General features: G+C 39.1%; 1 pseudogene; it reads right to left on the bottom strand.

Moving 5' to 3' along the window:
* Nucleotides 1–41,507: 41,507 nt before the first annotated feature.
* LOC149160479 (protein RRC1 pseudogene) lies at nt 41,508–122,671 on the bottom strand (annotated as a pseudogene).
* Nucleotides 122,672–144,179: the final 21,508 nt, after the last annotated feature.

Genomic DNA, 144,179 nt, shown 5'->3' with positions numbered 1-144,179 from the left:
GTCAAATATTTCAGACCCTTCTTGCTAAAGGCCCATACCAAGGTCATAGTACCATTCCCGGCGGTAAGAAACCTCCTGATTTAGAAAGACGTGGGCGAAAAGAGAGCGAATTGGATCACCGCCTTGCAAGAATACGACCTGGAAATCAAGCCGGCACACATCGTAAGAGGCCAAGGCTTCTGCAAGATGTTAGCTGGAGCATCGCAAATCCCCGAAGAGTCACCTGAAGAGGTACACGCGTATGAGGTAAGCCTAAATGACGCAGAATCATTTTATGCCGACATCATTTATTTCCTAAAGAGCGGATATGCTCCATTTCACCTGGATCACATAAAAAAGAGAGCCCTGAGGTTGAAAGCTAAACAATACCAGCTCGTAAATGACGTCTTATTTAAAAGAAACTATGATTCTGTGCTTCTTAGATGTCTTGAGAAAACTGAAGCCGAAAAGGTTTTGCAGGAACTCCACGATGGACCAGCAGGTGGACACTATGCTGGAGAAGCCACTGCACACAAGATCTTACGTGCAGGATACTACTGGCCCACGCTGTTCAAAGACTCGTACAATCACGTGAGAAAATGCCAAGTCTGCCAAACTGCTGCAGGAAGACAAAAGAAGTCATCCATGCCACTGCAGCCAGTTAACATCGAACAGCCATTCAGCCAATGGGGCCTGGACATAATAGGTGAGATCGTTCCTCACTCCTCTAAACAGCATAGGTATATCCTCACTGCAACCGACTATTTTACTAAATGGGTAGAGGCAGTTCCTCTCAAGACAGCTAATTCTGAAAACATTGTTGAATTCATAGATCAGTGTATCATTACTAGGTTTGGATTGCCAATGGCCTTAATATTTGATAACGCCTCATATTTTTCTGGAAATACCATGACTGAGTTCGCACTCAAAAGAGGGTTCAAACTGAAGTATTCTGCCAACTACTATCCGCAAGGTAATGGGTTGGCTGAATCAACGAACAAGAACCTAATCAGGATTATCAAAAAGACAGTTGACCAAAACCAAAAGAATTGGCACAAAGCGCTGGTAAACGCCTTATGGACAGACAGAATTACCAAGAAAGCCTCTATCGGGACTTCTCCCTTTAATTTGGTTTACGGGAGAGAAGCTGTTCTTCCTACTCACTTACTCATTCCCTCTTTGTCCTTAGTACAACACATTGATGAAGTACCTACTTCTCCCTTACAACTAAGGCAAATGGAGGTAATCAAGTTAGAAGAACGACAAGAACAGGCCAAGAAAACCCATGCTCACCACCAAGCGCTGATAAAATCCTCTTTTGATTCGAACATAAAAACCAGAAAAAACTTCCAGATGGGTGATCTAGTTTTGAAGTGGGATAAGGCTCATGAAGAAAAGGGCAAACACACGAAATTCCAGAAGCTATGGCTTGTTCCTTTTCAAATCGTAGAAGTCATAGGCCCGTCGACTTTTGTGTTGCAGGACTTGACAGGCAGAAGAGATTCTCTGCCCGTAAACGGACAAATCCTCAAAATGTATTTCCCATAGAAGGTCATCCTTCTGTTTTTGTAGGATAGTTTTAAATTTTCATGTTAGTTTTCATTTTTTTTTCATAAATAGGGCGGGTTGTGAATGATCATAAATAGTATTCATGAAGAAACATACCATTTCTGTATCAGATTTTGATTTCACTTGTATAAATAGCAAAACTTTTCGAAAAATCTGACTTTTATTATTGACAAATAGAGTTAACTTTAACCTAATTATGATGTTAGTTTCAAACTTCACAAAGAAACCTGGGATGAGAGTAACTTTTGGCAAAAATTGTTTTATGCCAATGCTATGAAAAGTATCATCGATAGCAAAATAGCTATTCTCTGTAAAACTGTTGTTCTTAAAACTCTATTATTGTCGTCCAAAGCTTTCTTAAGGAAAAACAATGACTTCCTCCCTGCTAAGGAAAATCGCAGTATCCAGAGAGACAATCCAAGAAAACACTATATCTCAAAGAATAAGAGGTCTCATCACGAGCCGGCTTATCATGATCACAGATATTATACCTTGCTGACTTTGCCACTACTGTCTACCAAAACAGGGCAACGACTCAAGATTGTGCAATCGAAAGACAAGGGGTCTCATCACGAGCCAGCTTGTTCAGCAAAAGTGTAAATCAAGTGAATGACTGTGTCATAATTTGGCCACCAAACCAAGACATTGTTCTTTAGAGAATAAAAAAAAAAAAAAAAAAATCAAAAAAAGAAAGAAAAAGTGTCAAAAGGATTTTTCTCTGGAATGTTGTAAATAACCTCAAGCAGGAAAAAGGATCATTGCTGGATAACATGGTAACCCTGTCGAGGCTATGGACGCTTGCGGGCAGCAGAGGCTCTACCTGTGACAAATGAGCATAATTTACAAAGCCAGTACGTAGAGAAGACCTTATTTTGTCTTTGAGGAGACTAAGTAATGACTAGGTATGAATACAAAAAATAACCCAGGGGAAACAAACAATCAGAATGAAATAAGAAGTTGTGACGAAACATCATTGACAGGATAAAAGGTAATACTCTATCTGTCCATAACAAAATTTAGGCATAAGAAAACTTTTCTGTTTTGGAAGTGAAAATGCAATAGAACAAGCAGAGATAACTGGTTCTTCACAGTGAATCGCCATTGTTGTGGTCACCAACAACCCCCCTTCTTCACTTGACATTAGCAATAACATCAAGCAAAGAGGGGACCCTGAACGAAAATCCCAAAAAAATACTTTTTCTAAAGTTTTTGTATTTCTCTCCCTAAGGCTCAAATCGCATCGCATGCCTCACACGCGCCCCTTAAAAGAAAAGCCTCCGAGCAATGCGATCGCCGATATGCGATATCGCAAATCGCAAGTATCACGCTATACGTCGTAACCATTAAACGAGAACTAGCGATTTGCAATCTGCGATGGCAGTGATTTGCGATCCGCGATGGCAGCGATCTGCGATCTGCGACCTGCGACCTAAAAAGACTTATCACACGATAGACCCATGCATTAAGCACGCGCCTTGAAAGAATTTAATAACCGCATGCTTAAGTATCTAGGAATGATTGCGTTACATTTATCGAAGAGTCAAGTTATGATGAATGTTAGAATTATGCATTCATTAGAGATTAATGCTTTCACGTCAAGTCTTTTCATTTCACTTCCCCTTTGCGTAAACTGCAAGACACGCAACTGATATAAGTTTATATGCAGGAAACATCTGAGGGAAAGAGGAAAGCACCAATCAGATAGCAGAGAGAGAATGCCTCCGCAAACGGATGCCGCATGCAGCAGAACCGCGGATTCCAGGCTATCAGCCAACCGGCACTGATGAAATTAGACTATCCAGGACTCAAAGTCAAAGGCGCACAAAAGCAGCATGTTCAGAAAAGATCCTAAAGCTCAGACCGGGTAAAGCAAAAAGAGAAACGCAAGTGAAGAAGGACGCTTCAGGAAAACCTGGAACAAAGAACGAAAGAAATTCTCGACACAGGGACTTGCCCATACAGCACGACTCCTAACCCACTCAGTCATTCGCACGACCGGAAACCGAAAACGGCAACAGCAAAATCAGTTCGAGAAGAAACTGGGACACGCTAAGTATACACGTGGCGAATACACCTAGCTAGAGAAAAGTTTTCGAAAATATCTTCTGGTCTGCCGGAAGGAAGTGCCAGCTCCTGCTATTTCCACCTTTATCTCTCGAGCGAAACAAGAAGGCGGCTAGCCGACTCTTCCCAGGAAAGCATTACACTATTGACAGCACTAAAGAGAATATACAAAAATGGTCAGAAATTAGATTTTAAGTTTAGAAATTAAGTTGCTTTTAGTAAAAGGGCGGTCATTTGAGGCCGATTCCCTAATTTCATGTAATTAAGATTGATTAGTTAGTAGTATTTAACCCTTCTCATGGTTTTTGGAGAAGGGTCCGGAAATCTGTCAAAAAACTTATCCTCAGAACATGCACTTCTGCACCCTCAGAGGAGGTTTTTTAATGAATGGATGGATCGAGATTTATTTATGTTTGCATTTTAATATCTGTTACTGATGTTGCACTTCTGTACTCTTAGCAGATGTTAGAACAAGTAGAAATAAATCATTGTTACTTGAAGTTTATTAGTGAAGTTAGTCATAAATGGTACTTTTATCTCTTGGCTAGATTCTGCTAGTATTCCTAAAGTGATATGTGGCTGAGTTCTTTGTATGTTATTGCATGAATGTCTGCATTACCATTTGGCACTTCTGTACGGTGGGGTCATTTATTTATGTTTAACATATAGAAAACTGATTATGCGATATGCTGTTCACAACTACTCTGCCTAACTTCTTATGCAGAATGGTTTATCTTTATCGATTTATATTCTGATATCAGTTGAATGATCTTTATTACCAGCTGCTGTTAGAAATCTTTCTAGATCGCATAACAAAAGAAAACACCCCGGGTTAGCGTAGATTAGATGTATTTTTCTTCATTAGATTACATTAGCATAGAGTTAATTTAGCAGTGAGAATTAAGACTAGATTAGAAGAATTCCCCTCCCCCCTTTCCTTAGATTAATACCATCAGACTCTACGCACACACACACACACCCATCACATTGGGAAACTGGTCCCATTACCCCCAGTCGGGCCCGCTACTCCAAACGGGCAAGGAGCCGCCAACCAGGTTCCGGACCGGGTGGGTATCCCCCTTGTTGTTGACCCGACCTCGGGGCCCTCAACATTTTTGGCGCTAGAAGGAGGGCCACAGCTATGAATGGCACATAATTAAAAACCCAAATACCATTCTAAGAGCAAATCACCCTCACCAACTTCCCCGACTTCCCCAATACGACTAAACTCGGAACTGGAAGTTGCTCGGACATCCACTGCTGCTATACATCCATATACATCAGAACAACTTATTGTCGATCCCCCTGAAGTTCAAACCTTGATCCGTAAACTCCAGGGATTCTCTATTTTTAACCAGAAATCTGATAAATCTAAAGGCAGCTTGACTTCGCAATACAACCCTGCTCATCCCCTGACCCGATTGAAGAGTGAATAGTTTGGCATTCAGCCAACCGAAATCCCTCTCCCCACTAGAAAAAGAGCAAGGAAAGCATTTCAAGAGTCTGACAGAGAGACTCTTTCATCCACCTCATCCATTTCAACTCCCTCCCCGCGAAGTCGACCACCCACATCTCCACCTCAAATCACTCATCCATCTTCCGCAACTCTTCCTCCACAATCATCAAAGATCATAACTTCTCTATCTTCTCAACCTCAAAGATCATCTTCTACACTTTTACTAACCAGCAACCCAGTGATGGCACAATCTCCATGGAACAACCCTGGGGCGGTTTTAATGCCTCCACCCCTGAGTCCAATACCTGCCCATCCCGAGAAGTGGTTACCAAAGTTCAATCCAGAAACTGGAATGCTAGCTGAAGAACATATCAATAATTTCATGCTTTCTGTTAATCTCAACGGAGTTACCAACGAAGACGCCATGGTCCGACTCTTCCCCTATACGATGCAAGGGACGGCCGGGTCATGGTACTTTTCGCTACCCTCCGGATCTATCACCAGCTGGGACATTTTTCAAAATCAATTTCTCACCAAATTCGGCGATGATAGATCGACAGCGACACTGATCAACGATCTGTCCAATCTTAAAGCTGAGGCTCGGGAACCCATTAAAGATTTTAACTTACGGTTCAACAAGATCCTCAATAAAATCCCCGCTGCTTCTCAACCCAGCGAGGAAGTAAGATGCGAATGGTACATCACCGCCTTACCTTCAAACTTGGCCATCTTCGTAGATAGGGCAAGCAAGACAACCTTAGTCGAAAACTTGGCTGAGGCATTGGCAGTCGAAAGACGCGTAGTAGCCCTAGAAAAGAGATCTACAATCGAAGAGCGTAAATCTAAGAAAATCTCTTTCAAAGAAGAAACCAAGAAGAAGCAAACGAAGGATCCTTTCGACATGGAAGGATTACAAAAGGTATTAAAGGCCATGTCAAATGAGATGATTGATATCAGGAAACAAGTAGCAGAATCGTCCCCAAGAAAGCCTTTTAGGAGTTTTAAGAGGAATCCTCCTATGGAGACGAAGCCACCCAGCGTGGTCTCTAACGTGGAATCTGAAGAAGAAGAAGAAGAGAACACCATTGAAACGCATACCGACGATGAAGAAGTGGTGGAACTGCAAGGGATGTGGGATTTCATCCTCCCACAAGAGGAAGATCAAGAAGCACTTCCGGTTAGTACAAGAAGCAGAAATCAACTTGATCCTCCCCAGACTACCCCAAAACAGAAGGGCGCAAGCCCTCCAGCAAAAGAAAAGGTCGCAACAAAGAAGACAACCCCTAAAGCGACCTCATTTAGCCCAGTCCAATCAGAACAACCGCCTCCATCAAAGACACCAATAGTGTCGGATGAAATGGAGTATAACATCATCGACGACATGAAGAAAACTAGGGCTAATATCACCCTGTACGAGCTGAGCAAATTGAAACACCAACAGAAGATCATGATGAAAGAGTTACACGCTGTACCTACTGCGCCTCTACCTACAGCTATAGCTTCCCATAATATAGGAAGACCCCCAATCAACGGGATCAATAAAATCGATCCAAATGACATCGCTTTGATTGGAGGGAGGTCTAGATCTCACACTCCCCCTTTCCTCCTCACTTACGAGATCTTTAACAGAAACGTGCATAACTGCTTGGTTGATTCTGGCACTTCAACCAATATTCTACCCAAGTCAATATGTGCCAGACTTAATGTTCAACCGCAAAAATCCGCAGTACGCATAGTTCAACTTGATCGATCACAAGTCGAAGTGATAGGCGATCTAAATCAAGTGAACATAAGACTATCGTCCAACCCCAAGGTATGCCAGGTCATCGATATTCTAGTTGCTGACATCCCTGAATTTTATGGTCTAATTCTTAGCAGGGATTGGTCCGAGAAGCTCCACGGATATTTTTCGACTGACTGGTCGCACATGTGGTTACCCTTCAACGGGAAGCCAAATCAAATAAAGGTTGAACGAGAACTGCACCAAAAGTACATAGTGACGGACCTGGAGGGAGAGAACGAAGCCATAACATACAACAGCAGCATCATAGGCAACTATTCGGTAGACTCTTTCCTTGGAAATTTCAATGCTCACATATCACCATATTTAGAAAATTCAGTCGTGTCCCAAGTAGAAAACTTTTACCAGACTGATGATTCAAAATGTGTTAGTTTCTTAGATAACCCTGTAAATACTTCTTTATTTTGGAAATTATATTTTGATGGCTCTAAGTCCAACGAGGGAGCGGGAGCAGGATGTGTCTTGATTAGCCCAGACGGAAATAAGACCATGCTCACATGCAAACTAGAGTTCGATTGCACGAACAACACAGCGGAATAGGAAGCCTTGGTGCAAGGCCTATACAAAGCAATCGGCTCCAACGTCAAATATCTTCAAGTCTTTGGAGATTCCGAGATCGTCGTCAAACAGGTACGTAACACCATACACTGCCTGTCTAGTCATTTAAAGCACTACCAATCTTTAGTGCAAGATCTCACTGCGCATTTTACAGCATTTAATATTTCATCAATCCCAAGACTTCACAATGCAAGCGCAGACCTGCTAGCAAACGTAGCCTCCAGACTCATTCCCTCCGAAGACTTTAGTCCAGATAGGTTTTCGATAGAATTAATTTTTAAACCGTCTATCCCTAACAACATCACCAACTGGAGAGTATTCAACGACGACCCAGACATCGTAAGTTTCCTTACCTCTGAAGGATCCTACTCAAACCAGATAATCGACGAGGACTGTCATGACCACCAAATACAACAAAGTGGCACTGATAACGCTATACCCAAATCAGTGGTCAAATTAGAAGATTTGTACGACTTAAAAAGCCGGTTCAAAAGGTCAGCTAACGCCAAAATTTACAGTTCAACTCTGAACTACGAATCAGTGAACTTAGGAACCGATGAGAAACCCCAAAACGTCAATCTAGGCCAAGGCCTAGCTCCTGAAGAAAAATTAGCATACATCCGTCTTCTACGATAGTACAAGAACGTCTTTGCCTGGAACTACGATGAGCTGAAAACTTATAACCCTTCTATCATTCAGCACACTATCCCTATGATCGACAACGAGAAACCCGTCCAACAGAAGCTCAGAAAAATTCACCCCAACCTGGAAAATCAGATAAAAACTGAGCTGAATAAGTTGTTGAGAGCCAGAATAATTTTTCCGGTCAGACATTCCAAATGGGTATCCAATATGGTACCTGTTAGGAAGAAAAACGGAGATATTAGAATCTGCATCGACTTCCGGAATCTCAACAAAGCCTGTCAGAAGGACAATTTTCCCCTCCCACCTATGGAGCAAATATTACAGGCTGTAGCAGGCTCAGAATTGATGTCTTTCCTGGATGGATTTTCAGGATATAATCAAGTACTGGTACACCCAGACGATCAGCTAAAAACCACCTTCCGAACTAAATGGGGTACCTACGCGTATCGAAAGATGCCGTTCGGTCTGATCAACGCCGGCGCTACTTTTCAAAGAGCTATGGATATTGCGTTCAAAGGGTTAATCAATAAATCAGTAGTGATTTACCTGGATGATATAACTGTGTACTCCAAAAAATGAAGCGACCATCTCAGAGATTTGAAGCAAATCTTTCAAAGATGTTTAAGGTATGGAATCTCACTTAACCCGAAGAAATCTTTTTTCGCGTTGAGTGAAGGAAAATTGCTAGGATTCATAGTGTCCAAATCGGGCATTCACATCGAATCTGCCAGAATCAAAGAAATTTCCGAGATATCCATGCCCCATAACAAAAAGACCATGCAATCTTTCCTAGGACAGATCAATTTTGTGAAAAGATTTGTCCCAGATTTTTCACGTATTATTTCTCCTTTACAAAAAATGATAAAAAAGAATTCAAACTTTAAATGGGGTCTAGACGAGCACGAAGCATTTAACTTAATCAAGCAAGCCATCATCGACGCTCCATCCCTAGCAACCCCAAATTTTTCAGAACCATTTGTCTTATACACGTTTGCCTCAGAGCATTCTTATGCTGCGATCTTGACCCAGGCAAACAAAGAAAAGGCAGAAGCCCTAATCGCATTCTTTAGCTCAAACTTACAAGGTGCTGAGCTGAAATATTCGGACGTAGAAAAACAGGCATATGCCGTCTTTAAAGCAGTCAAATATTTCAGACCCTTCTTGCTAAAGGCCCATACCAAGGTCATAGTACCATTCCCGGCGGTAAGAAACCTCCTGATTCAGAAAGACGTGGGCGAAAAGAGAGCGAATTGGATCACCGCCTTGCAAGAATACGACCTGGAAATCAAGCCGGCACACATCGTAAGAGGCCAAGGCTTCTGCAAGATGTTAGCTGGAGCATCGCAAATCCCCGAAGAGTCACCTGAAGAGGTACACGCGTATGAGGTAAGCCTAAACGACGCAGAATCATTTTATGCCGACATCATTTATTTCCTAAAGAGCGGATATGCTCCATTTCACCTGGATCACATAAAAAAGAGAGCCCTGAGGTTAAAAGCTAAACAATACCAGCTCGTAAATGACGTCTTATTTAAAAGAAACTATGATTCTGTGTTTCTTAGATGTCTTGAGAAAACTGAAGCCGAAAAGGTTTTGCAGGAACTCCATGATGGACCAGCAGGTGGACACTATGCTGGAGAAGCCACCGCACACAAGATCTTACGTGCAGGATACTACTGGCCCACGCTGTTCAAAGACTCGTACAATCACGTGAGAAAATGCCAAGTCTGCCAAACTGCTGCAGGAAGACAAAAGAAGTCATCCATGCCACTGCAGCCGGTTAACATCGAACAGCCATTCAGCCAATGGGGCCTGGACATAATAGGTGAGATCGTTCCTCACTCCTCTAAACAGCATAGGTATATCCTCACTGCAACCGACTATTTTACTAAATGGGTAGAGGCAGTTCCTCTCAAGACAGCTAATTCTGAAAACATTGTTGAATTCATAGATCAGTGTATCATTACTAGGTTTGGATTGCCAATGGCCTTAATATTTGATAACGCCTCATATTTTTCTGGAAATACCATGACTGAGTTTGCACTCAAAAGAGGGTTCAAACTGAAGTATTCTGCCAACTACTATCCGCAAGGTAATGGGTTGGCTGAATCAACGAACAAGAACCTAATCAGGATTATCAAAAAGACAGTTGACCAAAACCAAAAGAATTGGCACAAAGTGCTGGTAAACGCCTTATGGACAGACAGAATTACCAAGAAAGCCTCTATCGGGACTTCTCCCTTTAATTTGGTTTACGGGAGAGAAGCAGTTCTTCCTACTCACTTACTCATTCCCTCTTTGTCCTTAGTACAACACATTGATGAAGTACCTAATTCTCCCTTACAACTAAGGCAAATGGAGGTAATCAAGTTAGAAGAATGACGAGAACAGGCCAAGAAAACCCATGCTCACCACCAAGCGCTGATAAAATCCTCTTTTGATTCGAACATAAAAACCAGAAAAAACTTCCAGATGGGTGATCTAGTTTTGAAGTGGGATAAGGCTCACGAAGAAAAGGGCAAACACACGAAATTCCAGAAGCTATGGCTTGGTCCTTTTCAAATCGTAGAAGTCATAGGCCCGTCGACTTTTGTGTTGCAGGACTTGACAGGCAGAAGAGATTCTCTGCCCGTAAACGGACAAATCCTCAAAATGTATTTCCCATAGAAGGTCATCCTTCTGTTTTTGTAGGATAGTTTTAAATTTTCATGTTAGTTTTCATTTTTTTTTCATAAATAGGGCTGGTTGTGAATGATCATAAATAGTATTAAGGAAGAAACATACCATTTCTGTATCAGATTTTGATTTCACTTGTATAAATAGCAAAACTTTTCGAAAAATCTGACTTTTATTATTGACAAATAGAGTTAACTTTAACCTGAATATGATGTTAGTTTCAAACTTCACAAAGAAACCTGGGATGAGAGTAACTTTTGGCAAAAATTGTTTTATGCCAATGCTATGAAAAGTATCATCGATAGCAAAATAGCTATTCTCTGCAAAACTGTTGTTCTTAAAACTCTATTATTGTCGTCCAGAGCTTTCTTAAGGAAAAACAATGACTTCCTCCCTGCTAAGGAAAATCACAGCATCCAGAGAGACAATCCAAGAAAACACTATATCTCAAAGAATAAGAGGTCTCATCACGAGCTGGCTTATCATGATCACAGATATTATAACTTGCTGACTTTGCCACTACTATCTACCAAAACAGGGCAACGACTCAAGATTGTGCAATCGAAAGACAAGGGGTCTCATCACGAGCCAGCTTGTTCAGCAAAAGTGTAAATCAAGTGAATGACTGTGTCATAATTTGGCCACCAAACCAAGACATTGTTCTTTAGAGAAAAAAAAAAAAAAAAAAAATTCAAAAAAAGAAAGAAAAAGTGTCAAAAGGATTTTTCTCTGGAATGTTGTAAATAACCTCAAGCAGGAAAAAGGATCATTGCTAGATAACATGGTAACCCTGTCGAGGCTATGGACGCTTGCGGACAGCAGAGGCTCTACCTCCGACAAATGAGCATACTTTACAAAGCCAGTACGCAGAGAAGACCTTATTTTGTCTTTGAGGAGACTAAGTAATGACTAGGTATGAATACAAAAAATAACCCAGGGGAAACAAACAATCAGAATGAAATAAGAAGTTGTGACAAAACATCATTGACAGGATAAAAGGTAATACTCTATCTGTCCATAACAAAATTTAGGCATAAGAAAACTTTTCTGTTTTGGAAGTGAAAATGCAATAGAACAAGCAGAGATAACTGGTTCTTCACAGTGAATCGCCATTGTTGTGGTCACCAACAACCCCCCTTCTTCACTTGACATTAGCAATAACATCAAGCAAAGAGGGGACCCTGAACGAAAATCCCAAAAAAATACTTTTTCTAAAGTTTTTGTATTTCTCTCCCTAAGGCTCAAATCGCATCCCATGCCTCACACTCGCCCCTTAAAAGAAAAGCCTCCGAGCAATGCGATCGCCGATATGCGATATCGCAAATCGCAAGCATCACGCTATACAGCGTAACCATTAAACGAGAACTAGCGATTTGCGATCTACGATGGAAGCGATTTGCGATCTGCGATGGCAGCGATTTGCGGTCCGCGATGGCAGCGATCTGCGATCTGCGACCTGCGACCTGAAAAGACTTATCACATGATAGACCCATGCATTAAGCACGCGCCTTGAAAGAATTTAATAACCGCATGCTTAAGTATCTAGGAATGATTGCGTTACATTTATCGAAGAGTCAAGTTATGATGAATGTCAGAATTATGCATTCATTAGAGATTAATGCTTTCACGTCAAGTCTTTTCATTTCACTTCCCCTTTGCGTAAACTGCAAGACACACAACTGATATAAGTTTATATGTAGGAAACATCTGAGGGAAAGAGGAAAGCACCAATCAGATAGCAGAGAGAGAATGCCTCCGCAAACGGATGCCGCATGTAGCAGAACCATGGATTCCAGGCTATCAGCCAACCGGCACTGATGAAATTAGACTATCCAGGACTCAGAGTCAAAGGCGCACAAAAGCAGCATGTTCAGAAAAGATCCTAAAGCTCAGACCGGGTAAAGCAAAAAGAGAAACGCAAGTGAAGAAGGACGCTTCAGGAAAACCTGGAACAAAGAACGGAAGAAATTCTCAACACAGGGACTTGCCCATACAGCACGACTCCTAACCCACTCAGTCATTCGCACGACCGGAAACCGAAAATGGCAACAGCAAAATCAGTTCGAGAAGAAACTGGGACACGCTAAGTATACACGCGGCGAATACACCCAGCTAGAGAAAAGTTTTCAAAAATATCTTCTGGTCTACCGGAAGGAAGTGCCAGCTCCTGCTATTTCCACCTTTATCTCCCGAGCGAAACAAGAAGGCGGCTAGCTGACTCTTCCCAGGAAAGCATTACACTGTTGACAACACTAAAGAGAATATACAGAAATGGTCAGAAATTAGATTTTAAGTTTAGAAATAAAGTTGCTTTTAGTAAAAGGGCGGTCATTTGAGGCCGATTCCCTAATTTCATGTAATTAAGATTGATTAGTTAGTAGTATTTAACCCTTCTCATGGTTTTTGGAGAAGGGTCCGGAAATCTGTCAAAAAACTTATCCTCAGAACATGCACTTCTGCACCCTCAGAGGAGGTTTTTGATGAATGGATGGATCGAGATTTATTTATGTTTGCATTTTAATATCTGTTACTGATGTTGCACTTCTGTACTCTTAGCAGATGTTAGAACAAGTAGAAATAAATCATTGTTACTTGAAGTTTATTAGTGAAGTTAGTCATAAATGGTACTTTTATCTCTTGGCTAGATTCTGCTAGTATTCCTAAAGTGATATGTGGCTGAGTTCTTTGTATGTTATTGCATGAATGTCTGCATTACCATTTGGCACTTCTGTACGGTGGGGTCATTTATTTATGTTTAACATATAGAAAACTGATTATGCGATATGATGTTCACAACTACTCTGCCTAACTTCTTATGCAGAATGGTTTATCTTTATCGATTTATATTCTGATATCAGTTGAATGATCTTTATTACCGGCTGCTGTTAGAAATCTTTCTAGATCGCATAACAAAAGAAAACACCCCGGGTTAGCATAGATTAGATGTATTTTTCTTCATTAGATTACATTAGCATAGAGTTAATTTAGCAGTTAGAATTAAGACTAGATTAGAAGAATTCCCCTCCCCCCTTTCCTTATATTAATACCATCAGACTCTACGCACACACACACACCCATCACATTGGGAAACTGGTCCCATTACCCCCAGTCGGACCCGCTACTCCAAATGGGCAAGGAGCCGCCAACCAGGTTCCAGACCGGGTGGGTATCCCCCTTGTTGTTGACCCGACCTCGGGGCCCTCAACATGCTGTTGATAATGAAATAGAATGTTCTATTTGTAACAATTTCAGTCATGAAGACTCTGAATGCAGGAGCAGGTTTCGGTAGACAACTCAGAAGGAGCAAGCCTCAAGTGCTAAAACATGGATAATGAAGGAACCACAACCAGAGAGATGTGGTATAGCTTTATATGCGGAAGGGCAAGAAAATCAATGGCACATCGATAGTGGATGTTCGAAACATATGATGGGTGATAAAGAAAAACTTCAGTCATATAGTGCCTTAGAGAAGGAGAAGAAGGTCTCTTTTGGAAATGACACCCCTTCTCTCATAAAAGGTAAAGGTTCTGTTCAATTAAAGGAAAAGGTCAAAGCTGGAAATGTCATGTATGTTGATGGCATAAAGCATAATCTATTGAGTGTCAGTTAGATGTGCGATCAAGGAACTAAGGTAATATTTCGATCAAATGGATGTAGTGTTCGTGATCTTGATACAGGAAAAACAGTAATCAAAGGCATAAGAACTCCAAATAATTTATACATATTCAAAGAAGGAAAACATCAATGCAATCTAAGCAAGAATGATGAACACTGGCTATGGCACAGAATATTGGGGCATCTAAGCTTCTCACAGATAAGGAAAGCATGCAAATACCAGGCAGTTCGTGGTCTTCCAGACATCAAAATTCCAGACAATACAATATGCAAATCATGTCAGTTTGGTAAGAAAACTAGAACCAACTTCCCTGAGAAGGAAGGATCAGCTAGCAGGCCGCTTGAACTAGTCCATACTGATGTATGTGGTCCATCCAGGAAAAGGTCACCTCGAGGAGAAGAATACTTTATATTATTCATCGATGACTTTTCCAGGATGTGTTGGATAGGACTTATGAAGCACAAAGACAAAGCCTTTGAAAAGTTCAAGTCTTTTAAAGCCTTGGTTGAAAACGAATCAGATCACAAAATTAAATACCTGAGGTCTGATAGAGGTGGGGAGTTTACCTCAAATGAATTTTTTGATTTTTGTGAAGAAGATGGAATAAGAAGAGAATTCTCTACTGCAAGGACTCCTTAGCAAAATGGAGTAGTGGAAAGGATGAACAGAATAGTTCAACAAATGGCTCGTGCTATGATGGATGAGTCTGGAACTCCTGCAACTTTCTGGGGAAAAGATGCATTTGTTGCAGTTGTTATTCTGAACAAGACAAATGTCTGGGTGAACAACACTCAGACTCCTCACGAACTATGGTATGGTAAGACTCCTTCGGTAAAATACTTCAAAATTTTTGGACGTAAATGCTACATCAAAAATACTGATGAAAATCTTGGCAAGTTTGAACCTAGAGCAGATGAAGGCGTTCTCCTTGGTTACTTTCCCCACAGAAAAGCATACAAGTGTTACAATAAAAGGCTTGGAGGAATTGTTGACAGCATTGATGTAGTAGTTGATGAAGAAGGAAACATTCATAGGCAAGTAAATTCCGAAAATTTCGAAGATGATGAGGACTATCCTTCAACATCAAATTAGACTTATAATGAAGAAGAAGCTCAAGAGGCACCAAAGGAACAGATAAGGATGGAAGAGAAGACTCCATCCAGATACGTTCAAAAGAATCATCCATAAACTCAAATTCTGGGGCAGAAAGAGGCAGGTATACAAACAAGAAGAAAAATTGCAGAAGCCTCAAGCTATTTGGCATTGCTCTCCTCCACTGAACCACAAACTGTAAAAGAGGCATGCAAAGATGAATGCTAGGTCAAGGCAATGGATGAAGAACTTGAGCAGATCGAAAAGAATAACACTTGGGAGTTAGTTCCTAGACCAAAAGATAAGAATGTCATAGGGACAAAATGGATCTTCAAAAACAAGTTGAATGAAAATGGGGAAGTGATTAGGAACAAGGCCAGGCTTGTTTGTAAGGGGTATGCTCAACAAGAAGGAATAGACTTTGAAGAAACTTTTGATCCCGTTGCTAGACTTGAGGCCATCAGAATGTTCCTTGCTCTCTCTAGCTTTTAGAAGTTCAAAGTATTTCAAATGGATGTGAAATCATCCTTTCTGAATGGAGACTTAGAAGAAGAAGTGTACATTGAGCAACCAGATGGTTTCATCCTTGGGAATGATCCAAATCTTGTATGCAGACTAAAAAAGGCTCTCTATGGTCTTAAATAGGCTCCAAGGGCTTGGTACTATTGTTTGGACAAATACCTTCATCAACAAGGTTTTTCAAAAGGATCACCAAATATAAATCTTTATACAAAAATAGAAAATGACAAATCGCTAATACTTGTTGTGTATGTAGATGATATTATCTTTGGCAGCAATGAAGAAGCTATGAGTCAAAACTTTGCCTTGGTAATGCAGAAAGAATTCGAAATGTCATTGCTTGGAGAACTAACATATTTTCTTGGTCTACAAATCCAACAAAATGAAGGCTGTATCTTTTTATCTCAAACCAAGTACCTCAAGCAGATCTTGAAGAAATATGGCATGGAAGATTTGAAACCAGTATGTACCCCTATGGTTATAGGATGCAGCCTCAGTGCAAATGATGAATCAGCAGCAGTGCATCAACCAACTTATAGATCCATGATTGGAAGTCTGCTTTATTTGACAGGTACCCGACCAGACATCATGCATGCAGTGGGAATAGTTGGAAGATTTCAGGCAAATCCAAAGGAAACTCATCTTCAGGCAGCTAAGAGAATCTTCAAGTATCTTCAAGGAACTCAAAACTATGGCTTATGGTATCCTAGAGATACAGATCTCACACTTCATTCTTATACAGATGCAGATTGGGCGGGAAGCGTGGATGACAGAAAAAGCACTAGTGGTGGTGCATTCTTTATGGGTTCCAGATTAGTATCTTGGTTCAGCAAGAAACAGAGTTCAATAGCATTATCTACAGCTAAAGCAGAGTATGTGGCTGCTGCATCTTGTTGCACACAACTTCTTTGGATGATGCAAACTTTGCAGGATTTTCAAATCACTTGTACTCCACCTATCTCCATCCTATGTGATAATACAAGTGCAATCAACATTTCAAAGAACGCAGTCATGCATTCAAAGACCAAGCATATACCTATCAAATATCATTTTCTTCGGAAAAAAGTGCTTGAACAAAAGGTCAAGTTGGAGTATGTTCCCTCTAAGGAACAAGCTGTTGATATACTCACCAAACCTTTGCCCAGGGAAACATTTGAATACCTCAGACAAAAGCTGGGAGTAGTTGATGCATCATCTTGCTGTTGAATCTTGTCTGTTGTACGCAAATTTCTTATGGGGTATATGCGTACATGGATTGGTCATAGACCAGTTGGCACAGGTTCAGGGGGAGCATATATTCTTCTGAATTTGCATTATTGGCATTATGGTAGAAGATCTTGGAGGAGCAAGTACAAAAGAAGAACATGGATGCTGATCTGAATAATGTTGCTAATGTTTTGTCTCTATGTCTTATATTTCTTTTGTCAAGGTCATGTAATGGCCTATTTTGGTTCCCCCACTATGCCTGGGATGAATGATATAATGTTCTTGGTTGTTTCTGGATGATCCTCACTTGGTTGGGTGATGAATGTATGTATAGAGTCTCTTGGTGATAGGAAGGTCATTTATGATGTATGGTGGATTATGGTTCTTCTTGAAGATCATTTTTTTTACAGATCTGGCCTACAGTCAGGGGGATCATGACCAGCACAACAAAACAAAGTTTTCAGCATGTTCTCAGGGGGAGCATAACCCTTTTCCCTTGATGACAAAGGGGGAGAATGACTTTGAGGATCTTGGGGTTGCCATCAAGTCCAAAGGGGGAGATTATTGGCATTATGACATAGGTGTGGCGCTATGGCATAAGTGTTTTCCTTGATGGCAACTCACTCAAGTGGAAAATCATAGTTTAGGCTCTCAAAATGATAAGAAATGAGATACCCGCAGGTGCACCGAACAAAAGCCGCGGGTCCGCAGGTGCTCCGAAAAATAGGTGCGGACATACTCGCAAGTTCTCTGAACAAAAGGTGTGGACGTCAAATTCACACACTTTCATGCAGAGAAGCACGTGCATGTGGGAAATTTTATGATTGATCCATGGCATTTAGTCCGACGTTTTTAATCCTATGGTTTTGGTCCGTGGTTTTTGTTTCTAAAGTATTGAACCTCGGTTTTGGGTCCCTTGTATTGGATTTCTATGGTTTTGATCCATGGTTTGAGTAAGGGCTTGTCTATAAAGAGGAAAGGAGATCATTTGGCTGAGCACTCATGTATTGAATATCTAAAAGTGAGCAAGATCTGAAATTCTGGTGATCGGTTGGTGAGTGATAGTTGGATTTGAATTAAGGAGAAGCCTGAGCTTTATAAGGCAGATCTACTCATGGGTCGAGATCTCCTTGGTGCATGATCAGATCTATAAATCTGATAGTCTGGGCTATACTTGAAGGATGAAAAACTCTATAACCGCAGGACTGCAGCTGCGACACGGTGCAGGTGCGGAGGTCCACAGGCCAGTGAAGGAGAAAGTGCGGAGATCCGTAGGTCTATCAAGGAAAAGGTGCGGAGGTGCGCAGTTCAGACACGGGTTCAGTGCGGAGGTGCCCAGTTCAGACATGGGTTTAGTGTGGAGGTGCGTAGTTCAAACATGGGTTCAGGTGCGGCGGTGTGCAGTTCAGCAACAGGTGTAGGTGCGGAGGTCCGCAGGATCGACACAAACAAAGTGTGGATATCCGCAGGATTATATTGGTGAAGTTGCAGACTTTTCTTGAAACTTATTTTAGCTGCTTTTGTCTATTACTGTAGTGTTCAGAATAGGTGTTTGGTTACTGGTATTATTTTTTGGTTACTGCATTCTTAGAAGATAGTGGTTGATTCAGTAGTTGATTGTGGAAAGGAGATTGGTTGATACACATGTACTTGATGTTTGTTTGATGTTCATGGATCCATTCTGAAAATTTATGAAACGTGGCCCCTGGAAGAAAAGAGAAGGTTGAAGCCTTCAGTAGGTGAACACCTACATACTAGTAGCTCAGCTAGTACAAGAGCTAAGGGGGTTGTAGCTCCCTTCTAGGAAAGTCTGGAAAATGAGAGAGGGTTGTAGCTCTCTGCAGGTTTCAGCCTGCGTACTAGTAAAGGACTGCACTAGTACAGAATCATTGTAAAAGGAAGTTTCTCATTAAAAGAAGATAGAGACATATTGCAGCAGGTGGTTTTCACCCACATTGGGTTTCCACCTTATATCTGGTGTTCTTTGGTGTGACTGTCTGTTTTTCTTGTTCTTTATTATATGATACTGACATACAAATTAATGGTCAACATCTGAAGAATAAATTAAATTATAAATCTGGAAGGTATATTGAAAAGAATTTGATAATACTGATTCACCCCCCCTCTCAGTATTATTTCCAACATGAACCACAAAATGTAAGTGAAGCATGCAAAGATGAATGTTGGGTCAAGGCCATGAATGAAGAACTGGAGCAGATTGAAAAGAATAACACTTGGGAGTTGGTTCCTAGACCAAATGATAAAAATGTAATAGGCACAAAATGGATATTCAAAAACAAACTGAATGAAAATGGAGATGTTATTAGAAACAAGGCAAGACTTGTTTCTAAAGGGTATGCTCAACAAGAAGGCATAGACTTTTGCACCAGTTGCTAGACTTGAGGCCATAAGAATGTTCCTTGCTGTTTCTAGCTTTCAGAAGTTCAAAGTATTTCAAATGGATGTAAAGTCTGATTTTCTAAATGGAGACTTGGATGAAGAAGTGTATATAGAGAAACCACATGGGTTTATCCTTGGAAATGATCCAAAACTTGTATGTAGACTCAAAAAGGCTCTCTATGGTCTTAAACAGGCTCCAAGGGCTTGGTATTATCGTTTGGATAAGTATCTTCATCAACAAGGTTTTACAAAAGGATCAATAGACAACAATCTATATATAAAAATTGACAATGATAAGTTGCTAATTCTTGTATATGTTGATGATATCCTCTTTGGTAGCAATGAAGAAGACATGAGTCAAAACTTTGCCTTGGTCATGCAAAAAGAATTTGAAATGTCCCTGCTTGGTGAGCTCACATATTCTCTTGGTTTACAAGTCCAACAAAACAAAGAGGGTATTTTTCTATCACAAACCAAGTATCTCAAGCAGATCTTGAAGAAATATGGGATGGAGGATTCAAAACCAGTATGTATCCCTATGGTAACAGGATGCAGCCTCAGCGCAAATGATGAATCAGCAGCAGTGCATCAACCAACCTATAGATCCATGATTGGTAGTCTTCTCTATCTAACAGGTACCCAACCAGACATTATGCATGCAATGGGAATAGTTGGAAGGTTTCAGGAAAATCCAAAGGAAACTCATCTTCAGGCAATTAAGAGAATTTTAAAGTATCTTCAAGGAACTCAAAACTATGGCTTATGGTATCCTAGAAGTACAGATCTCACACTTCATGCATATATAGATGTAGATTGGGCAGGAAACGTGGATGACAGAAAAAGCACTAGTGGTGGTGCATTCTTCATGGGTCCTAGATTAGTATCTTGGTTCAGCAAGAAACAAAGTTCAATTGCATTATCTACAGCTAAAATAGAATATGTAGCTGCTGCATCTTACTGCACACAACTCCTTTGGATAATGAAAACTTTGCAAGACATGCAAATCACTTGTACTCCACCTATCTCCATCTTTTGTGATAATACAAGTGCAATCAGTATTTCAAAGAATTTCATCATGCATTCAAAGACCAAGCACATACCTATCAAATATCATTTTATCCGGAAACAAGTGCTTGAACAAAAGGTCAAATTAGAGTATGTTCCCTCCAAGGAACAAGTTGCTGATATAATCACCAAACCACTTCCCAAGGAAACATTTGAATACCTCAGACAGAAGCTGGGAGTAGTCAATGCATCATCTTGTTGTTGAAACTTGTCTGTTTCTGAGAAAAGTAGGTGTACGCGAGTTTCATAAGGAGGATCCACGTACATACGCTGGTTTATGTGGGTACAGTCGTGTATATATTGGTTTGAAGACAAATAGTGGGCCAGGCTCAGGATGAAAGGAGTCTGATATGGGTCTGACAGAGACCATCTAGCACATGTTTAGGGGGAGCATATATATTCTTCTAATAATGCATTGTTGGAATTATCCAAGAAGATCTTGGTTCAAGATCACACTATTTTGGTTTCAAGGGGAATAGGTGCAGAAGGAGAACATGGTTGCTGGTCTAAATGATGATTGAAAGATGCTGCTGATGATAGTCGCTGATAACTATCATAGTTTGGTTATAGATATTTCATCTCTATGTCATGTATTTCTTTTCTTATCAAGGTCATGTAACGGCCTTCTTTGATTTCCCCACTATTCCTGGGATGGTTGATGTAATGTTCTTGTTTTATCTTGTGTAAATTTTGGTATATCCCCACTTGGTTGGGTGGATGGGTTAATATTGGTATATCCCCACTTGGTTGGGAGATGTATGTATGTATGAGTCTTTGGTGATAGGAAGGTCGCTTATGATGTATAGAGTCATGGTCTTTCTTATAGATCATTTTTCTGCAGACCTTGCCTACAGTCAGGGGGAGCATGGACAACACAGCAGAGCAAAGATTTCAACATGCCCTCAAGGGGAGCATAACCCTTTTCCCTTGATGTCAAAGGGGGAGAATGACTTTGAATGATTTGGGGTTGCCATCAAGTCCAAAGGGGAGATTTTTGGCATTATGACATAGGTTTGGCAGGTTTGGCACTATGGCATAGGTGTTGTCCTTGATGGCAACTCACTCAAATGGCAAATCATTGTTCAGGCTCTCAGAATGAAAGAAAAAGAGTTATACACAGGTTTCCTTTGATGAAGTCGCGTATACACGCGGGATTGCCAATCAAAAGTAGCGTATGTGTATGCACACACTTTCATGCACAGAAAAGCGCGTACATGTGGGAAAACTTATTTTTTAGGACCATGGTATTTGGACCTATGGTTTTGGACCTTGGTATTGCGTCCGAAGTTTTGAACCCAGGTTTTGGGTCCCTAGTCTTGGTTCTCTATGGTTTTGGACGATGGTTTGAGCAAGGCCTAAGAGTATAAAAAGGAGGAGATCATTTGGCAAAGGAAGGATAGAAGTATTGGATATCTTATGAAGAGAAAGATCATGAATACTGGTGATTGGTTTATGGTGCATAGCTGAATTTGAATCAAGGAGGAACCTAAGAGCAAGAAGATGGACAAGTTCTATAGATGGGTCAAAAATCAAGACTTGAATAGTAGTATCTCTGTGTGTTTTTGATCTGTTATATTTGGCGCATGACTTGATCTATAAAGCTGATAATCTAGATATAACTGATGTCTGAATATTTGAAAGAATGAACTATCTTTTATAGATTTGTACGTAGGTTTGGCACATCAGAGATGTGCATACACGCTGGTTCAGTAAGTAAAAACAACGTATACACTGGTTGGCCTTAATTCAGAAGTGTATGCACGCAGGTTGTACACATTGAAGTAGCATACGTCTCTTGAAATATGTTTTAGCTACTTCTATTTATTGTTGCAGGGTTCTAGGTTCAGAATTAGTGTTTGTGTTATCAGGAAATCTAGTGTCTATTCAGAGCTGCTAGTCCCACTAAGACAGGTAGCTATCTTAGAAACAAACAAATTAAAGTCACTTGTTTTTCCTTTACGAGAGAGAGATGGGAAAGAAGCAGAGAGTACCAATTTCAGTCTTCCGCTTGGCTCCTTTCTTGTTTCCTTTCCCCTTTGACAGAATCTCACCACTACTTCCTTACTTGTTCAGCTTCAAAGAGCACCTATAGATTCACAACAACATAATACCATCAAAGCATAGAGATCTTTCATTGTAAACAATATAAGATCAAATATATATTGACCATATAAATGCATATAACAACACAATATTCAGAGATACACAAGAATATGGAGGAAAAATCAAATAGCTTTATTAGTAAAAGTCGTAGAAGAGAGGATTACAACCACTTGGTCTGACCCAGCGCCATCCTCCCAGCTTGAAAGCCCTCTTCACCTCACACAAAGCAAGATCACCCAAAAATGTCTTCAAAGAGAAACCAACAGCACCTCTTTGCAAATTACCCAATTCCAACCTTTGGATCTCTTGGATGAGGGATCCATTTATAGATATTTGTAGGGGGGTGAGTCAGCTTCTGGGATTTTGATTAGTGTCATCTCTCTGATAGTTCTTAGTTCCACATGGAGATTTTAGATCTCTTACTCATCCCTGGGCGAACTCAGAGAGGCAAGTGTCAAATGAACAGTTTCTAGAAGATTCTCTGGGTTTCCACCTAGCAAACTACTTGTGCCATTTGTCTGCTCTTGCTCATCGCACCCTATAGAAGGGCTTTCCAGTATGCATCACACTTTTTGCATGTGGCAGGTGAGATGCATCGCACCTTTAGCACTGGGCAGTCTGTATGGTCCTACTTTGACCAGTTCTAAGTAGCTTTTCATGGAGAACTTCTGGGAGATGATGTAATTAGCTAACCTTGCTCCTTTAGGGTATGAAACAACAATCTTAGGGACTTAGAAGCCCTTGGTTTATGGACATATGTGATTGGGGTTGCAATGCCCAAATATTTCTATAACAATTTCCCCCTAAAGCATGAGGTTGTAAATCTTTTGATGTCGGGTGAAATGCTTTATAATGAGGATCCAAGGTTTTTCGCACTGGAAGGTGACCTGAAATAAGATACAATACAATACATTATCTCCATAATATTTTCATGATCTAGCTGAGGTGTACATTCCCATGCTCAGCTTGATAAATTCATTTTCATGTACATAGGACAGACAACCGTCTGTGTGCAGACTGATGATTCTGGTAGAGCCATCATCCCTTAGTTTGGATGATTATCTGTGCAGCAATGATGTACATTTGATGTCTTTATTTTCCTGATTATATCGCAGCCCGGATGGATGAAACTAGATCCGGGGTCTTCAAAACTCGTTCAATCTTCGCCCGAAAGTACAAGTTGGTCCATGTGAAAAGATGTTCTGATGTCGAACATGGAAAGACATTGCCTGATTACTAGCCAATGATGTAAGCTGTTAACAAGTGCGAGAGGAATCACCGATGATGATGATGACCCTCAAGGTATTGCAGTACAATTCACGTGGTGTGAATACATGAGTCTATGTCGAAGACCATGCAAAATCTTTCGGCCGGAGGCCATTAATGTAAACCTATCGCCGAAAGTGAGAAACTTGCCGTTGAGGCATGCAAGCTTCAAAGTACTGAAAAGGGTTGTTCCTAGGTCGGCTTCTTGGATAATGAGCCGATGTCAACAAGAAGTGACCCGTTGTAGGAGGGCATTGATGGATCCCACATCTACAACACAGAATGGAGCAAATGATTTTGTAGAGGTGAAAACAATCTGATGATATAAGGTTCAGGGTGGCGGTTATGAAAGAATGAAGTGTGAAGGTATTGCAGCGGATGAGACACAAGTTGGGTAGGTGAATTCTTTGAGCGACTTCTCTTGAACATATCGGTGACACTGAAATGGATTGGTAGCGTTAACCCCAAAAGTGGATGGTACAGTGGACCAATGGTGATGTGACCAGTGAACAGAATAACCCAACCCGACTCAATCATGGTGATGGAGTAAAAGTGTCATGTTCAAGAGCGACCTGCTACCAATAAAGTTTTTTCAAGTTTTCTTCCCAATTTTCCCCAATCATTTCTGACCAATACCTCTTTATTTTTGTCAAGCTTGAGGAGGATAACATATGCTTGTTCTATAATTTTCCCTCTGGGCAAACCCATCGCTATGTTTTAACGAGCCTAGCGACAGTGAAACTCACTCTTGTCTGAATGGACAAGTTTGTCGCTATTGTTTTAACAAGTTTAACGACAAGGATAACTCAGTCCTTTTCAATTTTAGAGAGTCTAAAAAGAGAAGGAAAGGAAAACTCCAATATTTCTTTTTCATAGTATAATCCCTTAAGTCCGAAAAAGTATAAAACAATGTGAAAGGGGTGAATTTTTTATAGTTTTAACGAGCTGAACAAGACAAACGCTTGATCTTTTTGTGTAATAATCCCTCAGGTCCAAAAAGACTAAAATCTAGAGGAGGGATGGCACTTCCAATCACTTTAATGAGTTGGAGAGGCCAATTTCTCGGCAATCTTTTCATATTTTACAAGTCAGATGAAAAGAGCTTAAAGGAGACTCGTTTTTGAGGAATGAGTGATATTTTCGGGTAGCAGCTGGTTCCAGGTGAGGGTTGGAGCTTTCCAATCATGACAATGTTAAGAGGATGGCTAACAGAATCACTCGTCGCAGTTGTTCCTCAAAAGGGGTAAACAATCAAATGGAGGCGTATGATCAGCTAAAACAGAGTGGAGGTGATAGTAAGAACATGACTAAGGCTCAAAAGCTGATGATAATGAGTTCACAATGGTTATTTACTAGAGGTGGATTCATTTTTTAATGAGCTTAAACTCTAGTGGAACATATGCTCATTGCTAGGTTTAATTTTTAACGAGCTTGAACTTTGTGTAAAACTGCTCGTGATAATGGTCATTGATATTTGATTCACCGTTGACACTATGTTCTTTTGACGGTCGTACTACCTGTTCAATTGCTCCATCAAACTAATTAGAAATGAGGACATATGCTTGAAAAATGAGTTAAAAATCTAATACCCTACTTAAATTACGTGAAAAGTAACTTAAAAATAGTTTTTTACCCCTCATTTTACCATTTCATTCGGAGTTGTGACTGTTGGAGCTCTGGAGGTGTTTTCCCCTTTGATTTTCACCAACTAATTCTGAGAGATTCTATGGACGATTTTCGGTGCCGTTTGGACCAGGTAGGAGCTAAACCTGAGCTCTTCAATTGCATTCTTTCCTTTTTGATTTTTGAGCATGTTTCCTACTTTTCTGGGCCCCTAGGGTTTGAACATTTCATTCTGCCCCCATCGCACTTAGCGTATATCAAAAGGTGAGATGCATCTTAAGCTATCCATTAGCCAGAATGTATGCATCGCACTGTGTACCTAACCAGGGTGCGATGGGTGCAAGGAGGAAAACTTTTGCACTGATTTTTCATGGAAATTTTGCCTATTTTTTGCCAAATCAGGACCCTAATTCTTCTCTTGTTTGTTTTTCAGAGATTCATCAGAGAAAAATGGTCATTACATGGCATGAACATGAGCATGAAGAAGAGGACATGGTTTCCCTACACGATCTGGGTAAGGTAACTGCATTGAGGAACTGTGGCTTGCTCAAGTTCTTCTACATTTCTAGCATGAGGCAACAAATCAATTTGTTGCAATATTTCCTCAATGCATGGGATCCTACCAACCAAGTGTTGCAGATAAGAGGCAAATCCATCCCCATGATTATTGAGGACATCTACTTTTTGACCGGTTTATCGAGGCGTGGTGCCCCTCTCTCACTTTCAAGTTCTGCCTGTGGGGGTGAATCCGTGAGAGATTATATTCGCTGATACTGTAGGGAAGGATCTCAGCCGAGAAGGGATGGTAAGATCATCATCTAAGATGTCACTGACCAGCCTTTGAGGACTATTTTTATTCACGTTTGCTAGATTGGCTGGTAGCGCAGCTCTTCACTTGGCCAATAGGTCCTATATGCAGTACGCCTTGGAATGCCTCGAACCCAAGGTATTCAATTGGTGTGATGCAGTACTTCTAGTTATCAAAGAACAACTCACCAAGTTAAAAAACAGAAGATCCAAGAACTTTGGCTATGGTTCTATTCTAACTGCTTTCGCCTTGGAGAAGATCCCACTGATGCAGCCACAGTACATTTCACTTGGCCTACCACCACCAGCTGAGCCACGGATGCAGAGATGGGTCGACCTTATGGTGAGACATGCTGGTTAACCGCAGGTTTCATTCTCTAATGCCTTCTTTGAGTGGTTCAACCATCATTAGATGGTTTATGCTGAGTATCCATATGCTGGGATGGATTTCCGGGGTGACCCAGATTTGGTGCTGCCAGCTGGCGAGTAGTGGGGCGTCATAGGTAAAAATCTCTGATCACATCTCTGTTTATTGTTTTCATAATGTTCTCATGTTTTTTAAATGTTTATCAAGACTAATCAAAACTCATGTGATTATGTAGATATTGTGCCAGTGCGACCAGCAGCGCGTCTGAGAGGAGCAGCTGTTGTTCCAACAGGAGACGCTATAGGGAGGGTCATTCTTCGTGACCCGGATGTATCCGAGACCCTTGCAGTGTTGCAGGATCAGATCGAGGGTCTCACCCTTGGTATTCCAGATGTGAGGACCGATGAGCTTCCTCTGAGATTACAGTGCCATACCACTAGCGTGCCGAGCTGATGGACTAGGCTCTTACGCATGATTGCACAGGCGGTGACTAGTTATCACAAGCACCATTAGACTAGGGTGCCCCCTTGCATTTTGAGTTTTTGGGTCATATGACCGATTTTTTCCTGGACACAGAACACTATGTACAAACTATAAACAATTATATATATATTTTTTATTTTCGGAGCTTTATTTTGGTTAAGTTATATTATCCTGATGCAATTTATTGATAAAATGCTTTTCTTTTACAAATGTTGCAAATGTCTATCTAACACATAATTTGCTAATGAATCGGTTAATGTGTTTAAGTTTCTGGAAATATGTTGATATTGAATAGAATCGAACTGCCTTTCCAAAATCTTGACCCTTAGGAACATACGATAGATGGCTGGATTCCGAACGGAATAGATGCCTGTAAGCTGTAGAATGACAAGCTGTGAGTCTAGCCTGACGACAAGTCGGTGTATGCCATGCACAATGGCATCAGAGAGGAGTTCTATCAATGTGCTATATTCAGCGATGTTGTTCGTTGATTGACCAATACACACCCCTCTGAAACTCACTAACTCGCCGCTTGGATCAAAGATGGCCCAAGCTGCAGAAGATAGGTTCCGTGTACTATGACTCGCCCCATCAGGAATATCCAACAAATGATTCCAATGGGTTTGAAATCTGAAACAAAATGCAAAAGTGGATTACCTAACCAAAACGATCACTCTTAACGAAAACAAAAATGTAACAAAAGTATATGAAGAGATTACCATGCTGAGTCAAGCATAGTAACGCTTAAGGTACAACTTGTTTTGGGGTTGCAACAGTGGAATCCCGTCATAATCTACTAGCTCGTAGGCTCTTTTTTCTAATACATGCTTAACAATATTGGGACCCATCCATAAACATTGGAACTTACCTGCTCCCAATTTATCGGATTCGTGATCATAGAGCAAGACCAGGTCGCCTTCTGAGAAAACGCGGGGTTTGACATTCTTGTCAAATTGTGCTTTGACTCATTTCTTATGCACTTCGTTAGCCATGGCAGCGTCATGACGAGTTTCATCCAGTTGGATTAATTCTAAGAAACGAGCTTCTTCCTCTAAAGTTCCGGGGAGGAGGTCAACTACGAGCTTGAGAGACGAAATCTCACACTGAACTGGTAAGATCACTTTCGAACCATACACCAGTTGAAAGGGTGTAAACCTGGTCTCATTTCTCACTGATGTCTGGTATTCCCACAAGGCTAAGTACAGGATTAGGTGCCAACTCCATTTATGGACTCCAATCATCCTTTGCAGCATATGTTTCATGACTTTGTTGATTGCTTCAACTTGTCTGCTTGCTTGCGGATAATACGGAGTAGAGCTGTTGTGGGACAGTCCTAATTTGGCGGCCAATTCAACCATCATGTGATTGCGGAAATGCGATCCATGATCTGTGACTATAGCTTGTGGGACGCCGAACCTGGTGACTACATGATTGAAAAAGAAAAGAGCGGTCGTTTCGCCGCTGTTGTTTAATGTAGGCAGCACCTCGGCCCATTTCGTAAAATAGTCAACTGCGACTATGATATACCCATGCCCCCCGGCCAAGGTGGGGTTACATTGCATGAAATCTATGCCCCATTTGGTGAATGACCCAACAGCAATTACTGGCTATAGAGGTGCGGATGGTATTCTGGTTTTGCGGTCGAAGATTTGACAAGCATGGCAACTTCTGACTGCGGTTATGCAATCTTTGAACATTGTTGGCCAGAAGTATCCTGCTCGTAAAATCTTTTGTGTCGTAGCATAACCAGATTGGTGCCCCCCAGATGTTTTTCGGCCTCCTCATGGGTGAGGCACCTTCGTAGAACAATATCGACACCATGACGGTATAGTGTATCACCGACGATCATGTAGTCTTTTGCTTGGTATTGAGTACGTCACTGTTCTGAGCGAGAGGTATTAGACCTATATGTTTAGGTTTGGAGATAAATGATTATATCTCCATACCATGGATCGCTTGAAGATATCAGAAACAAAGATTCATCCACGCTTGTTGCTTTGGATGTTGAATCGTTGGACGATGATGGGAAATCACATAGTAATTCTGCAAATGCTAAAGCTTTATTTGATTTGGATTTTACAAATTCCAGATCAAAGTCTTGCAAAATTGCTATCCATTTTGAATATTTGCCCCCAAGCAATTGTCGTGACAAGATGTAAGTCATGGGGTTGCAATCTGACAAAACGGTAGTTTTTTGAAAGAGAACATAGTGTCGAAATCTTTGTATTGCTTGAATAGCTGCAAGAGCTACCTTTTCAACATATGAGTATTTGCTTTCTATATCATTTAAGTTTTGACTTAAATAATAAATAGGATGTTTGATTCCATTGTCTTCTTGAAGTAAAACCATTGTGATGGTTGTATCCGCTGCAGGAAGATACAGGTTAAAGTCTCTTTGATAATCAGGAGCATACATTAATGATGCTTTTATTAGGGATTCCTTTAGAGCATCAAAGGAATCTTTCGTGACCTGATCCCAGTTGAAGGGTACTTCTTTTTTCAAGAGACATGTATAACCTTTAGCAAGTTTGGCATAATTTAGAATGAACCTCCTCAGAAAGTTTGCTTTCCCTTGGAGTTTCTGAATCTGAAGCAAATTTGAAGGTGGAGGCAAATCGATGATTGCCTGAACCTTGCACGGGTCAAGACGAATTCCATCCTTTGAAACTACAAAGCCAAGTAAACGACCACAACTGACGCATAACACGCACTTGTGAGGATTGAGTCTTATTTTGTAGTGTCTGCAATGTAGAAATATTGCTCTCAAATCCTGCGTATGATCGGTCTGCTTTCGCGAGTGAGCCAGAAGATCATCGAGGTATGGTTGAACGATGTTCTTGATGTCATGGAAGGCATAATTTATTTCCCTCTGAAAAGTTGCCTCTGCATTCTTTAAGCCAAAAGGTAGCTTACGGTACGTGAATGTGCCCCATGGACAGATAAATGTAGTCTTTGACTGGTCCTATGGGAGGATATTTATTTGATTATACCCGGAAAATCCATCCATAAACGAAAAGATTTCACATCCGGTGCATTCATAAATTATCTGGTCGATGAAGGGTGTAGGGTAGTTGTCCTTTGGACAAGCTTAGTTTACATCCCTGTAATTGACGCACACTCTAATTGTTCCTTGTTTTTTCATCACAGGAACAATGTTCGATACCCAATCAGTTAGCGGAACTGGGTAAATGAAACTAGCAGGGAGAATTTTTTCAACTTTTGCTTTAATGGTAGTGGATTTATTTAGGTGCACCTGCCAAAGCCGTTGTCTTACTGGTTTGACATCTGGATACATCTTAATTTCGTGTTCAACTATGCTCGAGTCAATTCCTGGCATTTCTTCATATGACCATGCAAAGACATCTCTAAACTCGTGAAAGAGAGCGTAATATATTTCCAGTTCTGAAGAAGAACAAGATTTGCCAACATGAATATTTTCTACAACATCTGGTTTTGTCGAGATATTTATGGTGATAGTTTCTTCAATATTGGACAGATTTCACTCGAAATCCACCGTATTTACAGTATTTGATAGAAAATAAAAAACTGATGGATGATTAAGGTCGTTGGAGTAATCTTTGTTGTAATCCGGAAGATGGGAACGATGGTGGTAATCTTCCCATGGTGCCCCCTGTATGTTCATTGACTGAAAAATTCCTTCGTCTGTAGAATGTACATGCGACCAAGGATCTAAAGAGGTACCATACTCCTTAGACCTATCTACCCAAATTCTTGATGAGCGTTCATTGGGGTTTGCCTCCCATGCCGAGAACATTGATTGCTACAATATTTCTATTGGGCTTGGAGGCAACACTTGGTGACGATCCATGCTAATATCGTTTTCGGATATCTTTTGAATGGAAGATACCATATTGCAGGTTCCCACCGTTGCCACTTCCGCCATGTTGTTTGGAGGTGGTAGGGAAAAAGTACCCATCAATGTAGGGTCTTTTAGTAGGCCTACTCCGATATTTTGAAGCGACTGAGAGCTTCCGTGGATCATCAGAATGCTTCCCGTAACTTGCGAACTGTTGGGGAGGAATGTCTATTGATCGATGATTGTAATTCCCCCTTGGAAGGGAAATGCAATCTTTCTGAAGTATGTCGACACAACGGCAGCCATAGCATAAATCCAGGGCCTTCCCAGTAGGATGTTGTAATCAAAGTTTCCATCGGTAACTTCCACATCAATTTCTACTGTTTTTCCCCCCAGTTCGACTTGTAAGTTACTTAAAATCCCATATGGAGTGTATGTTCATCCATCAAATGCTTTTAATGTCGTCAACGATCATGAGAAGGGTGGTGAGCCTAAAGTTTTCCAGCAACTCATCGACATAATACATGTAGATGCCCCCTCATCAATAATCATTCGATGAACAGTTTTGTTGAGGGCTTTCACTTGAATGGGGAAAGCGAGTTGAGCTGATAACTGAGGTTCGTATCCTTTATGATTAAAGGCCACAAGATTGGAATCCATTGGGTCAATCCCACCTATTGCTGATAATAAAGCTTGCTTTTGTGAGGGGAAATTTTGCAGTACTTCAAGTGTCGACATAGCGGACGGTGATTGGGCCAAGTCCTCTACTATATTATAATTCTGTGCCGCTTTGGCACAAGGATTAAATGTCGATTTGTGTACTACTCCCTTTGGTGGCTTTATCGTTAGCTCAGGAATGATGGGTGGCACAACTTCAGTCGAAGTTGTCATTGAACTACTAGGTTGATCAGTAGCCTTGTTGTTCGACAGCTATGGATTCCCGTAATCTTTATTCCTTGTTGATATCAAAGCATCATTTTGCTGTTTTGAAATGGACAGCATAAGGACTTGGGATGGGGAAGCATTGTCACTAGCAACCAGATTGGTTCCTGGGTTTGGAAACAGATCAGTCAATACCACTGAGGTTTTTGAATTCTTAAAGAATTTCTTAACTTCAGCTTTATATGGACAATCTCTCGTCCAATGATCCTCATCGCATATGAGGCATGGATGAGTAGGTTTCTTTTTCCCAGAAGGGTTTGCAGAAGATTTTTCAGGAGACGAATCATCCTGTTTCTTCTTTTTTCTCTTCCCTTTCTTCTTGCCTCCTAGTTGCTTCGGTTCTTTGCCTTTGTCAGTTGACACGGCATTAACCTCTGAGGCTAGAATTTCTTCATTTGCATTTTGATCAGAAATCTTACGAGCTTTCTTAGATGTAGCCTTTGTCGATTTCATGCTCATTGTACCTATCACGCCATTGCCGGCATGAGAGTCTTTGTTTGATTTAGGAGGAGGAGGAATGGAAAATTCTGGTCTCGGAGCATCAGGGATTTTGTCATAGAGCGTGCCAGACTGAGTATAGATCAAGTCTAGATATTGCGCATGAGCAATCACCTGCTCTTCAGTGACAACCCCTCCCTTCGCCACATCTTCTGTTATAGAAGGTAACAAAGACTTAATAAACCATTCAGCTAGTAGCTGATCAAGGACATATGTTTTTACCATTCTATGACGACGTTGCCATTCATGAATATGATCGAATATGTGAGTGGCCGTCATTTGCTTGAAATTGGTAAGGAGCCCTATTCCTGTTTCCTACCTTATTGGTAATTGAAAATGGGTTAAAAAGGTTGTGGCAAGGGCACTGAAGTTATCAAACGAAGCTCTAGGCAATTCGATGTACCACCAGTTAATGTTCGCTGAAAAAGGTGAAGCCGAATCGAATCATCATTGAGAGTGTTGGATGAACACCACAAATGAAAGGTCATCACATGATTCGACGGGTCTTCACCCGGATTTCCATTAAATTTAGGAATATCTGACGGAATTTTATGAGGAATCACCGGCCACCAAGGGGCATAAGCGATTGGATCGTTCATTAGCCGATTTAGATCTAGTAACTCTAGAGTCACCACAAAGGGCAACTGTTGATTCAGGTTTGGTGAAGCGTACCCAGGATAAGATGGGATCGCCTGAGCAGTGGGTCTTTGCATACCAGCATAATGCATTTGATGCTGATAACTTTGATAAGGTGGTTGGGCATAACCAATTTGAGACCATTGGTTATAACCATTTTGAATATACGGCTGCCCATTACCTACAAAGTTTTGCTGCTCAGGTCCTTGGTAAGCTTGTTGGAATTGCGGTTGTTGATATTGCACCAGCCATGGTTGTGAAACCATTTTCTATTGCCCAATACTAGACATTTGACCAAGATGAGGGGTAATAGTACTCGTTTGAGCCTAAGTCGCTCCAGTTAAGGAGCCACTAATTGGCGATTGCAGTTGTGTCGATGAGACAAGAGGCTGTTGTACAACCACTTGAGAAACTTGAGGTTGGCATGTAACAGGCAATGCTTGTACTTGCGACACTATCACAATAGCTGGTGTAGTGGGGATATTTGACACAGGTAGACTCGGTTGCATTGAGTATACAACTCTTGGTTGTTGAGACAGTATTGGCACCCAACCGCTGGATGTGATTCCAATTTGACCTGAATTTGGTTGTGAACTCACATATGGTTGTTCTCTCGAAGGGAACAATGACAGGGTGTAGTGCCCCCCATATGGTGGCAATCTAGTGCTCAAAGGAATGATTGGCCTTTGGAGACTAGACTGCCCAAATTGATATTGTTGTGAAGGATCAATTTGTTGAGATTCAACATAAGAGATTCCAGATACTATTCCAGATGAACAAACAGGAACAGACCATACTATCGAAACAGTCCCTAGGTAGAATCCTTCTAGCGGTTGAGAGCTAGTTGGGACAGATGGCATACCAACGAACATCGTCGAAGTGGTGGCAGGAGGTTCTGCTACTGCTGTATCAGACGAGATAGTCCTAGATGTCGATGGTTGTCTAGACATATTGAGTCTATCCAAAAGACTTCCCAGCACTTCTACAGGAACTTGCGATGAAGGGGTATTAACTTCTAAAGTAGAAGGATATAGGTGGATCTCAGTCCCAAAATGTGATGGAGTACCGGATGCAAGATCCTTCGTAATCTCTTCTATAGCAATCAATCCAGGTGGAAGAGGCAAACCGTGAGGTCCATAAAATATTTCTGGTGCCAAAGGAGGTATAGATTCTGCAGCGACAGATGTTGGAGGGGTAACACCTTCCTAATCAACCCTGGATGGAGCTATTTCAAGAATAGAATTGTTTACTGTTACACTAGGATCAGTTCTAATGTCCTCTTGTGACTGCGGAACTTCTCCTGTAGAGGCAGAGGTACCAGAAATGGTTGGAGTAACTAGAGTCTCAAAGGATGTTGAAATACAAGTTTCAAACAAACCAGGAGACTTTGGCCCAGTTAAACGAGTTCGCTTGACCCGAAATGGTTTGGTTTCTGGAGTCAAAGATGGTTGACTCATCAGTCTCCACGAATGATGGGGTTTTGATTGAATTTCTTCCTTGATTGCAGATTATTTGATCAATTCAAAATAAAAGGAGAAAATGTTATTCTGAATTAAATTAATTTTAGACGCTTTGACACAACTTGCTTTTTCACTTTTTAAGAGTCGAGAAAAAACTAAAGATGACTCTAGTCGCCTTCAATTTTTAATGAACCTGAAGTGACAAGTGCTCAGATGGACCTTTTCCTTTAAGGAGTCTAAAAAGGAATGAAAGAGACTGCTCTGGAAATCTAGATAGAGGGATTACCAAACCAATCGAAAAACTGCAGAATACTTTTTATGGTACGGCAATCAATCTTCCCAAATGTTGTGTTCAGTGCATTGCGATTGATAGGGCGGCAGACACAGCTTCCTAAGGATAAAGGATATAGCCTATTGTGGTCTCCCAATATATACTCGACGGTATGTGGGAGCACAAGTCTATACTGGCACTTATCATCTCAAAGAGGAGGAATCACCCAACCTACGATGAAAGTGACAGTTACTAGGCTTTACGATGCTAGAATACATCTCTAGCCTAGACTTCTAGATGTTGTGCATTAGGTTCCAAACAGTTTTTATGTTCAATGAATTTATTTTATAGTTGATCTTTCTTAAGAAGTTTTCCTTTAAGGTTCACCGCGTGATGTAGATATACAATTCCTGAAATGCAATCTAAGATGATAAACAGTCATTTAATCTTCTTTTTGTAATGAAAATCCTAGCTACTAAGGAAAGAGAAATGAAATTCTTTCAACATAGAGCAGAGAGTACACACTAGATGCACTGTCCTAAATCACAATCAACAAGCAGTCTAAATGCAAATGCATGTGCATGTATTTGTTTTCCGCTTTCTTAATGTGTGAATGACAAAAAGAATGCTAAATACAAATCTGAATTATTTCTTCTTTCAAAGCGACAGTACTAACGATTTTCTTTTCAAAAAACGACAGGAAGGCAAGACGACACTTTGCGATTTTGAATTGAAAACTGCTTTCGACACTTGAAATACTTATAAATTCAGATCAAATACAAGAGTAACAGTGTAATCGACTATCAAAAGAGAAGTATTCTTTTCCTTGACTGAAAACGACACTTGCGACACTTCCAAATCAAAAGACGATAGTTCGATTAAGCTACTATTTTGTAAGAGAGAACTGTAAATGGCGCACAATACATAAAAAAATTCACAATTCTTTATACAATAGAGGTTGGATGATGCAAAGAAGGCAGTTTCAACAGTGGTCTACTGATCATAGACAGCAAAACTCCTGAATAAAACTAAAGACAGTGAAGAAAAAACCAAAATCTAGAGGCAGATCTAGTCTTGTCTGATCATCGCACCTGTAACATAGGGAAATAGGGATGCATCTGACCTACTGCACACGGGAGGTGCAATACATCCAGATTTCCTTAAGGAGAGGGTGCAATGTTCAAGGAACGAGACTTTAACTTGGTTTTTGGTCACAGTTTGCAGTTTAGTTCAGGGATTTAGGCCGAACAAATGATAGTCAGTAACTACAAAGTATATGGCTGATCTAATGAGGTTACTCAAGCTACCTCTAGGGCACTTAGGATGTTAGCAAGTCAATTTTTCATTTCATAAACAAACCCAGAGATTGACTAAAGCAGCGTTGATCTACTTTGCACTTGCATAGCAAATGCAGTTCGAAGGCTAGATGTCTTGACTTCAGGCTCTGTCTGTGGTTTATGAATCAATCAAATAGAGACAAGCAATCAAACTAATCTCTCCCCAGCAGAGTTGCCATTTTGTTATCGGGAAATCTAGTGTCTACTCAGAGCTGCTAGTCCCACTAAGACGGGTAGCTATCTTAGAAACAAACAGATTAAAGTCACTTGTTTTTCCTTTACGAGAGAGAGATGGGAAAGAAGTAGAGAGTACCAACCTCAGTCTTCCGCTTGGCTCCTTGCTTGTTTCCTTTCCCATTTGACAGAATCTCGCCACTGCTTCCTTACTTGTTCAGCTTCAAAGAGCACCTATAGATTCACAGTAGCATAATACCATCAAAGCATAGAGATCTTTCACTGTAAACAATATAGGATCAGATATATATTGACCATATAAATGCATATAACAACACAATATTCAGAGATACACAAGAATATGGAGGAAAACTCAAATAGCTTTATTAGTAAAAGTCGTAGAAGAGAGGATTACAACCACTTGGTCTGACCCAGTGCCATCCTCCCAGCTTGAAAGCCCTCTTCACCTCACACAAAGCAAGATCACCCAACAATGTCTTCAAAGAGAAACCAGCAACACCTCTTTGCAAATTACCCAATTCCAACCTTTGGATCTCTTGGATGAGGGATCCATTTATAGATATTTGCAGGGGGTGAGTCAACTTCTGGGATTTTGATTAGTGTCATCTCTCTGATAGTTCTTAGTTCCACATGGATATTTTAGATCCCTTACTCATCCCTGGGTGAACTCAGAGAGGCAAGTGTCAAATGAGCAGTTTCTAGAAGATTCTCTAGGTTTCCACCTAGCAAACTGCTTGTGCCATTTGTCTGCTCTCACTCATCGCACTCTATAGAAGGGCTTTCCAGCATGCATCACACTTTTTGCATGTGGCAGGTGAGATGCATTGCACCTTTAGCACTGGGCAATCTGTATGGTCATGCTTTGACCAGTTCTGAGTAGCTTTTCATGGAGAACTTCTGGGAGATGATGTAATCAGCTGACCTTTCTCCTTTAGGGTATGAAACAACACTTTTAGGGACTTAGAAGTCCTTGGTTTATGGACATATGTGATTGGGGTTGCAGTGCCCAAATATGTCTATAACAGTTTGGTTACTGTTACGGCTTTCTGGGTACAACATTCAGAGAAGTGATTATTTGATTCAGTTTGTTTGGTGTAAAAGAGATTGGTTGATGCAGATATACTTGATGTTTGACTGATGTTATTCATGGATCCAGTCTGAAAATTTATGAAACGTGGTCCCTGGAAGAAAAGAGAAGGTTGTAGCGTTCTGTAGGTCAGCACCTACGTACTAGTACCTCAACTAGTACAAGAGCTAAGGGGGTTGTAGCTCCCTTTTAGGAGAAGTTGGAGAATGAGAGAAGGTTGTAGCCTTCTGCAGGTAGCAGCCTGCCTACTGGTATAAGACTGCACCAGTACAAAATCATTGTAAAAAGAAGTTTCTAATTAAAAGAAGATAGAGACGAATTGTAGCAGGTGGTTTTCACCCACATTGGGTTTCCACCATACATCCTGGTGTTCATGTGTGTTGTGATTTGCTCTGCTTTACTGCTCCTATTTACTGTTCATAAGGTTAATAATGTTCTGATGAACTCATTAAGAAGCAACTAATTGAATTATAAGTTTACTAGATATACACTTGTTGCATTACACATAGTTGCGTATACACGTGGTTTTCCTTAATGGAAGTAGCGTATATGAAAAACTTATATTGATTAGATAATACTGATTCACCCCCCCTCTCAGTATTATTTCCGACAGAGGGAAGAAAGGGTAAAAAGGAGGCTTTTTGGCTATTTTTCCTTCCCTGAAAGATGGTTTTGGCTTCCTAAACATATTACATAACCTACATATATCTTTTTGCATCCAAAACAACTTGAGAGAGCTCCTAAAACTCCTCCAAGAAAAAGTGCAGCAAACATTTGCTGGGTTTCTGTACATTCAAATTTCTGCTTTTTTGTAAAAATAGGGGTCAAAGATGAACTGATATCTCTTGAACCATAATACCTATTACAAAATTGGGAGAATGTTTTTTATATAAATTTGTTTTAGAGAAAAACCTCTCTCAGTTTTTGGAAATTTATTCCCATCTTCTCTTCATTTGTGTTGCAATGTAATGACTAAAACATGCAATTAAATATCTTTGAAAAATAAGCCTCAAATTTCGCTGCATATCTCCCAAATCATAACACCTATGCATAAAATGAAGGATCATATTGTCCTTTGGTCTGTTATTGACAAAATCCTCTTCACTTTTGTAAAATTCATGTCCATTACTTTAGAAATCGATTTTGAAATAAATTGTCCCTGTGTGCAGCAAATGACCCCGAAACGCTAAAAATCATGCCAATCACCTCCTTCTTCTGACTTCTTTTTGGTCTCTGATGTTTTCATGGTGCAGGAGATGTGGACTTACCCTTTGAATCGAAATTGAATGCAAGTAAAGGTATGAGGAAGTGTTACTCACAGGAAAGGAGTTGTGAAGGGGAAATGATAGGACTATGTGAAAAGATGACCATGATAACTAACAAGACTAACATGACCCCATGGAAGACTTGGACAATCATAACCATGACATAAATAATCTCTAACCCATGACTTTTGAATTATGACACTTTAATAGGGAAATAACAACTTGATGACTCAAAAGACCCATGATATTTTGTGATGATAATTTTGATGATGACCATGACGTTAGGCTTGTGATGAGAGTAGCATATACATTATACATTCCGACATTGATTCAAGACCCTTTTCCATATGACTTGGCAATTTTTTCTAGCATAGACCAAAATTTGACTTTTGATTTTGGCTAACTTTGGAATATTAACAACTCTTGATTACTATGGAACATAGGACCCTAACATTGGCTCCAATGGGGATGGAAGCTCCCAAGGAGGTGTCAAGAACACCGTAGACCAGATCACCTTGTTCATTGGGCAATGGAGTCACAAATAGCTGCAATCCTCAAACTGACTCAAATCAAAGTGAAAGTTGAACTGTACACTGTCAACTGCAAACTCTACTAGAAACTGACATTGAAAAAGATGCTCAGAATGTTGAGCTTATTCATCACACCTTACCTAATCTAACTGATCCATAAGTGATATGATCAAATGAAGTTGAAGATCTAGTGTAGGAAATTAAGTACGTGACTACTTGATTGATGCTTGTATTCAGCTCCACTAGGCATAAAGATATATTTAGAAGATGGCAACTCAAAATGATACATGAGTTCAAAACCTATGTTGGTGAATAAAACAAACTCCACTTTTTCTGATGCTTCCAAAAGACTACCCGAGGGTTCTTGAAAATCATGAAACATTACCTCTTGTGGATCAGAAAAAAGAAGGGAAATGCTTTCAAATATAATGGTTGATTGTTCTTCTTCATTTGGTTGATCCCTGTTAAATGTAAATGCAGCAATGTGACCTTCCATATCATCCAGATCAGAGAGAAGATTTTCATGTTCTTGATCTTCAATTAAGGTATCCAAATCAACATCAACACAAATATCTACAAGTGGATTTTCATGTCTATCAGAAATAAAATTGTCTAGGCTTCGAAAAAAATTCTATATCTTGATCTTTTGAAGGCTGTTGATCATATTCATCAAACTCAAGACAACAAACCTATTGTACATTATTTTTAATCTCAACGGATAAATCATGACTCTCTAGAGTTTCCATACAAACACACTCAAAATTCCGATCTGCACATATTTCCTCCTGAAATAAAATCTCAGAAGAGGAAAGAAATGAAAGGCATGTAGAAAAAACATCTTCATATATATCTTGATTGCTTGAAAATTGGCAATACTGTTGCAAATTATCATCAACTTTAGAAAATGGAAGGTCAATGTCATCTTTGGAAGAATTATTCTCAAGTTCGTTGTCATCCAGGGTAGAATCCATGATCTTCTCATGGTGGTGAAAAGGGGTTTTATTCAAAGCATTACAAGATTTCATCATCCATAAACTCTTCATCTCCAAAAGCACTTTCCAGCTCTTGAATAAAATTCTCAAAGTGATCACAACAATCCTCAATAAAAAGAAAATAAGGATAGGTTTCTCTATACTTCTAAAAAAATACTGAGTGAAAATCCTTGAGAGAATAAATACAAGCAAGAGGCAAGCTTTCATACCAAAACCGTTCTTTTTCTTCTAATGTGATCATGAACATTTTCATTAAACAATCTTCATGAAAATTAATGCTCAGCTTACGCACATGCATATGAAATCTTATTAAATGAAGTGTAGCATCATCACCTTTTCCATCTCTAAATTTTGGCAAGTATGTTTTCCAATCTACCTGAGGCATACGATTTGGAAATCCTAGAACATGATCTTGATGCATAGGATCATGTCTTCTGGATTGAGAACTCATTTTGATTTTTGGATCCTGCTGCGAGTGGAGTCTTTGGATCAAATTGGAGTCGTTGGGTGAATGTTTCAGCCTTCATATGTCTGACTATTGTCCACCATCAATTATCAGATCTACAACGTGAACAATAATTCCCGAAGAAACAATATCTATTACCATCTCTTTCACAACGAACATAAATAGTATTAGGATCTCATTTCTCATTCCCATCAAAACCCTTCTCCCTGTCCTCTCTTTCCCTGTCTTTACTTAATCTATGTGAGGACTCTTGTTATGGTTCCCATCACAAAGTAAAATAAGTAAGCCACAAAGATATTAATCATGTAGATACTAGTTGTTATAAATCTGACTTAAAATGAGCTACAATTTCCAAGCACCAAAGACTTCATATGGAACCCACTTCAATCAAATGCAATCTAGTAGATATACAATTTCATGCATTACCTACCATGCAAGATGAATGCCTGTGGTATCCAGAATCTGATCTAGTGTCTTTATTAGTCACAGGATCTATTAACCCATATTCAACTTCTAATCTCTTTATGTGGGAAGAGACTTTTCTTTCAATTTCTTCGACATTCTTAGTGCCACATTCTTCAAGAGACTCAGGATACTCCATGAGTGTTACCTCCAATTAACATAGATTTTGCCTAATATTACACGTTTACAGTATCAAACCAGATGGTATATATATAAAGGAACAAAATAAATTAGCATCCTAGAGGCAAGGAGAATCACCTGCGACCTTCATCCATTCCACTATCATTAAGAGTAGAAGCAATGTTGTCCATTGTGACTTCTTGTTTGTCTTCTTTCCCAGAACCCCCAAATATGTCATCACTACCAGAAGAAGAGTAATTCAAACCAAGTCCCTTAAGCTCTACCTTGTCCTCTGTATCAGTTCCACCATCCTCATGAGTCCACTTTGAAGCCTGTAATATAGGATGTGTTTTCATAGAATTGCATGTTAAAGGTTTTAGATCTGGCTGTGGGATTGATGACTTTGAGGTCCCCACCACACCAACATTTTTTGGTAAAGTTCCACTGCAAGAGGCATCCATTGATTCACGTTCCTCAGCCTGTGACCATAAAGATGATTCTTCCTGAACATTTTTCCTAGATATGGACATATAATCCTTATCATTATCAAGTATGGATTTTCTTTCTTCACATGTGCTCCACCTTCCCCATCCCAATTTTAAATAAGCATTAGTTTCTCTTGTATTGTGAATCCCTCCTATTGTAAAGTGTTAGGAAACCAACTCACAAAAAGATAGAAAAGATAGTTGAATGCCTTAGAAATAAGCCTCTTTGAGGGGGCAACCTCCTTTACATTACACAAATGAACAATTATTGGATGATACAAATGACATGACCTACTTTCTATATATAGGAGTCTAAGGGGTCATAATATAATTAGAGCCAACATAACAATAATAATGTAAGGGCACAATAATAACAATAATGGGCTTCTATGGGGCACAATAATAACAATATGGGGACTACATGGACACAAAAATATAATAAGGGGGTTGTACTAATAACAATAAGGGGTTACCCTAGTAGTATAGGGACCTAGCATGCCCCTCTCCTTCAAAAAGTGTTGTCCTCAATGCTTGAGTAGTTCTTGATGCTTTTGTATAAAATTCTTGTCCTCCTGTGGAATCTTCGGTGGGTAAGTTCTTCAACTTGATGAGATACTCTGAAATTGATTGATTTCATAGCTATCAGGTTCTTGTTTATGTGACTACTCCAGGCTCCAATATGATTTTTCCTTCCTCGTCAAGTTTTGGCAATATTGTTTGAATTGGGATCTTCTACAACTTTTGAATGAGTGGCCACACTTCTTTGTCCTTCTTCCATTCATCCCTTCCTTTGTTTATCCAATCTGGTTGGATAATAGAAATAGTACAAAAAAATGCTTCCACATCCTTATCCTTTCTTGAGAGTGCATCTGCAACAACATTTTTCTTCCCTTTTTTGTGGATGATTTCAAAGTCATAACCCAACATATTTGTGACCCATTTTTTCTGTTCTTCTAAAGATAATATTTTTTCTAAAAAGTATTTAAGACTATCTTGATCCATTGTTACCTTGAAGTGTCTTTCCATTAGGTAAGGTTGCCATTTCTTAAGTGCATGTAGTGTTGCCAACATTTCCTTCTCCTAAATAGCTTGCTTGAGATGTAGCCGTAAAAATACCCAATCACCTACATCAAAACTTTTTTCACTGCGATGTTGATCTACCCGTTGTTTCATTCAATTCTGCATCAAAGTGGTGTTATCCTTTAAAAGTTGGAGAACTCGTTGTCGATGCTTGATGTGATCTTTCACTACTTGAACCTTTTTCTTCTTGATATGTCCTTCTATCTTGACACTTTGAGGAGTGGTAGTTTCTTCCAATGCATTACAAGATATGGTCGGATTGATTTCTTGAGACTCGATGTGATCTTTCAATTCTTGAACATTTTTCTTCTTGATATTGTCCTTCTATATTGATAGTTTGAGGAGTGGTAACTCCGTCCAATGCATTACAAGATATGGTCAGATTCATTTCTTCTTTCTCGATGTGATCTTTCACTTCTTGAACCTTTTTCTTCTTGATATGTCCTTCTATCTTGAGAGTTTTAGGAGTGGTAATTCTTTCCAATGCTTTCTAATATATGGTCAAATTCATTTCTTCTTTCTCTGGGGTTGGTTCCTAGTGTATATACTATTTTTTTAACGTTTCTTGATCCTTTTCTTCCTCCTCTCCACAATCAATGTAAAATAATTTCTTCTCAGCACACTTATGACCTTTAATGTATTTGTTATCACAATTGTAAAAAATCCCTTTTTCTCTTTTTTCTTCCAATTGTTGTGGTGTCACCCTTGTAGGTTGTGGAAGGCTAGGAGAAACAACACTTCCATGTTTATAGTTGTGAGAGGTAGAATTCCTTGTTTCCATAATTTTTCTTTCCACTTTTCTTGCCAACCTGAATTCCTTCTCCAATGAATCAGGTTCCCAAAGATGAACCTCATGTTGAATGTTATCCTTTAAAGTCGCTATGGAGACATCAATCCTCTGCTTCTATGGAATATCATTTTCCCTTATATTCAATTTTTGAAAGCCATTGAACACTTTTGTTTTAGATTTATCAATTGGCTAAAGATGGTGTTTCTCTTTGTATCCTCATAATGTGCTATCATTTCCTCCGTGAAAATTGACCATGTGACAAGTGGTTTACGAGAACAAAGCCCTTTATACCATAAAAATTGATTCGGCTCTAAATAATTAGATGCAATACATACTTTTTGTAATAGTGGTACACAATGTAGATCAAAATATTTCTCCATCTGTAGTATCCAATTTACTGGATCCTTGCCATCAAACTTTCTCATCTTGCATTTTCTTGATTTTAGGAGCTAGATATTGAAACAACTGTAACTCTGTAATTTCGGATCTTCCAGTTCTAAAAACACGATTTGTAGTAGTCCTCTACGTCCTCTTTCCAATGCCACAAGTCTGATTGAAATTGGATTCTCCAAGAAAGCGTTATGCACAATCTCCCAAGATGACCTGATTATACCCCTTTTTAGAATAGAAAACTTGTATGACCTGCCACGTGTCACTATTTTGACCTTCGGATATGAAAAATGTATACGCAGAACTATAGTCCGTCCTCTTTCTATAACTTCTGACGAAATTTCAATCCGATGCTCACAGAGAAAGTTATGACAATTTTCCCAATGTCACATGTTTAAGATGTAATTCGGGAGTCTGCAAAAACCCTAACTTCCTTAGATCATATATCCGAAAATATAGTGAGACAAGATCTGAAATTCAGAATCGAGGTTCAAACCAATTTCTTCTCAAATGGTTTTTTTTTTTTAGCTTCTGAAACTTTGTAGCAAAAACCTTATAGCAAAAATTCCACGATGACCTATTTTAGATCAAATTCTAGACCTTGCAAAAAACTATAACTTCCTCAGATCATATTTCTGAAAATGTAGTGAGACAAGATCTGAAATTCTAACCCAAGGTTCAACAAGATTTTGTCTCAAATGGGTTTTATTTTTAGCTTCTTAAACATCACAAAAAAAAACGTTACAGCGAAACTTCCACGATGACCTATTTGGAGCAGCGAAAACCCTAGATCCAAATCTCTGATACCAAATGTTAGGAAACCAACTCACAAAAATATAGAAAAGATAGATGATCACCTTAGAAATAAGCCTCTTTGGGGGGGAAACCTCCTTTACATTACACAAATGAAAAATTATTGGATGATACAAATGACATGACCTACTTTCTATATATAGGAGTCTAAGGGGTCATAATATAATCAGAGTCGACATAACAATAATAATGTAAGCGCACAATAATAACAATAGTGGGCTTCTATAGGGCACAATAATAACAATATGGGGACTACTTAGACACAACAATATAATAAGGGGGTTTTACTAATAACAATAAAGGGTTACCCTAGTAGTATAGGGACCTAACATAAAGTCATACCCATACCTGACATCCTCATCTTGATCTTGGTTCTTATGCTTCTTTGCTTCTTCTAAGATAAGGAATCAAGAAACCATTACCTCCCTACCACCATGAATAGATAAACCATTTTTCCTACACCGTATTTGAAGATCCATAAGAGGAATACTAAACAATTCTCGAGCTTCTTCTCCCTCTCCAATCACTAGAGTAACATCTTGATTTGGACCAGATCTGTCTGTTATGTCCATAATATTGGCTTCAGAACTATCAAGGTCCTTCAATGGTGGGGCATCTCCACATATTGAATGAAAAGGAGGGACACTTTAATTTCAATACTGAATAAAGGTGGCTCTCAGTCCATTCACTTAAGGATCTAAAAAGAGAAACCACTTTGACCAAACCTGGAGATATTTCATCACTCTCTCCCTTAAAGCTTCTGCAGCAATCCAACTAGTGATGTTTCGGTATGTCATTAAATATTTCCATAATATTAGGAAATGTTGCTTCAAAATTTGTCCTATATGCAGAAGCACTTTTCACAGGAACATTAATATTGTGAAGAATATCAAAAACTAACATGAGCCTTGCAACTTTAGTTGGAATAGGCATCTCCTTTAGAGTCAAAGACTTTGTAAGTACCTCAACTACCTCACCAACTGTGTCAGAATTATCTAGAGAAAACCCCATTTCTTCTTTTATCTAATTTCTCTCCAAGGTTAAAGCATGAATCATGTCCTAAAATTCATCTCTTTGGCCCTCTGTTAAGGCACATTCTTGATCCACTCTCCTAGTCCTTCTAGCAGTGTAAGTTGCAGTTGAGGCTTTCTCATGCTCATGCATGTGTTTAGATCTAATCAAACGGGTAGGGAAACTTAGACATATTTTGAATTGATAAACATGATTTTTGTGGAAATATGTCTATAAGAGTTATTTCTTGTAGTGAAATCTACATATTGTTTTCACAAGCGTGAAACAAATCATGTTACAAATATTTGAGGGAGGGATTTCTTTAAAAAATCATGTTTTAGCCTACATTTAGGAGGGGTCAGTTCCTATGGAGTCATAGAGCACCTAAATATTGATTGTATGCAGGCCAACAAAAATAAATGTATAACAAACTGGAGCAATCAAAGCTACAGTTACAATATTGTGATTTGGGTTGGAAAAGCCTCTGGACTATATAAGTTTTCAAGTAATTTCTAGAAAGGACAAACTATAGTATTTTAGCTGTAGACCCATGATATTCTTAATTTTTTTCATAAAATTAGAAAACGTGGAGAATATGAATCTCAATGCAAGTTAAAGGTGCTTGACCTTCATACAGGCTTTGTTTTCAACATTAATATCCTCAACATGTTCTATTATTTAGAGCGAGATTTTGTGAATTGGTAAGCATGTTTTCCGACATTTTTATTTTTATATCCCACACAATTGGAATCCTGCTACATTTTGCCTCCTATAATTCCCTAGGCTACAAGTGTTAAAGAGGGTACAAAACACTAATGATATGTTCTTTTACCATAAGTTCTTCTCATATTTTGGATGGATTCTGTGGAAATTTTACGCATGCCAATTATGTGGCAGGAAATAATGTTCCATTATTCTTTTTTATCATCTCTTGTTTCTAAGTTAGCACGATGCTATTGTACTAGTTCATAATGCCTATGTCATGTAAAGATCGAGTTTAGTGGGTTTTACATTTGATTTCCACTATATTCAACAACTGAATATATATTTTTTCTATGCAGGTTGGATGATGGGATGACACACTTTGATCTCCACTAGTGATCTCTTTTTGATATTGATCTGAAAATGGGGTACTTAGGCTTCTTGTCCAACTTACAAGAACCTCTCCCACTTCCAAAGCTTGAAATGAAATATAAGTCTTATTGATTAACCAATGCAGAATTAAAAATGCTTGAAAACAATGGTGTATGCTAGTATTTATTTTTAACTAATTACATGCTTTAATTTTTGTTGTTGTGCTGTAAGTTGATGTGCTTAAACTGATATATAAATGCATATAATAGTAAATAAAACAACAGAGAAAATGCAGCAATAAAACACACATAGAAACAACAATTTAATTATGAGTTCACCCACAACTCTTGGGCTACATCTCCATGAGCTCTAGTCAACTCAGCTAGGGTCTCTGGGATTATGGTATAAGTCCTTTTTACAAGCTCTTGCTTCAACTCTTGCTATTCTACATAGAAACAGTGGGTTTAGACACCATTTTATCCCTTGGCTCTTGAAGCTCTGGATCTTGGCTCTGGGTCTTGGCTCTTGGTTTTGGCTCTTTCGCTCTGACTCTAGCTCTTTGGCTCTGGCTCTGGCTTTGGCTCTGGCTCTTCGGCTGTAGCTTTTTTTTTCCCTCTATCAGTTTATAGCTCTCTTGGCTTTTCACTTGGCTTCCAAGTGACTCCCTTGGATGCGTTTTTGCTTCTACGCTACCTCCTTCACCTCAGCTTCTTGCTTTGGCTTCACTTTCAGCAACAAAACCCAACAACAACCTCAACAGCCAATAGTCTCCGTTGTTTCTATTGTTCTGTGGCTTTTTAAGCCAAATCAGTGTTGTTGGTTCATTTCCGCTTCTCGACTTTCTATCTTCCAGCCACAATCCACTCAAATCCCTTCCTTGAGCATTAGCAATCATTACTAAACGCCCTTAGGGATGGATGCCACCTATTCTATAATGGAAGGGGCAATCGGTACTTGAAATCCCCAAATTTTGGCATTCTCGGCTTACATAGGTAAATATCTGAAACACGAGAAAAATCCGTAGAGAAAACTATTCCCCCAGACTTCCAATGTCCTCAAATCCGGTATACTCTCCTATCGGGTCTACCTGTGATTAGCTATCACATGTTTCAAATGGCCCTGTTCGAAGGTTTCCCCTCATATTTTAAAAATACATTAAAAATATTGAAAATACACACAAGACTACCGTTGGGCGGATCTCAAAACATATGGAATACCGTTTATAATTTTATCGGGTCCAAAAAATCGCATCACATATATGTATATACATATCTCCACCCCTCTGTGTAGCTCTGATTGCAATATCACAGTGCGATTGATCGCAATTGCATATCGCTCATGCCCTAGGCTAGTGTAGCGCTCTATTGTGGTTGCCGATTGTGATATCATTTCATTGCAATCGCCAATTACGATGTCATGATCGCAATAATTATATATTACGCTCCGATATCTATCGACTACCACAGCCGATTGCGATTGCCGATTGGATCTGGATCATTGATCGGCCATATCTGACGGTTCCTATTCATTATTGGTTTAAGCCTCCGATAGGCCTTATTTCACTGTTTCTTCAGATTTTTGCCTCTTTCCCAAACAACAAAGGGGAACTTCTTCATCTAAAGTCCATTTTCGCCCATTCAAGTTGCGTTGGATTTAGAATGAGGAGATCTCTACAATGAGACTATTTCCGAGAGCGGCCTGCAATTTTCATTTTCCTCTGATTTACAAAGGATTTGTGCCATTTGGCACCTTTTACCTCTTATATGAAGTCTTTTAGACTTAGAGGTTTATCTAGGATCCATTTTCAGATCATGCCTTCCCACTAAAAGAACTTTTGGTCTCCAAAAGTCTGATATACTAACAGTAAATGAGAGTGACTCACCCTCTTCTTTTAGCCTCCCTACACTTGCCTTTGCATAGCGCCTCTGAACCAAAGTTTCTGATCACTTCCCTCCTTGGATGGGCTGGTCTTCCCGGGAAGAACTGTCTTCCTCCTTGCCTTCTTGCAGAACTTCTGCTAAAATGGTCACGGAAGGTAGTTTTGAGCTTCTCTACCTTGATCATTGATCAAAGGTGGCTCAACAAATGTGAAGTACATCTGCTCCACAAGACTTTCACTTATACCTGTTTGAGAAGCTTCCAACAAAAACTATTAACAACAACAGGCATATAGACAATAACTGGGCGGACTAAATCCTGCTTCAACAAAAGAAACAGATTTCACATCTTGTGAACACCTCCATGTCTTGTATCTGCATACAAATGATGCACTAGATAACAAGCCCACGAAACTTGCCTTTAAACAAATGACCCTTCAAGTCAAGCATGTAGAAAAAGACCATTAGGACTCTTTTTCAAAAGATGAACCACTTCATCATTATCTCCATTTGGAGACCAAGTTAACTTCTCCCAAGTCAACATGGCATCACATTCATGTCAAAGCAATCAACCCTATAAGTTAATTACACATACATGTTTAAAAACAAGGAAATCATCAACATCCTTGTGTTCATGCATCTCATGCTCATGCATGCATTTCATCCTTCAACTTTTACTTAAGCACATTGTACTTTCGAACTTGAAATGAAATATAGTGTAGATGCATCAATAGACATGCAATCTCAATTGGATAAGAACTCTAACCATTCCTTACCAATCCTTTTCAAAGGTACTACCTTTGTCTGCACATCAGCATCATCATGTGAATCATTCTGAGACACATCATTCATGGAATCTTCACTTCCATTTCTGCCATCTTATCTTTCCACTTTCTTTAGCTTTTGTGGAAGCATTGCCGGATTCAGAGTCCAACATTTTGCAGCAAGATGTCCTTGCTTATGGCAATAAGTGCACTGCATGTGCATCCTCTTAACAGCATGCTTTGCCTTGTCAAATGGACCTTTGGCTTCTTGCTTCTTTTCCTTCTTCCACTTCCTGTATGTGGCCATTCTCTTCCAACATCTAGAAACATTATGGTTATCCAACCCACAAAAGGAACATGCAATTCTTTTCCCATACATATGTGGAAATTTATCATGCTTTGCACAATCAAAAGGAAAATGTTTAGAACCAGATTTATGCCTTTCTCTTTCACCTTTATTGCCTTCATGAGGAGGTGAATCAAATGAAGAAGTGGCCCCCTTTGGAACACCATCAATCTCTTCAAGGCTGTTGGAGTCTCCCCAACTCTGTGGTTCAAGTGTGTGCTTTTGAACACCTGCATCCTACAAATTATGTTTCAAGCTATTACATTATTCCTGAATACAATCTTCACACTCTGCAATGCAACCCCTTCTTGGAGCTGTTTCAATGACCTTCATGGCAGCTTTGAAACTTTCTCCACAAGCTTGTCCATAGCCAAGGCCCAGATACTTAGGCCTTTCCTCAATCATTATTGGCTCAACAATACCTTGTGCATGTCTACCCAAGCCTTTTCCTTCATAGCCCATCTTGGACATTAGCTTGGAACCCATGCCTCTAGTATGACTTTCAAAAGAACTAATATAAGAATTCTTAGAAGAATTTGAAGACAAACTGGAATGGTTTACCTCTTCTTCAAGCTGATACTTGACCAAGGCTTATTTGGCAACAAAGAGCTATGACTCCAACTCATGAATCCTTTTCAGGTTCATATTTGCAATATGAAGCTGCCTCTCCATTTCCTGCAATTTGTCAACAAGCAACTGTTTCTCTTCCTTCATGGAATTCAGCTGCTTTCTAAGCATGCTGCTCTTCCTTCCATCCTCATACATTTCTCTCACCATATCCATCATGGTGGAAAATTCTTGCTTCATGTCTTCATCAAAGAATCTTGTGAAGAGAGTAGAATTTGAGGACCCACTTGTAGAAGTTGTCATTATGCCAATGAACAAAAAAAAAAATTCAATAAGATAAATAAAGAACTTATTCAACAACCTTTTGCAACACCTCTTATGCTTTGGATTGCCTTGAGATCCTTTGGAATACAAGAATGCCTTCATCCCTTCTTCCTATTTGTCCTTCCTGGACTGAGCTAGCAACAGCTTTCCCTTTTACCTTTGCAAGCTCAGAAAATAGTCAGTCTGCAAAACAAGCATACAATCGGCCTCTTGTTATTTAAACACCTTTTAGACAAGCAGTCTTTGCTTTATCAATCAAGCATTCTAATATAACCTTCCTTGAAGGTGCGGTTAGTCAATCTTAAGCTCTGATACCACCTGATCTGAAAATGGGGCACTTAGGCTTCTTGTCCAACTTACAAGAACCTCTCCCACTTCCAAAGCTTGAAATGAAATATAAGTCTTATTGATTAACCAATGCAGAATTAAAAATGCTTGAAAATAATGGTGTATGATGGTATTTGTTTTTAATTGATTACATGCTTTAATTTCTGTTGTTGTGCTATAAGTTAATGTGCTTAAACTGATATATAAATGCATATAACAGTAAATAAAACAGTAGAGACAATGCAACAATAAAACACACACAGAAACAACAATTTAATTAGGATTTCACCCACAACTCTTGGGCTACATCTCCATGAGCTCTAGTCAACTCAACTAGGTTCTATGGGATTATGGTATAAGTCCTATTTACAAGCTCTTGGCTCAACTCTTACTATTCTACATAGAAACAGTGGGTTCAAACACCATTTTATCCCTTGGCTCTTGAAGCTCTAGCTCTTGACTTTGGCTCTTGGCTCTTGGTTCTGGCTCTTTGGCTCAAACTCTAGCTCTTCAGCTCTAGCTCTGGCTTTGGCTCTTTGGCTCTGGCTTTTTTATGCCCTCTATCAATTTACAGCTCTCTTGGCTTTTCACTAGGCTTCCAAATGACTCCTTTGGATGTGTTTTTGCTTCTACGCTACCTCCTTCACCTCAGCTTCCTGCTTTGGCTTCACTTTCAGCAACAAAACCCAACAACAACCTCATCCGCCAACAATTTCCCTTGTTTCTATTGTTTTGTGGGTTTTTATGCCAAATTGGCATTGTTGGTTCATTTCCGCTTCTCGGCTTTCTATCTTCCAGCCACAGTCCACTCGAATCCCTTCCCTGAGCATTAGTAATCATTGCTAAATGCCCTCAGGGATGGATGCCACCTATTCTGTAATGGAAGGGGCAATCGGGTTTGAAATCCCCAAATTTTGGCATTCTCGGCTTACAGAGGTAAATATCCCAAACACAGGAAAAATACGGAGAGAACATTGCTCCCCTGGACTTCAAATGTCCTCAAATCCGGTCTATTTTCCTATTAGGTCCGCTTGTGAGTCACTATCGCATGTTGCAAATGGCCTTGTTCCAAGGTTTCCCCTCGTATTTTAAAAATATTGAAAATACACACAAGATTACCATTGGGCAGATCTCAAAACATATGGAATACCATTTATAATTTTATCAGGTCCGAAAAATCGCATCGCATACATGTATATATATATATCTCTGCCCCTCTATGTAGCTCCGATTGCGATATCGCAATGCGATTGATCACAATCACATATCACTCATGCCCCGGGCCAGTGTAGCGCTTTATTGTGGTCATCAATTGTGATATCGCTTCGTTGCAATTGCCGATTGTAATGTCACAATCACAATAATTATATATTATGCTGCGATATCTACTGACTGCCACCGCCGATTGCGATTGCCAATCAAATTTGGACCGTTGATCGGCCAGATCCGACAGTTCCTATTCATTATTGGTTTAAGCCTTAGATAGGCCTTATTTCACTGTTTCTTCATATTTTTGCCTCTTTCCCAATGAACAAAGGGGAACTTCTTCTTATGATAACTTCTTCATCTGAAGTCTGTTTTTGCCCATTCAAGTTGCATTGGATTCAGAATGAGGAGATCTCTGCATTGAGACTATTCCTGAGAGAAGCATGTGATTTTCATTTTCCTCTGATTTACAAAGGATTTGTGCATTTGGCACCTTTTACCTCTTATATGAAGTCTTTTAGACTTAGAGGTTTATTAAGGATCCATTTTTGGATCATATATACTATCACAAGTGCACAAATACAAACTCATTTTTATTTTTGCCTGGATAAGAAAATAATGACATCCTTGTATTTTGTAGTGACAAGGATAACTATGTATTGGAGCTAGACCTTGAGCCATTCAATTCATCCTTTCCTTAGACAACATGACCATTTGCTATTGGTAATGGAGTTCAATTTTTGAACTGACATTTTCCTTCAATACTATTTCATGATAAAGAAAACACACATCCATTGTTGGATTTCCTTCAAGCACACAAATACCACAACCATCTCATTTTTCTTTCCTTGGTTAATATATTGCATAATTGTGTTTGATAGTTAATTCATTATTATTTTATGCACAATAAATCTCTATCAAATAGAAGAGAAGGATGACTTGACTTTCTTAGAGATATATAATATGAATTGATTAAAAATTCACAGGGCTATTTTGATTCTCATCTTTCTATTTCACTTCTTTAGAGAAAACTATATATTCAAATACAAACTCAACTCAAATCAAACTAAAATAGAGAATCCTAATTATGAAGATGTTTCTCTCTCCATACCTTGCAATGACATTATTTTTCTGAATTATACTTGAATTTCACTGATAATAACCTGGATTTATATATTTATTTTAGCACCAAATTGACATCATGGTAAACATACAAATATCCCGTTAAATATGACCTAAAGATGATTGAAAGAATATTACCTTTAGTATAAGCACATGGCAGAGTAATTTCTGAGGTGTGAAGTTTTATTAGAGGCATTGTTTGTTTGTTTGTTTGTTTTGGTTAGAAAAGGGTTTGCTCTTGCTTTTATGTGACTTTCAATTTATCATATGTGGCATGCTGAGAAATGGGAAAGAAAAATGTGACATTTATCTTGCAGAAATTGATCCTGAACGGAAGGATATAGAGTTTAACCAAGCTACAATCTACTATGGTAAAGACAGAGGGACACATTAAAAATCTACCTAAGAATACACCATATAAAAGTTTTAAAAATAAGTAATATATGGTTTTTTTCTTTTGTAGATGTATTCTTTTTTCTATCCAAGATATCACGACAAGAAAAATATTGATATTGTAGAAATTGTTGGAGGACCTCATTGAGGTTCACTTTTTTGATATCCTACTTGATTGATACCTTCTCATATAGGAAGGCTTTAGATAGGAATTAATATGTTCCTGAAACAAATTAGATTCAACTTTTATATATATAAAAGATAAAAACAAATTTCAATGCCTTCATTTGATTGTTACTTCATTTTGGTGTGGGCAGGTTACATGCAATGTGATTGGAAAAAGGATGGGGAGACAATGCATATCACATCTTGGATATGATTCATTTTCTATTGGAGATCCTTCTGGAACTTGAGCCATCTACTTTCAAAATGTTTCTAGTAGGTATTTCTATGGTTTTTAATGTTGTTATTATTTCACCTCATGGTTATTTTAGGCAAGTAAATGTTTTAGGAGTGCTTGTTAAGACATTGATGGACAGGTAAACAATTTTTTTATAATTTCAATGTCCATTCGATGATATCATATCTTTATTGTTTCATTATATTTTGGACGTTTATTTTGATTTTTCTTTGTATTTTAACTATAAAATTGAAAATAATTGGTATAATGTTCATTTAAACAAAAACCAAATCTTGAAGATGGAATTAGTATTACATCATATTGATTGAAATCATTTTCACTGTTTTGTGTTGAAATATTTTCATGGCTATTAGAAACATTTACTTTCATGTTGTGGTTTGAGCACATGTTGTTTATATAGCTGACCAAGTTCATTTGTTAAAGAACAAAATGTTGTTGCGAATAAAATGACAAGGATTAGACATCAAACCCCATATTATTTTTTTTCACAAGTATTTACAGCTTGAGATTTTTAGCATGTAACTTAGTTGGCATGATTGTGCCTAAGCTTTCCCTGAAGACTAAATACTAAGTTACTAAGGTGTTCTTTTCTATGGTGACGTTTATTTGTTTATACAGGTCATCTGGCCAAATAGTGGACACTATCGCTCAATTGAAGAGAACTTGTTTCGAGTTCCTTACTTTTATGGGGAAGAATGGATTTGACATTGTTGATGTTGAAGTATATGTCATATAAATTCTTTATAGTCTACTTTAGTTTATATTATAGTACTCATTGTCTTTCATGTCTTACACTTTGCACTATATCTTTTTTTGTTTTCAGAAAAGGAACTGAGTATTGATGGTAAGCAGCAAGATTTAAAGAAAGAGGAAAACACTAAAAATGGAGTGACAAATGTAAAAACCAAGAGAAGAGAATGAGTCTAGTGATACCCTTAAATCCAATATCCCGCACAAGACAGACATATGGAGACTGATTTTCAAGTCTTCAGAGTTGGTGAATTCACCTACAATGGCTTGGCAACACAATGATATTGTTTTGTAGTGATGAAACAACATTTCATGTGTAAATTGTAGTCCAATAAATGTTAAGTTGGAAACTCATATTGTAATACTTGACATTTCATATAATATGAATTATGAGGTTGAAATTATTTATAGTTTCACTTGATATTGTTTAGTATTTTAATTAATATATGTAACTTTTCATTTTCATATTAGATGAACCAGTGCACATTATATGACATTTTTTCAATTTAGTCGAAAAATCATACTAATTAATTTATGTTGATTAATAATGAACACATAAAACTAGTCTAAAACTACTGAATTAGTAGTTTATATTGATTAATGATAAACACAAATAAAATGGGAATATAATAAACAAGGATCCGACGATATAGGGGGAAGCACGATCAAGGCTCTAGGGTTCAACAAAGAGTGTGGCAGAGGGTAACAGGCACCCATGGAAGCACAGGGAGGAGGGAGCTCCACTCCCTCCTACAGTAACGTGGTTGCAAGTAGGGGAAGAGCAGGGAATAAGAACAAGCCTCCACAACCTTTGGAGGTCAAGACAAAAAACACAAAAACTAAGAAGGCGGAAGGCAACAAAACCCATGTAGAACAAGGGACCCACGAAGAGAACTGACAGGAGGAGAAAGTGGAAGACAGAGGTCAGGATACAGGGAACAGAACCAAGATGGGGCCCTATAAACCCAAGACCATAACTAAACCGCAGGTTATTTTAAATGATCCAGCTCTGCAAGAGCATAGGGATCACATGGCAAACTATGCCATCATATGCAAATTTATGGGTATCTAGCCGTCAGAGAAAGCATTGTACACTTGGATAAAATACAACTGGAAACCAAAGGGGGAGTTAAATATACATCTTGGATCCAAGGGTTTTTTTACAGTGGTATTCACGAACATGGAGGACAGCGACCTATTTTTGAAGGTGGACCATACTTCTTTGTCGTTGCTGGACTCTATATGTGGCCATGGACGATGAACTTTGTGCCAGAACGAGAAACCTTCACTTCAGTACTGGTATGGATTAGACTCTACTCCTTACCTTTAGATTACTGGATGCCAAAATCTTTAAAAGCTATAGGCAATAAATTAGGTCATTTCTTAAAGATTTTGGAGGAAACTCTATGAGGAAAACATACCTCCTATGCTCAGATCTGTGTGGAGATGGACCTATCAGGAGCCCTTCCAGATGAGGTCATTCTAGAAGTCTATGACGAGGAATGGGTTCAAATAGTTGACTATGAACGTATCCCATTTAGATATCACAAATGTCATGAACATAGGCACCTATCTAGAGACTATCCTCTTAATAGAAGGAAGGAAGATCTAAACACCAGTAAAAGGAAAGATTAGACAAGTTTCACCAAAGTAGCAGGAAAAGGAAAAGGAGGGGGAAGGAAGACACAAAAGAACCCTATTGAGAAGGATAAAAAAACAAGAGAGCACAATAGTTTTGAGATCTTAGGAGAAGAAAATGTAGATGGAGGTGATCAAAAGAGGACAGAGAATCAGACAGCAAGGGGGAAAGGAAAAGAGACCAGCATGGAGTTCACTCAGGAACAGAATGAACACACAACAGACCCTTTGAGTAACATGGAAATAGAAAAAGACCATGATACGACTCAAAGTGAAAGTGGCATAGAGGACCAAGACTTACAAGAGATCGTAGAAAGGGAGAACCTAGAGCTGGAAAATTTTCTTGAACAAGGAGGAAACCTAGGAATAAACTCCATACCTCAGGAGGACGTTGATAAGGTACAATAGCTATTCCTTAAGAAGTCACGTCAAACAGTTCTAGGAGTCAAAACAGGACATGATAACTAGGAAAATAAAGGGACTTCCACAATAGGATTAATAACAGGAAAATTAACAAAAAACCCAGGAAAGAGGAGGGGAAGAAAAAGACAGAAAGAACTACTACAAGAGTGTGGAAAACTCATGATTGACTCAAGAAGGATGAAATACCTTTCCATTTACTCCTTTAAATCCCCACCTCAATGAAAATCACAACCTGGAACATTAGAGGACTAGGGAGTAGAAGAAAACAGAGGAATCTAGGTAATAGAATCAAAGAGGAAAAACCTGACATAGTATTCATACAGGAAACAAAATGCTCAGTGGAGAAGATCAGAGAAAAACATAGCAAATGGTTAAATAGATATGAATACCTTGAAGTTAAAGAAAATAAATCTGTTGGTGGCATTCTCACTCTATGGGATCCACAAAAATTTGGTGTGATTGATGCGGAGGCTTCCAAACATCACCTCTCTTTGATTTTCCAACTGGTGGGTGATAGGAAATGTTACATGATCACCAATGTCTACGGTCCTCAGCCAATGGAGGACAAACTTTGACTCCTCACCACTCTGGAGGATATGAAGAAAAGATACCTAGCTCTACCCTGGATTCTAGGAGGTGATTTTAACATGACAAAATCACTCACGGAGAAGAAAGGAGGTACTAGAACTCTTGGTAGGGATTCAGTTGCCTTCCAGAACTTCATCACCAATATGAAATTGGTTGACATGGAAACCAGCAATGGAATCTTCACTTGGAATAACAAAAGGGGCAGCCCTACCCAAGTAGCCTCAAAATTAGACAGATTCATTATCTCAGAGGAACTTCTTCTCATGGGAAGTATCCTGAATGCACTTATCCTACCTTTTGGAGGTTTAGACCACCGGCCTATCCAATTGGAAGCTTCTCTATTTGATAAATCAAGGAACTCCCCATTCTGGTTTGAGAATGCTTGGCTCACACACTCAAATTTCCTCACAAACATTGAAAAATGGTGGAAGGAAGAGCTACCCCTTCAAGGTACAAAGATGTTCCTTCTACACAACAGGCTCAAGCACATTAAAGGCAAGCTCAAAGAGTGGAATAAAAAGGAATTTGGAAATATCTTCAAAGCTAAAGGAGATGTGGAAAAGAAACTAAAGGAAATAAACCAAATTCTTATCATAGAAGGCTATACAGATGAAAGGAAAGAGATGGCAGAGGCACTCCAACATGATTGGGAAAACAGATGTCTACAAGAGGAAATATTCTGGAGATAAAAATCCAGAGTACAATGGATTAAGGAAGGGGAGAGAAACACCAAATTCTTCCATAGATCCACCATAGCTCACAGAAACAACAATAGAATTGTGAAACTCATAGATCAACATGGAATAGAAAGAAACACTCATGAAGAGATGGAAGAGGTTCTAGTCTAGCATTTTCAGAGAATTGCAGAGGAAACCACGGAAGATAGATATCAGTTTATAAAAATATTTACTCAATACATTCCTAAATTGGTTTCTAGAGATGACAATTACAATCTCAACAGACCAGTAACAGAGGAAGAGATTGAGGAAGTCATTACAGAGATGCACAATGGGAAAGCACCAGGCCCGGATGGATTCAATGTGGACTTTTTCAAAGCTTGTTGGAGGATAGTAAAACAAGATATTCTGGAGGTTGTGGAAGACTCTCAAAGATTTAAGACAGTCTTGAAGGCGCTCAATGAATCTTTCATAGCCTTAATCCCCAAATAGGAAAGGGCCACCTCTCCAGACAGATTTAGACCTATAGCTTTATGCAATGTGGTGTATAAAATAATATCCAAAGTAATTGCCAACCGTCTCAAACCACTCCTCCCTACCCTAGTGTCAGAGGAGCAAACGGGCTATGTGGAAGGAAGACAAATTCTTAATAACATAATTCAAGCACATGAAGTGGTTCATTCACTCAATACTAATAAACAGGCAGGGATGATAATTCAGCTGGACATAGAAAAGGCCTATGATAAACTTAGTTGGTCGTACATAAGAGCAGTTCTAAAAGCCTATGGCTTTGATCACAATTGGATCAAGTGGGTCATTACCACTGCCAGCTGTTCAATTCTTCTCAATGGCTCTCCCTCCAAAACCTTCAAGCCTACGAGAGGACTCAGGCAAGGGGATCCTCTCTCTCCTTTCCTTTTCATTCTAATGATGGAAGGGTTAGGAAGAGAAATCAGAGCTGCTAAGGAGGAAGGAAGAATTCAAGGTCTGAGACTCACTCAAGGTGGGGACACGGTGACACATCAGCAATTTGTAGATGACACTATGCTTCAAGGCACACCCACAGTCAAGGAAGCCAGAGCATTTAAGCAGATTCTGAGTGAGTTTTCCATGGCAGTAGGCACAGAGGTAAGTCTCACTAAATCAAAGATTTTCTTTTTCAACACAGATATTTTGATTCAAAGAAATCTTTCCAGGATTTTGGGCTTTCAAAGAGAGTCATTGCCCGCAAAGTACCTGGGAGTTCCCCTCACTGACAAACCGTTACACAAGGAAATCTGGGAGCTTGTTCTAAATAAGCTAAAATATAATATTAGCAAATGGAAAAATAGAGCCCTAAATCTAGTAGGGAGGCTAATTCTAACTAAGGCTATCCTCCAAAGTATCCCTATCTATATGCTATCAACCATTCCTGCACCAACTGGTGTAATTACTAATATAAGAAACATTCAAAGAGACTTTCTCTAGGGGAAAGGTGAAGAAAAGAAGAAATGGACCCTAGTGGCATGGGACAGGGTATGCAAACCAAAATCCCATGGTGGCTTGGGTCTTCATGACCCAAGAATTCTTAACAGAGTGCTAGGAGCCAAAATCTGGTGGAGATGGCTAAAGGAAATTCAAGCCCCATGGGAAAAACTATGGAAGCAAAAGTATGCAACAGATTGGTAGGAGAAGAACCTCATAAGAATGAAAAGACAAGTAAAAGGTTCTTCAATATGGAATAGAGCTTGGGAGAACAGGGCCCTAGTCCAAAATCATAGTTTCTGGGAGATTGGAAATGGAAATTTTTCCTAGTTCTGGGAGGACAATTGGTAGCAGGAGGAAAATCTCCACAGTGAAGATTTAGGAGACTTTCACACAGATACCATCAATAAAGGTTTAAGGAAGGTAAGGGACTATTGGGATCACTCAAGGAATAATGAGAAATGGAGAATATGGAAACTTCTAGATTACAGAGAAAGGGGCAGGATGCAAACTCAAGCTATAGCCCTTAATGGTCTTTTGGAAAAGAGGCAAATCTTAACCTCAACCTTGGAAGATCAATTAAGATGGGGAAAGAATAAGATAGGTCTCTTCACCCTTAAGGAGGCCAAAAGGATAGACACAGGACTTAACTATCCAAACACTGATAAAAAGTGGAAAGAACTCTGGGATAATCCTCATTGGATGAAAGTCAAACTATTCAAGTGGCTGGTTCTACAGGGCAAGATTCTGACATGGGATAACCTTAGGAAAAGAGGCTTTGTTGGCCCCTCAAGATGTCACCTATGTGGACAATAGGAAGAAACCACCAATCATCTCTTGAACAGATGCTCATTCACCACAATAATTTGGCACTGGGTTGGTGATGTCTTTGAGCAAACAGACAGAAATGTAAATGACATCAATGCCACATTGATAAACTGGAGGAAATTTTTTTCAGAGAATGAGATAATAACCTCCTCTTGGGTGCTGAACCCAGGGTTCTTAATCTAGAATGTTTGGAAGGAGTGCAATAATAGGATTTTCAAGGATAAGGCGAGCCCAATGAGCAGCATTCTAAAGCCTTGAACAACTCAAAGAGTTTGTGCATATACTGGGAGGTGCTGATACTGGAAAGCTCATAGGACAAAGAGAGGCTAGAATCCTAGAAAAGTTAGAGCTTAAGTTCCATCTCCCTTAGTGTTCTATGTAGATCAACAAGAATACCTCTGCTGGAAATGTTTCCTGGCATCCCCCTGTTATCAGGAAATCTAGTGTCTATGCAGAGCTGCTAGTCCCACTAAGACGGGTAGCTATCTTAGAAAAAAATAGATTAAAGTCACCTGTTTTTCCTCTATGAGAGAGAGATGAGAAAGAAGCAGAGAGTACCAACCTCAGTCTTCCACTTGGCTCCTTGCTTGTTTCCTTTCTCCTTTGACAGAATCTTGCCACTGCTTCCTTACTTGTCCCGCTTCAAAGAGCACCTGTAGATTCACAACAGCATAATACCATCAAAGCATAGAGATATATCACTGTAAACAATATAGGATTAGATATATATTGACCATACAAATTCATATATCAACACAATATTCAGAGATACACAAGAATATGGAGGAAAACTCAAATAGCTTTATTAGTAACAGTAGTAGAAGAGAGGATTACAACTACTTGGTCTGACCTAGTGCCATCCTCCTAGCTTGAAAACCCTTTGCACCTCATACAAAGCAAGATCACCCAACATTGTCTTCAAAGAGAAACCAATAGCACTTCCTTGCAAATTACAAAATTCCAGCCTCTGGATCTCTTAATGAGGGATCCATATATAAATGTTTACAAGGGAGTGAGTCAGATTTTGGGATTTTGATTAGTGTCATTTCACTGATAGTTCTTGGTTCCACATGGAGATTTTAGATCTCTTACTCATCCCTGGGCGAACTCAGAGAGGCAAGTGTCCAATGAGCAGTTTCTAGAAGATTCTCTGGGTTTCCACCTAGAAAACTGCTTGTGCCATTTGTCTGCTCTCACTCATCGTACCCTATAGGAGGGCTTTCCAGTATGCATCACACTTTTTGCATGTGGCAGGTGAGATGCATCATACCTTTAGCACTGGGCAGTCTGTATTGTCCTGCTTTGACCAGTTCTGAGTAGTTTTTCATGGAGAACTTCTGGGAGATGATGTAATCAGCTGACCTTGCTCCTTTAGGGTATGAAACAAAACTTTTAGGGACTTAGAAGCCTTTGGTTTATGGAAATGTATGATTGGGGTTGCAGTGCCCAAATATGTCTATAACAGTTGCCCCCTAAAGTATGAGGTCGTAAATCCTTTTGATGTCGGGTGAAATGCTTTATAATGAGGATCCGAGGTTTTTCACACTGGAAGGTGACCTGTAATAAGATAGAATACAATACATTATCTTTATAATATTTTTCATGATCTAGCTGAGGCGGGCATTCCCATGCTCAACTTTGATAAATTCATTTTCTTGTACATAGGACAGACAACCGTCTGTGTGTAGACTGATGATTCTCATAGAGCCATCATCCCTTAGTTTGGATGATTATATGTGCAGCAATGATGCACATTTGATGTCTTTATTCTCCTGAATATATCGCAGACCAGATGGATGAAACTAGGTCTGGGGTCTGCAAGAATTGTTCAATCTTCGCCCGAAAGTAGAAGTTGATACATGTGAAAATATGTTCTGATGTCGAACATGGAAGGACATCACCTGATTACCAGCTAATGATGTAAGCTATTAACAGATGTGAGAGGAATCATCGATGGTGATGATGACCCTCAAGGTATTGTAGTACAATCCACGTGGTGTGAATACATGGGTTGATGTCGAACACCATGCAAAATCTTTCGATCGAAGGCCATTAGTGTAAACCTGTTGCCGGAAGTGAGAAACTTGCCATTGAGGCATGAAAGCTTCAAAGTACTGGAAGGGTTGTTCCTAGGTCGGCTTCTTGGATAATGAGCTGATGTTGACAAGAAGTGACCCGTCGTAGGAGGGCATTGATGGATCCCACATCTACGATAGGGAACGGAGCAAATGATTTTGTAGAGGTGAAAACGATTTGAAGATACAAGGTTCAGGGTGGCGGTCATGAAAGAATGAAGTGTGAAGGTATTGCAGCGGATTAGACACAAGCTGGGTAGGTGAATTCTTTGAGCACTTCTCTTGAACATATCGGCAACACTAAAATGGATTGGTAGCGTTAACCCCAAAATTGGATGGTACGGTGGACCAATGGTGATATGACCGGTGAACGGAATAACCCAACCCGACTCAATCATGGTGATGGAGTGAAAGTGTCATGTTCAAGAGCAACTTGCTACCAATAAAGTTTCTTCAAGTTTTCTTCCCAATTTTCCCCAGTGATTTCTGACCAGTACCTTTTTATTTTTGTCAAGCTTGAGGAGGATAACATATGCTTGCTCTATAATTTTCCCTTCGGCCAAACCTGTCAGTATGTTTTAATGAGCCTAGCGATAGTGAAAATCGCTCTTGTCTGACTGGACAAGTTTGTTGCTATTGTTTTAACGAGTTTAACGACAAAGATAACTCAATCCTTTTCAATTTTAGAGAGTCTGAAAAGAGACGGAAAGGAAACTCCAGTATTCCTTTTTCATAGTATAATCCCTTAAGTCTGAAAAAGTATAAAACAATGCAAAAGAGATGACTTTTCGATAGTTTTAACGAGCCGAACAAGACAAACGCTCGATCTTCTTGTGCAATAATCCCTCAAGTCCAAAAAGATTAAAATCTATAGGAGGGATGGCACTTCCAATCACTTTAACCAGCTGGAGAGGCCAATTTATCGGCAATATTTTCATATTTTATGAGTCAGATGAAAAGAGCTTAAAGGAGACTCATTTTTGAGGAACGAGTGATATTTTCAGGTAGCAGTTGGTTCCAGCTGAGGGTTGGAACTTTCCAATCACGGTAGTGTTAAGAATATGGCTAACAGAATCACTTGTTGCAGTTGTTCCTCAAAAGGGGTAAACAATCAAATGGAGGGGTATGATCAGCTAAAACAGAGTGGACGTGATAGTAAGAACATGACCAAGGCTCAAAAGATGATGATAATGCGTTCATAGTGGTTATTTACTGGAGGTGGGTTCATTTTTTAACGAGCTTAAACTCTGGTGGAACATATGCTCATTGCTAGGTTTAATTTTTAACGAGCTTGAACTTTGCGTAAAACTGCTCGTGGCCTGGTTCATTTTTTAATGAGCTTGAACCATGCGACAACATATGCTCAGAGTAAAGTCACTTGTTTTTCCTTTACAAGAGAGAGATGAGAAAGAAGCAGAGAGTACCAACCTCAGTCTTCCGCTTGGCTCCTTTCTTGTTTCCTTTCTCCTTTGACAGAATCTCGCCACTGCTTCCTTACTTGTCCCGCTTCAAAGAGCACCTGTAGATTCATAGCAGCATAATACCATCAAAGCTTAGAGATCTATCATTGTAAACAATATAGGATCAGATATATATTGACCATACAAATGTATATATCAACACAATATTTAGAGATACACAAGAATATGGAGGAAAACTCAAATAGCTTTATTAGTAACATTAGTAGAAGAGAGGATTACAACTACTTGGTCTGACCCAGCGCCATTGTCCCAGCTTGAAAGCCCTCTTCACCTCATATAAAGCAAGATCACCCAACAATGTCTTCAAAGAGAAACCAACAACACTTCCTTGCAAATTACAAAATTCCAGCCTCTCGATCTCTTAATGAGGGATCCATATATAGATGTTTACAGGGGAGTGAGTCAGCTTTTGGGATTTTGATTAGTGTCATTTCACTAATAGTTCTTGGTTCCACATGGAGATTTTAGATCTCTTACTCATCCCTGGGCGAACTCAGAGAGGCAAGTGTCAAATGAGTAGTTTCTAGAAGATTCTCTAGGTTTCCACCTAGAAAATTGCTTGTGCCATTTGTCTGCTCTCGCTCATCACACCCTATAGAAGGGCTTTCCAGTATGCATCACACTTTTTGCATGTGGCAGGTGAGATGCATCGCACCTTTAGCACTGGGCAGTCTGTATGGTCTTGCTTTGACCAGTTTTGAGTAGTTTTTCATGGAGAACTTCTGGGAGATGATGTAATCAGCTGACCTTGCTCCTTTAGGGTATGAAACAACACTTTTAGGGACTTAGAAGCCCTTGTTTTATGGACATGTATGATTGGGGTTGCAGTGCCCAGATATGTCTAAAACAGTTGCCCCCTAAAGTATGAGGTCATAAATCCTTTTGATGACGAGTGAAATGCTTTATAATGAGGATCCGAGTTTTTTCGCACTGGAAGGTGACCTGTAATAAGATACAATACAATACATTATCTTCATAATATTTTTCATGATCTAGCTGAGGCGGGCATTCCTATGATCAACTTTGATAAATTCATTTTCATGTACATAGGACAGACAACCGTCTGTGTGTAGACTGATGATTCTGGTAAAGCCATCATCCCTTAGTTTGGATGATTATCTGTGCAGCAATGATGTACATTTGATGTCTTTATTATCTTGAATATATCGTAGCCCGGATGGATGAAACTAGGTCCGGGGTCTTCAAGACTCATTCAATCTTCGCCCGAAAGTACAAGTCAATCCATGTGAAAAGATGTTCTGATGTCAAACATGGAAGGACATCGCCTGATTACCACCCAATGATGTAAGCTGTTAACAGACGTGAGAGGAATCACCGATGGTGATGATTACCCTCAAGGTACTATAGTACAATCCACGTGGTGTGAATACATGGGTTGATGTCGAACACCATGCAAAATCTTTCAGTCGAAGGCCATTAGTGTAAAACTGTCGCAGGAAGTGAGAAGCTTGCCATTGAGGCATGCAAGCTTCAAAGTATTGGAAGGGTTGTTCCTAGGTCGGCTTCTTGGATAATGAGCTGATGTCGACAAGAAGTGACCCGTTGTAGGAGGACATTGATGGATCCCACATCTACGACACAGAATGGAGCAAATGATTTTGTAGAGGTGAAAAGGGAGTTGTTTCATTTTTTAATGAGGTTGACATAGTAAAAGAACTATCCTCATAATCCACCATATTTACAGTATTTGATAGAAAATCAAAAACTGAAGGATGATTAAGGTTGCTAGAATAATCTTCGTGGTGATCCAGAATATGGGAACGATGGTGGTAATCTTCCCATGGTGCCTCTCCTATCATCATTGACTGAATGATTCCTTCATCTGTAGAATGTACATGTGACCAAGGATCTGAAGAGGTGCCATATTCCTTAGACCTATCTATCCAAACACTCGATGAGCATTGATTTGGGTTTGCCCCCCAGGCCAAGAAAATTGATTGCTACAATATTTCTAAAATGGTGATGATCCATGCTAACAAAATGTTCGAGAATCTTCTGAATCTTTTAGATATAGAAGATATCATATTGCAGGTTTCCACCGTGGCCACTTCCGCCAGATTACTCTGAGGCAGTAGGGCAAAAGTACCCATCAATGTAGGGTATTTTAGCAGGCCTACTCCAATATTTTGAAGTGAATGAGAGCTTCCATGGATCATCGGGATGCTTCCCGTAACTTGTGAACTGTTGGGGAGAAAGGTTTGTTGGTCGACGATTGTAATTCCTCCTTGAAAAGGAAATGCAATCTTTTTGAAGTATGTCGACACAACAGCGGCCATAGCATAAATCCAGGGCCTTCCTAGTAGGATGTTGTAGTCGAGGTTTCCATCGATAACTTCAACATCAATTTCTACTGTTTTACCCCCCAGTTCAACTTGTAAGTTACTCAAAATCCCGTATGGAGTGTATGTTCATCCATCGAATGCTTTTAACGTCATTGACGATCGCGACAAGGGTGGTGATCCTAAAGTTTTCCAGCAACTCATTGACGTAATACACATAGATACCCCCTCATCAATAATTGTTCGATGAACAGTTTTGTTGAGGGCTTTCACTTGAATGAGGAAAGTGAGTTGAGCTGGTAACTGACGTTCATATCCTTTATGATTAGAGGCCACAAGATTGGAATCCGCTGGGTAAATCCCACCTATTGCTGATACTAGAGCCTGCTTTTGGGAGGGGCAATTTTGCAGTACTTAAAGTGTCGACATAGCAGATGGCGATTGGGCCAGGTCCTCTACTATATTATAATTTTTTGCTACTCTTGCACGAGGATTAAGTGTCGATTTGTGTACTACTCCCTTTGGCGGCTTTACCGTTAGCTCAGGAATGATGGGTGGCACAACTTCAATCGAAGTTGATGTCGAACTACTAGGTTGATTAGTAGCCTTGTTGTTCGATAGCTGTGGATTCCCGTAATCTTTATTCCTTGTCGATATCAAAGCATCATTTTGTTTTTTTGAAATGGACAGCATAAGGACTTGGGACGGGGAAGCATTGTCACTAGCAACCAGATTGGTTCCTGGGTTTGGAAATGGATCAGTCAATACTGCTGAGGTTTTTGAATTCTTAAAGAATTTCTTAACTTCAGCTTTATATGGAAAATCTCTTGTCCAATGATCCTCATCGCATATGAGGCATGGCTGAGTAGGTTTCTTTTGCCCAGAAGGGTTTGCAGAAGATTTTTTAGGAGACGAATCATCCTGTTTCTTCTTTTTGCTCTTCCCTTTCTTCTTGCCTCCTGGTTGCTTCGGTTCTTTGCCTTTGTTAGTTGACACAGCATTAACCTCTGAGGCTAGAAGTTCTTCATTTGCATTTTGATCAAAAATCTTACGGGCTTTCTTAGATGTAGCCTTTGTCGATTTCATGCTCATCGTACCTATCACGCCATCACCAGCATGAGAGTCTTTGTTTGATTTAGGAGGAGGAGGAACGGAAAATTCTGGTCTCGGAGCATCAGGGATTTTTTCATAGAGCGTGCTAGACTGAGTGTAGATCAAGTCTAGATATTGCGCACGAGCAATGACCTGCTCTTCAGTGACGACCCCTCCCTTCAACACATCTTCTGTTATAGAAGGTAACAAAGATTTAATAAGCCACTCAGCTAGTAGCTGATCAGGGACATATGTTTTTACCATTCTACGATGACGTCGCCATTCATGAATATGATTGGATGTGTGACTGGCTGTCGTTTGCTTGAAATTGGTAAGAAGCTCTGTTCCTGTTTCATACCTTATCGGTAATTGGAAATGGGTTAAAAAGGTAGTGGCAAGGGCACTAAAGTTATCGATTGAGGCTCTAGGCAATTCGATGTACCATTTTGCCGCTGGACTAGTTAACGTTCGCTAAAAAAGGCAAAGCCGAATCGAATCATCATTGAGAGTGTTGGACGAACACCACAGATGAAAGGTCATCACATGATTCGACGGGTCTTCACCCGGATTTCCATTAAATTTAGGAATATCTAATGGAAGTTTATGAGGAATCGCCGACCACCAAGGGGCATAAGCGATTGGATCGTTCATTAGCCGATTTAGATCTGGTAACTCTAGAGTCACCACGAAGGGCAACTGTTGATTCAGGTTTGGTGAAGCGTACCCAAGATAAGATGGGATTGCCTGAGGAGTGGGTCTTTGCATACCAGCATAATGTATTTGATATTGTTAACTTTGATAAGGTGGTTGGGAAAAACCAATTTGAGACGATTGGTGATAACTGTTTTGAATATACGGCTGCCCATTACCTGCAAAGTTTTGCTGCTCAGGTCCTTGGTAAGCTTGTTGGAATTGCGGTTGTTGATATTGCACCATCCATGGTTGTGAAACCATTTGTTGTTGCCCAATACTGGAAATTTTACCAAGATGAGGGGTAATAGTACCCGTTTGAGCCTAAGTCGCTCCAGTTAAGGAGCCACTAACTGGCGATTGCGGTTGTGTCGCGGAGACAAGAGGTTGTTGTACAACAACCTGAGAAACTTGAGGTTGGCATACAACAGGCAATGCTTGTACTTGCGACACTGTCACAATAGCTGGTGTAGTGGGGATATTCGACACAGGTAGACTCGGTTGCATTGAGTATACAACTCTTGGTTGTTGAGGCAGTATTGGCACCCAACCGCTGGATGTGATTCCAATTTGACTTGAATTCGGTTGTGAACTCTCATATGGTTGTTCTCCCGGAGGGAACAATGAAAGGGTGTAGTGCCCTCCATATGGCGGCAATCCAGTGCTCAAGGGAATGATTGGCCTTTGGAGACCAGACTGCCCAAATTGATATTGTTGTGAAGGATCAATTTGTTGAGATTCAACATAAGAGATTCCAGATACTATTCTGGATGAACAAATGGGAACAGACCATATTGTCGAAACAGTCCCTGGGTGGACTCCTTCTAGTGGTTGAGAGCTAGTTGGGACAGATGGTATACTAGCGAACATCGTCTGAGTGGTGGCAGGAGGTTCTGCTATCACTGTATTGGACGAGACAGTCCTAGATGTCGATGGTTTTCTAGATATATTGAGTCTATCCAAAAGGCTTTCCAACGATTCTACAGGAACTTGCAATGAAGGGGTATTAACTTCTGAAGTAGAAGGATATAGGTGGATCCCAATCCCAAAATGTGATGGGATACTGGATGGGAGATCCTTCATAATCTCTTCTATACCAATAAATCCAGGTGGAAGAGGCAGACTGTCAGGTCCATAAAATATTTTTGGTGTCGAAGAGGGTATGGATTCTGCAGCGACAGATGCCGGAGGGGTAACACCTTCCGAATCAACTCTAGATGGAACTAGTTCAGGAGTCGAAGTGTTTACTGTTACACTAGGATCAGTTCCAATGTCCTCTTGTAGCTGTGAAACTTCTTTTGTAGAGGCAGGGATACCAGAAATGGTTGGACTAACTGGAGTCTCAGAGGATTTTGAAACACAAGTTTCAAGCAAACTAGGAGACTTTGACCCAGTTAAACGAGTTCGCTTGGCCCAGAATGGTTTTGTTTCTGGAGTCAAAGATAGTTGACTCGTCAGTCTCCGTGAATGACGGGGTTTTGATTGACTTTCTTCCACGATTGCGGATTATTCAATCAACTCAAAATAAGAGGGGAAAATGTTATTCCGTATTAAATGAATTTTAGATGCTTTGACACAACTTGCTTTTTCACTTTTTAAGAGTCGAGAAAAAGCTAAAGATGACTCTAGTCGCCTTCGATTTTTAATGAGCCCGAAGTGACAAGTGCTCAAATGGACCTTTTCCTTTAAGGAGTCTGAAAAGGAATGAAAGAGACTACTCTGGAAATCTAGATAGAGGGACTACCAAACCAGTCGTAAAACTACATAATACTTTTTACAGTATGGCAGTCAATCTTCCTGAATGCTGTGTTCAGTGCATTACGATCGATAGGGCGGTAGACACGGCTTCCTAAGGATAAAGGATATAGTCTATTATGGTCTCCCAATGTATACTCGATGGTACGTGGGAGCACAAGTCCGTACTGGCACTTGTCGTCTCAAAGAAGAGGAATCACCCAACCTATGATGAAAGCGATAGTTACCAAGCTTTACAACGCCGGAATATGTCTCTAGCCTAGACTTCTAGATGTTGTGTGTTAGGTTCCAAAGAATTTTTATGTTCATTGAATTTATTTTATAGTTGATCTTTCTTAAGAAGTTTTCCTTTAAGGTTCATCGCATGATGTAGATATGCAATTCCTAGAATGCAATCTAAGATGATAAACAGTCATTTAATCTTCTTTTTGCAATGAAAATCCTAGCTAGTAAGGAAAGAGAAATGAAATTCTTTCAACATAGAGCAGAGAGCACACACTAGATGCACTGTCCTAAATCACAATCAACAAGTAGTCTAAATGCAAATGCACGTGCATGTATTTGTTTTCCACTTTCTTAATGTGTGAATGACAAAAAGAATGCTAAATACAAATCTGAATTATCTCTTCTTTCAAAGCGACAGTACTAACGATTTTCTTTTCAAAAAACGACAGGAAGACAAGACGACACTTTGCGATTTTGAATTGAAAACTTCTTTCAACACTTGAAATACTTATAAATTCAGATAAAATACAAGAGTAATAGTGTAATCGACTATCAAAAAGAGAAGTATTCTTTTCTTTAACTGAAAACAACACTTGCGACACTTTCAAATCAAAAGATGACAGTTCGATTAAGCTACTATTTTGTAAATGAGAACTGTGAATGGCGAAAAATACATAAAAACATTCACAAATCTTTGTACAATGGAGGCTGAATGATGTAAAGGAAGGGTGTTTCTACAATGGTCTACTGATCATAGACAAAAAAACTCCTTAATAAAACTGAAGACAGTGAAGAAAAAACCAAAATTTGGAGGCAGATCTAGTCTTGTATAATCATCGCACTTGTAACACAGGAAAACAGGGATGCATCTCACCTACTACACACGGGAAGTGCGATGCATCCAGTTTGCCTAAAGGAGAGGGTGTGATGGTCGAGGAATGAGATTTTAACTTGGTTTTTGTACACAGTTTGCAGTTTAGTTCGGGGACTTAGGCTGAGCAAATGATAGTCAGTAACTACAAAGTATATGGCTGATCTAATGAGGTTACTCAAGCTACCTCTAGGGCACTTAGGATGTTTGCAAGTCAATTGTTCAGTTCATAAACAAACCTGGAGATTGACTGAAGTAGTGTTGATCTACTTTGCACTTGCATAGCAAATGCAGTTTGAAGGCTAGCTGGCTTGACTTTAGGCTCCATCTGTGGTTTATGATTCAAACAAATAGAGAAAAGCAATCAAACTAATCGCTTCCCAGTGGAGTCACCATTTTGTTATCAGGAAATCTAATGTCTATGCAGAGCTACTAGTCCCACTAAGACGGGTAGCTATCTTAGAAACAAACAGATTAAAGTCACTTGTTTTTCCTTTACGAGAGAGAGATGAGAAAGAAGCAGAGAGTACCAACCTCAGTCTTCCGCTTGGCTCCTTGCTTGTTTCCTTTCTCCTTTGACAGAATCTCGCCACTGCTTCCTTACTTGTCCCGCTTCAAAGAGCACCTGTAGATTCACAGCAGCATAATACCATCAAAGCATAGAGATCTATCACTGTAAACAATATAGGATCAGATATATATTGACCATACAAATGCATATATCAACACAATATTCAGAGATACACAAGAATATGGAGGAAAAATCAAATAGCTTTATTAGTAACAGTAGTAAAAGAGAGGATTACAACTACTTGGTCTGACCCAGCACCATCCTCCCAGCTTGAAAGCCCTCTTCACCTCATACAAAGCAAGATCACCCAACAATGTCTTCAAAGAGAAACCAACAACACTTCCTTGCAAATTACAAAATTCCAGCCTCTGGATCTCTTGGATGAGGGATCCATATATAGATGTTTACAGGGGAGTGAGTCAACTTCTAGGATTTTGATTAGTGTCATTTCACTAATAGTTCTTGGTTCCACATGGAGATTTTAGATCTCTTACTCATCCCTAGGCGAACTCAAAGAGGCAAGTGTCAAATGAGTAGTTTCTAGAAGATTCTTTGGGTTTCCACCTAGCAAACTGCTTGTGCCATTTGTCTGCTCTTTCTCATCGCACCCTATAGAAGGGCTTTCCAGTATGCATCACACTTTTTGCATGTGGCAGGTGAGATGCATCGCACCTTTAGCACTGGGCAGTCTGTATGGTCCTGCTTTGACTAGTTCTGAGTAGTTTTTCATGGAGAACTTCTGGGAGATGATGTAATCAGCTGACCTTGCTCCTTTAGGGTATGAAACAACACTTTTAGGGACTTAGAAGCCCTTGGTTTATGGACATGTATGATTGGGGTTGCAGTGCCCAAATATGTCTATAACACCCCCTTCTCATGGCTTTTTAAAATTTAACATTGATGGGGCCTCTAAAGGAAATCTGGGTGAAGCTAGTTATGGAGGGGTCTTGAGGAACAGGGAAGGAAACATTCTAGTCATCTTCCATAGTTATCTAGTAAAAGCAACCAACAATATGGCTGAGCTCATGGTGATGGAACTATGCTTGGAAATACTGCTCAAGAACAACATTTGCAATGTCACCATTGAGGCTGACTTAGAATTAGTCATAAATTCAGTGAAGAGGGTCAATGCTGGCGTTGAACCTGAGAAAATCTCAGGCCATTGGTGGCTTCTACAAGTCTACCAAAGAATCCAATCACACCTAAGGGTGTTATGAACTCTTAGGCTGGTGCATGTCTGCAGGGAAGCCAACAAAGTTGTAGACTAGCTTGCCAATGAGGGGGTTTGAAACAAACATATCGACTTGTGCTGCTGGTGGGAGGAGGTAACGGATGACAGGAGGAAGAATGAATGCTCATCCCGGGCCCTCAGCGACAAACAATAGTTTGAGGAAAATTCAAGAGACAAAATCTTATCTCATCTCAATGATGAATAAGTTCACTTCAGATAGTCTTTCAGAGGATTTGCACTGTTGGTTCTCCAAGGGTGCTTCTAGAAACAAAGGCAGAAATTGAGACAGTAGTTATCTGCTCACAGGAGAAGGGATTCCAGGTGACATTCCATGTAGGAGGCCATCCTTCTCGCCTGGTTTTCCTCATACAAGACGATGGAGGTCAAAGGAAGATATTACCGGGGTCAAAAACTGCTTGAGATATACCACCTGCTCTAGGCGCCCTCTGCAGTTTTCTCGGATGAAAAGCTATGCCATTCAGCTTATGACACGTGGAGGGGGGAGAATAGGGTTTACCGCCTTCTTTGCTGGGTATTACATGAGCGGTTGTGAGGTCCGATTTGTTTTGTGGCCATCAAATCTGGAGAAGGCAGATCTACGGCCACCTTTTGCTGTGCATGTTAGTGGGCCCAACAAGACAAAACCACTAGTGGTTTACCACCCACATCAGGTGCTATCTAAACCAAAGTCAATTTTTTCCAAAAGCTAGTGATTCCACTCAGGAGGCAACACGTGGCAGAGGTTGGGAAAAGTAAAATGCCTTCATCGCATGTTATTCTGTGAGCTTTTAAGCCGCGCGATTTGGACACCAGCCATTGGATCTGAAGTATCAGATCAACAGTCAGCGTTGATCAAGCTACTTGGGGTTTTACAGCGGGATTGGCCTTCGCGTGGGTTCTTTTTTTACCACTGAATCACTAGGAGTCAGATCTTCGGTGGGTTTTGGGGAGTGGACTTTGTTTCCACTTGCCCGCTTTCGGTTCCAGGGTAGTCCCGACTTGGTTCCTATTTGTGTTTTGGAGGTTTTGTCAGATCTTGGAGTTTTTTCACTCTCCCTTTGTGGGAGTTCGTTGTATCCTATGTAAAATCTGTAATTTTCTCCTAAGTGAATAGAAGGACCGTCTCTTGCTTTAGCAAAAAAAGATAAACACAAATAAAATGAATATATGACTAAATTAGGAATTTATAATGATTATTAATGAAAAAATGAAATGAGTATAAACTACTAAATTAGTCGTTTATATAAAGAATATGAAACGCATGACCACTGCGAATGATTAAGTTGTGATTACAAATGACAACTAAATTTTGCATATATACGACTATTAGTAGCTAATTTAAAATATCTTATAACACGACAAAAATTTAGTCATATTTCTTTGGTCATTAATTGGTTTTCTTGAATGATCATATAGTAATATCTTTTGTTGTATATTTAGTCATTAATTGTGGCAATTAATGACTAAATCAATGACTAAATTAATGATCAAATTTATGACTAAATATTCTACTAGACAATGAAATTTAGATAACCAATTAATGACGAAGCTAAAAATGACTAAAAGTTGGTCGCGTTATAAGGTACTGTAAATTAGCTACTATTGGTCACCAAATGAAAAATGGTCATTTATATGCAAATTTTAGTCATTGTTTTAGTAACTAAGCCATTTTTTACTAGTGTCGAGTGACAAGGTTATATACTAGGCAGTGCCAAGGCATGCTAGAGTGCCAAAACATGTCAAGGAGTGCTAGGGTGTGCTAGGGAGTGCCAAATCATGCCAAGAAATGCAGGGGATACTAACATGTGCCACATAGTGCCAAGGGATTGTTAGATCTACAAGTCTTATGGCATGTCTAGATGTAAACTATGTTTCTTAGTTGTTTTATGGCCACGGTCAGATGTGAGCCTTGACTTGGTAACTTGTTAAGTGGGATGAGTTGAGATTGGACATGAGCAGCCTAAGATGCATTATAGGTAGTTCTTATGTGAACACAACATAGTATAGTTATAGTAACTTTCACTTGGTCAAGTTGTTGTAGTTGAGGCAGGACTTGGTTGGGTCCCCAAGTCTAAAAAAGGTAAGGATAATTAAGAGGGCATGAGAGCTAAGGAGTGTTGGGGCATGCCAGGGAATGAAAAGGCATGAAAACACATGCTGGAGAGTGTCAATGCATGTTGAGGAGTGTTAGGGAGTGCCAGGTGAACACAAGGGAGAAATAGGTCAAAATTCTTGGAAATGAATGAATAAGAGCGTGTGCCAAGGATTGTGAGTGAATTTTGGGTGTCCCAAGGATGAAGTGTGTTATCACAAAAAAATGATCATCTAGCCTTAATTTACTAGATGGATCAAAGTACACAATGTATGACCAATTTTACCATAGTAAAACATCTTTCACTGCAAGAGATTACTTAATAAACCACATTTGTTAAGTAATTTATAATTAAACCCATAAGAATAATTAAATATATCACTATTTATTTAATTATCTTCTAGGAATAATTAATTAAACCATTGTTTAATTAATATTCCTTATCATATTTGACTTAGTTATGAAAAATAAACAAATAAATTATTAATTATCTTATTTTTCTCTAGGAATAATTATTTAAATATCACTAATTAATTATTATTCTTTGTCAAGTTTTACTAAATCCCTTAGGAATAATTAAATAAATCATTATTTGTTTATTATTCCTTAACCATATTTCTTGAGATTATAAATAAATCATTTATTTATTTATTATTTCTAAATAAAATTTTAAATACTTTTTCCCTCCTAACCAAATATAATAAAATATTGAAAGTGGCTATTTCTAGAATGTGGTTAATAATATTTTATTATTGCTCGTTATTTGAGGATAACCTAATATTTTGTTATAAATAGTAGGGTTTTCCATTCATTATTCACTTTTGATTATTTTCATTGTTGCATTTATTGTTGTAGCTCTGATTATTATCATTGTCACACACCATCTTTTTTTTCATTTGAGTTCCCATTGAGCTCAAATAGTTTATTTGTTGGGTTTGCACATTATAGTGGAGAGAGACTCTACAAAATCTGAAGACATTTGAGGATAGCCAAGAACCCATCCCATAGAGGGGGATTGGTAGCATTTATTTGTTCCCTTCACACGTGTTGTTTAATAAAATATGTCCTTCGTATATTTGGTTTCCATTGGATTATTGGAGTTACCCACATTTATTTATTTCATTTTGTTGTTTAACTATGATTGTGGCATAGATCCGGGATTTGGCAGGTTTTGTTTCTATCATTTTCTATAGATCTACAATGTTTAGCAACCATTTATATTGTTAAGATTGTTTTTCATCCACAGTCTTAAGTGTTTCCTTTTCATACACCTTCGAGGAGAAAACACTACAACAAATTGATGACTCCACTGGGTTTTTACTTCTGATCCAGAAACCTGGGTGACCTTTAGTTTTCAGCTTAGGGTTTTCTCTTTTCTCAGTCTCTTAATGTTGTTTACTAGATTTCTAACCCTAGATCTGTCAAATTTCTAACTTCCATAAGTTTTCTAGTCTTTTTTGCAGGTCACAGGAACTAGTCATGACATAAATGACAATTTTTTCTGAGACTTGACGATCGAGATCAAGAAGCAGAAATCACACTTTTCTACCCAAAAGGTGTGACCTACAGGTCCATAGGGAACTTTCTAGCCCAAAAAGTGTGATATCCCAATGATCAAGTCAGTACCTGTGATTTTAGTTTCTTCTGGGATTTTTTTAGATCTGTTTCTAGGTTTTGGCAAGAGCTAGCTGCTGGGTTGGTTGACCACTGTCCTATCCTACTTAGGCCTTGATCTAATCTATTTTTCTCGTCGAAGTGGAATTTAGCCACTTAGGGCTTTTAGTACGCTTCCACTTTTATAGGAGGAGTTTAACTGAGTAAGAAGTCTGAGTTTCTATAGTGCTTTCAGCCATATTTTCCAAATCTATACCTTTCTGTTTCAGATCTTCAAATATAGGTTGCTTCCATCCAAATTTTCATCTTAAACCTTGTTTTGTCATTTTCCTTAGGGTCCCATTGGTTGCCTTAGGTTTCACACCCATCTCCCTATCTTTTTGTAGCGAAATTCCTCTTTGGTTTTTTGTTGTTGCTCCACCACTTTGCAGTAGAATAGTGTCATTTGATCCAGTCACACCGATGCTTAGATATCTTGGCCTTTTTAGTGTGTTTTCAGTTGATTTCGCCACCAACCAGCACAATGTTTGCAAACCCAGTTTGGGAGGGGTTTAGTTAATTGATTTGTTGTTCATGTTCTATTTTTAATTTCAGTTTATTTCAACAATCGTTTTTCCTTTTTCAAACATGATCTAGGATTAATTAATAAACACACTTACACACACAAGCATACCTTAAGAGAAAGGAGCTTTGTTTACATTGCCAAGCCAATACATAACTTAATTAATTTATCTCCCCACATAGAGACAAAAACATATTGTTGATCTCCCTTCACGATTTCCGTGTCACTTGTGTCTTACCACCATTGCGCCACCAAGGTGTTTGTTGCGGAGACTTTTATGCCTTCATCCCCAGTTTCCACTTAGGCATATTACTCCTCCCTATAGGGTTCACGTTCATAGTCCCTCAAGTCCCCATACCAAGTCTTCTCCTGGTTCATATAATTCCTCATCTGATTCTGAGCCTCCTTCACCGCATACCATCACCATGTCTAGACCCACTGCTGGTGTAGGAAACCCACCTGGTGTTGGCTCTGTTTCTATCCCAGTAGTCACATCTAGCGGAACTATTCTGGAAGCTCCCATGCTACCTTTCATGAATGGGTTAAGCCTCCTAGATTTTAGCCAGTTGATAAATGACCCTATACATCAAGATGTTGGTTGGCCAGCTATGCTGACTAAGCTCCCCTTCGACATCCCAAAGTTTGAGGGTAATTCTGGAGCGAACCCCACCAATCACGTCCGATCCTTCCATATGTGGTGTTCATCAAATTCGATCATCGATGACTCCATTCGTCTTTTGTTTATCCAATGCACGCTCACTGGAGATGCTGAAAAATGGTATGTAAACTAGCTCGTCGCCTTTCATTCCATTTTCACGATGCTTGTTAAAGTGTTCCTCTCATATTTTTAGCTATCTCTTTGATACGACACTAGTACAGAGCTCTGGACCACATTCCATTAGTCCTCTGCCACTCGTCTTTCCGATCATGTTCAAGAATTGCATAGAAGGAGGCACACATGTCATGCCCTGCCCTTCGAAGACTGTGTCTACCTCGATTAGTTTCTTAGGAGCCTTTTATCGCCCATTTCCAAAGATGTTGTGTCTCATTTTTGTCAGACTGAGGAAGAATCTCTCCAAATTTCTCTGAGATATGACTTGATTTACGTGTAATCTGGTTATGTCTATATCATTCTTCTAGATCTCCCCTGTCCTGGAGGTGCCAAAGCACTGGGTGTTGGGTTGTGTTATATTCTTTCCATGACTAGCCCACGTAGTTAACCAGGGGGTTAGAGAGGGGGGGGGGGGGGGGCACCCCCCTTTGTTGCGCCGATTGTGTAGCAGGGGGGAATCACAGGGGGTTTGAGGTGTACCCGTAACTCCACTTTATGGGGTCCGGGGTAGTGCCCCAGAAAATTTTGGTTTTGGACCCTATGTTAGGATGGGTGGACCCACCTATGGTTTTGTGCATGATTTTCGCACATGTTTTTGGACGCGATGGTTTTTTGGTCCATGGTATTGGACACGATGATTTTCGGTCCATGGCATTGGATGCTTCGGCATGTATAAATATGTATTATAACATTGAGAAGAACATAATTAAAAATCAAGCTGGTAGTCCTGGTTTTGGGATCCAGGAGAAAATCTCTGTGTATATGTGTTTTATGTGTTTTGCTCTCACATTGTTTATTTTCTGTGTTTTATAATTCATATGTAGGTAATTTCTGTATGGAGTTAAAACCTATGTTTGGTATGAGAGCTATTTTGGCTTCAAGGGGATGTCTTTGTTGTTGAGGGGTTTCGCTCGGGCCTTTGGTAGACCCTGTTTAGTGGGAGATCTACGAGATCGATTCTGGTGGTAAAAGAAGATGGCGAGCAGTGGAAAGATAGATATCAAGAAATTTAATGGTCAGAGTTTTGAGTTGTGGAAACTCAAGATGGAGGATCGATTGTTGGCTAAATATCAGTGGATCGTGGTCGATCCAGGTACTAAACCAACGGGAGTGTCTGATGAAGAATGGAAGAAGTTGGATCAGAAGGCAAAGAGCACAATATGATTGTGTGTCTCAGATTCAGTATTGCTGAATGTATTAGGGGAAGCTATGGTGAAAGATTTGTGGGACAAGTTAGGGACTTTGTACCAATATAAGTCTCTGGTGAATAAACTGTTCCTGCGGAAAAAGTTGTATAACATGAGGATGAAAGATGGAGCATCGGTGATAGAGCATCTGAACACATTTAATACTGTGGTAAGTCAGTTAGCATCTGTTGATATTAAAATTTCAGATGAAGATAAGTGCATCAGTTTGTTGTGTTCTCTACCAGATTCATCGGATAGTCTGGTTATTGCAATATGTAGCAATGCAATTGCCTTGTAGTTTGATGAAATAGTCTCAGCCTTGCTGATAGAGGAGATGAGACGGAAAAATATGGAGAGCCATAATGGTGATGCCTTGTTTGTACAAGGATGGTCTAGAACAGAAAAAAAATAAGTCATCGAGTGGGAGATCTAAATCTAGAGGGAGATCTAAATCTCCAGGAAAACCTATAAAGGTGGTGTGCTAGAAATCGGAAAGGAAGGGCACTACAAAAGAGAATGTAAATCTAAAGCTCCTAACAAAGGAAAGGGATCTGATGATGCTCCTTCTACAAAGGCAAAAACCACCTCAGATGAAGGTGGGGATATGTACTTGTCTTCTTCAAGTACACATGTAGATCATGAGGCATGGTTGATTGACTCAGGTGCATCCTTTCACTTCACTCCCCATAGAGAGTGGTTCTGCGAGTATGAGAAATACAATGGTGGTGATGTCTTCTTTGGAGATGATAGGAAGGCTAGAATCATTGGTCATGAAAAATTAAAGTTGAAGTTGCAAGGTGGAAGGGTTAGAACACTTCTGGATGTTCTGCATATTCCTGCATTGGCTAGAAATTTGATTTCTATAAGCAAGCTGTATGATGGAGGTGTAAAAATAGTGTTCGAGAAGGATACCTACAAGGTGGTTCGAGGAGCACTAGTATTTATGTGGGGAGTTCGGATTGGAATTCTGTACAAGCTACAAGATAGCACTGTTGTTGATGGGTGAAACAGTTTTGTGCTTCCTAAAAGTGGAGCTGAAAATCTAGTGGTCTCTGGAGAGAAGACCATGCTGTGGCATCAAAGGCTTGGACATATTGGAGAGAAGACATTCTAATATTTCATGGTAAAGGTATGGTAGAAGGTATGAGTAATAGCTCTCTGGATTTTGATTTCTGTGAAAATTGTGTATACGGGAAGCAAAATCAGGTGAGTTTCCCCTCTGGTGGTAAGAAGGTGAAACAGATATTAAAGCTTGTGCACAGTGACATGTTTGGACCCGTGAAGGTTCCATCACTGGGTAAGTCTGTGTACTATGTATCATTTATAGATGACTTGTCAAGGAATACATGGATATATTTCCTTATGAAGAAATATGAAGTCTTTGACAGGTTTAAAGAATTCAAGTCTCCAGTGGAAAACCAAACAAAAAAGAAGATAAAGGTGCTGAAGACAGATAATGGTGGAGAGTTTTGCAGTAATGAATTTGAAGAATTCTGTAAGAAGTGTGGTACAGCACGGCAAAAGACTACTCCATAAACACCTCAGCAAAATGGAGTTACAGAAAGAATGAACAAGACGTTGATGGAAAGGGCAAGAAGCATGCTCAGTGATGCCGGGTTAGGATAGGAATTATGGGCAGAGGAGGTGGATATTGCATGTTACCTGGTGAACAGGTCACCTTCATCAGCGTTGGAGGATAAGACTCCACAAGAGGTATGGACTAGTAAGAAACCCTCTCTTTCACATCTAAGGATATTTGGATGTGATGCATATGTACATGTTCCAAAGGAGAAACGAACCAAGTTGGATAGTAAATCTAAAAAGTGCACCTTTATTGGGTATAAGGATGGTTTAAAGGGTTATAAGATTTGGAACCCAGTAACAAGGAAGGTTGTGTACAGCCGAGATGTGGTGTTTAGAGAGGTGAAAGATGTTATTAAACATGAAGTCCAACCAAAGGAACCTAAGAAGATAGAGTTTGAGCTAAAGGAGGAAGAATCAGACTCTACAGTAGAGGAGGAATCAGAAGATGAAGAGCCACAAACTCCCGCTGTGAGAAGGTTAGTTCAAGAAAGAAGGTAGGTAGAAAGGTATAGTCCATCTGCTTTCTGTTCAAATTTTTCTTTGTCTGTTATTGATGATGATCCCAGAACTGTGAAGGAAGCAGTGGATTCAGAGGATGGAAAACTCTAGAAAGAGGCTATGGTTGATGAAATGCCATCTTTGCAGAAAAATGAGTCTTGGGATCTGGTGGAGTTGCCAATTGGAACGAAACCCATTGGCAGCAAATGGGTGTTCAAAAAGAAGACAAATGCAGAAGGAAAAGTGGAGAAATACAAAGTTCAGTTGGTAGCAAAAGGTTATTCCCAGGTGCCAGGAATTGATTTTGGTGATATTTTTTCTCTTGTTGCCAAGGTAACTTCTATTAGATTACTTTTATTTGTTGCTGCTACTTTTGATTTTGAGGTAGAATAGATGGATGTGAAGACAACATTTCTTCATGGGGATTTGGAAGAGGAAATCTACATGAAGCAACTTGAAGGCTTTGCGGTGAAGGGTAAGAAAGAACAGGTATGTAAGTTAAAGAAGTCTCAGTATGAGTTAAAATAGTCACCAAGGATGTGGTATCAGAAATTTGATACATTTATACAGGGACTTGGCTTCACCATAAGAAAAGCAGATCACTATGTGTATTTTAAACTAATTGGTGACCGTGTTATTTATCTAGTCTTGTATGTGGATGATATGTTGCTGGTCGGAAATGACAAAGAAATTATCCAGGATTTGAAGACCCATTTGTCCTCCAAATTCGACATGAAAGATCTTGGTGCTGCAAACTATATTTTGGGCATGGAAATTAAAAGAGATCGGACAAAGAGGAAGCTCTGGTTAAACCAGAGGAAGTATGTCGAGACAATATTGCAGAGATTTAATATGTAGGATAGTAAACCAGTGAAGGTTCCTATTGCTATAGGTGTGAGGTTATTTGCTGAACAATGTCCCAAGTCATAAGAAGAGGAAGAGAACATGTCTCGTGTTCCATATGCAAGTGCAGTCGGTAGCCTGGTGTATGCAATGGTCTGTACTAGACCAGACATTGCACATGTAGTGGGAGTATTGAGCAGGTTTATGTCAAAACCAGGGAAGGAGCATTGGACAATAGTGAAGCAGTTTTTCGGGTATTTGCGTGGCACTAATGATTGTGATTTGTGCTACCAAGGAAGACCAGGATTGGACAGAGTGTTGGATATTCATGGCTTCGTTGATGCAGACTGGGCTAGAGATCTAGATCAGAGAAGATCTACAAGTGGGTATGTGTTTAACCTATTTGGAGGTGCAGTTAGTTGGATGAGTAAGAAACAACCTGTAGTGGCACTATCAACTACAGAGGCAGAATACATGGCAGCCACTCATGCAAGCAAGGAAGCAGTTTAGTTGCAAAGATTGTGTTCAAGTATGGGGTTAGTACAGGAAGCTATAAGAATAGACTATGATAGCCAAAGTGAAATTTTCTTGGCAAAGAACCCTGCATATCATTCAAAGACAAAACACATTGATGTTCAGTATCACTTTGTGAGGGATATGATAGAAGAAAAAAAGGTGTTGCTAGTAAAGGTGGAAACTTTGAAGAATACTGTAGATGCATTGACAAAATCTGTGAGCTCTGAGAAGTTCTCTTGGTGTAGAGAGAAAATGGGCATTTCAGGGTTGGAAAAATGACTAAGCTCTCATGTGGCCCCCTGTGGAAAGAAAACAACAAGTGGGAGAATGTTGGGTTGTGTTATATTCTTTCCACGACTAGCCCACGTAGTTAACCGAGGGGTTAGAGGGGGGGCGGAGCCCCTCTTCGTTGCATTGATTATGTAGCAGGCGGGTCATAGGGGGTTTGAGGTGTACCGGTAACCCCACTTTATGGGGTCCAGGGCATTGCCTTGGAAAATTTTGGTTTTCGACCCTATGTTAGGATGGGTGGACCCACCTATGGTTTTATGCATTATTTTCGCACATTTTTTTGGACGCGATGGTTTTCGGTCTAGGGGAAAAATCAAGCTAGTAGTCCCGATTTTGGGATCCAGGGGAAAATCTTTGTGTATATGTGTTTTATGTGTTTTTCTCTCGCATTGTTTACTTTCTGTGTTTTAGAATTCATATGCAGGTAATTTTTGTATGGGGTTAAAACCTACACCGGGCTCATCTCATGCCGCCGAAGGTATCATTGGAGCCATTTCACATCCTTTGCCATATACTCAACAAAGTTATAGCTATTTGCAGGGGGGCAACAATTCCTCCAACAATTATGCCCCTCCTACTAGCAACATGTTTTCAAGGCCAGCCAAGGCTCAACCTATCTACCAAATCATTTCCCCTCCACCATCTTATCCCTATTCCCAATCAAGTGCTCCAACCCCTCAAGCATTAGCGCCACAGCCTCCCATGCATCTTTTTCCCTAGCAGCCACCACCCCCTCGTGTTAAGTGTTTGTGCAGCATAGTACGACCGATCCCAAAAATTTGAAGAAAAGGTATAAGGGAAAAGGTAACAAGGGTAACCAGGATAATCAAGGTAATCTACCTAGTGAACCCCAGGGGAACTAGCGTAACACCAACAACCAGAAATAGGGCAGTTAACCCAACTAGAACAAGACTATTCATATGAACAAGCCTTGTGCATGTTGTGGTGTACATGACCATTATACACATGAGTGTCATCTTTTACCCTAGATGCACCAAATGTGGGAAGCTTAAGAAGCTTCTAGAGGTTAACCGCCCATCCAGCAATCGACTCAGAATCTTGCACCATCTCAATCGGAAGTGCTTAAAAATCCTTTCACCCAAAAACTATGCCCTAGTTCCTCCAACAATTATGCCCCTCCTACTAGCAACATGTTCTTAGGGCCAGCCAATGCTCAACCTGTCTACCAAATCATTTCCCCTCCACCATCTTATCCCTATTCACAATCGAGCGCTCCAACCCCTCAAGCATTATTGATGTAGCCTCCCATGCATCTCTTCCCTACCAACCACCGCCCCCTCAGGGTCAAGTGTTTGCATAGCATAGTGCAACTGATCCCCCAAATTTGAAGAAAAAGAATAAGGTAAAAGGTAACAAGGGTAACCAGAGTAATTAAGGTAATCAACCTAACGAACCCCAAGGGAACTAGCCTAACACCAACAACCAACAACAGGGTAGTTAACCCAAGAAAAACAAGGCTATTCATATGAACAAGCCTTGTGCATGTTGTGGTGTACAGGGCCATTATACGCATGAGTGTCCTCTTTTACCCCAGATGCACCAAATGTGGGAAGCTTAAGCAGCTTCTAGAGGTCAACCACCCATCCAACAATCGCCTTAGAATCTTTCACCATCTCAACCGAAAGTGCTTATGAATCCTTCCCCCAACAAGGATTTATCGTTGCTCAACCTTATTTGGGTCAAGCAACCCATCCCCCCAACCTTCTGGTCTTGGTGACTACCAGATCCTCATGATGAATTCTGATGAGGTTAATACCTCTGATATCAACCTGCAAACTTGGTCGTGTCAATATGACAAGCCATCGAGTTCGTCTGCCACTAAGTACAAAACCAAAACATCTACTGATCCTCTTACGACACCAAATGGTTTGCTACAGATCCCTCAACCTAAAGTTGAGGAAATTCCTAAGATCCCCAAGGGACCATTACCTTGTAATGTGACTTCTAACTAGGCTTCCCATACATATTGTATAGTAGATGACTTGGCGCAATCACCTACTGCTATTTCAACACTGGAGGTACTCCAGTCATGCCCATCTCAAAAGAAAGCTCTACTAACTGCTTTGGATGCACTGGATCCTTCCAACAATCATTTGATTGTCTTCCCAGTTGATACATCATAGCATCCCGCAATACCTTCATTCGTTGCTTTCTAGATACCAGTCAAAGTTTGTCCCTGTGTCCCCTGTCACTGCTCTAGTTCCATTGCAACATCCTAAATAGGAACCCACTCCTGTTGTGAAAGCATTTGGAAAGGTAGGAAAAGCCAACAACCTTAAAACAATCCCACGGTAGTGTTGGCTTTAGAACTTTGGGAACTGGAGGTGCTTGGGAAGCCTTGTCTTGAGATACGTCATCTCAAACCTTTGGTTCATGAAATGTTCCTTGAGTCAGATATCCCTGAGGTCCAAATTACCATACCGAGACCAGCAAAGAAACTTAGAATGTTGTGCACAAATCACCCTTGTTCCTTGTGCGATCATTATGGTCACTATTCCCATTATTTCCCTCATCTTAACGAATTTCATGATTTCCTTCATACTCTTTGTGAATACGAGGCGACTTGTAGTGGATCACCTATTCCTCTACCTATGGATTTTGGTACCACTATTGCACCAGAATAGGGAGACTCTAGTCCCACCATCGTGATCCCTCCCCTCGATGTTGAGATGACAAACTCCATGATCCATATCCTTTACCTGTCATCATCCTTCAGTTCCTCTAAGGAAAATGTTTCTCAGGTTCCCGCGCATGCTTCTGTCGAACCTCCTTTGTTGGAAGCCAAGGTCTCAACATCCGTAGATTTTGTATCTACTAGCTCATTGTCTACCATTCTATATGATGCATATGTGAACCTTTTTTCTTAGGATGATGCACCAGGTACTGTCACCACATCATGTAGTCAATATTCCTCTCTTCGCCCCATCTTCCATTTTGATGAGGACATCATGGAAGCCATGACTACCCGTAATTATCCTTGGAACGATATGAAATATCATGCGTACTTCCTCCCATATTTGGATTCCACCACTCTAAATACATCCAGTACACCCATAGCATATTGGGGGGAACATCAGCCCCTACATCTCCTTATCATCCTTTGGAGGATCTCATGCCAAGTTGGGTTGAGATGCTTGAATCCCTTTTACGAGCACTCAAAACACAATGGCGCTCCATAAACCCCTCCTACTAGGGGGCATCATTATCACCTTTGCATATCAGATCAGTGCCCTTCATCACATATGCTTGCGGGCAGTATCCCATGCTTGGGGGCATGATGGTTTTCCCCTGGCCATCTTCTCAATTTATTAACATAAGTCTCAGCATAGATCCCACTGGATCTAGGTATGGTCGATTATCCTCCCATTCCTTGAATAGTTTGTCCTACCGGCCTCTCCGGTGAGCCATATGTTCATCACAAATCATAGAATTTTGATACCATATCTTCAAATATTCTAATCTATGTCCACATAGTCCCCATGTTTGACTTAGTCAGTGAGGATGATTCTAGACCTCCTCTAGTAGTTCATTCTTGTTTTCCTCTTCCCTTAATTCTTCACTAGGAACCATCATTCCAAGAAGCATTATGGAAATATTTAGACAATTAAGGCCACTTTCCTAAAAGCCGCAGATCTTGATTCTGATGGTTGGTTTGTATGCTACAATATCCACAAGATTTAGGGCCTTCTCCTCCTCTCAAATTAGAGGGAAAATGTCATTTTATAGAAAAACACACAGTTTTTTCTTTCGCCCATTGCGACCGAATCGTAGTTCAGTTTGACAAGATTTCAACACCGTTGGAAAGATATCATTGAGTATTATAATGGGCGTTTCTCAATTTTTGATGATTTGACACTTCACTTGGAAACCATCTTTCCAAGAAGGGTCGCTTCATCGCCTCTTAAATTCAAATTTCTTCATATTCGACGCTTGTACCTTAGGGACCACCTTCCCTTAATGCTTGTCATCCCATGCGTTGATTCTCATCATGGTAAACCATTATTTACTCATGGTTTCATGGTCCCAACTAGGCCTATTTTGTGTGGCAGCATCATCGAGTCACCCTTGTTCAGAGCATCCACGATGAGTCATCTTTTCATCTGTGGAGTCTATTTCACGTCCCATTGTATCATGTCATAGAATTCCATCCATCGTTACATATTGTTCATCGTGTGTTTCCCATTTTGGCCTCCAATCACACTGTCTCCAATCCCCTTCGGAGTCGAGTCACTCACTTCCACGTCAACCATGCACTTTATGCTCTGATAAGGGAAATCATTTGTTTGTCGCTCTATCCCATTTTCCCCATTTTCCTCATTGCCTCACCTATGGGGTGCCCTATTCTGTCGATATCAACATAGTTATTCCAAAAGAACGGCCTAGAGGGTGGTGTATCTTGGTTCCATCTTCCATTCTTGTTCAGTGCCTTAGATCGAGTAGAGGGACTCAATATTGCCCTTTGACTTGGTTTTTTCATGCTCATGATTCATACACTTGATGGTCCAATGATGAAGCAGATTGTACCCAAGATTTTTGGGTGTGTGTGAGATGTTTCAGCCCTCATGAGGGGGTGGCCCTTCAGGTAGCCCCCCACATCCCCGAATGGCTTCATATAATGCTACAACCTCAAATGAAGTTCCACAAATTTTATGGGTTTGGTTCCTGTCAATTGCATTGTTCATAGCATGCACATCTCCTCTAGATGATCCATTTAGTTTTGTAGAGCCCTTCCCTGTTTAGCAGGGCTTCTTCAGTTATTATACCCTCCCTCCCACCCATTTTTTGAGGGAAGGTCCATTATATATCATGTACTCAGATGTTATTGTATTCATTCCTCGCTCATTTTTTTTTTCTAGTTGAATTATGTATATGGGACACATTCTATTATTTTCTGGCTCAATTATGCCAACATGCCATGTACCATTCAGCATGTACTTTATTTCTCAGTTTTATGTTTCTGGGCGCATCATTATTCTTGTACTAAGTTATCTCAGCATGTATAGATATGCCTCCCCTACCTCATTGAGATCTAGTACCACAACATAAAATGATACTTGCATTGGTCTCACCCTCTCTGTCCCTATCCTCTTTCACTTTAGCTCTATTGGTCTATCTCTCTCTCTCTCTCTCTCTCTCACACACACACACACTCCACTTTTTTGTCTAGTGATTGTGTCTTTACAACGTACTTCGATCATCTGTTTTTCTCCTAACGCTCATACATTCGGGGGCAATCTGTTATCACAAAAAAGTGATCATCTAGCCTTAATCTACTAGATGGATCGAAGTACACCATGTAAGGCCAATTTTACTGTAGTAAGATTACTTTCACTGTGAGAAATTACTTAATAAACCACATTTTTTAAGTAATGTATAATTAAACCCATGAAGAATAATTAAATAAATCATTATTTATTTAATTATCTTCTAGGAATAATTAATTAAACCATTGTTTAATTAATATTGCTTGTCATATTTGACCCACTTATGAAAAATAAATAGATAAATTATTAATTATCTTATTTGTCTCTAGGAATAATTAATTAATCACTAATTAATTATTATTCCTTGTGAAGTTTGACTAAATCCCTTAGGAATAGTTAAATAAATCATTTATTTATTTATTATTTCTAAATAAAAGTTTAAATACTTTTTCCCTCCTAACCAAATATAATAAAATATTCCAAGTGGTTATTTCTAGAATGGGGCTAATAATATTTTATTATTTCTCATTATTATAGGATAACCTAAAATTTTGTTATAAATAGGAGGGTTTTCCATTCATTATTGAATTTTGATTATTTTCATTGTTGCACTCATTGTTGTAGCTCTGATTATTATCATTGTCACATACCATCTTCTTATTCATTTGAGTTCCCATTGAGCTCACATTTTATTTATTGGGCTTACACATCATAGAGGAGAGAGAGACTACAAAAGTTGAAGACATTTGAGGATAGCCAAGAACCCATCTGATAGAGGGGGACTGGTAACATTTATTTGTTCTCTTCACAGGTGTTGTTTAATAAAATATATTCTTTGTATATCTAGTTTCCATTGGATTATTCGAGTTACCCGCATTTATTATTGTTTCATTTTGTTGTTTAACTATGATTGTGGCATAGATCAGGGCTTTGGCAGGTTTGTTTATATCATTTGTTGTAGATCTACAATGTTTAGCAGTGAGTTATATTGTTAAGACTATTTGTCATCTACAGTCTTAAGTTTTTACATTTCGTAAACCTTCGAGGAGAAAACACTATAGCAAATTGTTTTAGAGAATTACATAACAGGACTTGCAGGAGGAAATCATATTGTTGTGATAAGGTGTGGACAAAGAAATTTTAGAGAAATGGAGACTTTGGGTTGGGTACAACATTATTTTTCCAATTACTTGGTTGGGTTCCCAAGTCACAAAAAGGGCTATCTATGAGGGCATGACAGCTAGGGAGTGCCAAGGTGTTCTAGGGAATGCCAGGAAGTACTAACACATGATATATAGTTCCAAGGCATGTCAGGCATCCCAAGACATGCCAAGTGCTAAGTCATGCCAAGATGTGCTAGGAGCCAAGGTGTGGTGCCAACGCATTCTAGGGTGTGTTAGGTTCAAGTTACAAGTAAACAAAAGGGAGAAATAGTTTCAAATGCATGGAAATGAATGAATAACAGTGTGATGAGGAGAAGTGTCAGCAAGTTTTAGGTGTGTTAAGTGTCAGACAGTGTTAGGATGTGTTAGCTAGTGCCAAAGCATGCCAGAGAATGCAAGGGATGCTAACATGTGCCACATAATACCAAGGGATTGTTAGACATTCCATGTTGTGTTGCCTATCAAGATGTAAACTATGCTGCTTCGTTGTATTACGAACACGATTGGATATGACCCTTGTCTTCGTAACTTGTTAACTTGTATGATTTCAGAGTCAAAATCAGTAGCCTAATATTAGTTATAGGAATTTCTCAAGTGAACAAGGAATAGTCCAATTGTAGTAATTGTAACCTAGTCAAGTTGTTGTAGACGAGGTAGGATTTGGTTGAGTTCCCAAGTTGCAAAAAAGGTAAGGGCAGTTCTGAGGGCATGATAGCTAAGGAGTGTTAGGGCATGCCAATGAATGAAAAGGTGTGCTAGAAAATTCTAGATAGTGTGGATGCATGTCGAGGAGTTTTGGTGAGTGTTAGGGCATCACAAGGGAGAACTAGGGAAAAATTCATGGAAATAGAGGAATGAGAGTGTGTTCCAGGGAGTGTCAGTGAATTCTAGGTGTGCCAAGGAAGAAGTGTGTTAGGATAATTTTAGAATAGGACTTACAGGTGGAAAATCTATGATTGTAATAAGGGGTTGGAAAAAAGTATTTTCAAACAAAGGGAGACTTTGGGCTAAGCACAACACTATTTTTTCAATGACTTGGTTGGGTTCCCAAATCACAAAAAACGTAAGGTTATACATAAGGGCATGATAACTAGGGAGTGCCAAGGTGTGTTAGGGAATGCCAAGAAGTGCTAACGCATGCGAGACAATTCCAAGGTATGTTAGGCATGGCAAGACATGCCAAGATGTGCCAAGTGCTAGGGTGTGGCACTGTTGGCTTGTTGGGGCCTAACCCAAGTTCGAAGGTGATTTAGCTAAAGAAATCCTGGTACTACTGGCCTTTTTGGCAACAGTCTGTGGAGCATGGATTGAGGTCTCACCTGAAGTAGTATGGGAGGGTGCTAGAACTAGGTTTTCGCACCCTGGGGATGTCTGATGGTTTTCAAGTGGTTCGCGGTTGCGCTCGTTGCTGCTCACACTTACTCGTACCTCACAGCCTAAGATGTTGTCTTCATGCAGCCCTACTTAGGGGCCAATCAGTGTTATGACCCAAGTCCTTACTAGTAACCTGATATTAGTTGATTACCTTAGCTTATTTGTACGCTTTCAGTTATACTTAACAATATTCACAATTCATATAAGTGCGTGCAGTAAATAAATAGTATAATTGCAAATGACTTCAAACATGTAATAACTCAGAACAGATGCACAATTGGTAACAAAAAATTTCTTTATTAATCTCTTCTATGGTTATAGACTCAACTCTACCCTGCACACTCAGCTGCGGACTCTACTAGGCCTCTGCCCATTGAGCTGCAGAGCCTCTTCCTACTACTCCAACCCAAAATAAACTTAGACACTTGCTTTGTACTTCTATATCATACTTCGCTCTAACTTCCATACTCCTTACTATCTTGTACACTTAGAGCTTCACTCTATTTATACAATCCCATGGTCTGTGGACCATGAGTAGGCTGACATTACATTCAAACTTAGGGCAAACAACTCTATGACTCTAACATACATTTTGTGCCCACAATTTGCGGAGCTTTACAATAATATCACTCAAAACTTTGGCTTTGAGCCCCAAAACATGCTGTGGGGGGATTCCATGCCCAATAGGCACCAGTGCATGCTAGGGAGTATTAGGAAGTGCCAAGGAAATGCAAGGGAGCACTAGTTTCAATTCCATGGAAATGAATGAATAAAAGTGAGTGACAGGGAGTGTCAATGAGTTCTAGTTCTGATAAGGAGGGAGTGACATGGTATGTTAGGAAGTTCTAAGGCATTCTATAGAGTTAGGGAAGGCTTCCAGGATGTACCAAGTGATAAGGTGTGCCAATGCATGTTAAGGAGTGTTAGTGAATGGTAGGGAAAATCAAGGGAGCACTAGGTCAAAAAGCATGGAAATGAATGAATAAGACTGTGTGACAGGGAGTGTCAACGAGTTCTAGGTGTGTTAAGGAGGGAGTGGCATGGTATGTTAGGCAGTGCTAAGGCATGCTATAGTTTCAGGGAAGCATGCGGCCAAGATGTGCCAGGTGCCATCATGTGACAACGCATGCTAGGAAGTGTTAGGGAGTGCGAGAGAAACACAAGGGAGAACTAGGTCAAATAAATGCATGGAAATGAATGAATAATAGTTTGTGAAAGGACGTGTTAGTGAGTTATGGGTGTGCTAAGGAGGGAGTAACAAGGTATGCTAGGTAGTGCTAAGGTATGTTAGAAGCTAGGGAGACATGCCAAGATGTTCCAAGTGCTAGGGTGTGCCAATGCATGTCAGGGAGTGTTTGGGGGTTTCAGGGAAACACAAGAAAGCACTAGTTTGAAAAGCATAGAAATGAATGAATACAAGTGTGTGATAGGGAGTGTTAATGAGTTCTAGGTGTGCTAATAAGCGAGTGATAAGGTATTCTTGATAGTGCCAAGGAATAATAGAGTGCTAGGGTGACATACTAAGCTGTGCTGAGTGCTAGGGTGTGTCAATGCATGTCACAAAGTGTTAGAGAGTGTCATGGAAACACAAGGGATAACTAGTTCAAAATGCATGGAAATGAACAAATAAGAGAGTGTGATAGGCAGTTTTAGTGAGTTTCAAGTGTGCTAAGGAGGGAGTGACAAGGTTATATGCTAGGCAATTCCAAGGCATTCTAGAGTGCCAAGGCATGTCAGGGAGTGCTAGTGTGTGCTCGGGAGTGCCAAACCATGCCAAGGAATGCAAGGGATGCTAACATGTGCCACATAGTGCCAAGGCATTCTAAGACATGCTAGGTCATATGGCATGTCAAGATGTTAACTATGTTGCTTAGTTATGTTACTGCCACATTTGGATGTGAGCGTTGTCTTGGTAACTTATTAAGTGGGGTGAGTTGAGATTAGACATGAGTAGTTGAAGATGAGTTATAGGTAGTTCTTAGGTGACCAAGTTATATTATGGATTTCCATAGCACACAAGAATCTAGGTTTGGTCTTAGAATTTTTGATGCAAACACACTTAAGTGGCACAACACATCTACTTTAATGCACAACAAAATCTACACAAATCACAGAAGAAACTAGTGCACATACCAATTTTTAAATTTTTCAAACCCTTATTCATTATATTACAATCTATGATACAAGCTAGAGCTCCTATACTAGGGATTGTGGCCCTTTACAATCACAATGATACAAGGAATACAACTAGGTTTTGGTGTTAGTCCTTTGAAAACCAATCTATCCTTAACAAGACAGCACTTGACCTACCTACTAATGGTGGCCACACACTATTGGCTTACGTTGGGCTGACCCAGGTTCAATATTTACTATGCACCAACAAAACCCTCAATCACTAGCCCTTTCAGAAACAACTTACAAAGTAGATCGTAATCTCACCTGAAGTGACTATGGCAGGATGCAGAACCAGGTTTATGCAGCCTTGAGGGATGATGCGATGTGGTATTTTTATATTCTCTTTTATAATTAACATGGATAAGTTACTTCGCAATCATACATTACTTTTCCCTATTACATTCTTCACTTAAAACATGCCATAAAAAGCCATAAATAATACTGCAAGGAGTTAGAATATAACCAAAATATTGAATAGAAAGAAAAATATACACAAGTTATGTCCATCAAAATATACTTCTTATATTAATTATTTGAAACAAATTACAATTTATTGACCTTCACACCTAGTTGCAAGTGTCTGTACACTTAGCTACAAACTTTAGGTCTCTGCACACTCAACTACAAAGCCTTTCCTTCAAGACCCAAACACAAATTACATAGATATTTTCTTATGCCCGTATCATATCATTATCATTATTATTTGGACTTACATATTTTCTCCTATATATACTAATTACATCAATGAGTACATCAAAATACCATGGTCCTAAAAACAATCAACTATTTCCCAAAACTATTACAAAAATAAGGGACTTCGACCCACCCCGAAGCCCCTAAAACATCATGTGGTACCGCGCAATCGGCTCCCTAAAATGTGGAATTTTAACGAAATATTGGGCCAAGTTGGGCTACGCCCAACAGGCCCCAAACACTCACATATGACTCATCCCTAGTCACTCAATTTCTTTGCCTCATATATTTGTTGCGATGTTGTTGTACATGACATTGTACTATTATATCATCTCTTCTGCATGCTTCTCTTCTTTGTGCACTTCTTCCAGTAGTTCCTATGTCATTAGTCCTGCAATCTTCTGCAACACTACACATTCCTTTTGTCGAAACTCCTGGAATTTCCCATCCACTTCTTGTGATAGTTGGAGAGCCTCATCCTGCTATGATTAAGTTCTCTCCATCAAAATTTTTTGTTTCCTTCTGAGTTCTTCTATCTATTTCACAGTTGCCCAAATCTCCTCTAGTTACTTCTCATTCTATTGGATTTTGTCTTCTATCTTTTGTACATTTGAATCTTCCAGCAGCGAAGTCCAAATCTGCAAGGTCTCGTCTAATAATTTTCCAGTCTTCCACTGTCTCAAAGATGACTGTCACTGCAGTCTTTAAGTCGATCTCCCACTATAGCTATGCCTGATCCTTATCCTTGATGGCTTGGTTGAGTTATTTCTTTAGCGCAATGCAATCTTGTTCTACATGAATATTTAATTGTGACGTGCATTGTTTGTGCTCCTTTAGCTCATTTATGATGCCTTGGTGTAGCTCATGTATTACTGGAATGGGCAGCACTACAATGTTCATATTAGCATGATCCTGTCACACGGAATTTGTCAAGGGTGCGGACACGACTGACCTTCCTAGAAGTCTAAGACGTTCTAATAAAAAACAAGACAAAATGGAGTGATCTTTCTCTAAATACACCTTTTACAACATGAAAACTACAAGTGTTTAGGCTTACCTTATTCCAAAACGCTGTTGTTGAAGTCCGTTCTTGACGATCCGGATGAGCTCCTCCTTCAAGTCAATTCCTGCAACCACAAACAATCAAACAATTACCAAGCACTTGCATTTCATATAATAAAACATATATTCAACATGCAGACCAAGGAACACATGAAATAACTCATTAACACAAGCTATTGAGAAAAATAAACCAGTTTGTATTAATAACGAAACAAAGAAACTCTTACAACCTGGCCTTGGTGTTGTGCAAGTTCCTCCCAGGGTCCATCAAGGGTTTTCCTCTACTTTGACAAAGCTCACCCTCTTCCAAGTAGAATCAAGTAAAGACAATCTCTCCTCACAAAGGCTCTAATGGAAGACCTAAATCCTGCAGCATTTACCCAAAGAAAATGTATAGCTCCAACCTCCTCTCCTTCTGGCTCAATGCCTTTATTTATAGTGCTGTAAAGAGGTTATTCAGGTCCACTATCAATGGGATCATCCCCCTCTTTGGGTGGGATAGCTCCCTTATTGATGGGATAAGTTCCCCCTTAATAGAGATACATGAACCAACTGGAGGCGCATCCATTTCATCAAACCGACCTCTAGAATGTTCTAGAAGTAACCACAAGTAACTTTTTCAAGATAAAACTCGCGCATTTTGCCTTTTACAGAGGGACGCACCTGTCCCTTAACATACAGAGCGTCCATGGACGCAGCTTTTGTGAACATGGTCAGCGTCCCCGCAGGTAAGGCTAGAGAGAACCTGCGACCCCAGAGATAAACATAGTTTTTACAAGACTTTCTCTCTTCTTTGAGTTTGAGATGGATAACAGAGGCATGAGACTTGCCTAAGAGGGTAGCATGACTGTTGATTTGAGCCATACTAACTGTAAGTAGTCAAGGTGACATTTTTTAGTGTAACAGATTGCCCCCTAAAGTGCGAAGCCTGGAATAGAATAGGGTTTTGTAATTCTAGGAAGGGTGAAGCGCTTTATCATTTCAAGGATTGTCTTGTGGATGGCCTGGTTGGAACCTGCAATTTTCAACACAAAATACATGGATAAGATTATATCATCACTGAGGTAGGCATTCCTATACTCAGATTCAAAACTTTAACTAATGGACTAACTATTCTGATACAGGAATGATCTTGCAGTACATCATTTTTATAGACTTTTGTAGACACAGTATGGACGCAGCCATCTGTTTATGATTAGTCTACATAGATAATGAATACAAAACTCCTCGCAGCCTGGATGGTAGAAACTAGATCCAGGGTCTTCACTTCTACTTCCCGAATTGGTACGATTCTAGCCATGTGATTAAATGATTCGATGTCGAACATGGTAGAAACCACTTGATTACCAGTCAATGATGTAAACTGTTAACAAGCGTGAGAGAAACCACCAGTAATGTCAATGGTTCTCAAAGTACCAAGCACAACCCGTGAAATGTGAATAGATGTTTTGATGTCGAACACTTCACGGAATCCTTTGATCGAAAGTCAATGATGTAAACTGACGTCAAAGGCGAGAAACCTGCCATTGATGCATGCAGATTTCAAGGTACTGTCGATTCCTAAGTCATCTTTCTAGATAATGTGTCGATGTCGATAGAAAGCGACCCGTTGCAGGCAAGCCCACAACACGAAATCATTGTTCAAGTTGAAGAAATGTTGCTGTAAGGACTGACTCAGGGATGGTCAAATGGATGACAAGTATTTTGCAGATGAAAGTTTTGCTTGCAGACCTCTTGAACACATAACGACACAACAGATGGCTTGGTGACGAATAACTCAAAGTTAATCCCCGAAACCCGGTTAAAGACTTTCAAAGTGATTTGGTCAACTGTGAGGTAAAAGATTTCCCAACCCAGGTGAATGAAAAGTGTCGTGTTCAAGAGTGGTAATAAAGTTTCTTCTGAGACAAAAGGTGACAAACAGGTTCATTCTTCTCTCTTTTCCCCCACCATTTCTGGCAAGTACCTCTTTATTTTTAACAAGCTTGAGGAGGATAACATATGCTTGATTATAAGCTCATCCTTCGGACGAGTCCAACCTAGTTTAAATTCGAACCCTAGGAAGGAGTGGTTCGTTCCTGTTTGTAATTGAACAGGTCCTCTACTGTAAAAGTTTAACGAGCCCAGTATAGGAGAAACTCGGCGTTTTTCATTTTTAGAGAGTCTGAAAAAACTAAAGGAGACTCCACGTTGAACTTTTTCGTATATTTGTGTCCCTCAAGCCCGAAAAAGTATAAAATAATACCTGGGGGAACCGCTTGATCTTGCGACCAAGGAGTACTTTCATAATAGTGTCGTTAACCTGAAAAGTAAAAAGCGATCAAGGACACGTCGTTTTATTTCCTTATCGAGTTCGAAACGACAAAAACCCGGCAATCTTTTCCTGATTTTGCGGTCAGAAAAGAGCTAAAAGGGGACCGTCTTTTAATTCCGTTTTAACGAGTGAAAAAGAAACACTCGGCGATCTTTTCATGTTTTAGGAGTCAGAAAAGGGCTTAAAAGATGACTCTGATATTTTTGTTTGTGAAAAATTACAATTTCCCTCGAAATCCCTTTGTCCTGCACAAAAGCAACACATTACTCATACCTGTTTAAAATAGGCAAAAATACATTCAAAAACATCTTTTCATGGTAAAAAATGAACTAATTCATCCAAAAAACCTATAAAAAGACCTTTTACCATGTCATTTTTACCGTTTCACTGTTGAGGTTGAAAAAGGAGCTTTTGACAAGAAACTTCCCGTGGTCGCTGCGGAAAATCTGACCGTCGGAATCGAACGCCGTCTCATCCAGGTATTTTACACATCCTACTCTGCATTTCTATCCGTTTAGAATCAATTTTTAGGTTTTAGTTTCATTTTTTGGGGGGGTTTTGGTTTTGGAATGCGCCTCTCGGCGGACGCAGGTGCCCTTCGGGTGACCTGCGTCCCCCGACTTTTTCTCATACGGGAAAACGGTCGGAAGACGCAGCCCGCCTTCAGGCCAGCTGCGTCCGGGCGCCCTGTGCTACAAAGCCGGGGTGCGTCCTCCGAGAAACGCGCATTTCAAAACCCCAACTCTCTCAAAAAACCATCAAAAATTCTAAAATTAATTTCTAATTGCTATTTTTGATATGCAGGGCATTAATCATGTTAGACTGGAGAGAAAGAGAGCATGTAGAGGAAGATGAAGCTGCAATAAATCATCAACCTTCCCTGGATGCCCTAAGAGCATGCGGATTATACAAATATTGGACCATACCGGGCATGAGGGGCCAGGTAAGATTCTTGGAATGGCTGGTTGAGCGATGGAACGTACAAGAACAATGCTTTTACATAGGAGGGCACCAGCTCGAGATAGAGCCCTCGGATGTATACTTTCTCACTGGCTTGCCAAACAGAGGTGAGCAACTCAGTCTTGCGGGGACTAGGCCGGGTGGCCAATCCCTTGATAGTCTCCGCGAGGATTGGTGCACACGTGGGGCTCACCATTCAAAAGGCATAGAGATAAAACACATCACTCTACCGAAACTCAAAGTCATAGCGTTCACGGTTACCAGAATTTGCGGCGCGGCCGCTTTACACATTGCTTCCGGATCCCAAATGCGGATGGCAATTGACTGTTACCAAGGCACCATTTTCAACTGGTGTGAAGCTGTGTCGGCTCATATGAAGAGCCAACTGACCAAGGCAAAGAACGGACGACTAAAGACTTTTGGATATGGGCCTATAGTCGTGAGCTTTGCCTTGGAGAGAATTCCAATGCTGATCCCTCAGCAACTCACTGTTGATATCTTGGGTCCCCAGCAGCCAAAGCTGATACGATGGGTTGCGGTGATGGCCCGGCATCCTGACGAGGGCGCGACAGTAGTTCGATTCTCAGATAGTTATTTTGACTGGTTAGAGGGCCAGCTTTTTGTGATACAGGACTTTCCATATGCCGGAATGGATTTCAGAGGTGATCCGGACATGGTTCTTCCACAGGGAGAACAATGGGACGACAGAGGTACTTTTTATTTTCACAAGTTTTCTAGTTATGTATTTTTTGTATTTTTTATATATATCGTCTCAAAATTAATAGTAAACTTTTTCAAAATGCAGATGTTGGTCCACAGCGTCCAGCCAACCTCCGGCCTTATGATAGACTACATCCAGCTGCACCGGTACCGGCCCCACAGGATGCGACAGCAGAAGTACTAGCTGAGTTGGAGCATGATCTAGAGCGTCTCACGGCAGATATACCTGAGACTACTATGGATGACATTCCTATCAGGCTTCAGCGCTTCGTAGTCGCGGTCCCTGGACCGTTTAGGAGATTTTTGCGTAAGGTAGCCCGCGCAGTGGTGTCGTACAGAGAGCACCACCAGTGATTGACTAGTCACTTTTGTAGTCACATGTGACATTTTTGACTTTTTGTACTATCATTTTGCCGATCATAAGGTGTTTTAAACCTATGATCGAAGACGATGTATATATTTTTTGACACACTTCTATCTATATATATCACTATTACCGGCTTATCTTGTTTAACATATGTGATGAAATGTTTTTAAATTTACTTGCATGATTATCGTAAATGTCTGTCCAACATTCGAGAAGCAATTGCATCTGCTAATGTATTCAAAGACCTTGGAATATGTTGATATTCAATGTAATCAAATTCACGTTCCAAGAGACGCACTCTCAAAAACAACCTTAATAACACAGGATTTCTAATGGCATAAACTCTATTAAGCTGTAATACAACAAGTTCAGAATCTAACCTCACTATCAAACGTCGAATTCCAAATGAAATAGATTCGGATAATAATTCAACCACTGCACTGTATTCTGCAATGTTATTCGTTGTTTGACCGAGGCTTACCCCATGCATAGAAACTAACTCGTCAGAGGGCGAATAGATAACCCAAGCTGCGGAAGAGATATTCCGTGTATTACGACAAGCACCATCAGCAAATCCAATGTATGTTTGGAGAGGCGTCGACATCTACAATATCAAGAGTAAAACCAAGATAAGCCAGAATAATGACGAAAAACCACACTCGCTAAGCTAAGCACACTGACTAAACTAACACACTTGCTAGCTAGAAAGGAAATCTAACCTATCTAAAAATTTCTCCATACCCATCATTTTAAGCATAATACCTCTTTAGGTAAAGTCCATTTCTGGGTTTACCCAAAGAGTCCCCATCAAAATCAACTAACTCATAAGCCCCTTTTGCTAGCTTTCGCTTTACAATGTAGGGCCCATGCCACATGGGAACGAATTTTCCGGCACCTAGCTTATCGTTAGCTTGATCATATAATAGTACTAGGTCTCCTTCCGAAAAACTTCGAGGGGTTACATTTTTATCGTACTGAGCTTTCATTCGTTTCGCGTGAGTCTCGATAGCTAAAGTAGCGTCACGTCGAGTCTCATCTAATTTAGCCAAGTATAATAACCGTTTCTCCTCTTCGGAAGTAGCTGGAAGTAATTCGACAGCCATTTGAAGTGATGGGATTTCGCATTCAATAGGTAACACAGCTTCTAAGCCATAAACTAGCTGGAAAGGGGTGAAACCTGTTGAATTTTTCACTGAAGTTCGATATGCCCATAGCGCCGAAAATAACATGTTATGCCAATTCGTTCGATGGATACCAATGATCCGTCGAATCATGATGACTAGAACTTTGTTGATTGACTCAACCAAACCGTTGGCTTGCGGATAATAAGGAGTAGAGCTATCGTGGCGCAAACCAAGCTGGCTTGTAAGCTCAGTCATCATGACGTTTCGAAAATGGCTCCCATGGTCAGTAATGATTGCTTGTGGGACACCAAACCTAGTTATGATATGATTGAATACGAAAACTGCAGCTGTCTTGCCGCTTGCGTCGAATGTAGGCATCGCCTCGGCCCATTTTGTAAAATAATCAACCGCGAGGATGATATACGCATGCCCCCCGGCCGAGTGAGGGTTACAAGTAATAAAGTCAATGCCCCATTTGGCGAATGGACCAGCGGCAATTATAGGGTGGAGAGGAGCAGGTGGAGCGCGCATCTTTCGATCAAACACTTGACAGTTGTGGCATGTTCTGACAGCAAGGATACAATCTTTAAACATAGACGGCCAGAAATAGCCAGCGCGCAACACCTTCTGAGCTGTGGCATACCCAGACATATGACCGCCACATGCTCCAGAGTGACAATCATTCAAAACTCTCTCAGCCTCTTCGTGAGTTAAACAACGTCGAAAAACTAAGTCTGCCCCCCGGCGATAAAGTGTATCTCCAATAATTCTGTATTGCTGGGATCGAAACCGAATTTTTCGACGGTCTTCCTTGGAAGCTTCAGGCCGAAAGGTTTGGGTTTGGAGATAGATGATTATATCCCCATACCACGGATCTAAAGTGCTAATAAGAAACAAAGATTCGTCCGCAATGGACTCCTCTGCCACAGTCTCTGTGTCAGCACTCGGGAAATCACACATCAATTCCGCAAAAACTAAAGATTTCTTAGACTTGGACTTCTCGAACTCCAAGTCGAACTCTTGCAGGATAACAATCCATTTAGAGTACTTGCCCCCTAGCAGTTGTTTTGTCAAAATATAAATCATAGGGTTGCAATCCGAAATAACTGTAGTCTTGCGGAGAAGAATGTAGTGACGAAAACGCTGGACAGCTTGAACGGCTGCCAGGGCCAATTTCTCCACATGCGAATATTTTAACTCAGTGGGATTTAAGGTTCTACTAAGATAATATATCACATGCTCTGCTTTGAATTCATCTTCTTGAACTAACACCATTCCAATGGTGGAATGCGAAGCTGCGAGGTATAAGAAGTAGTCCTGGTTGTAGTTGGGAGGATGCAATAACGGTGCATGGGTCAACGCGTGTTTCAGTGCATCAAAAGATTGTTGGGCAATCTCGTCCCAAAAGAATTGTGCGTTCTGTTTCAACAACCGTGTAAAACCTTTAGTGACCTCGGCGTAGTTTGGGATGAATCGGCGTAAAAAGTTCGCTTTCCCTTGCAAACTTTGGAGTTGGCGCAAACTCGAAGGAGGAGGCAATTTGATGATAGCCTCGACTTTCGAGGGATCGACGCGAATGCCGGCTTTTGAAACAACAAATCCCAGCAATCGACCTGTTTCTATACAGAAAACACACTTGTGGGGATTCAACCGAATCTGATAATGCCTACACCTCATAAAGATTGCTCGTAGGTGGACAAGGTGATCAGCTCGATGTAAAGAATGAGCAGGCAAATCATCGAGATAGGGTTGCACAATGTGCTTGATGTCATGAAATGCATAAGACATCGCCCGTTGAAAAGTGGCCCCGGCATTCTTAAGTCCAAAAGGTAACTTGCAATAAGCAAATGTCCCCCATGGACAAATGAATGCCGTTTTTGGTTGATCGGCAGGTAAAATATTGATTTGATTATAGCCTGAGAAACCATCCATGAAGGAAAACATCTCACTTCCGGCACAATCATCAATTATTTGATCGATATAAGGCGTAGGATAGTTGTCTTTTGGACAAGCTCGATTGATATCCCTATAGTCGATACAGATTCTTATTGTTCCTTGTTTTTTATTGACGGGAACAATATTCGATACCCAATCCGTTAACGGGATCGGATAAATGAAACCTGCTTTCAACAGCTTTTCGACTTCTGCTTTAATCGCAGCCGCTTTTCGAGGGTGAATCTGACGCAACCGTTGCCGAATGGGTTTAGCATCCGGGTAGGTTTTGATTTCATGAACAACAATGGCAGGATCAATTCCCGGCATTTCCTCGTAAGACCAGGCAAACACGTCGCGGAATTCTTGGAATAGGGCCTTGTAAGTTTGGATTTCTTCTTCAGTACATGCGGCACCTATATGAATGTTCTCCTCGATTCCGGGCTTCACTGAAATATCAATGGGAATAGTACGAGAAATATTTCCTAAATTCAGCTCTGAATCAGAATGTTTCGTTGGATCCTGAGCGTCTTTGACATATTCAGCGGTAAAGATAGATGAAAAATCGTTTTCAAATGCATCATCCTTAGGTAAAAACGAAGATCTATGATGGAGATCTTCCCATGGTAGATCATCTACACTTAGGATTTCGCGAAGTTGTTCGTTAGATGACACTTCTTCGGGAAACGTTATCCGTTCTAAGGGTGAGGTGAAAAGTGACTCTTCACTGACCACATTCATTTGGTCGGTTTCGGTTGAATGAAAGTCGGTAAAAGACATAAGAGCTTCATAAGCAATCTCATACGGACTCAACGGCATAACATCACCGAGTGAGTCTAGCTCAGAGTCAGAGGGAACATACCAAGGATCATCATAAATAATGTTTTCTGACGTGATCATATGAATTGTTGCAAACAAAGGGTCTGCATTGAGTGGAGGGAGAGGAAAAGTTCCCAGTAAACCGGAATCCTTAACTAAACCTACACCAATGTCCCTATAAGGGATTGTCGTTTTGCCAACATGCTGGATAGTTTCTGAAGAGGTTGGGTCGGATGAAAAGTATGTCAGCTGATCAATAGTCACGATCTTACCGTTATGTGGAAACTTAATGACTCTGAAGACCGATGAAACGACCGCTGTCATAGCATATGACCAACTTCGACCCAAAAGAAGGTTGTAGTCTAGAGGGGCATCAACCACTTCCACATCCAGACTAACGGTTTTACCTTCGACCCCTATAGGCAATTCTTGTAGAATACCAAACGGACGAAACCCACGGCCATCAAAGGCCTTAAGGATGGTGGGGGATTGGTTCAACGAAGGAGAACCAAGCGATCTCCAACATTGGAGTCGCCAGTGGAGTCGCCAATTTGTCACACGGAATTTGTCAAGGGTGCGGACACGACTGACCTTCCTAGAAGTCTAAGACGTTCTAATGACAAACAAGACAAAATGGAGTGATCTTTCTCTAAATACACCTTTTACAACATGAAAACTACAAGTGTTTAGGCTTACCTTATTCCAAAACGTTGTTGTTGAAGTCCGTTCTTGACGATCCGGATGAGCTCCTCCTTCAAGTCAATTCCTGCAACCACAAACAATCAAACAATTACCAAGCACTTGCATTTCATATAATAAAACATATATTCAACATGCAGACCAAGGAACACATGAAATAACTCATTAACACAAGCTATTGAGAAAAATAAACCAGTTTGTATTAATAACGAAACAAAGAAACTCTTACAACCTGGCCTTGGTGTTGTGCAAGTTCCTCCCAGGGTCCATCAAGGGTTTTCCTCTACTTTGACAAAGCTCACCCTCTTCCAAGTAGAATCAAGTAAAGACAATCTCTCCTCACAAAGGCTCTAATGGAAGACCTAAATCCTGCAGCATTTACCCAAAGAAAATGTATAGCTCCAACCTCCTCTCCTTCTGGCTCAATGCCTTTATTTATAGTGCTGTAAAGAGGTTATTCAGGTCCACTATCAATGGGATCATCCCCCTCTTTGGGTGGGATAGCTCCCTTATTGATGGGATAAGTTCCCCCTTAATAGAGATACATGAACCAACTGGAGGCGCATCCATTTCATCAAACCGACCTCTAGAATGTTCTAGAAGTAACCACAAGTAACTTTTTCAAGATAAAACTCGCGCATTTTGCCTTTTACAGAGGGACGCACCTGTCCCTTAACATACAGAGCGTCCATGGACGCAGCTTTTGTGAACATGGTCAGCGTCCCCGCAGGTAAGGCTAGAGAGAACCTGCGACCCCAGAGATAAACATAGTTTTTACAAGACTTTCTCTCTTCTTTGAGTTTGAGATGGATAACAGAGGCATGAGACTTGCCTAAGAGGGTAGCATGACTGTTGATTTGAGCCATACTAACTGTAAGTAGTCAAGGTGACATTTTTTAGTGTAACAGATCCCAACCTTTTGCCTACTTCTTGACTTCGACAGAGTCAAGGTGCAGAGCTCCAGTAGGTATCCAAATTATCCTCATCCCAAATGTTGTCTCTATTAGTGTTTCTGGTTGGAGTCCCTCGCATATCTACACTAGTTGTCTCGATGTTTGTGCCAATATTTTCAGTTATGCAATACTCTACTCAACACCTATCAAGAGTGGGTTGTAGCTATCCTCTATTTTGTTCCGTGTCTCCATTGTGACTTCTTAAATTTTCTCCCAAATTTCATCTAGGTCCCCATCAGTAAGAACCAGTGGCATTGCACCCTTGGATTTATCTTCTTTCTCCTTCTTTGTGCTCCTCAGTGAAGCTCCGCTCTGCATCTTCATATTTCCTTGTTTTGTCTCTATCTACTTCCTAGTATTCTTTTTGTCATTATCCTACTCTTGTTCTTGCTCCTATTCATCCTTTTCTTTATCCTTTTCACTTCATTCCCCATGCTGCGAAGCTTTCTTCTCTATTTCACTATCTCTTGCATCTTTCTCCATTGCAGTCATCCATTTTGTGGGCCACTATTGTATTAATGTCACAAGATCATCTTCGGTGACTAAGTATGGCAAAGGATGCCATGTCTTCATTGTATCCTTTCGATCCTATATATAGATCCTATGAAAGTCTTCTTTGAACTTCGCAACAAACTTATATTGCTGGTACAAGCTTGGTGACAATCTAGGGTGCTGATTTACCAACATATGTAAATCCATGTGATACCAGACAAAAAATATTTTGTTATCCTATGCTCACGATGTCTCCTTGGTATTCCAAAGTGAGGCAAACTGCACAACTTCACACACGTCTTCTTCTACCAGAGGAAACGGCAAATCCTTCAGCTCCTTCCATGCTGAATTTGTTATGATCACAATCAACCATGCGTAATAAAAGGACTTACCTTCCTTTTGAGCTTTCTGACAATCTTTCAGGAATTCTCTATATAGATATCTGACCCAATTGTACTAGACCCCATTGTTGCACTGCACAACTAGGGAAAAAACTATTGTGGGGACTTCATTGACTCGGAATTTTCACATAATATTCCTTGCTAAGATATGCTCAGTGAAGCATACTTCTTGGTCACTGATCAAATTTATATCGTAGCCTCATGTTTTCTTGACCAATTCAAACTTCTCCTTCAGTGCTATTACTTTGTCCTGATTCATACCCATGAACTCTTCAGCGAGTTCCCTTCCTCGGTATGGTAACCTGGTAATCCGCCATATTAACATCTCATCAATGGGGATCCTCTTTCCCATCTAGAGGCATCCGTCATGCACCAGCACGAGAAATTGTCTTACGCAGGCTATGTTAGGTGTACTTCTACCAAAGTGCGACATATTTAGCATGTTCAGTAAGCCTAATTGCTCCAACCCTTTCACCCACTGATGTGGTTCCAATATTGTCACTCCATTCTCTAGGTAATGGACCTACTTCAACTACCTTCTTGGTGTGAACTGTGGGTATTTTTTATGGTCATTGAAGTTGTAGTCCTCAAACTTCAACTATGGGATTTTTCTGATAAATTCTCCTTCAAATGGTATTTTCTCTGGTAGAAATGGTGTAAATGTGCCATACTTCACATCCTTGGAGTCTTTGACTGGTTTGGTGTTGGGTTTCCTAGGTGGTAAATATGGTGGTAGCAGGGACAGAATTGTTGCACTCTTTGTCTCCATCTCTTATTATTTTGCTTCTTCTTCGTTGTCACTTACAGATTGGGGTTTTGGCTGTGGTTCAACATGCTTCTTAGGCTTCTTATCTTGCTTCTTCTTTGTTCTCTACTCCTGAGTTGGTTTCTTCCTTGGCGATATTCACTGCGTGAGAGGTGATGTTACAGGTGTACCAGATGGTGTTGTATCTTCCATAATCTCCTCTATACCTCTCTATTTAAATATGCAGATGATATCTTCAATGTTCATGCAGCAGTGCAACTTCTGCAATTTATCAATACTTAGCGATTTTTGAGCTCTTAGATAGCAAAGTGCCAAAATCTTAGCGAGACGTGGCCTTTTATACCTCTCCTAGTTTTCTAAACCCATTATTATCTTAGATATTTCTCAGATTTTTTTTATTATATGCATAAATACCCATAGATCCTTGCCAACATGTTTCCATAAATAAAATTTTCCGCTCCTCCAACGGCAAGTTTCCTTTTTAACAATCATATTTCCATCGAACTTCGATGCACCTTTCATTGTAGCAAACAATATTTATTGTGTCATGGCTCTTATGAAATCTGAAATACTCCTAACTGTTATGAAGTATAATTGCTATGTCAAAGCTCTTTTCTCTTGGGGACCCCAAAAAAATGTCGTTTAGGGGGTGAAAATTGCTCCGGAAGTTCAGGACCCGAAAAACTGCTCAAAATAGTAAATGCTAAAATGAACAAGGAAATAGATGAAATTAACTAGGGGGTCTAGGTGGAATAGGTGGGTGGCCACCAATATCCACCTGGATCATTCATCCCCCCTTAGGAAGTAATGGTCCCCATTGCGTGCAGAGCCTCCATGAGGTGAGGAAATTTCTGTTGAACTTGGTCCCTTGTGAACCACTTGTCCTGGTGAAGGAGTTGGCCTAATTTGACAACTTGATATAGTTGTATCCTATATTGTCGAGTGTTCTTGATTTGTGTGTCCATGATCTGATAAGTTGTGGCCTATTCCATAGAGTCCGCATTGAGCTCTGTTGGTGTGAGTTGTTCTTCAATGTCAAATGTGTCCAACAGTGGTGGAAAGTATGGCTGAAGGCAATCTACATTGAACGCTGGGTGCAGACCAAGGAATGGTGGGATGTTGAGCTCGAAGACATTGTCACTGATGGCATTGGTGATGGTGTATGGCCCATATAGGAGTAGGCGAAGCTTCCGGTGGGGTCCAACAAGGCACTTCTTTTGCAAATGTAGCCAAACATTGTTGCCCACCTAGAACTTGTGCGACACTCAATGATGATCATGGCATTGCTTGTACTTAGCATTTGTTGTGTCCAATATATCATGGACGTGTTGGCAGATTTGTTGAATGCTCTCAATGAAGTTTTTATCGCTTTTAGCTTCAGACTAAACATGAGCCAAATCAACCTGAGTGGCTGCAAATAGTATGGCCACATCAATGTGGCATAATGGCTGAAATCTCAGCCCTACCTGAAAGGGGATGTGGACTTTTAAGCTATGGAGAGCTCTACTGTAGTTGCGTTAGACATAGAGGAGACTTTCATCCCATGTGCATGGATGTTTTGCATTGTACATGCGCAGAATGTATATGATCATCCCGTTGACAACTTCTATTTGGCCATCAATTTAGGGATGGAAAGTTGTGGACTTAGTAAGTTTTGTATCTAGCATCGACCAGAGAATTGACCAAAATTCACTTAGGAATCTGCTTTCCTGATCTGAGACAATGGACTGTGGGATGCCAAAGTGTACCCATACTCACTCAAATAAGAGCTTAGCAGTGGCCTTTGTCATGATACTCCTCTTGCAGGACACCATGATGGCCATCTTAGAGAATCTGTCGACGACCACGAAAATGTGCTCATTGCCATGCTTTGTAGAAGGAAGGCCCGACATGTAATCCATGGAGATAGATTCCCAAGGCCAACTAGGAGTAGGTAGAGTAGTATATAGGCCTTTCTTCTTGATGGTTACTTTGGCAATGGCACAAGTGTTGCAGGATCTAATGTACTTCCCAACATCCTCATGAAGTTTAGGCCAACAAAAATACTTCTGCAATAGCACCACTGTTTTCTCTACTCCAAAATATCTAGCAACCTGACTGTAGTGAACCTCCAAAATCATCTTGGCACACTCACTTGAATGAACATAGATGTGTCCCAGGTGGCATAACAATGCATCTTGAAGGTGAAAATTTGGAACTTGCTTCCCTTCCAGGTGTGTCTGGTATATGCTGTGGAATTCTAGATCGCTCTTGTAAATATGTGGCCACCCCAATGTCTCGTTCCCACAGGAGTCGAGCACAATTATCAACGCCATGACCAGTGGTCGGCTGAGACAATCAACAACATTATTAGTGTTTCCCTTCTTATACTTAATGTTCAATTACAACTGTTGCATATAGGTGGACCATTTCTAATGATGATCGTTCTACAACTTCCCTTATCTCTGTATAAACTATAGAGGTTAGTGGTCTATGTGGATGACCATTTCCTTCCCCATAATGTAATGCTTTCATTGACGACAGGCCTGCACAATGGAATACATTTCTTTGTCGTAAGTGACGTACTTTCAGATTGTGTCTAAAAGTGTGTCACTATGGTAAGCCACTGGATGCCCATGCTGAGTAAAAACCACACCAATAGCATAGTTGGAGGCATTTGTCTCAATCTCAAATGGTTGTTGTAGGTCTGGTAATGTGAGCACTGGTGTAGAACAAAGCCGATTCTTCAACTCGAAGAACACTTGTTGTTGGGTTTCCGACCAATAAAATTTTTCTTTTGCTCTGCCCTTGGTGACTTGATTTAAAGGCCAAGTGATATGAGAGAACCCCAACATGAACCTACGATAGAAATTAGAAAGACCCAAAAAGCTACAGAGCTCTATTAGAGTGGTTAGGGTTGGCCAATCCTAAATGACTTGTACCCTAGATGGGTCCTCATGTACACCCTTCTCATCAATGATGTACCCCAGATATTGAACCTGGGTTAGGCCAAATGTGCATTTCTCCAAGTTAGCATACATCTTGTGTTGGCGCAAGGTTTGAAGGATTTGTCGAATATGGTGGAGGTGCTCTTCCCAACTCTAACTGAAGATCAATATGTCATCTAAATACACCACCACGAATGCATTGGTGAAGGGTCACAAGATGTCTTCCATTAGTATCATGAAGGTTGCAGGGGCATTTGTCAATCCAAATGAAATGACCAACGATTCGAAAAGGCCCTCCTTGGATTTGAAGGCAGTCTTCCACACATCAAAGGGTTCGATAGGAACTTGGTGATAACATGACTTCAATTCAATCTTTCTGAAATATTTGACCCCCTTGATCTCCTCCAAAAGGTCATCAATCCGCATGATTGGGTGCCTATTTTGGACAATGGTCTTATTCAGCACCGAAGAGTCAATATAGAGCCTCCAGGTCCCATCCTTCTTTTGTACCAATACAATTAGGTTCCCACAACATGATGAGATTGGCCTAATGTGACCTTTCTATAATAGTTCCTAAATCTTCCTCTTGATCTCATCATTCTCTATAATAGAGCATCAATAGATCGATGCATTGGTAGTGGCACACCCTAGGTTAGATCAATGGAGTGCTTGACGTGATAGTCCACATATACCCTTGTGGGTGAGGTGAAAATATCCTTGTACTCCTCCACGACTTTGTCCATATACTACTGTTGTGTAGAGGATCCCTTCCTAGAAGCCATGGCCACAACCTTCTTCTTGCTTTGGGGGCGAATGATAAGGAAAAAAATTCCTAGTATGGGAAATGATCTTACTGCATTGCTTTCCAGTGATCAAAGAGATGGCAGTAGGCAGGGCTACCTCCAGTATCATATCGTAAAGCGAGGTCTAGACTCTTGTACATCATGTCACTTCCACAAATACAATTGTCCTAACAATAGATCACAAACATCAAGAGGAGAAACGTCACAGGGTACCTCATCCGTGAAGGGCTTGATTCTGTAGAGAAGATGACACTGTTGGCTAACACGAAGATCTCGTCCTTGGTGAAGCCACTCGATGGTGTATGAATGTGGATGTGCTATAGTATTTAGGCCCAACTGCTTCATGACCTCTACTGAAATGAGGTTCTTTTGGCTCCCACTATTGAAAATGAACTACAACGGAGAACCCTTCACCCACATCTATGAGTGGAAGAGGTGTTCCCCCTCCTCTGGATCTTTAGGCTCAATCTTCTGGATTTTGGTGGTGGCCATGGTGGCACTGGGCTCCGCATCAATGATCTAATTCCCTTTGTCAGTTCCCTTATCAGGTTCTGATTCAGAGTCAGAACCTGCGTCTGATTTGGAAGCCTTGAGCTCGGCCACCAGTGACTGCTTAGTGTGACACTTACTTCTATTGTGAGTGGAGCTCTTATGGAACTCACACAATTTTCCTATGTCAACAATGTAAACCTTGAAATGAGCATTGACACGGTTACCCATTTCATAGAGGTAGCAAAAAAGTGACCCGATTTTGAAAAGTGGCGATGCAGAATACACATATTTGTTTTTAGTGTAGTTTTTGGCACTTTACATTTTTTTATGTATATTACTTTTTAGAATATTAGTGATTTTCATGTTGATTTTGAAAAGTATTGATTCTGCATCATGCGCTTTTATTAAAAGACCTATTTTTTGACTTTAAATTTTCTAATGTATGAAATGTGAATAATTATTTTCTAAATTTAACAATTTTTGAAGTGGTCTTCTTCTTCATATATATATATATATATATATATATATATATATATATATATATATATATATATATATATATATATATATATATATATATATATATATATATATATATATATATATATATATATATATATATATATTTGGTAGTTAGGTTTTTATTGTTTTGCATATTTAAAGAAGAAGGTCTATATTTTAAAGTTTTGATATTCTACATATTTATATATCGTTAATTAATTTTTCAATGAACATCAAATAATTGCCTCTAAAAAACAATAATTTTTAAGAATTGACATAAAAATAACTATTTTCAACATAAATATAACTAAAAAATTACACATTTTGATAATATTTTGCTAGAAATGAAATGTCAAAATCACAACTTTTATAGGAAAAATTTAACAAAAAATGGTTAAATAATAGTTTTTTTTATGAATTTCATTTCAAGAAACTAATAACAATCATTGCTTTTTTCAAAAAATAATGATTCACATAAAAATTAATGCGAAAATCACATAATACAAATATTGAGCACATAACAACATTAATTGAATGCTTATTCTTCTCATAAAATGTCAATGTCAAAACATTACAAGTATAACTAATTAATAGTTACAAAAAATGAGCTTGATTTCCAAGCATAACTTAAATTTAATCAACAATATCACGTAATCCAAACTCTTCATCCTCTAGAGTTTCATCATTGTCTTCTTCCACAATATTTTCTGCTTCATTTTGCCCATTTTCCTCTTCTAATGGATCTTTGATGTATGTGAATATCCCAATGTATGCCTTTCCAATCATTCCATGTAATGGTGGTTGAGGTTCATTTGCCTTTTTTGCCACACGTGATTCACTAAAATCCCCTTTATTCAACCCAATTTCTTGCATTGCATATGGAAGAAATTGAAGAGAATTAATTCTTTGCTGAATAAAATTACACTGTACTGGATCTTTTTCAATGGAAATGCAATTTATTCCTTTTTGTAGGCCAAATGCTAGTTTTGTACCTATTTATCAAGCACAAAAGAAATAATGAATTAAATTAGTATAATGACATATAAATTAAGAAAGAATATATTGAAATTCAATTCCATATAATAAAACTTACCTGAGCCAGAAAATAAATCCAGAACCCAATCTCCTTCATTTGAACATATGTTTATAAGATAGTTAATCAATAACTATGGTTTTTGATAAATGTTAACTATCTCTCCTTTTGCTTCTTTGTCTTTATATGTTAGTTTTTTCACAACAGCATCATAAGTCAGTACTTGGCTATGACTCTTTCCATCTACCTTATTAAAAAGCATAGACATATAGCTATGATCTTTTGCCCAACTATCAATATGGATGAACTCAAAATCATTTATAAATGGTTGATGTTCACAGTGAAGAATATTTGACTTTTTCCTGTAACATGAAATAGTAAAAGTTCAACTAACTTGTACATAAATGAATTTTTTAACATTAATCAAGCATACATTTTCAACGTCTTACCATGTAAGTTGCAACCTTGAGTTTGTTTCCCCTTGAAGCTTGACAATAACATTTCCAATTATGTGTCTAAATGAAATGTCACAAATATCCATAATGGTGATTATGTGACTTCTACAAATCCCGCAACCACTTTACTAAGAGCTTGATAAATATAAGGGTCACTATCATAGTCAATGTTTGGGATATTGAAGCCATGGGGAATATCTGCAATAACTAGGGCATAATCCCTTTTAGGTATGCATTTAGAAATGTCTTCACAGTTGCCTTGTATTACTTGATATTGAATAGTGTCAAGCCCATTCCAAATGAAATTAGTAAGAGTTGGATCAAGTTCAACATTCCTAAGACACTGCTTCTTCAGTCTTTCGATCTTAATTTTTTCAATAAAGGTCCTGAAACAATCTGTTGCTCCATTTGCAAGCTTCCTCATCTTTAATAAAATAAACAAATATATGTCTAAGTTGTAAAATAAAAATAGTATACAGATGAATAAAAATGAATGTATAAATCAACATACCTTTTTAAATGCAAGATAAAAAAAATAAATTAGTGCTGGTGTAGAACTTGAATCTGGATAGTTGCATGCAACATCATCCCAACTATCTTCAATCAACAACTTAACCATTTGTTCTTGTATTTTCATGTAAACTTTGTGACTAAATAGATAAAGTAAAAAAATTTAATATAATGATATGTATAACAAATACTACCAAGAACAATATGTTATATTTAAAAGAAAATTATAATCTAGAAATAAGTAAAAATAATTCAACAAATTTACTTTTGAAATTCCTCAGACATTTCCTACAATGATAATTCCCTTGACCTCACACGAGATAATATTTATTTGAATAGTTTTTCATCCTTCAATCCTTGCAATGCTCTCCAAGGTCTGATAGTCATATCTTCTGGAAGCTTCTTCATTTCAGGACCTCATTTACTGTTGCTACATATCAATGGTTTAGACCTTTTGGCCTTCTAGGTTTTGATGCCAATGTTGTCCCACATGCTAAAAATCTCATTAATCAATTCCCATATCTCTCCAGTTCTAAATGCCAACTTGAAAATGTTATCAATACCTTTGAACATATTAGTCTTTACTTTGTCACCTTTTGAATTAATTTTCTCCTCAATTTGATAGCCTATTTCCATACAACATTCCTTTCGGAAATCTATAGTAACATTTATCCTATCCCCACTACATTTTTCTTCAAATTCAGTATGAATAAATCTAACTCTTTGGATGAAATTCATAGACATCCTATACTCATTATCTAAATTATGATCCCATGCCATTAAATTTGCTTTTGTATCTGATAAACTAGCATAAATGATACATTTCATAGTTTCAAAATGTCGGTTATTGGGGTATTCATTCATCAATTGTCTTTGAGCTTCTATAGAATAGTTCCCCATAAGCACATAATAATTGTATTAAAAACATTTTGACTTATCAAATGTTTCTTTGTTGGGAACTTGAACTGGATTAACAAGAAGCACATAATTAACCACATGAGCATATGGATTGTACCTCATTAATGTCTTCAAGTTGTGAACATGCAAGTGGTGTGGCTTTTTGATTTGATATTTACATTGTCCTTCACTTTCCTTATAGATTTGTCTCACATAAAGCTGAAATGTACGACCACCCTCAATTGAGTTTCTCTTTGTCAAGTTCTGTCGAATGGAATTTTGTTTTGTTTTAATAATGCCATCCTCTAAATCACATCCTGGTGTAATGATTTCCCTACTTTCTTTTGAAGTTTCACTACAATATTCACTGTTGGTAATGACTAGTTGAGAATGTTCAACTTCATGTTTCTTCCTCTAAACATTCTCATCATTAACTAGAACAGAGACATTCTTGGGCATTGTTACCTTTTCTCTTTTATGGCTCTTCTCCTTTCTAACATTAGTTCTAATGTCATCCTCAGTAATGGCAAAATATTATTCAGTTTCAATTTCAACTTCCTCATCTTCAAAAGTAACCTGTCTACCTTTGCTAGATTTATCCACTAGAGGTATTTTTTTCCGATCCTTTGGATGTGGTTTTGTAGCATCATGAATTACTACTTTTTTCTTGTTTTCCATATCTTCTTCTGACCCTGAGTAGAAACTGCTCACAACATTCATAACATCTTGCTCTATGAAATGAATGCCTCCCAATATAATTGAAAGACTTTCAACAAAATTCTATCAAACAAAATATCATATGTCAATAAAAACTAAGTTATAAAAATATAATGAGATAGTTAAAATAACACAAAATACAAGAATAAATAACAATACTTACGATGTATTGTGTAATCTCATTTACGATTTGTTTACACAACTTTGTAGATACCTCTCTCATGTCATATAATGAATATAATAACTTATATTTAATCATGTCATGTGACTTGGGTGGTTTTGTAAGTATATAAACAACTTCAGTGTCTGGTACCAAACACATGTCTATGACCTTTCCCAAAACCTCATAAGTTCCACTATCATTAGGGATATCGACATATAGATATATCTGCACATCTTCACCTTTTCTTCCTTTCACATACCATATATTTTCTGGAAGTCTCACTTCTTTTGATTTCTTCCAGTATGAAATCATCTTCTTATCATTTGAGGAACTTGAAAGATTTATAGCTATCAGCTCAGGTTTGGTTCGTTCAATAGTGCTTTTTGAGGATCCACCTTTAATTTTAGCAGCCATTGGTCCAGAAAGCTTCACAAATTTTTTTTTTGATGCAATTTTCCTACAAAAAAAATACACATATATAAATCAGTAAATTACAAAAAAATAATAGCTTAAATTAACAAAAAAAATGATAAATAATAATTAATTTTGTAAAACATAACAATTTAAAAAAAATAAGAAATTAAAAAATGGAGCCCCCTAGCAGCCCAATGGCTCACCACCCGGGCTGGCTGGGGGGTTGGGGGGCTGGTGGCTGGTCCCCCGCCCCACTCAGCAGCCCAACAAACTGCTGGGGTGGCAAGCCGATTCTGCCGGGGTGGGGGGAGTTGGGCATCCAGCCCCCCGCCCCTCCCCCATGGGCCCGTTGGGCCATCGGGGAGCATGACCGAGCCCACCACGCCCACTGCAGACGTAGTGGGTAGATCTGAATCATTTAATTTCTAATTTCTAAAAAAAAATTAATATTTCATTAAATTTATTGAAATTTAAAACTTATGCATGACAAAAGAAAAACTAACCTTTCAAATGTGACAATCTTTCGTTGAATATGTTGTTGATAACAATGTAGCTACTACACAAATTCGCTCAGTCTTTTAACGAACCTCAAAGAACCTTGATGTGATGTGAAGAATAGTGATAATGAAATTTATGTTATAGCAGAAACTATGGAATTGTTTTACCACACGGTTAATGTGGGACTAATTTGTTTTTATAAAAACTTTAACATGTAAATTTTGCTATCTGCACGGTGAATGTGGGATTAATTTGTTTTTATAAAGACTTTAACATATAATTTTTATTATGGCGATACAGTAAAATATGATATAGCGAACATTACAGAATTTTTTTACAACATGGTGAATGTGGGATTAATTTGTTTTAGAAGATATAATAAAAATTTAAAAAAACATTCAATTGTCTAGTAAATATTATATAGTTTAAGTAAAAAATTAATTTAAGTAAAAGATTTAGTTTACAATTTTAATTTAAATATTTAATTTAAAAGATTTATTTCATAAGAAAATTTTAGTTAAATTTTTTTAATAAATTGTAGAAGAAAATTATGGAGGGAAATACATGAAACAAAATTTTTGGAGGGAAAAATTTTGGTGAAATTTTTTGGAGGGAAACTTTGGAGGGAAATTTTCATTCTTTAAGTTATATATTATCATTAGGAGAGAGTGCATTTGTATCATTCAACCTCTTCTGTTTGAAAGGCATGGATTCTTCTGATAGTGAAGTTTCACTTTGTGAAGCATCAACATCTTTGTCACGTAACAACTCTATTCATATTGATGAATATAATGGAAATTATTCCACTATGAATAGAGAGTCAAATATTAAACTTAGTCCTAATCCTAAGGACTATGAGAGAAACATTGATGAAAGATAGGATGAAGAATTTCAAATAAATAAAGAGTCACAGTTTCTATTTAGTCCTAATCCTATGGACTATGAGAGCAGCAGTGATGAAGAGCATGGTTAAGATTTTAAAATAAATAAAGGGTCGCAGTTTCCACTTAGTCCTAATCCTATGGACTATGAGAGTAGTAGTGATGAAGAGCATGATGAAGAATTTCAAATGAATAGAGTGTCACGGTGTCCACTTAGTCCTAATCTTATGGACTATGAGAGCAACAACGATGAAGAGCATGATGAATAATTTCAAAAGAATGGAGTGTCACGGTGTCCACTTAGTCCTAATCCTATGGACTATGAGAGCAGCAGTGATGAAGAGCATGATGAAGAAATTCAAAATAATGGAGTGTTACGGTGTCCACTTAGTCCCGATGCTATGGACTATGAGAGAAGCAATGATGAAGAGCATGATGAAGAATTTCAAATGAATAGAATGTCACAATGTCCACTTAGTCCTAATCCTATGGACTATGAGAGCAGCAATGATGAAGAACATGATGAAGAATTTAAAATGAATAGAGTGTCACGGTGTCAACTTAGTCCTAATCCTATGGACTATGAGAGCAACAGTCATGAATAACATGATGAGTCATTTCAAATGAATAGAGTGTCACAGTGTTCACTTAGTCCTAATCCTATGGACTATGAGAGGAACAATGATGAAGAGCATGATGAATATTTTCAAATAAATAAAGAGTCATGGTTTCCACTTAGTCTTATTCCTAAGGACTATGAGAGCAATAGTGACGAAGGACAGGATGAAGCACTTAGTCCTAATCCTAAGGACTATGAGAGAAGCAGTGGCGAAGGGCAGGATGAAGGATTTTCAATAAGTAAAGAGTCACATTTTCGATGTAGTCCTAATCCTCTCGACTATAAGAGCATTGACAATGCACATGATGAAGAATATCCAATAAACATCGAGTCAACTTTTCCATTTAGTCTTAATTCGAAGGACTATGAGAATAACACTGAAGAAGGGCAAGATGAAGAATATCCTCAAAGTTAGTATTTCAAAAGCACAGATGATCATAGTGAGGATAAAATTCCTCCGAATGATGATGAAAATTCTTATATGAATGATGATCAAATGATGGATATGTTGCTAGGAAATATTGTATCGAGGAGTAGGAGCAGACCTTTTCGTATCAATCCAAGATGTTCTAGTTATACAAGGGGTAGAGTAGAATATCTGAAGAGAAGAAGTTCTATCAGTGCTCTCATTTCAAGTGAATGTTGTCAAAAATATTGCTTGAAACATTTGGATTTCAAGTGTTCATTGGAGAAAAGGAAGAGATATTTGTCAATGAATAAAATCATGCAAAATTCATATTTTTTGGGGTGCATGCAATCTACATTGTCGGTTTATGATTATCATATTGGGTCTTTATTTATATGTAGAAAGGATTTCAAAATGTTTCATTCAATGGGTAATTTTCTTCTATCAAGAATCCAAGAAAATTTGGAAAATGATCCCACATTTTATTCAAAAGTACGTCATAAACGACAGTTTGGGCCATTATCAAATACTACAATGTCATGGATGAAAGATTTATTTTCAAAGCATGGAGAGTGTATGCCAAATAGAGAGACAATACACATTCTAGATAATTTCTCAAGATGAGAAATCTACAACTTATACAAATAATATGCAGAAAGTGTTAAGGGACATGATTGATTTATGACATATCAATATTTTGTGAAGGTATGGAAGAAAGAATTCAACAATGTCCATATTCCTAAGAAGACAAGGATGGGGATTTGCAGTACATGTGCTTCTCTTAAATAAAAAAGGGATAAATGTGAAGGGTCAAAAAGAGGTAAGAATTCCTAACTTTAACTTTTAAAATTATATAGTCATCGACTATGAAAACGTATTTCTTAATGAATTTCTTTTATGTTTTGTAGATTCCATTGTCAAAGAACTTCAGGAGCATCACGAACAACAAACAAGTGAAAGAAAAAAGTTGTACAAGCATCGAAAGAAGTGTTATGATAATCTGAATAAATATTTGGGTTTGATAATTGATGGTATGGACCAGAAGAAAATACTTTTACTACATTTTGTTCGGACACCCAAAAATTTATAGGAAGAAACTTTTATTCAATATCACTTGGTCAGTTGTATCCTCTTCAATGGGAAAATGTTGCCAAGGGTGTGCTTCACAACTCCAAATATTCATAATGATGCAAATCTGACAATAACCATAATTCATGATGTGCTTTCTCATTGGTCTGGTAATCTTCTTGAAGTTTTGTATCCACAATTGGACAACACTTGCTGTGAAAACAAAAGTTAGATTGTTTTTGGATATCTAAACATGCTTGTTAAATTTAGAATTTTTCAGAAGGTAAAGGTTGGTTTCCTTCTTGTTGGGTACACTCATGACCATATTGAGCAGATGTTCAGTCGTTTTTCAGTCACATTAAAGAGGAAGGAAGTTGGGAGCTTGCCATCATTAATTGAATGTATTAAGACATGATACATGCCAAAGCCTACTTTTTATGTGTTGGAAGAAACTGTTGACATGTGAAGGTTTATTCTGGGATCACATGGTGAGGAGAAATGCATTGAACAAATTAATGCCATTAGCTTCCAACATCAATTTCATATCAAAAGAATTGATGGGAAAACACTAATATGGGGCAAGAAGTATTCAACTACTACAGAATGAGCATCGTCATCACGCTTGAAATTTTTGAAGTTCATTCCAGGTCATCCAATAATTGCATTAAATATATTGTTATTACAATCAATTGCTGAAGTTCATAATGCACGCAGACAGAGTAGAGAATTATTTTGATTGCCTAGAAGAAATTAAAAAATGTATTAGATATACATATGAGTACTTTGATATTGTTGGTTCAGTTTGGTGGGACTCTTTTTTAAATAATCAAAGTGATATCATTTCAATAACAACAAATTAACATATACCTTTGAAAAATCCATGTATCTGGCCACAAAATGTGTCAAATGAACATGAGGAAAGAAACATTCTTGAACAACGACAATCTCAAGGCATTATTAATTCTTAAGAGGTAGAGGAAAGAGAGATATATATTGGTTCCATAAGCTCTCAAGCACAACGTGAAGCCATGGAAGTCCTTTACAGGGGTTCAGTACAAGATATTAAGGAGGGTTGCATGATCATAGTGCTAGTAGATGGAGACCCCAATGGCTATCCATTATGGGTTGCTAAGGTTATAAAGGTCATTACAAAAAAAGAAGATGTTATAGGTGTTGAAATACATTGGTATGCCACCAATACACACCCATTCAATGGTGTGTATAAGCCAGAGATGGTAGTTGATAAAAAATTTGGCAGAAAGAGAAAAGGAAAGGGTAAAAATATAAATCGTCACTGCACAGACCTCTTAAAATTAGAGGATGTTGACATACTTGTTTATGACTTCAATTTAACAAAGAGAGGAAATCTTCACTTCAAGACGATAGAGATTCTGAAAAGGTTGTTACGAGAAGGAACAACATTGAGATGGGAGTCTGTTTAAACCAGTCATAGATCTAGAAGAATTTTGAAGCCTGAAATGGTGGGCATGCATGTGGACTTAGATGGGGCACTAGTTGATGAAAGAGAAGAATATGTAACATCTTCATCTTCATTTGAAGATGTGAATTTAGATGGTGTGCAAGAAAATATGAGTGATTTTGAATAATTGTCTAAGATAGTTTATATAACTGATGTTTGCATCATATGTTTGAATATAAAAAATAAACAGATTTTGAATAATTGTCTTAGAATAAACTGGTTTTGAATAAATGTCTTAGACAATTATTCAAAAATAAATTGATGTTTGAAATTATACTTAGGAAAGAAAAATGTTATTCTACCAAAAACATTAGTGTGTTTTTTTCCTCAAAAACAGTTGTTTTTTTCACATAAAAACTATGTTTTAATGCCATTTTTTAAAAATGATGAAAATTGACCCTAAAAAAAACCATTGTTCCAATATCAACACTTTTCATTTTCAGGGTATTTTTTGCACAATGTTTTCACAAAAAATTGGTTTTCACTGCCATTTTTAAAACATCTTGAAAATTGACCCTAAAAAAAAACCATCGTTCCAGTAAACACACTTTTCATTTTTATCACTATTTTTCAACTTTTTTTGGTGTCCTTTTTACTAGAGTTCCTGTTTCAAAGTTTACATTGTTTGTCCCTCTTCATCTTCAGGGTGTTGTTCTTTGCTTGTGGCTTTGATGGGTTTGCTTGGTCCTTTGTTCTGTGGTTTGTGGGCATATTTTCCTTGCTTTGGATTCACAGATCCAAAGTCCTGCTTCTTTTGTTTAAAATTATACTCAATCTTGATAGAATATCGATATGTCATGTCGAGCGAGGAAATGTCTAGGAACTCCATCCCATCCTAGATCTACTTTTGTAGACAATTAGGGTACTTGAGCACAAAATTCTGCATAGTATCCTTGATACCCAACTTTGTACGAAGGGTGTGGAAAGTATTTATGAACTCTGGCACATCTTGGTCATTTCCCTGTCATATTGTGGTCCACTTTATGTATTTGTCTTCATAGCTCCCGACGGAGTAATATTATTCCTTGATGGCGTCTCAGAAAGAATTCCAAGTGGGTGCGTCTGAAAAAAGTGAGGGTTCACTCTCATCCTTTTGTTCATAGTAGGTTTACCACCAATCCTTGACATTTGGGGCAGCTTTAAGAACTGCAAAAGTAATCTTTTCCCGATTGGAAAAGTCAAGAACTGAAAAATATCCTTTTAATAGATTTAACCATTTATCTATGCCATCTTCATCTATCAGGCCTTCGAACATTGGAATATCAAAGTTAACTTATACCTTAAAAGGAGTGGTAACTCCAAAGTGGCTGTTAGATGAAGATGCATCACCTGTGTGTAGTCATCAAAGGATTTAGGAAAAGTTATCCATCATCACATCCCTCTGTCACTCAAGGGATTCCTCGAGCAACATTTTTAAATGATCTCCTACCCCCTCATCTTTCTTTTCTTCCGCCATGGGAGGTCGTCAGGTTTTGCGAGGCTGGTCTTGCAATGGTTCAACTGGATCAAGCCCTAACTCCTTATACCCTGACCTTGTTGGGGACATGCAAAGAAAAACAAAGAAAGAGAAGATCACTCTGATACCATTGATCCTCACTTAAATAGGAACACAACAACTTATAGATATAATCATCAACACAAATATGCAGCAGAAAAAAACTTCATTCCATTAATAGAAAAAAATTGAACTATGCTTACAAAAAGAATGGAAATAAGATAGCTCGGGCGATGGTAGCTTATCTCTTATAAGAGGTGTGGCAGCTACATGCCTTGTAACTCTATTACAATGAGGCTCAAGGGCTTATTTATTATTAGAAAACATGAGAAAACCATAAACAACCAAAACCCTAACCCCAGGAGATGTAACACCAAGAGTTTGTGGGCCTTGTTGGGGTTCGTTGGGAAACCAACTTCCCAGGGTCGTAACTTGGTCATATTATCTTCGTTTGGCGCGCATAATACCTTGTTGGAAAGGTCTCTCTAAGTACTATAGGTTTCACTGTAGGCCATTTCCTAAGGAAATGGGCCTACCTCAGAGACCCAAAGAAATGCTATTTATGCGATCAAAACTGCTCCAAAGTTATGGACCCAAAAAATTGCTAAAAATAATAAATGTTGAAATAAACAAGGAAACAGATGAAACTGACTGGGGGGTCTAGGTGGAATAGGTGGGTGGCCACCAATATCCACCTGGATAATCAACCCACCTTGTCAAGTAATCATTTGTTGTGATTATATACCTTGCACCAGTATTCTTCCCAGGTGGGTTGATAAGCCTAATGAAATCAATGGCCCATTTGTCGAAGGCCTGCAATGTCACCTGTGGAACCAATGGAATTTTATCCCTCCTTGATGGCTTCCCAGTTCTTTGACATACATCACATGTTTGACAATACTCCTTTTCATCCTTGTGTAGTGTGGACCACCATAATCCTTCTCTTAAAACCTTCTGCGCAATAGCCTTCCCTCCATAATGTACACCAGCTACACCTCCATGACCTTCTACCAAAAAAAACCTATCTTTCATGTTTAGGGACATACCTGCGCAACATTTCATCTAGTCCCATATTATACAAATTTCCTGCTATCAACAAAAAATCAGCTGCTTTTACCACCAACTCCTTCTTTTGTTGCGTAGTGCATTTCGCAGAGGCCATTCCTATAGCCAAAAACTAAATAATGTTTGCAAAGTGATCATCTGCAATCTTGATTGCAAACAAATGTGCATTGGGAAGATCATCTGCAATGTTTGTTGGTTCTTCCTCTGTTACCAACCTTGATAAGTGATCATGCCCGACATTCAACCTTCCTGGTTTAACAACAACTTCAAAATCATACTCCTGAAATAACAACATCCATTTACAAATTTTCCCTCCTAGGACAGGCCTATTCACCAAATATTTCAATACAGAATGATCTGTGAACATATTGAAATATGATCCCAGCAAATAATGTCTACATTTCTACAATGCCTATACTATAGCCAAGCCTTCTCTTTCTGTGATAGTGTAGTTCTTCTCTGCTTTAGATAACTTCCTTCTTCCAAAATCTATAGGGTGATCGATTTCTCCTGCTCTAGGCTTTGTCAATATTACTCCCCAATCTATGCAAGATGCATCTACATGAATATGAAATTCCTTATTCTAGTCTAGGAAAACCAAGATAGGCACAGTTACCATCTTTTCTTTCAATATATCGTGACTTTTTTGGCATTCCTCCTTCCATTGAAAAGTCACATCTTTCTTCAATATTTTCTCCATTGGCGTAGTTATTTGCACATACCCCTTAATAAATTTTTAGTAATATCCAGTGTGTCCTAATGTAGTGCACAACTATCTCATTATTTTTGGTGGACAGAAGTTCATAATGACAACTATCTTCATGGGATCTGGCATCAAACCCTACTTGCACACAACATGCCCCAATAGTATGCCAAAAGTCACACAAAATATAGATTTCTTTAAGTTCAATGAGATCTAGTACTGCCTACATATGTCTAGCATAAGACTTAAGCTCACAACACGTTTTTGCAATAGTCCAAATATTGTCCAATCATGAAAGTATACCTCTAGGAATTTGTGTATGTACTCCTTGAATGTGGAGAGCACAACTCTCGAAAATATGGAAGGGGCATTCCTTAACCCAAAAGGCATCACTGTATACTGATATGGTCTCCAGTCTATTGCAAGTGTGGTCTTATGCCTATCCTCTGGTGCAATCTTGATTTGATGATAGGCAGAAAATCCATTTGTGAATGAGTAGGCCCCTTGTCCTCCTACATTATCTAGTACCTCATTTGTAAAGGGTGTACGGAAGGGATCATGTACGCATGCATCATTTAATTTCCTTATATCCACACCAATCATGATTTATCCTTTAGCCTTCTTTTCCTGGACCATCATAGGACTTACCCACTCTGATTCCTCCACAGGTTCGATGATCCCTACCGTTATCATTTTATCTAACTCCTCTTTCACCTTTTACTTATATTTTGGGTTCAATCTGTATGGTCTTTGCTTGACCGTCTTCACATCAGACTTAAGAGGTATTTTCTTAACTTCTAAATCTCCTACTATACCCTTCATTTTTGAAAACTTAGTAGGGGACAAATCCTGATATTCATGAAGCAATTTCGTAACCTTGATGACTGTCTCTTCATCCCAATAATCTCCTGTAGTTGCAAACTTTGGTTCCTCTTTTGATCCTATATTCACGTTCTTATTCATTACTAGCTTCACTATATCTGGTATTTTTGGCTCAGGTCCAGTGACTCTGCGGTGTCCTTCTGATTCTACTATGTCGATATTGCACGGATCTTCTTCTTCTACAATAATGTTATAACATTCCAATGCATGTTATATCCACGCAGTCTAATCCAGTCGTTGCCATGTCAGTGAGGTTAGATTCCCAAATATATTTTCTTTGACTGTCTGAAGAGCTGAGTATGCATGGGCAATCATCTTCAAAACTGAATGTTAATATAAACTCTTCAACCAAATCTTCCCAATTTATAGTACGATGGCACAGTTTTGTTTCTAGGTACGAGTTCATAGGAATTGTCTCTAATGTGTGGATAAACCCGTGTACCCATTCCTTCTTTGGAACTTCCTCCCATATTGTAGTGCATCAGTGAATATGCTCCTTAGAGTCAGCTTTACCATCATATTTTACCTCTATTTCTGTATCTACTAGCCCAAACCTAATCCACATTAATCTTCGACACTCCTACCAATCTACTATATTTCTTTTATGTGCACCCCACCATCTAGCAGGGGTAGATCTTAGGGCCACATCCAAAGCTAACAACCTTTTCTCTTCTGGTATTTGTCTTTCATAATCATCAAGGAAAGTTCTTACATTACCTAAACCATCATAGTAAGGCAAGTTACATACCTCAAAAGTTATACAGTGAAGTGATTTAGTGATCCTTGCACATCGCCTTGTAGACACTTTGTGTAGCCTATTCTGCCAATTTTCCAATTCTTCTTCTGAATTTAAGGTACCAAAACTATCATCCTCCCGGATAAATTTTCCATCGACAGTGGTGTTATTCCATTCCTCTTCTTTGGTTGTCATCAGCAAAACTTGCTGAGATTTGTTTGTGGTCAATTGTTTTCACCTTCAAAGGACGTTATTATGAGCAAACATCTGGGGTGGAAATGGGATCACCCTTCTCACCAATTGCAGCAAACTTATACATGGAGTACTTTGAGAAGAAATCCCTTGAATCATATCCTTTGAATTCATCTTGGTGGAAGAGATTTGTTGATGATATCAACATTAAATGGACTCATGGTAGGACAGAACTTGATAAGTTTTCTAAACACCTTAATTCTATCTGTCCTAAAATAAAATTTACTAAGGAGCTTGAGGAGAACAAGATCATTCAACTTTCAGATGTCCTTATTATCAGAAAAGAGGATGGCTCTTTAGGACATAAGGTATTCAAGAAGTAAACTCACACAAAAAAAATACCTCCACAATGAATCTTATCATCATCCTCCCCAGGAGTTTGGCGTTCTTAACACTCTTACTATTAGAGCCCTTAGAATATCTGACTCTGAGCATCTTGATGAAGAAAATAAGCATTTATCTTCAGTATTTAAGAGTATAGGCTATAGAGAAAAATAAATTAAAAAAGCTATAGAAAGATATGAAAGGAGGGTTTTATCCCAAGAGCCTCAGGCTCAAGCCCAACCTCATTGTGGTAGAGTGTTCCTACCATACATTCAAGGGGTGACAGATAAGATTGCCAAGATCTTGAGGAAGAAAGACATATTCATGCAGTTCACAACACCTGGAACAATTAAGCAGGGTATGAGGTCTGTGAACGATAATATTGATAAACATCAACTCAAGGGAGTATATAAAATTAACTATTCTTGTGGCAGGAGTTATATTGGAGAAACAAGTCGCTCCCTGCAAAAGATACTGAAAGAACACAAAGCCGATATTAAGAATGGAAGATCTCGCACTTCGGCCCTTGCAAAACACTCCTAAAAAACTAAGCACCATGTTTGTTTGGAGAACACCTCAATTATCGCAAGAGAAGAGCAGTATCAAAGGAGGAAAATTAGGGAAGCTCTTGAGATTATAAAGCATCCACATAATCTCAATAGGGACAATGGGATTGAGATTAGTGGAAATTGGCTTCCTTTAATCAGGCAGATTAGGTCCGCCAATTCTTCTCAGATATAACATCTCAGATACTGTTTTCCTTTCCTATCCTAGTAGAAAAATATTAATATATATTAATGTTGGCATTATGATGCATGTGTTGTACTTGATGGCAACCCTCTCATAGAAGAATATCTCACTTATGTATAACTAGATGAATCTTCAGACGAGATATCAGATGTAACTGATGGAGGATAGCTCAAAGGAATCAGATGATGAATCTTCAGAAGAGATATCAGATGTGACTGATGGAAGAATATCTCACTTATGTATAACTGGATGAATCTTCAGACGAGATATCAGATGTGACTGATGGAGGACAGCTCAAAGGAATCAGATGATGAATCTTCAGAAGAGATATCAGATGTGACTGATGGAGGACAGCTCAAAGGAATCAGATGATAGTTCTAAGTGTGACAAGTTAGCTTTGCCATCAAGTCCAAAGGGGGAGATTGTTGGCATTATGAGATAAGTGTTGTCCTTGATGGCAAACCTCACTGATGACAAATCATAGTACAGAAGGTCAGCAGCAAGGAATTGATGATCAGACTATAAGAAGAAGAGAAAGTTCATACACGCAGGTTAGTTAAGCCCAAGTCGCGTGTACATGCAGGTTGGCTTCAGCAAAAGCGCGTGTATGTGGAAAAGTACCTTTGGTCCATGGCGGTTATTCCTTGGAAGTTGTGCCTATGGTTTTGGACCTTGGCGTCTCGGCGGACGTGTTGATCCCTAGTTTTGAAGTTGATGGTATTGGATTTCTATGGTTTTGGCTCTTGGTATTGAACAAGGCCTAAGGCTATATAAGGAGGATGAAATCATTAGGCAAGAGTATCTAAAATGTCTTGAATATCTGATGAAGCATTAGATCCAGTATGCAGGGTTATGGGTTGATGATGCATTGCTTGATCTGAGCTAAGGAGAGATCTCACCTGTTGATGGAGAACTAGATCTAAGGAGAGATCGGGATCAAATGGTTTGAAATGAACTATCTTTATGATGCTTATTCTAGATCTACATACTGACGCATGTATTGTTCTATAAGTGTTATGAGTATGACTGATGTCTGGTACAGCTGCAAGTTATGAGAAATTATTTTTAGATCTGTACGCGGGTTGGCTTTGATAAAAGCGCGTATACACGCGGGTTTGATTCATCGAAGTAGCGTATACATTGTAAATCTTAATATTTGAAGTTGCAGATGGATCTGATGATTATTACAGAGTTCTGTGTCTGCTCTGTGTTCTGGTGACTGTTGTTAACAGGGTTTCAGTGATTCGGAGTTTGATGACTGTTTTGAGCTTCAATGATAGTTATGGGTCCAGTATGAAAATTGGATGAAAAGTGGCCTTTCAGATTATGTGTTGTGCTTCAGTGTATCCAGTCTGAAAATTGATGAAACGTGGTACCTGGAGGTGAGAAGATTGTAGGCAAGCACCTACGTACTAGTATCTAAGCTAGTACAAAAGCTAAGGGAGATCTTTGGAGCATTGTAGCAGGTAGTAGCCTGCGTACTAGTAAATGGATCGGCTAGTACAAGAGCAAAGGGGGTTGTAGCTCCCGTACTGGTATAAGACTGCACCAGTACAAACATTGTAAAAGGATTTTCTTATTAAGAAGAAGATTGAGATGACTTGCAGCAGGTGGTTTTCACCCACATTGGGTTTCCACCTTATATCTTTGTGTTCATGTGTGTGGCTCTTGTGTGATGTTCTGTTCTGTTATTCTGCACCTGTTTACTGTTAATATGCTTAATAATGATCTGATGCATTTACTGAAGATAAGCTAACTAAATCATAAGATCTCTGGATATACGCTAGTTGCTTTAGACACAGTAGCGTGTACACGCGGGTTCACTTAACTGAAGTAGCGTATATGTTTCTGAGCATGAAATTGAAAAGTTTGATTGATCTGATAATACTGATTCACCCCCCCCTCTCAGTATTATTTCCAACAATTGGTATCAGAGCAGGTCCTTTGGTAGAAGCTTGATCGCTTGAAGGAGATCCGTGGAACAATGGGAAAGAAGCTTAAGAAGAAAGCTCATAAGAAGAAGAAGACATCTCAGAAGGACTATGACAGTGGGAGAGTCGATTGGGGATTAGGTATAAGAAGCTCTTCAGATTCAGAATCAGATTCAGAATCATTATCAGGTATGAATGTGTTATCCTCTGATGTTCCTGCTATATTTCCTTGTGAAAGTGATGGAAGTGATAGTGAAACTACTGAACATGCTTTTATGGGTGAGCAAGAAAAGTATCAAATAGAGGCATTATTTAGAAGGATTACAGACAAAGTTAAAGATCAACAAGATCTATTGAACAAAAGGGAATGTGCTTTCAAAGAAGAAGTTACCAAACTAAAGGCCCAACTAGAAGAAGGAAACAAGGTAAGAAAGCTACTCAAGGACAAGGAAGACCAATGTCAAAAATTGCAGCATGAAGTGACATCATTAAGAAAAGAAGTCAACGAAAGAAGCACAACCATCAAGAAACTCAAAGATAGATCCAGCTACTATGAAAATCTTGAAGCTACGATCCTCTCACTAAAGGAAGATCTTGAAGAATCCAAGAAGCAGAATGAAGATCTACACCAAGCAATTGAAAAGCAAGACAACGAAGTCATCAGCTTAAAATCACAGTTGGAATGTGCCTTCAGAGTTCGTCAAATTCAGCAGGATCTGTATGAAAAGCAAGAAAAGGAGATACTCAATCTAAGGCAACAAATGGAAGAAGGAAGAAAATATGGAGAAGACATGAAGAAGCAATGTCTAGAAAAGGAGGAACAACTTCAAGTTGAGGTAAATATCTTGAAAGGTAAATTAGAAGAAAAGGATAAACTTTTGAGATTTCAAGATAGTACTAAAGCCTTGGATGATATTCTTAGTAGTCAAAGGTCTCCTGCAATCAAGACTGGTCTTGGTTTCCATGAATCTGTTGAAGGTGAATCTAGTTCACAAGGTGAGGCAAGGAACTCTAAAGAGAAATCCAAAATGATCAACAAGGAGATGAAAGGTCAATCTCATCATCAACCAAGGAAAGAAAGTCTTCAAAGAAAATCTTTTACTCCTCCTATGAATAATATTGAATGTTATGTATGTCATAATCTTGGACATGTTGCAGCTAGATGTAGAAGAAGAAGAGTTCAAGACTATTATGCGGACAGGTCATCTCAATCAAGGTACTTTAATGGATATTGCTTTGCTTGCAATATGTATGGTCACAAAGCTGCTGATTGCTACAGAAGGAACATGAAACATGTTAGATGTTATGCATGTAACAAGCTTGGACATATAGCAAAGGAATGCAGGAACAAAGGATGGACATCACACCGAAAGGAGAAAACCTCATCACACTTGAAGATATGGAGGAAGAAGGAAGTACAGTCAGCACAATGTACTGAGACAGCACAGCACAGACATATCAGACTCAGGGGGAGCTGAAAGTGTAAACCTTCAGTGTCCTGAATCTCATACGCAAGTTCCTTAAAGGGAAGTCGCGTATATACGCGAGTTCGACACTACAAAGTCGCGTATATGTCAGTCTGAAGAAAAGCAGTGGGGACAGGCTCAGAAAAGGGATCTGATATGATTCAGTCCATTATTTGCTCTATTGGTTAATAGCTACAGTCTGCTGAGGATGTGTGGAAATGTTTTGTTACTTGTATGATGTCTGGAAGTGTTTTGATCCTAACTTGAGGATGAAGATGTTTTGATGCTTACTGATGCTTATGCATGATCAGATCTAACAGATGGCACTGGTTGAGGGGGAGCATATGCCTTTAGTAATTCATTGTTGGCATTATGGTTAATAATCCTTGGTGATGATTCTTATATGGCTAAATGATATATCTTGCTATTGTGAGTTGTCTATGATAAACTCTCATTTGATTCTTGGAGTTACATAGAAGATGTTCAGATCAGATTTATGGTTGATTCTTTGATGATGCATATATGGTGCTTACATGGTGATCTTCATAAGAACAAGGAGAAGTACAAAGCTTGAATACACATCTTCCTCACTTGATGATGAGTCACTTATATACTGCTGTTGTCATATGCATAAATATCATACAGTTATGATGCAGGCACTCATGCGGATAAGGATTGTTGCTGATGATGATATCAAGAATCTTTGTCAAAAGAATTTGAGCTCAAGATACATAGTGCTGATACATGGATGACTACTCAAAGTTGCTTTATTGAAGACATGGTGATGAGTTCTTATCTATATGATGATAGGTTGATCCTTACATATGTTGATTGATGCAGATGATACTTGGATCATGTAGAGCTTGATGAAATGGCTATGGTGGTTTCTCACATGATACAATGTGAATGACTCTGAATTCTGTTCAAAGGGATGAATTGATGTAGACATACCTTGTTATAGGTTGATGACCTATTCTCTACAGGACATTTACAGGTTGCTGATATGGAAATTTGTGTACGCGTGTTGTTTAAAGGATATCCGCGTGCATACGCCGTTTTACAAGGGGATAGTCGCGTATATGGTGTACGCGTGTTGCGTATATACGCCTGTTTATGTGTATACAGTCGCGTATATGGAGATTTGAAGGAAATCAGCAGGGACAGATGTTGGTTGCAGAAAGTCTGATATAGGTCTGACAGAGATCATCTGGCACAGGTTCAGGGGGAGAAGATAATCTTCCAATGATGCATTGTTGGCATTATCTTAAAGCTTTTGGTTCTAGTTCACATTTGGTGTTGATTTCAGGAGGAACAAAGGCGAAAGGAGAACAGAAGGACCTCTTGGTTGCTGATCTGAATGGTGATTATCAGAAGCTGCTGGTGACTTTCATAAGTCTTGGTCTAGTTATTTCGTCTCTATGTCATATATCTCTTTTGTGGTATCTCTTTCATGGTGTCAAGGTCATGTAACGGCCTATTTTGGTTTCCCCACTATGCCTGGGATGATTGATGCAATATGATTGGTTGTCATATGTAAACTTTTGATGTATCCCCACTTGGTTGGGTGGATGAGTCAATTTTTGTATATCCTCACTTAGTTGAGAGATGGATGTATGTATGAGTCTTTGGTGATAGGAAGGTCTTTTATGATGTATAGAGTCATGTTCTTCTTGAAGAACATCTTTTGCAGATCTTGCCTACAGTCAGGAAGAGCATGAACAGCACACTTCAGCAGTACAGAAACTTGGCATGTACTCAGGGGGAGCATTGACAGATTGGTACACCTTGGCATATACAAAGGGGGAGATTATTCAGAGATTTCAGCAGGTACTCAGGGGGAGTATGGACAGTAGAATGATTCAGCAAAGGAAGAGAATATCTTGGTCCACCCTTTGCCCTTGATGTCAAAGGGGGAGAGTGATTTGGTGTTGTTTCCATCAAGTCCAAAGGGGGAGATTGTTGGCATTATGATGCATGTGTTGTACTTGATGGCAACCCTCTCATAGAAGAATATCTCACTTATGTATAACTAGATGAATCTTCAGACGAGATATCAGATGTAACTGATGGAGGATAGCTCAAAGGAATCAGATGATGAATCTTCAGAAGAGATATCAGATGTGACTGATGGAAGAATATCTCACTTATGTATAACTGGATGAATCTTCAGACGAGATATCAGATGTGACTGATGGAGGACAGCTCAAAGGAATCAGATGATGAATCTTCAGAAGAGATATCAGATGTGACTGATGGAGGACAGCTCAAAGGAATCAGATGATAGTTCTAAGTGTGACAAGTTAGCTTTGCCATCAAGTCCAAAGGGGGAGATTGTTGGCATTATGAGATAAGTGTTGTCCTTGATGGCAAACCTCACTGATGACAAATCATAGTACAGAAGGTCAGCAGCAAGGAATTGATGATCAGACTATAAGAAGAAGAGAAAGTTCATACACGCAGGTTAGTTAAGCCCAAGTCGCGTGTACACGCAGGTTGGCTTCAGCAAAAGCGCGTGTATGTGGAAAAGTACCTTTGGTCCATGGCGGTTATTCCTTGGAAGTTGTGCCTATGGTTTTGGACCTTGGCGTCTCGACGGACGTGTTGATCCCTAGTTTTGAAGTTGATGGTATTGGATTTCTATGGTTTTGGCTCTTGGTATTGAACAAGGCCTAAGGCTATATAAGGAGGATGAAATCATTAGGCAAGAGTATCTGAAATGTCTTGAATATCTGATGAAGCATTAGATCCAGTATGCAGGGTTATGGGTTGATGATGCATTGCTTGATCTGAGCTAAGGAGAGATCTCACCTGTTGATGGAGAACTAGATCTAAGGAGAGATCGGGATCAAATGGTTTGAAATGAACTATCTTTATGATGCTTATTCTAGATCTACATACTGACGCATGTATTGTTCTATAAGTGTTATGAGTATGACTGATGTCTGGTACAGCTGCAAGTTATGAGAAATTATTTTTAGATCTGTACGCGGGTTGGCTTTGATAAAAGTGCGTATACACGCGGGTTTGATTCATCGAAGTAGCGTATACATTGTAAATCTTAATATTTGAAGTTGCAGATGGATCTGATGATTATTACAGAGTTCTGTGTCTGCTCTGTGTTCTGGTGACTGTTGTTAACAGGGTTTCAGTGATTCAGAGTTTGATGACTGTTTTGAGCTTCAATGATAGTTATGGGTCCAGTATGAAAATTGGATGAAAAGTGGCCTTTCAGATTATGTGTTGTGCTTCAGTGTATCCAGTCTGAAAATTGATGAAACGTGGTACCTGGAGGTGAGAAGATTGTAGGCAAGCACGTACGTACTAGTATCTAAGCTAGTACAAAAGCTAAGGGAGATCTTTGGAGCATTGTAGCAGGTAGTAGCCTGCGTACTAGTAAATGGATCGGCTAGTACAAGAGCAAAGGGGGTTGTAGCTCCCGTACTGGTATAAGACTGCACCAGTACAAACATTGTAAAAGGATTTTCTTATTAAGAAGAAGATTGAGATGACTTGCAGCAGGTGGTTTTCACCCACATTGGGTTTCCACCTTATATCTTTGTGTTCATGTGTGTGGCTCTTGTGTGATGTTCTGTTCTGTTATTCTGCACCTGTTTACTGTTAATATGCTTAATAATGATCTGATGCATTTACTGAAGATAAGCTAACTAAATCATAAGATCTCTGGATATACGCTAGTTGCTTTAGACACAGTAGCGTGTACACACGGGTTCACTTAACTGAAGTAGCGTATATGTTTCTGAGCATGAAATTGAAAAGTTTGATTGATCTGATAATACTGATTCACCCCCCCCCCCCCCCCCCCCTCTCAGTATTATTTCCAACAATTAACCATCAAATCTTATACTATAAATAAATTATTATTATGATTATTATTATTATTATTATAAGAAAAGTAATTATTTATAATAAACATAATTTATTTATTTATTTATAATATCTATTAATTAATTATTTCATTTTAAAAATATTCATTACATCATCTCTAAATTTATAAATAAAAGCAATTATTTTTAATTATTAATTTTACTAATTATTAATCCAATATCTTTTTATAATAATATTTATATTATTATAAATAATTTATATTTGATAATATTTTTTTGGTTTTTAGGAATAGTCTATTTTTAGTTAATTTATTAATTCATTATTTAGATCATTCTTCATCAAGTATTATTATTATTAATTATAATAACTAATAGTTAAATATTTTGTTTATAATAGTGATTTAAAATATTATTATTTATAGATATGGAAAACAATGTTAATACTAATTATTTTTAACTCTTAATTTAGGTTTTTAATTCATTATTAGCGGACCTTTTATCTCATCCTATAAATTTGTTCATATAACTATTTATCATTTGTTCAAGCTCTTTTATCATCATTCAGAAGTCCTGATGATGGATCACTTTTGGGATTCGAAAGATTGACAAAGTATGATTATTACTCTTGATACTTTGAAATACAACTTAACAAATGTTGTCCACATCTGTTGCGCAATAATAATCTCTGACATGCTCTGTATATCTCTCCCCTTCTGATGGGTCCAGTGGAACAATTACTCTCATGTTGTCCTTTTAAAATACCATTTGCCTCTTCTTTAAGTTGATTATAGAAAAAATATCAAATGCCTAATCTAGTCCAAGCAATGCTGGATAGGGGTTTTTGTCATCCACAATTTCTATCACTCCAAAGTCTACAATAGTGCATACTCCTTCAATGTCTATTGTTACACCTGATAGTCATCCTAAGGGGAAGCACTTCTACTTATTTTCCATTCTTAACTAAATATGTTACCATTGAAGCTTCGACTTACCCATCAACTCCCATGTCTTCTTCGGTAAAAAATTGCCATCAGATCCTAAATCCAGAATAACTTGATCCATGTGTTATTCTTTGATCTACGTAGTGAGCCTCATTTCTTTTCCAGTCCTCCTCTTATGTCAATGTAAATTGTTAACATTGCGCATGTCGCTTCATGGTACTTCTTTAGAAGCATAAGAATCTATCAATTCCTATAGCCCTTCTACAACTTTCTGATTTCTTAACAGCTTCATGCAAGTTTGTAGGAAATACTTTAAAATTTTTGGATCCACATCTTGTGTCGTAGCTAATATTATGTCGCAATTATTCTTCTGCATTGGTTTTGGATGCCTTCTAGAGGTTGAATCCCCATCATCCATAAAGTTTCACCTTGCCTCCATAAACACTTCTTTTTTCTTCTAAACATTGAAAGAAAGAACTTTCTCCATAGTCTTTATTACCCATGTAGCTTCAGATTCCTTATTTCCACTTATTTTATCACCTCCAATCGCAACTCCACTCCTTGTTACAATACTAATGCAAGGTTTATTGGTGATTGGTTTTGCATCCATCACTTGCAGGTTCTATGTTGGTTTTTGGTTCCTTTTCTCTTGCATCTTTGTCATAAGAATAGGACACTCCTCAATAACATGATTAAATGGTTTACAATACTTACATGTGGTGGTGGGATTCTGACAATCTCTTGCAAAATGTCCTGCTTGGCCATAGTTATAACAAATAATCTGGTAATGTCCTTAACCAACTCCTCCTGAACCTCTTCCTTGGAAGCCTCCTTGACTGCCACGTTGTCTCTGGTCTTCGTGTCCCTATTCTTTTGCCTACATTCTATATGCATTAGCACCTTGCTCCATCAAAATTTCATAAGCTCGACAATTTTTTTCATCATGCCCCAATGATTTGGAGAACTTGCAGTATAGATTCCATGGAGTTTGCACATATTTTCGCAAGAAATAGAAATATTATGATTGGTGTTGGCCTCTAGTTTTTCATATTTCACACCAGAGACTAGATCATGTATTTAATGGATTTGGCGCTCCACTAGCCATATATTCTCTAAAAAGATGGCACTTATCCTTAGAATGACCCTCTGATTTGTACTTTTTACACCATACTTCTTCACGAACTTCATTTCCCTTCCTAATATTATCTTGTATGTACAGGCTCAGGTTTCCTAGGTTATTCTAAATTTGATACACCCATGCATTGGTATCCCCTATAGGCGAAGCTTCTAATTTCATTGTAAGTTCTAAATATTCGACTTGAGTTTCTAGCTTCTGTTGCGTCAAAGGCAATCTTATATGTGGAAGAAGAGAAACTATGAACCATTCCTTATGTTGATGTGGAGCTATGTCGAAGCTCACCTGATATAATAATACATTGAATCTTTGATCAAATTCCCAAATAGAATCAATAGGCTTTTGTTTGATTTCTTTTAATTATGTGATGCACTATGACTAAAACTTCGACTTGTTAAATTCTTTTACTAACGTTGTTTTAATGATTATGAAAGATCTGAGCTAATTTCTCGAATACTTAATGTACCACATCAATGCTCTATCTCGGAATGTCATGACAAGTTTTAGCTTTCTTTATATTTTCATCATGGACCTACTTCGTTGTCCTTATTGCTTCACATAAAAATGACAACTACTTTAGATCCCCTGATCTAGTTCCTTTAAAACCTGCTAGATATCATCGACCATATTTATGCCCAGAGGGGGAGGGGGAGGGGGGCTGGTATTCATAAGGGGTAGGGGGATGGGGGGATAAGGGGATGGAGAAAACCAAAAGTAGCTTTATTATTACTCGATTCAGGCTTGAATGAAATTTTAGGCTGGAAGGGTGAATATTGTGGAGTTAGTTCGAGGTTCTTACGGAAGCTTCCTTCACTTTTAGATTCCCTCAAAAGATGGCTATAGTCAGTTTCTATGAAAGTCTTTGGATATTGGCCACGAGATCTCTTTCTAGTGTCTATTCTATATCTTTTAGCACCTCGTGTAGCTCCGATTTCTGGTTCATACTTATTCCCTCTTCTTCCAAACATTAATTTGACTGCATCTATAATACTCCATTTTGACAAAGAAGCATCTTAATCCATAATTTTAAATGATTTAGGTACTTACCTTGCAGTCCTTTGAAGAATATTCACTCTTCTTTGCTATTGGACACGATCAAGTCTACATCAAACTCAGTAATAAAAAATCCCATGATTCTATCAATCCAGAAGTCAACAACCCTTGAAATTTGTTTATCAGTGTTCTTGAGGAGTTGTATAAATTCAGGAGTCCACTCTTTAGGTTCGTCTCCTTTAAAGCAGTCTTTTCTTTAATTCAACCTTGATATCCACTCATACATCTCAACATGAAATGAATCAAAGAATATTTCATATTGATATTCAAAGATATACTTCTCCAACCACCTTTCACATGATAGACGAGGGCTTCTACTCTCTTGCTTTGCAAATTCTCATTCCTTCTGTTCTACCCAATCCTAAATCTCTTTCTTCAATGGATTCCACATAAACATATCCCTTAAACAGATCTTAATCCCAACAATGAACCATTTGTTCGCTTAGGTTGGGCTGATCCAGGTTTGATCTTGACTGCACACCAAAAAAACCCTCAATCACTGGCCTTTTCGACAATGACCTACAAAGAAGATCAAAGTCTCACCCAAAGTGACTATGGGAGGATGCAGAACTAGGTTTCTGCAACCATGAGGGATGATGCAATGTGGCATTTTTATTCTCTTATACTTAACATGCATAAGTTACTTCGCAGTCATACATTACTTCACTCTATTACATTCTTCACTTAAAACATGCCATAAACAACCATAAACAATACTGCGCGGAGGTATAATATAACAAAAATACTGATCAGAAAGAAAAAGATACATACTAATCATACACAAGTTATGCTCATCAAAACTATATTTCTTATATTAATTCTTAGAGAAACCGTACAATTTCATGACCTGCGCATCTAGCTACAGACTTTAGGTCTCTACGCACTCAGCTACAGAGCCTTTCCTTCAAGACCCAAACACAGATTACAAAGATATTTTCTTATGCCCGTATCATATAATTATCATTATCATTATTTGGACTTACATGTTTTCTCCTATATATACTAATTACATCAACGAGTACACGAAAATACCAAGGTCCTCCTAAAAACAATCAACTATTGCACAAACTCGTTACAAAAGGAAGGGAATTTCACCCACCCTGAAGCCCTTAAAACATCGTGTGGTACATATCTCCATGGTATCACGCACTCTACTCCCTAAAATTCAAAGTTTTAACCAAAAATTGGGCCAACTTTGGTTGCACCCAACACACACAACCCTTTCAGTCCGCATGTCTTGAACACATCTAGAAAGTCCTCTTGCCTCCCATTTTGTAACTCCTCAATCTGCATCTATCGATGAGCTCAACTCCTTTAGGTTACTGAACTTGGATCAACAAACTCTTCCCTCTAGCTACCTCCATTGTCCTTTAAGGTCTACAACATTTACGGTCTTCGATCAACTGTTCACAACTCCATTTGTGAACATCTCTTTGGTATGCCCATTTTTTCCATACTACTTCTCCAAGATGAAAAATCTAGGGCTATGGAGGATGCCCTTCTTCTCACTAAATTAATCCTCTGCAATATAGTGAACTAGAGCTAGTTGGTTGGCCCACTTCACTTCCACTTTAGTCCTTCAAAGTTTGCACATCCTTAGGCCCAATACACCTACCCTTCTACCACCCTTGTTTTCCTTCACAAGTATAGGACTTAGGGATCTTGTTTGACAGTCACCTAACAACTGTCCAACTATACATTGCTATAGGGATTAATGCATGGCGTATGGAAGATGAAGGAACCCTCAAGGGTCTTCCCGCGACCCTTGGTAGATTGTAAGATTATCTGCAGCTGTCACAAACATACATGCATGTCCATATTCAATAACTAACTATCAAATCAAGAGTGATTCATTACCTTGAGCATTCGTGTAGAGTTGCTGGAGAGCACAATGTAGCTAGGCAAAAGTCCCCTGAGCCGACTCCAGATCAAGTCCTACACATAGAAAAGACAAGCATAACCATAGCATAAAACCTTGATAATCAATGCATGAATATACAAAAGACATCTAGTTACACATAACTAAGCCACTCATGCTAAAATACATTAAATAAACATATAAATGAATTATAGTACCAACATCATAGAGTGGACAGTACAACTACAGTGCCATATTAATGTCGAAAGAGTGATTACAACAATCGATTGCATCAACCTTCCCTTACCAATCTAGCTCCTCTCTCTCTCCCTTCTTACCAGCTTCCTATGCTTCACTCTGAGACTCTGCTCAAGAATCAAGCAAGCTATCCTTTCAAATGATCTGACCCCTTTCACAATATCTCTAGCTCTACTTATGTAGCATGTGAGGTTAGGGTTGCTAAGTTTCTCCATGATTTTCCTTAGGTAAAAGCAATAATGTTGCCATTCTTTTGAGCTCTTTCCCATTTGCATACTCCATTAGGATTAGAAATCCCCCAAATAGGTCGAACTTTGATGTTTCCTTGCTTTTTTGAGTTGATTTAGGAGAGAATATAGGGATATTTATTAGTCAATCTGCTCCTTTGACCCTTAGATCCTCATTAGGGTTTACTAACGATGTCCCCAAGGTAACAAGTAGAGTTACTTAGATCACTAACGCTCCCTTAGGCTTGCTGAGAAGCTTCATAAATCAGGTTGTTAGTGTGTAGGCAATGTTAGCTTGGAAAGAAGTCTTGTGAACTTGGTCATTGCTTCAGTCATCATGTCTTTCCCCTCTGAGCTGATGAGGAGGTCATTTTACTATCTGAAAAATGCCCCCTAAAGTGTGAGATCATAGGCTACGATGATGGCTGAAATACTTTACTTAACTGTTATGTTCCTTCTTGACAAAAAGAGAGAGAGGATCGGAGCTTTGGGCAGTACAGGAAACCTGATACAACACATATATAAAACAACTAAAATCATGTCCTAAGTTGGGCATTCCCACGCTCAGTAGCTATGTCAGAGTGATTTTCTCAATGAAGAGATATGACAAGTCTGGCCACCGATAAGCACAATGCGGATCCGGTGTCATAATAGGATCATTCTGATGAGTTGTCTCCAAAAAACAATATACGCAACTTGGGAGAGGAAACAAGGCTGAGTGATGCAAGCCTCTACCCAAGGTCTTGATTTCCGCTTCACCGAACAACATAGATTGATAAATGTGAATATATGCATTGATGTTGAACATGCACGAAATTGTCTGATTACCAATCAATAATGAAGACCGTTAATAGACGCGAGGAAGGCCACCAATAATGGTGATGGTCTCCAAGATGCACAGTACAATCTAGCGAGTGTGAAAAATGTTTTTGTAATTGAAAATTCATAGAATCATTTAACCAGGATACAATAATGAGAACCCTTGATCAAACACAAGGTGACCTGCCACTGATGTCTATGAGTATCAAGGCACTGAATTGTTTCTGGGTCATCTTCCTAGATAGAGTGTTGAAGTCGATAGGAAGAGACATGTCGAAAGATAGGCAATAATGTATCCTACATCAATTGACACGAAATGCGACAAGAATGATTTGTCTTTTGAGGAATCTTTGAGCATTAGGTCAAAACAACAAAGGGCATGATGAAAGAATAGTCTTGATGGGTTGATGGAGGAAACAGATGAAAAAAAGGTTTTCCCTTGAAAAATAGAAGGCATGACAATGGTATTAACTATGCAGCACTAGACTCATGAACACCAAAGAGTGTTAGGATACAGAGATGCAAGAACATCGAGGTATTTAGGCTAAACTCATAGGATGGTAAGATTCATATTAAGAGGTTGTCACAAGGAAGGTTTATCTGAGGGAGTGCCATGTTCAAGGGAACGACTGCTGCCAAACCACGCTTTCAAATACTGAACATAGTTGTATTGTCCACTTTCCCCATCTGATTAGTTTAGTGAGTCCAGACGGGTAAACTCATCGATCTTTTCATATTTTGAGAGTCTGAAAAGGACCGCAAAAAGAGTGACTCTATGTCCTATCTGATTAGTTTAATGATTCCAGATAGGCAAACTCGTCGATATTTTCATGTTTTAAGAGTCTAAAAAGGATCGTAAAAAGAGTGACTCTACTTCACATCTGTATAATTTAATGAGTCCAAATGAGATAACTCGGTGGTATTTTTGTATTTAGAGAGTCTGAAAAGATCATAAAGAATGGCTCCAGGGTGGTCTCTTTGTCATAGTTTTTAACCGCGTGTGACAAAAGTTTAATAGTATACCCGGACCGGTTACTTTTCCGTGAGTTAATCTACTAAGTCTGGATAAAGAGAAACCTATTCTCAATAGATGTTGACCTCATTTTGTTATGAGTACAAGTAGATGAACTAAACTTGATATTCGTTGTGAATTTTTAATGAGTCACGCGATGACAAACTCAATACCTTCGTCGAATTTTAATGTGTCAAATGAAGAAAACTCAAAGTATTTTTTTGCCAGCTTAGTGAGCAAGGAAAAAGAGGTAAAATAACTTCTCATTCCTTCTTCGTACATTTAACGAGCCCGAAGAAGGGAGAAACTCGGGGATTTTTCGATTTAAGAGTGAGAAATGGTCCCAAAAAAGCAAGTGCTCATATTGTTGCCGTAGATTTTTAACGAGCATGGTGACGAAAACTCTAGATTTTTCAGTTTAACGAGTGAGAAAAGTACCTAAAAGAATACTCAAAGCTTCTTAATAAGTTTTTAATGAGTTTGAAAAAGGAACTCGGGGTTTTTTTCAGTTTTATGAGCGAGAAAAAGGTCCCAAAAAGGAATGCTCAATCGTTCTTTTTCAGTTTAATGAGCTAGAAAAAGAGGGAAAAAGAGTTGCTCGGACCATCGTCATATGTGTTTAATGAGCCCAACGATGAAAAACTCAGGGATTTTTTTATTTAAGAGCGATAAAATATCCCATAAAAGAAAGTGCTCATTGAGAATTGCATGCGGCGATTGCTGCCATACATTCCTGAAAGTGCTTTCATCAAAAAAGAAAAATAAAAGCAGCAATTTCTGTCAATATGGGGTCATGCATGATAAAAATCATGGGGAATGGACTACTTCCTCTTTAATGACTTCAATTAAGATAAGTCATGTCTCCAAAATAAATATAAGAGAGTTCTTGAGCTTTCACATTCACCATTTTCACTATTTGAGAGTTGTGAGAGCATTTTGGAGCCAAAGAGGAGCAGATTTTCCACGGATGATTGTAGGAGATCCAGGTGACCATTCGACGTGTCGTCAGTCCTAGGTAGATGCCAAAACCTTAATCTTTTCTTTACTTAACCTTTTTTATCAGTTTCTGGGGTGGATTTTTGCAGATCTGGGGAGCCCTAATTCAATATTTGCACATTAACGCCCTCTGGCAGGCCTACAGGGAGTGTTAAACACCCTTTACGACCTATTGGAGGGCGTTAATCCTCCCTGTGTACCACTGGGGGGAGCATTAAAGCATTAGAGCGCATTTTAAAACCCATGCAGTGATTCCAGAAGCTTTTTTGCCCCATTTTGATTGATTTTTGGGTTGTTTTGCACAGGTTTCAAGCCATTATGACTAGCCTATGGAGAGAACGGGCCCATGACAGCCAGGAATTGCTGATGTGAAATGATCCAGCATGCATACTTGCATTGCGCCACTGTGGTTTGATGAAGTATGCAAAGTTGGACTTGATGAAAGGGCAGGAGGACTTGTTGAGATGGATTATCCAGCATTGGGATGAACATGAGCAGGTGTTCAGGATTGTAGATCATGAGTTGGCCATTGACTGCGACAATATTTACTTTTTTACTGGTTTTTCATGCCAAGGAATGGGGTTAGGCCTGATCCTTGATCCACCCTAGAGTTGGTTCAATCTTACTGTATCCCTAAGAGTGGACTCATTAGCAACAGAGTCCCCATAGAGAGGATTAGGTCCAGATCTATGAGGGCCATTTTATGGTTGATTGTGTGTTTGGCGGGGTCAAAGAGTCCCCACGTTGCAACAAAGGCCCAACTATTTCTTGTAGTTGACTATGTCCAGCCTCAAATGTTCAACTAGTGTGAAGTAGTGCTTTTCCAGTTGAAGGCAGAATTGACCGCATGCAAGACTTGAACCCAATAGAGTTTTGGGTATGGCACTCTCATTGTCTCATTCATACTTGAGAGGGTACCTGTTATGCGCTCGAGGATGAGCTTAGGTCCCTTTGATCTGAGGGAGCCGAGACAGGGGTGATGGGCATCACTTGATCCTCACACAGGAGGAGGACCTATCCGACACTTCTTCGAGGAAGAGTTCTTCGAGTGGCTTTGTGGCCAAATTGTGATGATTGATGACTATGCCTATGAGGGCATGGACTTCACCGGCGACCCTGACTTGATGCTACCTCCCGAGACCAATTGGGGTCCTCAAGGTAAGAATGATTTTTGAGAGTACTTAAAGTATTTTTAAGCTTTTGAATATTTATGTTATGTTTTTGTTTATTTTATGGGTGAACAAGTACTGACATGAAGCTTTTTGCTTGACATAGATGTGGCGCCATTACGACCTGCAGGCGAACCTCGCCACATGAGGCGGGGAGGCCAACTACCTGCTGGGGGGGTGATGCTGACAGTCTTCACGAGGTTCTGAGGAACCTAGAGGGCTTGAGCATGGGTGTGCCCCCCCTTCCTATGAGGGAGATCCCCGCTCATATGCAGCGGCACACAATCGATGTGCCTGAGTAGTTTCTGGTTCCTCTTCAGAGGATAGCTAGAGTAGTTTTATCATTTTAGGAGTAGTAGGCTCTATTAGCAGGCGCTTTTGAATAGCCAGCGGGTGTTTATAGCTAGGCTTAGTAGCCATTTTGTACTTAAAACACCCAAGTTTTGGAATATTTTGATGTAAAAGACTGGATTCGATATATATATATATATATATATACAGATATTTTGGTATTTTATGATGTAAATGTTTTTTAAGTGTTTTTGTAAATTTCTTAACTCTGTAAATATTTATTTTTCATACATGTATTTATAGTGAATGAGATAGATGCCAATCTAACATGTAGTTTGCCAATGAATTAGCAACTGTATTAAATTCTCTAGGAATGTGTTCATATGTGATAACTTCAAATTGACGTTCCAAGAGTCGTACACTTTAATAATCATGTGACAAGGTTGGATTACGAATGTGATAATGATTTGTCAATTTCATAACAACAACCTAAGAGTCTAACCTGACCATTAGATTGGAGATGTCCCTTGATGACGCTTCAGTGAGAAGTGAAGTTACGGACATGTACTCAGCAATATTGTTGGTGGTAGTACCAAGAAAGACTCCCTGGGAACAAAAAATTTCTGACTCAGGTGTGTAAATGACCCAAGCAGCTGATGTAATGTGCCATGTGTGATGACTGGCCCCATCCACATATCCTACGTATGCTAAGGGAAATGAAGGCATCTGCATTACGAGAAAGATGTATGAGACAAATACTTCAATAAATACCAAAACAATCCAATTACATCAAAAAAGAAGCAAAACTTATAAATACATAAAATTAC

This window comes from Pinus tabuliformis, chromosome 5_2, assembly GCF_031772625.1.
Source record: "Pinus tabuliformis cultivar Carrire ecotype Pingquan chromosome 5_2, CPIR1, whole genome shotgun sequence".
NCBI classification, from domain to species: domain Eukaryota; kingdom Viridiplantae; phylum Streptophyta; class Pinopsida; order Pinales; family Pinaceae; genus Pinus; species Pinus tabuliformis.
The sequence above is the reverse complement of the archived record's forward strand: the minus strand, read 5'-3'. Positions and strand labels throughout refer to the sequence as shown.